The following is a 144,179-nucleotide window of genomic DNA, read 5'->3' on the forward strand; positions in this document are numbered from 1 at the left end:
TTCACATGAATGAAGTGGCCGGAAGAATAGAGTTGTGGGGAATGTTGGAAATGAACATTAATGCAAACTTTACCAGAACTTTTTTCCCCTATTTTTTTTAATTTTACCTCTTTCTATCTTCTGGGATAATCAGTATTCTAGCAGGGCAAAAATGTATATGGTATTACACGTGTGCATGTGTATATCTATATGTGCAGGGAGAATTTCTTTCCTCTAGAGATAGGTGGAGAAATCTATTTAGATGGCAGATTTTAATTTCAATGGGTAATGTGAGCTTGTGCAATCAAAGTTATCAATTTCTGTCCTTTTTGTTTAGATTTCTTAGTTAAATGTGTTTGTTGTATCTACCCCGAGGAGAAGCAACTTGAAAGTGTAGCTTTTGAGTCATCTTATAAATACATCCCTGAGGCTGCGGTTCTTGCAGCTTTAAGCAGTTTTCATTAAAGCCGCCAGCTGCCTCTTTGTGTAGATTGGATTTTTTTTAAGCAATCACTTGTGAAGCCCCGGCCTCAGTTTTGTCTCTCCGCAGGCCCTTAAGGTTGAAGTTTCATTCATGCCTTGGGTCCCTCCACCGAATCAGACTCCTTGGAGCAACACTGGAAAGAGCCACACGAAAGCTCAGGCTTGAATACCTCGTAGAGAAAGGTTAAAAGGGAAGCAGAGATCAAAACAATCCCATCTCACAAAAGGTGCATTAAATGCGCCCCAGCAATAAGCACAAATCTTCCAAGCTGGCCTTTAAAGGGAGCACCGGGAGCCTCACGTTTATTGCACCCAGCAATTCTCCGAGAGCCTCGCCGTGTCTTTGCACTCCTGGCGCATTTCCTCCTAAAACAACATCTAATGGGAAGATAATAGAGACGCAGAAAGGAGGCGCGGGGATCCCCTCCCCCCCCCCCCCTTTCCTTTCAGCTGCCTGAATATATCTCAAGGCTTGGAGACCAGAGTTTCAAATAAGCTTTTCACCTCTAACAGAGCAGGCAGACGCAATGTATGCTGTCCACCCTAGGAACGCAGCACCCAGAGCGCTGTCCCAGTCCCCGGACCCGGGATGCTGCTGAGCGGTGCCCGGGAGCCGAGGCTCGCTGGGAAAGAGCCGTGCTCCTGCTTTGCTACTGGAAATGCAGCTTTCTCTCCGGCACGCGGGGGGTGGAAGCACCAGGGAGCCCCGCACCTCGCACGCCGGAGCCCGCTGCAGGAGCCCGAGGCGGCTGGCTGGCTAGGGACACCGGGAGATGAGGCGGGTGGCCCGGCGTGGGGTGCCGGGGGGTCCCGGGGAAGGCCAGCCCCCCTCTGCATGCACCTGATGTGTATGCAGCACCTCGCCTCATAGCCAGGAGAGAGCTCCAGTGAAGTGGCGCTCTATGTATTTTATAGCGAATATTCTCGAGTAGCTGCACTGCAATGAAGGAGATATCAAGGAGGCCTGTCAGTTCAAAGCTTTTGGGGTTGTTTGAAAATCTTCTTCACGTCAAAGTAAGCAGCCCTAGTATTTGAACAGCTGCTTTGAACAGTGAAAAGGGCTGAGCTGAATCAAAACACTGCAGTGTCTGCCCAAGACACCGCATCACCTTCAACCTGCTTTTATGCGAGCAGAGAAAAGGAAAGAAAGGCTGGTGAGACCTCTAATCCCGCGGGGTCAGCTCCGCCAGAAAGGGGCCGCATGACTGTTTCTTTCACATCCCCAGCGCCCCGAACCCGACCGGCCGCCAGAGCCCGCGGCGGGCATCAGCGGTCGGGCGCTCGCTCCCTGGCTCTCCCCTCCCCGGGGGGAGACGGGCGCGAAGGATGCTTAAGGAGCGGTATTAATGACAGGGCTAACAATGATAGGGAGGACGAGGAGGTGGAGTCTGCGGCGGCTCTGAATGCACCGGCCGCGCTCCTCGCTGCTCCCAGCTGCGACTCCATGGGCGTGCGTTCCGCCGAGGAGGGAGCAGGAGGGATGGCGAGGGGCTTTGCTGCCGGGCTCAGGTTTTGTCCGCCTCCTAATGCCGTGCTGCTACTTCGGTAATTATCTGGTTACCGTTAGCCTCTGAGCTCCGCCGCTGGGCAAAAAGGGGCACGCAGGACGGTGACCGCAGGCATCACCTGCCAGGCGGCCGGCCCCGAAGGAGGGCCGGGGGGGTTGCACGACAGGAGCAGGGCTGGCGGGGGGGGGGGGGGTCTCCCCAAAAGTAAAGCGATGGCTGGAGCTAGCTGAGCCACGCGTCCCATTTCCTCGCCGGGGAGGGCGGCGCTGCAGGCACCCCTCCGGCACCGGTTGTCCGTGGGGCGCACACATGCCATGGGGCCGGGGCACAAGGCGGTTTTCTTGGGCAGTCACTGTAGCTGGTGGCCGCAGCCTGGAGGCGCCCTCGTGAAAACCTAGCCCTGGAAATGACCTGTGGCGTGGCCTCTCATGTCTCATCCACGCATGAACTTTTGGAAGCGGCCGTGGAAGCGGGCTGGAGAGAAAGCCGCCCAGGGAGAGCCTCGGCGGCTCCCGGGAGCAGGGCGGGAGGGCTGGCCCTGGAGCAGGGCGGCTCTCCCAAGACGGTCCCCGAGATGCTTTAGCGGAAGCCTGCTGCGGACTTGCGCGGTTGTTTTGTTTCAGCTCACTGGTCTACACCTAATTGGGAGGAAGGAGACGGGAAAATGAGCATCAAATTATAAAATTCCTGGGTGCCCAGTTGTTTCCACACGGGAAACAAAAGACAGAGCTTCACTTCAGAGACACTGACTTCCCTCTTCTCCACACTGGCAGAACAGGCAGTATTGTTCTTCCCTTCGCTTGCACCTCACGAAAGGGGGGGGGGGGGAAACCCTTAAGAGGAATCTCCACTCTTTCATGGACAAAGTTTGTGTCAGTATCCCCCCTCCTCCTCCTCTTCTTCCTCCTCCGTCCCCACCCCCCGGCAGAAGGAGCTCTTGATACGTCGCTAAACTAACGAAACGAGGTAACTCCTGCTGCGCCCCTTGTCTCAGGGCACTGGATATCCTGTTTATGCCGCTGCTGCTGTGTATATGTTTATGTGCGGAAGCCCATCCCCCCGCTCCTCCATACCCCCATGCAGAGGAATATTTCCAGGCAAGGAGCCTTTCCAGCGCTCACGCTAAATACGATGATTTATAAACAACTCGCAGAAGAAAGCTGTTTCTTGTTAGCAGTAATAAATTCCCCAGTCCGCCCTATTGTATTATCTCGATGAGGATAGCGGGAGCCTGCGGCGCGCACCTACCCCCGTGAGCGGTTTATTTCGAGACAAAGCTATGGCTTCCAGCTCAGAAATGGGCACCCAACTCTTTCCAGGGCGGCCAGCCGGGTGCTGCTCACTCCTAGGAAATCCGGATCCAGTTCCAGGGTCTCCTTCCTTCCTGTCCGGGCCGCAACTTCTCTTTTTAATATTTTTTTTTTTCCCCTATCCCTCTTTTTTCCCTATTTTCTTTTCTTTCTCTCTCCATTCCCCCCTTTTCTCCTCTCCCACCTCCCTCCCCCAAAATCTTCCATACCGATGCAGATCCGCCTGCCCGGACCCCCGGCAGGCACCCGATACCGCCGGGACGGGACAAGCGGAACAATGCCACTCCGGTGGTGCAGAGGTGCGAAGCCCCGACATCCCGGGCAAAGCGGTACGCTCCGGGGAGCACCGGGCGCCCCGGACCGGGCGGGCAGGGAGGGGGCCTCGCGCTCCTCGCCCCGGCGGCGCGGCGGCGCTCCGCGGCCCCGCCGGCGGTCCTAGCTGCCTGCGCTAGGGAAGAGAAAGTTGGGGGCTGTCGGGCTGAGGTCCGCGCAAGGACCCGGGCCGGGAGCGCGCAACAGGAGCCAGCGGGCGGACCGGCGACAGCAGCCTCCCGCCAGCGGAGAGCAGAGGCGCTGGGCCGGCGGGGCGGGCCGAGGCGGGGCCGGCGGCGGAGCAGCCCCCCCCCCCCCTCCCTCCCCAACCCCTTCTGAGATTCCCTCCCGGTACCCGCCCCGCGCCCGGTTCCCCCTCGGAGTTGGGTTCCAGAGGGCGGGCAAGGGGCGGGGCTGTGGGCGGGGCTTCGCGGCCAGTTGTCGCCAATGGCGGCTGGCGGCGGCGGCGGTCGCCAGGAGCCCCCGCGTCCGTCAGGGCGCGCTGAGCCAATGGCGTGCGGCGGCGGGGCGGGGCGGCCGCGCGTGCCTTCGCAGTGGGCCCCGCCGCGCGGGCCGGGGGGGCGCGGGCGCCGCGCGGCGCCCGAGGCGAAAAAGTAGCTGTCAAATGCGCGGCGCCTTTAACCGGCGCGATCAGTGCGGCTCGGCGAGTCATGGCGACCGCAGCCTCCAACCACTACAGCCTGCTCGCCTCCGGCTCCCCCATGGTGCACGCCGAGCCGCCCGGCGGCATGCAGCCCGGCGGCGGCTACCGCGACGCCGGCGCCCTGGTGCAGGCGGACTACGCGCTGCAGAGCAACGGGCACCCGCTGAGCCACGCTCACCAGTGGATCGCGGCGCTGTCCCACGGCGGCCCCGGCGGCGGCGGCGGCGGCGGTGGCGGCGGCGGCGGGGGAGGCGGCGGCGGCGGCGAGGCGCCCTGGTCGGCGGGCGCGCTGGGCCAGCCCGACATCAAGCCGGCGGTGGTGCAGGCGGGCGGGCGCGGCGACGAGCTGCCGCCGCCGCAGCACCCGCCGCCGGGGCGGGCGCCGCACCTGGTGCACCACGGCGGCGGCGGCGGGCACCACGCGGCGGCGGCGGCGGCGGCAGCGGCGGCGTGGCGGGCGGGCGGCGCGGCGCACCTGCCGCCCGGCATGGCCGCGGCCAACGGCGCGCAGGCGGGGCTGCTGTACTCGCAGCCGCCCGGCTTCACCGTGAACGGCATGCTGGGCGCCGCGCAGCCGGCGCTGCACCACCACGGCCTGCGCGATGCCCACGAGGAGCCGCCGCCGGGGCCGCCCGGGCCGCCGCACCACGGCCCCGAGCACCCGCCGCCGCCCCACGGCCCCCACCCCGGGGCTGCCGGCCCCGCGTCCGCCTCCGCCGCCGCCTCCGCCGCGCCGCCCGGGCCGCCGCCGCACCACGACCCGCACTCGGACGAGGACACGCCGACCTCGGACGACCTGGAGCAGTTCGCCAAGCAGTTCAAGCAGCGGCGCATCAAACTGGGATTTACCCAAGCGGACGTGGGGCTGGCGCTGGGCACCCTCTACGGCAACGTCTTCTCGCAGACCACCATCTGCCGCTTCGAGGCCCTGCAGCTCAGCTTCAAGAACATGTGCAAGCTGAAGCCTTTGTTGAACAAGTGGTTGGAGGAGGCGGACTCCTCCTCGGGCAGCCCCACCAGCATAGACAAGATCGCGGCTCAGGGCCGCAAGCGGAAAAAGCGCACCTCCATCGAGGTGAGCGTCAAGGGCGCGCTGGAGAGCCACTTCCTCAAGTGCCCCAAGCCCTCCGCCCAGGAGATCACCTCGCTCGCGGACAGCCTACAGCTGGAGAAGGAGGTGGTGAGAGTGTGGTTTTGTAACAGGAGACAGAAAGAGAAGCGCATGACTCCCCCGGGAGGGACGCTGCCGGGAGCCGAGGACGTGTACGGGGCCAGCAGGGACACGCCGCCGCACCACGGGGTGCAGACCCCCGTGCAGTGAACTCGCGGCGGGGGCGCCCGGCCCCTCCTCCTCCTTCTCCTCCTTTTCCTCCTCCTCCTCTCCTCCTCCTTCCCCCAACTTTTGATTGTCCTCCTTTTTTCTTTTTTGTTTTTCTTTTTTTTTGTTGTTGTTGTTTTAATTTTCTCCTATCTTTGACAAAAAAGACAAAAAACAAACAAAAAACAAACAAAACAAAAAAAACCGAACAAAAACGCGGGGAAAAAAAAAAAGAAAAAAAAAAGAAAAACAAAACAAAAAGCGAGCGAGAGGGCGAGCGCGAATCACAGCAGACAGACAGACAGACAAAGCACCTGCACCGGACTATCCCTTAGACGGTAGCGGGTGCGATGCTGGATTTTGACCTTTCCAGGCGAGTGCCCGTGCACCGGAGTGGAGTGAGTACCGCGCACAGGCAGGCAGGCAGGTACCGGTAGAGCAGCGGCAGACATCGGCTGGGCACCGGCGGGGCGAAGCTGTTCGCACTAAACTCCTTTGCCCTCTGGAGACAAAATCCGGCGCTGCCCGGCAGGGGAGAGGGCGGGAGGGGAGATGGGAAAGGTTGGAGGGGTGGAGGGGGCAGCAACCTCGGGTCCCCTCCGCAGCCCCCTCCAGCCACACAAAGGCAGATTGCATTGTGGAATGTCGCTCGGTGTTGGCACATGCTGCTGTGTTTATTTTCTGTGGATCCCCTGTAGGAATATATGAAAAAAAAAGGAAAAAAAAAAAAAAAAGAAAAAAAAAGAGAACGGAAAAGCTCTCCCTTTTGATGTAGACAGTATTTAACCGTACAATTTGCACTGCAAGAAAATCGAAGTTTACATAAACAAATTCTTTTATTTTTTTTTCTTTATATTTCCCCCCCTTCCTTTCCGACCTTGATTTTGCAAATGACTTGCATTTTCCATGGTGAGCGTTAGTCAACCAGTGACCGGTCTACAATATGTTACTGTGTTCTAGCCTTTGCTTTATGTGTATATGTGAACTTTTGTTATAAACAAGTCTTCTTAAATATGTGTAACGCTTATTTTCTCCTTTTACCGTAGCAGAAAGAATGCGTATATCTGTATGTATGTACACATATGCATGCGTGCATAGACGTACATATATACACATATATTTAATCTCGCTATATACACATATATATATGCAGCACAAGCTTCCATTCTCCAGAGACGTGACTCTCGTAATTGCTTAATATACGCCTTCAACGGCAAGAGTCGAGCTTGGAGAAGGGAGAATAATGCGAATGGACAAAGTAAACTTCATTTTCAGGCAGTGTGGCCGGGGGCCGAGGTGCAGCCGGAGGGGTAGGAAACCAAAATCGCATGCAGCCTTCCCAAACTGTGGCAGTGCGGGCGAGCAAGGCCCGGAGTGGGAAAGGCAGAGGCGAAACAGCACGTTTCCAGAGTTTTCCCGGAGAAAGTGGCACTTCCTTGAGAGGGAAAGGGGATTGTTTAGCTTCACCTCCCTCCACCTCTTCCAGCTCCTTTCCCCTCCTCCCTCCTGCTCCCCGAGCGTGCCTTGGGCATCCCGGTGCCCCGCACGGGCCGATGTCCGCCTCCAAACTTTCTTTCCTTGAGGACTTTCGCATCAAGGCAGAGCCAGAAAGAGCACGAGGGAAGGTGTGTGTGTATGTGTGTGATTACACCTGTGTGTAAACACACGCTGCCTCCTCCTCCCCGCAGAGACCGTGTGCGCTCCTTTTCCGCTTTTACTTCCCCTATTTCTTTTATTTTTCTGTTTGTATCTAGTCCCTTTCCTACCCATCCCCACCCCCACCCCCACCCGTCCTGCGTTCAGATTGCGGTATCATTTCTTGAAGGAAAGGACCAGTTTTAACTCGGGCAGCCTTGTGTCTTTCACTGGAGAATGAAATGAAGGGGGGGGGGGGGGGGAACAATATACCAGTTTTCAAGCCGTCTTTTCCCTTTCCCCCCCTTCGCTAATAGTTTTAAAGTGCATTTCTTGACATTATCTTGATGGGAAACAGTCAACTTTCAAAAAAAAAAAAAGAAGAAAAAAAAAACCAAACCCAAAACAGCTAGACAAAAGAAGGGAAGAAAGAAAAAAATGGGAAATAAATAGCAACCCCCAAAGCTCTAAAGGAAAGCGGAGGAGCGGGACCTCGGAGCAGCACATGGATGTGCGTGTGCCTGAGTGCGCGTCTGTGCACTTCTGCACACACACAGCTATGCACCCACAGGAGAGGAACTTTCTGATAGTTCTGAATTCATAAAGGGATCATTTAGGCAGCACAAACCGGTGCAACACAGACAGAGCATTTTTATAATCGAAAAGTTTACTTAGTTGAGTGTTGGACAATTGTGGAGAAAAAGAAACAGTGAAGCGTTCTCTCGCAGAACTCTCCTATAAATATTGCATTCAGTAGCTAAGGCTTTAGAGTATGTTTCTCATTGTCTTTCAAAGCGCCTGTGACATTGGGTTTTCTTTCCTTCTTTCTTTCCCTCACCCTTTCTTTCTTTCTCTCTCTCTTTCTTTCTTCTTGGTAAGACAGATGATGATTTCTAAGAGGCACATGATTAGCCTTTTTCCTAGGTTTCCAACAATTGTTACAAAGATACGGGCACCAAGCTTTTCTCTTTTCTCCCCCCCCCCCTTTTTTTTTTTTTTACTTTTTTTGGATGTATTGAGCTGCTTGTTATTTAAAGCGTTGAGGACTAGCGCGTAGTGAAGTGAAGCAGATCAGGGCAGATCCAGTGGTAGAGGGAGGAAATGAACTTTCAGACACTTATTAATACGTGCGTAAGGTCAGAAAACGGAGTCGAGAGGATGTTTGAGAGAAGCCTCAAACTCCAAATAGGTTTACTTAAAAAACAAAACACAAGTTACCACGCAAACCTTACCACTATGTATATATGTTTAATATTTGTCCTTTGAAATGCAGAAATAGTTTCAATGTTTTCTTTGTCTATTTTTCTTTCTTTTTATTTTATTTTTTTTTAAATGCTACCCAGGGAAATATTTTCATATCATTTTTAAGTGGCCTGCCTCAATGTATATTTATTTCTTTTAAAGCAAACAGGTTCTGGAAACTGTTTTTCTGTAGCTTTAAATGAGTAGGTGAACAAAATCTATATGGGATGTAATTTTTTTTCTTTTTTTTTTTTTTTGGTTCAGTCTCTTGAAAAAAAATACTTTGTTTTGGTACATTTGGATGTGCTTGTGGGGAAAAATAAAAACGCAGAGATCCTTATATATTTATGTTAAAGTAATATTTTATTATCTACATAAAACAGAAATGCACAATACCTTCATAGTTTGTTCTAATTATTGAAATATCTTTATTTTATTTTTAAAGATAGCACAGATTTGCATAGTTCTTAAGATTTGGAGGGAAAACACCCCAGTGCTTATACTGAGTTGCGTTCTGTGTAAAAGCACCGCCATTCCTTTATATTTCATGGAATTTTTGGAATAAATTTGATGCCTATAACGAGAGGTTCCACGCTCATAACTTCCAGGGTGTTTTGAAGGAAAGGCTCAGGAGGAGCTGTACTCGTCTTGTCTCTCCGCAGATGACCCGCAGCTGTGTGTTTTGGAGCCTTGGTTTCTGTGCGGGCAGTGGGGTCCTGCCTTCGGTGCTGGCGGGGAGCTCTGCTCCTCAGGGTAGTTGCATGCTCTGGCGGAGGGTGTGTGGGGGACACTCGACTCTTGTCTGTCCCTTTGGATAATTTAAGGTCTGAGTCCTTATAAGAAAAGGACAAAACCAGAAAGGCGGGGCTTCATTGTGGGGAGCGCTGTGAGTGTGCAGAGGAGGGAGGAAAGATGCGGTTGCCCAGCGGGGCTGCGAGCCCCTGGAGCGGGCGGGCGCTCCCCGGGCCGGGCCGCCGGGCCAACGGCACCGGCAGGGCCGAGGCTTTCTCCTTAGAGGTCTGCGGCTCCATGTGTGTAACGACCCGGATCGGTTTTGCCCAGGAGGGGTCCCGGATGGGGACCAGTGGGGCTGGCGCGCTGGGAGTGGCATCCAGCTGAGAAGTGTTCGTTCGCACATGAGGCGGTGTGTTCAGATCCTTTTTGGCTGGCTCGGTTTTCGAGGTGCAATGTTCTTTCCCCTCCCCTCCTTCGGGATAGTTTCTGGGCTTATTAGATTGAATCATCTTTTCTAACTCCTAGTCAATATTACACTCATCCCGAACAGATTCAGCTAAATGATCTTATCAATAGTTTCGAAAAGAAGTGACAGAAAGAAGAAGTGTTTTGTGACCGCAGACGTGCTGACGGGTAAAATGTTGAAGCTGGGTATGGATTTCAAAGTCCTTGGTCAATAGCCCGCGGAACGGGCTGCGGAAAGCGAGCAGCCTCTGCCCTCTGCAGGACACTCGGGTGGGCGCCGGGGGAATAGCTCGCCGTTGAAGACAGGGCCCTGCTGTCGGGGACCGCTCCCCGCGTCGGGGGGACAGGAGGTGGTAGCTTGGCTGGATGGCGCCTTGCTCGGCGGGGCAGGCCCGGCACTGCGGGGATGGCCGCCGGGAGCCGGCGCTGGGGCCGGGCCTCCCACTGTGGAGGCCCCCGGGCTGCTCCTCCCGGGGTCTCTGTCCAGCGAGGAGCTGGCCAGATGGGAACCAGTTCTCTCGTCCTTCCAGGCGGGTTGCGGGCAGTCCGGCAGGTTCGGGGGTCCTTTTCCTTTTTTTCCTTTTCACTATCTTTTGAGAGAAAGAACAGGGGAAACTGCGCGGCCGTAAGATGCACCTTCTGCAGGTGGATGTCAGGGTGCGCGGCGGCTCCCCTACCCTCATTCCCAGAAGGGGCTCTCTGTCGCAGTTCAGATGTCAGCAACAAAAGACCCGCTTCCTTGGCTCGCTCCCTCTGATGAAGGCCGAAACTGGAAGGCGTGAGGAGACTGTATAACCCGTAACTCTTGAGTGATTGCCTCCTTCCGTGTCCCCTGCTCCAGAGGGTGACAGGCCGCTGCTGATGCTGCTCTCTCCGGGCAGGATCTCCCGTAGCCGCCAAGCCCCTACAGTAATCCCGGCAGCGGGCAAGGGAGGGACCAGGACGGGAACCGGGGATTTGAAAGGGAAAAGCGGTAGAAGAGGAAATAGTCGGGCAAATTCCGCAGGTGGGGAGCAGGCCAGGTGATGCTCTTGGGGTGGGCGACTTGGCAGAGCCCCTAAGGGGCCGAGGCCCCTGTTGCCCCAAGCTCTGTCCCGTTGTCTCTCTCTCCCCTTTGGGGTTTTGTTGTCGGTAGTTCCCGGTTCTCCCCCTCCAGTGCCCGGTCTCCCTGGCGCGCTTCTGGCCCTCGCCGGGACGCGTGGGTGCGGCAGGAAGGGTCCGGCTGCCTGAGCTTTCCCGCCCTCCTGACCCAAGCCTGGGACCCCTCTTCCTCCCTCCTGCTGCCTGCCTCTGCCCGCCGGAGCGGCCCCAGGCCCCGGGGTTGTCCCAAGCCGCGCTGCTGGAGGTTTGCTGGCTCTTTGTTCCGGTGCCGTTGGTGCGGAAATTCTCCGGTGCGGGAGGAGGAGAACTGGTGACCCTTCCTCGAGGGGAGCCGATGGCCCCCGGTGGGCCATGGGGCCCGGCGGCGTTGGGAGAGCGGCCACAGGCGGGCCTGCGCGCTGGTCTTAATCAGGCTTAAACCTCTGGGTTTAGATCGAGCCACGGCGGTGGGGGGGGGGGGGGTGGGGTGTCGCGTACATGGGGGTCCCCCCTCCCGAGCCAGCAGGACGCTGTCCGCTGCTTTCCAGCGGGTGAAGAGGGCAGCGACGGCCTCCTCCTGCTTCGAAAATGGAGGCTGGGCGTTGCGATCTGTCCTGGAAAGCATGGCATCCTACCGGGGTCACCTATTTATGTTGTGTTTCAGAAGGAAAGGGGCCTGGGCCGCAACCTCGAGGTGGAAAAGATTAAAAGAACCAACCAATTTTCGTGGTTGCTGGCGCCCAGTTGGTACTCCGTGCTCGGGCATGGCCCAGTTGCCGTCGGGGCGGTAGGAAGATGCTCTGGAGAAGACGGGTTTCACCCTGGCTCGGCCGGGACACCGGGCGGTTCTTTGCAGGAGCGGGTGTTTCTCCGGGGGTTAATAGAGCAACCCCAGGGTGTGCTTTAGCTGCAATGCTAACATGAAAAACACAAACTCTTTCTCAGACCCGACTTCTCATCAGATCATAAACAAACAAGTGTCTTTTCGGCCGCGAGTCCGAGCCCCAGTGAGTGGATTTCCTAGCCACAGCCGGCCTCAGCCCGTGGCCTGACCCCTGCTGCAAGTGTCTTTCCTCGACCAGCAAATCCCTCCCGCACATTCCGTGTGGAGACCTCCGACACTCTGCCAAGCGCCCCGGCTTTGCCGGGGTCTCATGCAGCCCCGGGGCCGGGGGGACCGCCTATGCAGGCGCAGGGTTCCTTCCCCTCGCATCCCCCTTCCTCCCCGGCCTCCCCGCGGGGTCGGATCCTGCCCTGCCCCCCGACGGGCAAGGGAGTGGGATGTGGAGAGGGCAGCGGCGGGGGGAGCGGCGGGAACTCTTTGCCGGTGCTGCCTAAGACTTGCCCGGAGGGGCGGGCGGCTGGGAGCGGGGCCGGCGCCTCCGTTCGCCACGGGGACGGGGCGAGTTCGTCCGGTGTCTGCCTGGCCCCTTCCGTGCACAGGGGCAGTCCCCGCGGGGCAGAGCCGCTGCTGCCCCCCCCCCCCCCCCGAGGCCTGCGGGCTGCGTGGGAGAGAGGCCGGGCCGGGGGACCCCGGAGACCCCACGAGGCCGGGGAGCCGCCGGGCGGGAGGCTGCCCCGTGACCGAGATCCAGCTCTGACCCCGCAACGTCTATCCCTGCGGGGCTGGGCTGCACCGCTCCGTGGTTCCGCGGGCATGCCCGCGCAGATGCTGGTTTTAAGGATTAAAAGAAGAGGGTAGGCCAGTGGGCAGGTGGCAGCCGGTGTTTCCTCCCCTCCTCCTTTCAGGGCGGTTAAGTCCTGTCAGGAAAACCCGAGCAGAGGCAGCTCGTAAAAGTGATGGCGAGACCGGTCTTCCCCTCCTCTTCCCCGTCCCGTCCCGTCCCGGGAGTTATAAGAGGCGCTCGTCTAAAAGTCAGGACTTGTTTTTAGCCAGCCTGAATCATTCATTAATTCTCTTTCCTTCCTTGATTCATTCATGTCTACAGTCATTCATTGCCAAGTCCATGGAGGCATCAGCTCCTTGGTCAGTAGGGGAGACGTACAAACAAGGATGGTGCTATTTATTTCCCTCTGCCTGTGGATTTCTAAGACGTTCAAGCAGGCACAATTATTAAACTAATTTGTATTTGATTGTTTGGGCGGACGGGGGTGAATTTTATTGCACTAAGCATTCAAGCACGCACGCATCGCTGATTACCAGTATACATTAAATAAAGTTGTTTGTACACATTGTCTTACCACATATAGGCAGTCTTATTATTCTAATTACTCTAATTAGTGCATTGAAATGTTTTCTACTTGATTTGAGGAGACAGTGATTAGTTCTATTACTTCTTTTAACTCTTATTTTATGGAAAACTGTTGATGCATGTTCCAATTACCTTGTTTTTCTCTTTAATATAGCGCGAGCCAAAAATATGATGAAATGATACCGTCGGCGGGTAGAAAGAGTCATTTATTTTTCCCTTTTTAAAAGAGCTTCCATTTTTTTACAGATGACCCCCTTTCAGATCGACACTTTCTCCCCCCGTCCTTTCCCAAGTGTTCGCAAATATTTATTTCTAGCCAAAGCAGCGCGTTTCTGCTTTACAATTTCTCCTGCTGGTGCTTTGGTACTTAATGCATTTACCTCTGGGGCTGGGGCTTTTTTATTCCCAATAAACAAAAAAGAGTGTCAGGGGTATATTTTATGCGAGTCTATTTCATAAGTTTTGGATGAAGTTTGCTATTAATTGACAGGATCAGTTCATCAGACATTTACTTCTATGGGAATTGTAATTAAACCCTTAATCCCGTTTGAGACTTTATTTTTTTTCCTTAAATACATTCTTAGGGGTTCCCCCCCCCCCCCCCCCCTTTTCCGTGTTTTTTGCTGTTTTCAAGACGGCGGAGGAACAAAGCGGAGTCCAGACTCCTCCAGGGCAGGGAGGTTATTTCGTTATCAAAATACCCATCTTCACTGTTGAGCCAATAGAGGGTTTGTGTTGGGTTTTGGGGATGTCTGTGTGTGTGATTTTTGCCTTTTGTGTTGCTGTGCCGGCCACTTAAACTCAGGCGGGGACAAAGCAGGCGGCGGGGCTGGCATCTCTCCTTCCTCTCACGTTACAGGCACAGGGAAACCGGCTACTTCTCGGTCATAAAAACACTGCTTTTATTGTTGGTATCTCCCCTCTCCTGGTCCCGCTAGTTTGTTAAATAAATACGAAGGGGTGTACAAAAAGGAAAGGAAAAAAGAAACGCAAAGCGTCCCTTAAATTCTTAGAAGTCCAGGTCTGGAGGGAAATCTATGGAGTTACATAGGTAAATACTGGGCCTAGGCTGCTTATGCTTTTAATATTTAAACTGGGATTACAGGGGATCTAAAGACGCTTTCCTAACCTTTGCCAATTGCCTGCGCAAGGAGAAACTCCGCAACACGCACAAAGGGGCGAGACGGCTTCGCATCGCCTCTGACCAGCGCTGCTGCGGCTGGGGACCGAGTTTCCGTCTGGGGCCGGGTCTACGGGAGCAAGGAGGGAAAGGGGGATCCCGGTAGGGTTTTGGGGGGGGTGCTTTAGGGTGGTGAGGGCCTGTTTCTTCCTCCCGCAGAGCTTCGTCTTGCCCTATGGACCGGTTTCGGAGCTGGCAGCGCTTTGGACCAGGGAGGGTGTCACCGGCCTCAGCTCCGGTTGCGGCTCCGGTCCCTGCCCCGGCACAAGGCCGGGCCGGAGCCGTGACTGGAGCCGGGCATGGAGCGTGGGCGCCCCCAAGCGGCCGCCGCTGCCACTGCGGCGGGGTCTCCTCCGGGAATGGCAGGGGAGCATCCTCCCCTCTCTTTCTCCTTGCTTGGACGCAAGGACTATAGGGATGGGCTCCGGGACAACCGGCGGAGAGGTCGGTGGAGCCCTCGGAGCCTTCACCTCGGCGAAGAAGTGAGTATGCGTGTTGGTTCCCCTCGGGTTTTCTTTTGGTTTTATTTTCCCAAATACACACAGAGCAGCATCAAAATCCCATGTTAGATGTGGTGCTTCTCCTGCTTGGATTTAAGAAAAAGCAACAAAAAAGGAAAACAACAAAAACACCCCAAACCAAACAACAAGTCCCTGGTTTGTAAAATCAACGAGGCTGCAAAAGACCTTTAAGATCATCAAGCCCAACCTTTGGTTCATCTGTGAGAAGGCAGTCCCCACCCCACCAGCTGCATCATCTCTCTGGGTTCCTTGAGGGGTGCACACCTCTGCCAGCACCTTCCCCACCCAGGTCCCTTCTTCTGGGGCTGGTTTCAAATCCCACAGTGTCACCAAACGGCTTCTGTTCTTGCTGAAGTCACATCACACCAGATGCCAGCCCACCATCAAAGGCCTCCCCAAAATACTCCCTTCAAACCCTTCTTCTTTGAGTGAAACCCCTGTTTTCCAGGAACAGAGACCCAGAGACAGCCCTGGTCTCCCATGGGGCCGCTTATTGCTGGTTGGGTGCTCTCTTTCCACTCAGCACCCTCACCAAGCTGCTGGACAGCCAGTGAAGGTCTTCACAGGCCACAGATAAGACTGTTCAGGTTTACATCTTGTGTTTACTTCAGCACTACCGGTTCCGTAGCTGCCGCTTGCCACGCTGCATATGTAGGTGCTGAAAACGTTAAAATATTGTGAATATCAAGAACCTGAGCCATTCAGACATTCTGCTACAGCAGACTTCAGTGCACTGAAAACAGACAAGTGACATATCACGATCTCAGAGTCTCTTGCTAACTCAACAAGCAAATTGAGATGAAACAAAACAAAACAAAACAAAACACCAAGAAAGATTCAGTTCTGGAAAGAAGTGAGTGCTCTGCAGAGAGCTAATCACATTACAGACAGCCAGTGCTATATCATTGAGCAGACATGGGAGAAAATAACCTGTTTTCCAGCTGAACATCAATTTTGGGCCTGTTCAGATAACAGAAATAAGATGCTATGCACATCGCTGGGACTGGAAAGGTAAGCAGTGGCTACACCTTCACTACAGACCAAGCCTGTGTCTGTCCTAGCTGTGGAGACAGCTCTGTTTGTAGCAGGCAGAAAGCCATGACAAAGGTTCAGCCTCTAAAGGGAAAAGCTGGCTTTGTTTCAGGGACCGTTCCTGAACCAGCAGAGAAGTGAGGATTGATTTATTTGCTAATAGGTCTGGGGAGCTGGAGAACACTGACCTTTTGCATACTAATTTTGCTTGAACACCCTCTGCGTATAAATCATACCCCAAATCAGACAGCTGTAATTGTGGGTGGAATCTAGGACTTTACCTTGAGCAGTTGTCTATTACAATTTTGCATGCTTGACCCTTTCAGTTGGGCAAGGAGGAGGATAGATGCATGGATCCAGGTCCCCACATGCCTTGTGTAGCCAACCAAGAGAGGGGTAGCCAGTCCATTCAGGTTCAGTGGTGTCACCTTTCCACCTGACCATTGAGGAATACAGGCCCACCCACAGCATGGGACAGGCCACTGAGAATGAAATAGAGCCCCACAATGGAAGGGACCTCAGGGATCATCGGGTATAACCTTCCTAGACAAAGCATGACCTAGACTAGGTGTCCCAGCTGAATGTTAAGTGTCCAACACTGGGGAATCCTCCACTTCCCTCGGGAGAATATTCCAGTGACTGATGGTCTTATTGTGAAAAGTTTTCCCCTTGTGCCCAGCGGGAATCTCCCAAGGAGTAACTTGTGCCCATGACACTGAAGTCCCGTATCTCTAGGGGTAGGTCAGATTTCACTTCACTTTCCACAGGCTCTACTCGCAAGGCTGAAAGGCTGAAGTTCCTGTCCCTCTGCCCTCTGCCCTGCACCGTGACTCTTCCCCTCCTGCCACCACACCTCCAGTGGAAGGGCAGCAGGGGGCTCACCCCAGCAGCTAAGCCTCACCTTCACTTGCTGTTCTCCTTGGCCTGAGCCCAAGGTTTCCCACATCCTAGTGCTGCTCTTCCACCAGACCCAGACCTGACACTTACCAGGTCAAAAAGGTTAGCTCAGGTGTTCAACACCTACTCATCCAAAACACACAGCCTAAACACACGGCTGTTACAGGCACTGGGGAGCCCTGTTGCTTTGATGTCCCTAAGGTGCTCTGTCCAGAGACTCTAGGGCAAGAAGGACATGCTGCAGGGTTTGCAGAAGTACTTAGAGGCAGCAGCTGTAAAACATGAGTAACAGCCTCATCGACATGCCTCAATCCCAACCTGTTACCCAACACGGAGGGGCATTCCAAGTGAATATGACCCATTTTCTCCTTGCTGTTAGTTTTGAGACAAAATATAGCATTGTTATCTCTCAAACGCAGGAACAGGCTTTCTGTCTTCCCTGGACAGGTCCTGCTGTTCTGTGCAAGTGTGGCCATGACAGGTACCAGCCATCCAGCAGACAGAAAGGAGTAAGAAAGAGCTGGAGTTCCCCCACTCCTCCAAGTTTAAACTCATTATCTGTAGGAGATTTCTGGGGAAAAAGTGTTGGGATTTTTTCAAGGAGACAGTGTTGTTCTGAGGAAAAAGATATGCTAGGGAGCAAGGCAGCACACTTTCTTTCTTGCAAAGAAGAGAGTGTACATTTTCACTTCATCTCTTACAGCATTTAAGGAAAAAAAGTCTATTAATTAAAAATGCATTCAACACCTTTACATGACACACGGTTGTAACATTGAAAGTACAGTATGATACACGCCACAGAGCAATTGCATGCAGTGCACAAAGGTAATCCATCTACTGCTGCGTGGCACTAAACTCCTCCAGTCCAGAGCCGCAGCTGAACACAGCAGCTCAAGCTGCCAGAACTCAGGTTCAGCTCCTGCCAACTGGAAGACACAAAAGCTGCCTAAGGACTGTATGTGTAGGAAAACACAAAAGGGTGGGCTGTCACCCCACCCCTGGCGACTGCTTGCTGTCAGGTGGCAGATAGCACCCGATCATTAGCTGGAGATCATTAATCTCAATGCCTGCCTCCTTTCTGAAGATGTGCCACTTTGAGCCGGGGAGGTGCAGATGTGAAAGCCTCTGCTCCTTTTGGAGAGCAGCAGAACACCCCTGGATCAATATTTAACTTTGAAAGCTGCTGTAATTCTCTAAATGACTTAATTATTTAGAAGTGTATATATATAAAAAAATCAGACTGGAGTTGCAGATCTCTAGGTTTGATGAGTACCCCATATATTTTACTCTTGCAAATCCTTTACCTTAGACAATTCAAAGATAAATATTACGCAAATCATTATGTTCTCCATGAATCACATTGGTATGAGATACAGTAAATATCACCTGATCACACGTAAATGGAAAGTGAATTACAAGTTCAGTAGCTCAACCCCAGGTCACTCAGAAGGCACAGCACTGATAGCGACACAGTCCAGGCTGCCCATCTACAGGCTCTGTACCTACCCACCAATTCTTTCCCCTTCCCCAGTCACTTAAAATAGATGAGATTCTTATGTTCAACTGTAGGTAGTGGTTGCAGACCTTAAAGAAAAGATGTCTGCTGGAGGAATGGGACTTATTGCAAAGCATTCTATCAGTGTGTTGTATGGGAAAAATAAATACAGAAATGCTGAAGACAGCACATCATCGCCTTCAGTGAACTCTCCGTAGGATGGTCAGATAATTTTGCACACAAACCCTTTGCATTTACTAAACAGAAGCAACTGCTAGAAGGCAGCGAAGATTTCTCCAAGCAGCGATACGGTGCAGGAAGTCCTCTAAAGTTCATCCCAAACACACTCATTTTACGCAGCTGCAAAATGCCCAATTAAGCAGTTTAGCACTCTGACATTTTGCCATAGTCACTGCGAGGGAACAGCTGCTCCCAGCAGCAGCATCCCGGGAACAGGTGTTGGGAAGTGATAGCAGACACCAGACCCAACCATCTCCAGCAGCACCTTGAAGAAGGACAATCACACTTTCTTAGAGGTAATGCAACTTTGTATTTCCCATTCCACTTTCCATTACTTGATAATTTAAATGACTGATTTAGACAAGGTGCTCTTGATCCTTCTATGAGAGGGAGGCCTCTTGTGCTACACTAACAGCTGCCCAAATTGTTACATTTACTACTGGATGAAAATACTATGAGAAAAGTTACCTATGTAGTTTGCCAGTTGTATCCTTGCCACATTCAGTGAATTATCCTTTTATTTTTCACTTTGAGCCTTGAGCTTGTAGCCCATTAACAAGGCTACTTCCGATTTATCTGTCTTACAAAAGAACAATGCAGAGTGTACCACTGGCCTCAAGTTTGAACAAAAATTGATTGTGCATTCGTTGTCCAGAGAAGCTGTGGTTGCCCCATCCCTGGCAGAGGTCAAGGCTGGGTTGGACAGGGCTTGGAGCAACCTGGTCTAGTGAAGTGTCCGTGCCTCAACCCTAGGGGGGTGGAACTGGATGAGCTATAAGGTCCCTTTCAACCCAAATCATCCCGTGATTCTGATTTGTACCCAGAGAGATGGACATGACTTCTCAGGTGCTAAGCCTGGAAATCCTGAAATATTTTGTCATCTGGCTGTATCTGTGTGGTTTTTATAGCATCCGCATGATCAGAAGTGCCATCCAGAGGAAGAGAGACACCTGGTAATCATCAGGTGTATATGATCTTTCAATACTGAGAAAACAGCACTAAGAAACAGGTATCTGTCAGAACCAGGGCAGTTCTGAAATGTCAGCTGCGCTTTGTCCAAGACGCACAGAAGCTGGGTCCACTCTTGTCCTTACACTTCTCAACAATCACAAGCACCAGCAGCTGTAAGTTGGTGCTAGAAGGCAGTTTTAGCATGTTTGAAATGATACTGGCCTGAGGCAAAGCTGTGGTACAAAAGCTGAACACTTGAGTACGTGCTGGAGATAAAAGAAAGCAACTCAAAAGCTTTGCATTTGTTTTAGTAGGAGTAGTTAGTCTTGAGTAATTAGCAGTATCAAGCAAATATAGCACTAAACTTTGCCTACAACAAAATGGGCACTGATGAGACCAACACCAGTTTCTGAACCAATAAACCTTTTAGACAATTCACAAGAAGAGGAGGACAAAGACTAACAAAGCAGTTACTCATTTCACAGAACTGTAGAATGGCTTGGGTTGGAAGAGACCTTTAAAGGTCAGTATTTGGGTTCTTCTGGGCAAATTAAGTCCAACCACTTCCTTCCCCCTTCTGGTACCCATTTTCAAAGCTCCAGAACACTGTAGCATCTTTGGTAAGTTTAGAGTTTATCATATTACTTAAGTTCTACAACATTTAAACACAACTACATCATTACCTATATAATTAAAGGGATTAAGAAATATGTTAACAGAATTTGAGCTAGAGTAGAAAATTGTTCGTGTAAGAATTTCAACTTTTTTTTTTTCCCCTTGGAGGTGTCTCCTGGTACATCTGCTTTATGTCCTGTCTGTCTATATACATCTGTTGTCTCTTGCTGTGTACCTAGATCACAAACTGTTTCAAGCAGCTAGCATCTACTGTAGGAAAGGCATGTAAGTTCCATGTGCTTTCACAGAGCTACAGTAAGCTAAATATTAAATAATACTCTTCTATAAAAAAAAAAAGAAGCTAGTTCACAAATTTGTGCCTAAAAACATCTGGGGCAGGTTACTTCAAACTGAACAGTGATAAAAATATGACCAAACTATTCCTCTGAATGCATCATATTTTGTGTTTTATTTCACTGTTTTTTAAAATGAATTTGCACAAAAGGTCAACGAACGTAGACAAATACTATTTTTTTTGCTTTATTTATTCATTATTTTATGTACACTTGGTATTTTTCAACACAGTAGAAGGGAAACAAATTAAGTGCAAAGCAAAATAAATATTATAGGTTGAATATATTTTAACACATTTCTGTCATCTCTGAATTAGCAGACACTGACATCTCAGCGAGGACATTAATTCTTTGTACTGGCAGTAATGGAATAAAACTATACAACACAGTATTATGACATTTTAAATGATCCAACATGTCAGAATAAAACAGGCTTAATTTACTAAACAGAAATAATTGGGTGCAAATACATAATTAGCTTTTTTAGATAAAAAGAAATTATCTTTAAGTTAGCAACATAAGGCATTTGATGATTTCTCTCCATAATAAATTCAATTGATCATAAATACAGGGCTAACATCTCTGTTTTGTGTGTGTTCAAGTAAACCCCTGCCTTATACCACCAAAAACATATTATGTGGTACAAGTCAGAGGTGTTCAAATGAGGAGCCAAGCACCTACGCCTGAGCTGTGTCTGCACACACACAGACACCTTTGGGTTTACACAGAGAAAATGCAGCAGTCAAGTCTCAACAGAAGTAATACACCAGTTAACGTCCCTTCTGTTTACTATTGGTCGAGCAGAATACTGAGAGGGGAAAAAAATAATGTAATTTTGAAATGTAATCAAGTTCTTGCATAAGTATAAAAGAAACACACAAGCCTCAGAGGGGAATATTAAAAACAAATACACACATGATGCTCAGGTAAACACTGCTAGCATACTAAGAGGAGCACAAAATGAAAAATGGGGTTAATGCTGAATGTGTACGACATTGAATGACAGCACAGAGAACAGATCTGGTATTGCAGATTGCACATACAGACACAGCTCTTGGAATATTTGCTATATTCAAGACTGCAATGGTGCAAAGCAGTGGATGTTAGCTTCATGGGCCCATGTAGCTTAACGTCAGGAAACAGTCCTGAAAAACACATCAACAAACTGCTGCCCCCACCTCCCACTTTTGGTCTTGCTAACCGCTGCCTTCACCATGCTTTAAATACGCTCTTACTAGCCTAATTCTAGTTTTTCAATGTGTATTTCTCAAAGGACCTTGTGAAATTTATTAGAGCCAGTTTGGACTTGCATGTTCTCAAATGTTCACAGTAGCATTTCATACTTGAGGGCTTGAAGCACCATTATGAGGTGAAAATAAACCACCTCAGTTTGCACATCCTTGTGACATAGTACCAAGATGAACTATTTAAAAGTTAAGGAGCCTTGGAACACAATCAAGAGTGGCTATCCTTGTTTATGCTAATTTGAATTAAAACATATGCACAACCACCATGCTCTCACTTGTTGCTGCTTACTCTTTTCACTTAAATTAAATGCCCTTTTCCTTCTGCTGGCATTAATACCTGACTTAGAATAATAGAACAGTAAGGGTTGGAAAGGACCTTAAGATCATCTAGTTCCAACCCCCCTGCCATGGGCAGGGACACCACACTAAACCATGCCACTCTGTCCAACCTGGCCTTGAACACCAACAGGCATGGAGCATTCACAGCTTCCTTGGGCTACCCACTCGAGTGCCTCACCACCCTAACAGTGAAGAACTTCTTCCTTATATCTAACTTCAACTTCCCCTGTTTAAGTTTTAACCCGTTACCCCTTGTCCTGTCACTACAGTCCCTAATGAAGAGTCCCTCCCCAGCATCCCTGTAGGCCCCCTTCAGATATTGGAAGGCTGCTGTGAGGTCTCCATGCAGCCTTCTCTGACTCTTTATGACTTGGGAGGTTAAAAATAAACCCACAACTTTAAACACTCCATTACTGGGAAACAAAAGGTTTCCCAGCTTTAGCCAAGGTATTTTGCAGGGAGCAATCAGATACAGTTCAACAACAGAGCACAGAAAGCAGGGGCCTTCCTTCAGTGGATGCAAGAGAAGCTAGGGGACTAATAGGCAGCACTGAGGGGTACAAAGCCTGTTACCCAGAATCCACATGTTAGGATAGCACACATAGCTCAGGAAGTTTCCAACAGAAGTTTTATGTGGTCTACATGGACCTCAGCTTCTCCAGAGGTCAATTCAAGACCTCAGTTTAAGAGTGATCTCCCAGTCTGAATTACCCTGTGGAAGAACCATCCACCCAGAGTGAAGGCAACCTAGGAGACTAGTTTCCTAACTTTAGCACCTTCCCTAGTTATTTAAAATTAGATGATTTAAAATCAAATGTCCTCCAGCCATAGAAAATGTGCTTAGAGGCTATTATCCCTTTTGTCCTTCTCAACTGGTTATTAAAAAAAGGCATAACTTGCTTTGGGTGCTTACTGGCACAGCATGCATAACAAAGCCATTTACAGATAGTGTCCGAACTGTTAGCTCTATTGCTGCTCTTCCACTTTTAATAGAAATCAGTCCCTTTAGAAGGTAACACAGTAGGAGTTCATTGTGACATTACACGAACTCCTATTGCTGGGGCAGAAAATGGAGCATACTATTACATCATATAATCAGCTAGGTTGGAAAAGACCTTTAATTTCATTGAGTCCAACTGTTACCCCAGGACTGCCAAGACCAATGGTAAACCATATCCCCTAAATCATAAATACAGTGCAGGTATTTTGTTGCTCATTATTTGAGAGGGGGCAGGGAGAGACCTATTATTTTAAAATGAACAAAGGTGGTGGGTTCAGGTATTTGTATTTCAAGACCTGGAGATGCCCCTCATTTTCACCCACACCCAGGAATAAATGTGAGCAGGAAATTTCCCCAGACAATTCACACACCTCACTTTCAGAGATCAGGCCAATCTCCACACACCTTAACTCCACATTGTGCCTGGTAAGGAGATGAATTCAAAATGCCACAGGATGCTAAAGAGCTGTAATGGCTTTATGCTCACTAGGAAGATCTAGAGCGAGACCATTACATTGATTTCACTAAGATGCCTTAAGGGACTGCTGGCAATTAGGACTTGTCTGTCAAAAGTTAAATCAGAAAGTGCAAGGTTCCCCTGCGAACACACCAATTCCTGGTTATTTTATTTCACTTTCAGTAACTATTCCAAAATAACTCCAAGCATAGACTAGTTTCCAAATCATAACCAAACCAGCTATTTTTAATTTTCCTCTATTAGTTTCAGAAGAGTGTATATGTGCAGAAATCTATGGCAATACCCTGAAGAACATAAATCTGAAGAGACCAAGGTGTGATACAGAAAACTCATCTCCTGAGAGTGAGCAGAGGACTGTATGACCCAACAGGTCTTTACAATGGTATAACAGTAAACACACAAAAAATGGGAATTCACCACAATTATACACAGTGTCTCCCTATAATGCTCACAGTTCAGTGTTTCATAAACTTCGCCCTCTGTTTAATCTGAATTCAAATTTTCATGTTTTGATACTATGAACAGTTTCCAACAGAGTAAGCAGAAACCACTGGCACTTAAGGCATGGCAATCCCAATTTGTTACAAGATCTATGTCAACAAATACTAAGAATATGGAAACTAAACATTCAGACTGCTGTAAAGTAATCACATTGTTTTGTACACTACAGAACTGTATGTCAAAAACATTACCAAAATTTTATTTTAATAAGTTAAGCTTCCTACTAACCTAAACCAAGAAAAATGTTACCTCTCCTAAAGAAAAAAAAACAAATAAGATTCTTGTGACTGTTCTGAACATCACAAGTTTCTTTTCCCCTCTCCCTACACCAGCAGCAATCAGTACACTGAAGCAAACAGATCAAACCTTTTCTTTACCATTTTTACCCAAAACCTGTAGTTTATTTGTCTTTGAAAACTATTGCAAAAATCCTAAGCAATTAAGTCTTACATGCATCTGTGTGTACATGCATCTGTGTGTGCACGCACAAAATCATTTCAGAGTTTAACAAAAAATACAGCTGGCCAGTGGTAAGTGAAAAAAACAAAATCTTCACGTAGTTCATAAAAATGAAAGAGACATCAGGAATTGCTGCATAAGCACATATATGAATATTCAGAGCATTTAAATGCTAAAACATGACTTTGAAATATGAGCATATGAAATTATATGGGATATTAAATTTCTGGGAAAGGTAACAGCTGATCTAGAACTATGCACTTACTTTCCTCTTGTCTGTAAATAGCTCTGGCCACCCCTTCAGGAGTTTCCACTTAAATCTGGGTATGACCCTTTGTTTCTTTTCTCAACTTTATTGACATTTGCATTTCTTCAGTATCCAAGGGGAAAGAGCTTTAAAATAGCTGAGGGATTTTTTATTTGTTTTTAGAAAAAGAGTAATAAAACATTTCTCTTTATAATTTTATCATTATAAAGGATGCCCTCCAATTTATGATGTGTGTGCCCTGACTGTGCCTTATATCATTCTTAAATGAAAACAAGAGCTATGAAACTCAAACTAAAATAACAGTACTTAGTCCATCATTTAAAAAGGAAAATCTTAACATTGCGTGCTACTACTGAGGCTGAATCTTCTCAAAAAGAGCTAGTTCTTGCTGAGGCCCATCTTTGCAGATCATGAGGATCTGTAACACAGAGGACTCATGCCTTAGCCCTTCCTAATGTCAGTTACCACAACCTGATCCTAATATTTAATAAAGAGCCCTTCTTGGATTTTATTATCAAGTCAGAAATCTAAAATCACAGAAATCATAATCTCAGTAAGGACAAATGCTTCCATTTTGGAAAAAAAATTGTGTCTAACATAGCATATACAGATGTACTAAACGAGAATTTTCTAGCCTTGTAATTTCAAAAGCTACAATTTACGGAATCATTGCAAAAGAGTAATAATGAACATGTCAACCCCATAACATATATAATAAAATGCTACATTTTGTGGAGTTTTTTGTAAATTTAGTAGTCCTGCAGATGTGACATGGGAAACATATCCCATAAGATGAAATAAGTACACAGAATCAGAACCTTGACTAAATGTACAATTTTTGCAAATGCACAGTTGGTAACATTTGGGATGACAGGAGACAAGTTAAACTAGTCTTAATCTTCATAACAGCAATATGAAAGGTTATAAAAACAGCTGCAATACATTCATTTCATTTGCCTGTTAATTTCACAGAACTATACATATAGCCAGTTAGGTACATGAGATTTCACAACACGGAAAGGGGATGCAGCTCCATCAAAAGAACCCCAACCAAAAAAACAAGAAGCCCCAAGCCCCCAGAGACACACCACAGACATTGGCACGGGACTCAGGTGCAGAAGTAGATCCTGGCATTTAAAACAAGGACTTTTCAAGTTGTCAGCATCTCTTTAATTTGCTTCTTTCTGGACAGATTTTGGATAGATTTGAGGTTTGGGAATGAACATTGTTCCAATCTTGTTTTTTTTTTGCCACTGCAGGACAGGTAGTAGAGCACTGGATGGAATTAATCTCAGTTTAGTATTCTGAAGTCGCATATCTAACCTAAGGTAAATCATAGCTTCCAGAGTCTCCAGAGATGCTCTCTAGAACATGATTCATTCTACTTTCCTTAAATATCTATCTGAGGAGATTAATAGCTCTCTAGAGGTGCCCAGATTCCTTCCTTAAACTAGATGTCTAACTTTCACAGAGCTAGCATTGAGTGAGATGAATTCTACTCACTGTGTACCAAAATTACATCTTGTGTCTGGAAAAGTTGGCATGAGAGCTCCAATGAAAGAATCAGGCAGCAGAAACAAGAGTCTTCCTTTTTTTTTTGTTTTTCTCCTCTTTTGGTATGTAATTTGGACTTTTGAGGACACAGGGATTGTAGAGGTACAAACTCCTACCCAAAACTGGTTTTCCATGCAAGTCCTGCTCACTAATGTACTTAATCATGTACATAATTTAAATAACAGAAACCCCATCTATTTCCATAGAGCTATCTAGTCAGACAGCTCAGAATTCTGAATACAAGGAAGGACACTACTGAACTGAAGCCTTTAAAAACTGGGAAGTTGCTTTAAATGATAAAATTATCATATTCATTTTAAAATTACCAAAAGAGTGACATCTCTGCCTACAGGCTATCCCACACCAACTTCATACAGATAGTATGGAAAGCTCCCCTTTAGTTCTTTAGTTTAAGAACAGGAGCACTTCAGAACAAGCCTCTTTTTTTTTTTTTCTTTTTTTTTTGGACATGTTTGCAATGGATTTTTTAACATTTGCTGCCAAAGCGCATTTTTTACAATGCTTCACAAAGACAGACAAGATCAAAGGACAAGATAAAAGGAAATGTAATATCCTCAAAAGCACAATTTAGGTAACATGACTGAGGGAAGGTCTAGTGTTGGAGATGATGACCTAATTCCAAAATAATTAAATTCCTCCAACTAAGGAATCGCCATCATTCAGTTTGGATTAAATAAAACTGGAGTAAGTTTCCCTCTGTATGACTACTTCACAAGGAGACAGTCCGCAGTAGTTATTGGACTTTGCACTCACACTCTACAATACCCTGTAATACCTTTCACATGTAAACAAACCAAAAGGCACTTAGGCAAAGCATCACAGGAAATCTAGCACACCTCCTGCCCAGGCTTTTCCTGCTGCATGGGTGGAGAGGAACTCAGTCTCTAGGTACAGTAAAACAACAGTTGAAAACAGAACTGCCATGAAACACCCTTTGCTATTACATTCACATCATAAAAGTAATTCCTACATGAAAAACTTTGAGACTTATAAGTATGTACACACATACAAAAAAATCCTAGACACATACATGTGTGTATATATAATTTATGCATACACATGTATACATATACACACACAAGTATAAAATAGTACAACTAAGAAGACGGTGATCTATTTTTGCTTCTTTGTGATGTATAAGGAAGGTCTAAAAGCATGTTACTGTCTTTGCTCTGGAAATACTAGAAATGTCAAGTCTGGTCTATCTATGCTCTCTTTGCTGGAAGACCTGTAAAGCCACAGCTAAAAGAGCTTCGTACCCGCTGTTTGAAGTTTAAAGTCCACAACTACAGATGGAAGTCTTTCCCAATTATTTCTCAGCTATTTGAATTAATTGTGTTAGCAATAGCTGAGTTTTAAATAGTCCAAATAAAAAGCAGACTTCAATTTATCTTTCAAGTGACAAGAGGATTCCTGACAAAACCAATTTCAAACTGAAGGCACAATGGAAGAAAAAAAAAATCCTTTAGTATGAACAAAACATCAATTTAAACCTCCTTTATACTACCTAAAAAGCAATAGAGAATGAAATCCTTTACACATACATGATTACAAAACCTCTTATTTGATTCACTGATGCTGTAGATGTGAAACTGTATTATTTACCAAGTTTACCAGTTCGAAGGCACAATGGCTATCACTTCATCCACATCCCATTCTATTTACAGAGAAAAACAAGGATCATTAAGGAAAAAAAGGAGATAAATACAGATGCACCCTGAGAAGTGAAATTTCACAACTAAAGCATTTGTTTTGAAACACTGTTCTTTGTAAACTCCCATTATCTGAACCTGTGTTCTCTAAAACAATAATGTTTAATACTCAATTACAAGGAAAAATATTACTTGCAGGAAAGAAAAGTTAAAAGCTTAAGTTCCCAGACAAATAAATCAACCCGAACCTGACTGAAATAAATGAGGTCTCATATAGAAGCACACCAAAGCTGACAACTGTCAGTGTGGAAAAAATGTAAATCAAGCTAAAGATCTCTTGACAATGTCCAGTTTTCTGGGGAAAGAAAAAATAAAATGGAATGGCATAATCTAGTTGGAAATCCCATAGTGCCATCTGTGTGGAAGAAAAATCAAAAAGCCAACTGTGCATGCCCTTCTTTGGATCTGGAATTCCCAAAAGTTTCTGTAAAATTGAAAAAACTGATGAAAAAGGTCATTCTATGAGATTAGATAAATGTTCTGTAGCTGTTTCATGACATGGTTTATAAAGTATTGGCACCAGCACAAAGAGTTCAAAGCGTTCATTCAGGAGTCATGGAGATTGTCAAATCTTCAGTGATTCATAGCAGTCCTCTAGTAGCAGTCAGCTATTTACTGCATAAACTGAAGTATTCTTTGCCAGTGATCTTCAGTGCAATAATGTTCTTTTGTCAGACAAAATAATTTTCTTATTATTCCAGTAGGTAATAAGTGCCATCAATACAAGAATAGTGGAATTAATATCAAATGACAAGCTATATTTCATGGTCCATATTCACCAACAGTAGCTATAAAGATAAAATTCTAAACTCAAGCTGTACATAGCAACATATTGTAGCAGTTTTACTCAAGGAAGAAAAAAAAAAAAAAGGAAAAAAAAGGAGAAAATCCTCATCAAAGAAAGTGCAAAAGGAAGAAACCTTCAGAATTTGTCCATTGACAGTTTTCCGTCTTCAGAGGCTGAACAGTGCTAAAGAGAGTGCAATAGTACTTTGACTGATCACCTCTTGGAAAACCAAACTAAAAAAATCCAAAACCAAACCAAATCCAATGCTAATGTTTGGTGATTATTAATCACCAAATCACATTGCCCTTGTTTCAAACCCACTATACTATATTTTCACTGATGTTTTACTGAACAAAGATGTTTGGTTTTACACTTGACAATAGATTTGATGCCAGTGTAATGCATTACCCTATTTTTCATGGTACTCTGCATGATAACCAGATGTGCCACAAATCAAGTCTTGACCGTGACAGAAATTTGAAACAAAAATTGCTCTGGAGTTTTCTACACATTACCAGTTATGACACTAAGTACCTGGCTCCAACTTTATATCCAATACCAAGAAGCATCTGGCAATTTTCCCTTTTGATTCTGCTCTAAGTTAGGTGGAAGACTCTTTCATTTATTGGTTGTGTCACTTAGGCTGGACTGTAAAGCATCACAACATCTATTTCAGGTGAAGGAAGGGAGAAAAACGTATCAGATGCAATTCATTGCCAAAAATCCGAAGACGACAAAGTGCCTTTTCAATCCATTCTTATAATCATAAATAGGTTTTCAAACAACTAACTATAGGCCAGATCATAACATCTTATGCTGCAGACTAAGCGAGAATGCTACAGTATCTATGTATATACAAATACATTTGTAAACATTCATATATACACATACAAACACTTATACATAAAAAGGAAGCACCCATTTTTTCTTACTGCTAAATATTGAAATTCTGCTTCCATCCAGATATAAACAGAATTTATTGTGTGTAACACTCTATAAAGGGACATTTAAGACAACATTATTAATTTCCTTCTCATTAAAGCCACACAGATGGCTGGTATTTAAAAACATGCAGTGCCACCAATTAATACAGAGTTAAACAATTCTTAGGTGCAATATCAACTCTTTAAGAAACGCACAATTTACTTAATATGTATTTTACCCATTTATTTTTTTTTTTTAGATAATTAATACTTTCCACTATTTCATAGCAGATTTATAGTCTTCTTAAAAAAAGTCAGCACAAATTCACAGGAAACAGCTCTGTCAAATGCATTTCACAGCAGCTTAAGTAGTGAGTCACTGAGTGAAACTCTTTTTTATGAACACATTAGGAAAGTTGGCATTCAGTTCTAGGACAACTCTATTGTCAATCTGCGAACAGAACGACACATCGAGTAAAGAAAGATCTTTACAAGACTCCAGCAATTTTCTTAAAGATGCAGGGCTTACCATCCTTGTCCCTGTTCAAAAACAAGAAAAAAAGAAACAAAGCAAATTGTAAAGTTAGTGAGAATAATACTTTTTTTTTTTTCTCTTAAAGCTACTTGATAGTGTGTTACGAAAAAATGCTACTGTAACACAAATTTTATTAAGACATGTGAACCTGGAGAAGGAGAACCATGCCTTACTGGAACATCTGGAAGCCAGGCAGGCTACTCTGGGCAAGTGAACTAAGCCTGGATGGCTATAGTGGGATAAAGAAAGCTCTCCTGGCTCTGTAATTTATACATCCAATATGACTGCACACACCTGTCAGTGGACACTTCAACTTACATAGCTCCACCTTGAGCTGAACTGCACCCCAAAAAGCCACCTAGCTCAGGATCTTGTCTATGGTCAAGGCCAATATTATTTACAGAAAAAAAAGCCAAAAAACAAACAAAAAAAACCAAATAAATCAACAAAAAACCCCAACACAACAACAAAAAAAAATCCAAACAAAAAGAAAACCCAACCCCAAAAACAACAATCGCCCCCCACATAAACATTAAACACACTATTAATTGTAATAATTAAGGGGCAATGAATCACAAATAAGCAGTGAGAGATCACTCCCATTAAACTATTTCCACATCATTTATAATCTTGTGGACATCTTCCTGTTCCCTCAAGGCTGCCTGTTTTCCAGACTCTTCTGCATCTCAGATGACCCCTGTTGTCTTCTTTCTGCACTAATTTAGTACTTTTAAAATTGGACAACTAGAGCTATACAGTGCAGTAAACACAGAGCCAGTAACTCTAAATGAGGTCTTAACGGTGTTTTCTCCATTTTTTTTCCTAAAATATCTTAAAATTCTCTTTGCCTGTCGGAACGATGCTGAGCAATGAGCTAATGTTTTCCAAAAACTGTCCACAGGATCTCTTTCCTACTGAACAGTAACTAACATAAAGTCCCCTTCCCCTGTATTCTTAGTGAATGTTATTTTGCCTCATGCAATAACTTTGCATTTGATGGAATGTTTTCTTCCTGCTTTATCATCTGTTTACTAAGTATCAGATGATAACGCAGAATAAAATCATTCTGTATTTTTTCAGTGTTAAATTCTTCAGCTTAAGATTTTTCTACCCTGAATGGCTGCGCATTACCCTCTGGTAATGCATTATCCACCCCTTTGCCTGGATTACTTATAAGCAGGTCAGTACAGAACCTCAGTGACTACAGTAATGACATAATTTCATTGTTCTTGTCCTCTGTCTTCGAAACACTCATAACCCAGAAGAAGACAGCTAAGTCACAAAAGCAGAAAAACCTTGGCTGAAGCTTTTGAAAATCCAAACCTTTATGGACTGGATCATGATCATGAGGAACTCCAAGGAATTCTAAAAGACTGGAGAGCATAACTACGCTATCCTCACAGGGATGCAGCTCTCCCTCAAAATATCATAATGGCCTTCATGTGCACCGACTTCATGGTTGCAACTGGTTTTCACAGAGCAAAAGGTGATCTTACTGTTTTGAAGCTTCTAACCTGCACCTTTTAGAGAAGCTTTACCCATGTTCATAACCCTTCATTTCTCTAGTGCTAAGGCTGATGTGACAGACCACACACCAGAACTAAGATTTCCACAGCTCTGTATTTAAGCTCATTTAGAACTACTGCATAAATACTATTCAGCCCTAACTATTTATTATTGTTCAGTGTATTGATTTGTTCAAAAGCTTTCTGTATTGGCATTCCAATTTAAAGCAGCTTTCCAGGCTAATCTCCTGGAAAGAATGACTCTGATGTAGCAACCTACTTGATCCTCCTTGCCATGAACCCTAATGACAGACAACAGTTCTGCTGCAATGGCCTTCTTGATCTAAGTAATCCTTCACATCTGGAGTATCTACCAACCTCAGTAACTCTCCTGTAAACCTCTTTTAACATATCTGAAAATACAGTTTTAGCATTTACCTTTACCAATAGTTCCTTAATATCTCATACTGCCTTACTGTGATTTTGTTTCACTTTTTAAAGTTCATCTTCCCACTTTCCTTCTCTGAACAGGATTTATTTTGAGAAAGATGCCTCTGTTTTTAGTAGTCTCCTGTACTCTTCTGTGTAAGCAAGGGGGTATCTAACTGTAGTCTTCACTTCTTTTACTTCTTAAATTAGTTGCTTTGAGACATCATTTAACATCACCCAAAAAACAGTCTTTCCTATCATGCCCCCAGATTTTACTTCACCTACAGGGAGGTAATCAGAGCTTGTCATTATTATTGTGACTTTTAACTCCCTTATCATTACATGATCACCGTCACCACAACTGTCTGGTGGTTGATGTAACAGTCCCTATGGCCATATACAGAAATTCTGTAATACACTTTCAATTATTCACTTTGCTTGACCATAAATTTTACCACTGTCCTACCATCAGGATCTGCTCTACCATCCAACTGAAACTCTAAGAACAACATATTATGCTACTCCTGGGTTCTTTTTACCAAGCCTTAAAATTGCTACTGAATCAGCACCTTCATTTAAAACCAGTCTTACTTACACATAACAGCTTTTACGCTTCAAGATTCAAATGTGTGTTTCTACAAAAAATGCCAGATCTAGATGCCTAGCCACAGATTTTTTTTGTGTAGGATGTTCTTCATCCCTTCCTACCTGAACTTCGACAGTTCTCCTACCGTTTCGTCTAAGTTGCAAATCCATTAAAGATCTCAGTCTACGTAGGCCATCCTAAATTGCATGTTTTACTGCACCTGTTTCTTTTTTCCTCTTCAGACTTACAATTTTATGTTAGGGAATATCTTTTTTCAAAAAGCTAAAAAGCCCAGCAACCTGGCTGGGGTTTAGTTAGTCACACCACAAGATAAGCAAGCATCATCTGCAGTCTTACTTTTATTTATACAATGTACAATTAGTGATGTGGTTTCTTAAAGCACATTCAAAAGCACTTCTGAAGAGTAATACATGTTTCCTTTGCTTTTGAAAGACTGACAACATATGCTGCTCGTTACCCATATAGTGCATTCTTCTAGAGTTCAGAGGCTTTTGGACCTTTGTTACTTACAACTTGCCCACATGGACTAATAGGCCATTTCTGAGAATAAATACATAACCAGTATATTAAAATATGTTATTTAATTTTGTTGTTTGGCATAAAGGCACTTCTGAGTAATGATTTGTTTACTAGAATGATTATGTTTATTGCCTGTAAATTATTTCATTTATACCATATATCAAAGTCTTCAAATTGTAGAGCTGTTCAGAAGAGCTGTGCACGACTGCTATAAAACATGTTACAGCCCTGATCTCTAGGGCAAGGGATATCACTACACATTAAATGATATTTAAGAGTAGAGACCCTGAAAAATATCAAGCACTATCCCCTCAAATGTTCTTACTTTTCCTTTCCTTAGAGCATCCAGACCAGCCTTTTATTCCTTACATTTTATTCAATCTATTGCCCACAACTCAAATTCAAAATTTTAGGGTTCTACACATTTTCATGTTTGAATTGACTAACTACGTGTTGATGCTCTCAAGATAAAGCTGAAAATTTTGACAGCTGGCAAGGGGGCAGTTGGGTTTTCTGTTGCTCAGGAAGGTGTGGGAGGTGTTGGTATGTAGATAGGAATACATGAATTTTGTGTTAACAAGGGCATCTACTTTTCATTACTCTTTTTGTGCAGGACATAGGCAGTCACGAATTTTGGGGAGTGAGGTTAAGATGACTTATTCTTCACCCTTGACAGCAGCTGGTAGCCCCACAGCAACAGAACAAAGTAGCTGATGTAATGTACAAGAAAAGCTTTTGGCACTGCCAATTCAGGTTGTCATCTGACTTGTCACATTGCTCAATGCTGATCACAGTTTGAAGACTAGTTTTTAACTACAGGTCTAGAGGTGTCCACAACTTTTGATAGCCCTGGATGATGCACTACATCACCACAAAACTGTCAAATGATCACAGTTGGATCATTCTACGGCAGGGTAGAAACCTGCCATGTCAGTCAGTGGAAAAGTTGTGGGCAGAGAAGGAAATGATACTTGTAAGCAGGCAGCTCTGTATGTAATGAGTAAAAGAAACCCCAGAACTAAAAACTTCAAGAAGCACACCCTCATATACTCAGTGACATGCATCAACGCTTCCTCTTCCAAACTGTATTATAATATAGCAGATACAGATCCAACCCATGATTTCTTTTTTTTAAACAGAAGTTTACTTTCTGAAGTATATATTACACACCACAAACACAGCTACCATCAAATAATGCTTTATATGAGCCAATAAGTTCGGCAATTTTAATCTTGTATGGAGTGCTCTGATTATGTAACAAGGGAATTGCCAAATGATAATGGTAAAGGACAGATGGGTAGCAAGCCACAGTACCTGAAAACAGCATCCAGGGTATATATATAACATACATTTTGTAATACTTAAATGAAAGACACAGAGTTCAAGATTTCTATCAGAGGCTTGGACTCTTCCAGTCCTGAAGCTATTGTGATGATAAATAATCTATAATCAAAACAAGAAGTTTTCCCTGACAAGTTTTTAAGTTCTAACAACTGCAGAGAAACCAGGCTAGCATTGTCAGCTCTGGTGACTACGGTGCAAGGTATGACATTCTGATCCCTACTTAGTTAAGCATAAAAAACCTTAAGCTTTTAAACAGCTTGCTGAAGCAAAAGAAATTCCCTTATGATGGGCACTGCTAACCTATCAGCAACTCTCCTACACCCTTTACAAGGCATGTACAAGCCAGATATTTCTGTACTTCGGAGATGACAAAGGATATAATGAGAGCACCTCTCATTCTTCCACATCACAGAGAAGACCCACTGTTCAAGGTTACTCTTGCAAAGCTAAGCACTGACCTCAGGCCTCTAACAGCTTCAGACCTGTTGTCACACTCATTCAAAAGTACAAAAACATATTAAGCATTTCTGTAGCTTATAGTAACAGGATGGCCCTACATCAGCTGTGAAAAGTTGGAGCACATACAGAGATTTATGACTTTCTTGGTACTCCTACACTATGAGAGACTAGCTCTTTAGATTAGACAACAAAGATTTCTGCACTTACATGGGAACACCTGGCAACTCTGCCTCCAGGTGACCTGCTGTGGTTCTACTTGACAACTCTTCCTTTTAACCACAGGCTGTAATGATTCCCATATTCAGACAAAGAAATGAACACAGTTTCTTTGCTGTTGACAAAAAAGCTAAGTAACTCACTCACACATATTGTATCATGTTGTACTGACTCATTTACAGCAGAAGACAATATTCTTTCCACTCTACCGAGTATTCCCCTGAAGGAAAAAGTGAGGTCTGGAAGACAGATATTAAGGTTTTTTGGTAAGATAGAATCACAGAATAGTTAGGGCTGGAAAGGGCCTCAAGATCATCTAGTTCCAAACCCCCTGCCATGGGCAGGGACACCCCACACTAAACCATGTCACTCAAGGCTCTGTCCAACCTGGCCTTGAACACCAGCAGAGATGGAGCATTCACAACTTCCTCCCTGGGCAACCCATTCCAGTGCCTCACCACCTCACAGTAAAGAACTTCTTCCTTATACCCAATCTAAACTTCCCCTGTTTTAAGTTTTAACCCACTACCCCTTCTTTTGGACAGTTTAATTGGATATCCCCTGGAAAGCATTTATCTGAACACAACATGCTGCCTCACTGGTCCACTTGACTCAGGAATATAGGCAAGCACACAGAGAATAGAACAAATTCCTTTTCCACATTCATGTGTTATTTTTCCACAAAAACGTCAGCAAGACGTCAAACTAAATTCAAACGTGAATTCAAATGCTGAAGAAGCTTGGCAACAAACCTTCACTGCCAGCAGAGAGGCAACAGAAGTAGCAAGACTATCCACAGGATTTAACACAGCCAAACTATTCATTGGGCAGCCTCTGGTGCAATGAAAAGGTCAGACCACTTTGTGGGCAGACACAATGCCGTTGTAACAGAAATGCATGGAAGTGGGTGGTCAGGGGAACATACGTGTTTATGAAAGACTTCATTCACCATGGCGTTTGGAAATTTTTCATGTCTGAAGAGGGAAATGTGATGTTGATAATCTAGCTACAAAGTAAGATTCCTTAAGGATACACAAAACACATTACCTCCTGTGGACACACACATCAAGTCTCTACAATTTGTATTAAGTGGAGTTAAGTTTCTAGCTGTTCATCTTTTCTTCCCATGCTGGTCAGAAGGCAACTTCCTCAGAGATGAGTACAAACATATTTCATGATAGAAGAGTGTACTAGCTATACTGGAATGACAATCTGAAGGCATATGGTAAATTTTTTGTTATGAGAAATGCCAATAGCCGTAAACTTGCTTGAAACGTTATTCAATCTGAGGTCTCTCAGTTCTTTACAGCATCGCTCTCAAATGTAATATTTTCATTTAAAGTATTAAAAATTGAAAATACATGGTGCAGTTACTTTACTTCCTTTTATTTAAATCTCCCCTTTTCAATTAGCCCTATGAAAATAAATCAGTAAAAGCACGAAGACATTTCTCCCACACTGATGTCACAAATATCCCTGCTGTCCTACATTATTTTAAAAAGAAAACCTCACATTCCACCATAAAAAGAATAAATTTAGTATCATGCAAAACTGTATTCTAAGTCCTTCCTCAAGAGCCCAAAGTGTATTTATATTTCTAAAAATATTTTTAACTATAGAAGCTGTAGAGGATTAGAAATTCAAGGTTTGCTATACCTTTTGCCCCTCATCACTTCCTTCCCACCTTACTAGAAAGTGCATTTTAAGTTTTGCGGTTAATTACCTTTTCCTCTTTAATGAGTCAAACTCACTTCTTGGTAAAAGTGACAAAGAAATTCAATATTGACTGATATATCTGTATTGCGTAAAAGCAGAAATCTGTTTATTGATCACAGACTCATTCTATAAATACACTTTGTCATGCTTCAAAGGAATAAAACAACAAAAGCAGAAACAAGGTTAAGAAATTGAATCTTTTGATAGAAAAAAAAGACTTCAGTGTAAAAAATAATGGTCATGAAACTAAAAGCTACTGAAAAAATCTTGCGCTTAAATCTCAGTTTAAGCAATTCATACTAAGTAGTCAAATTACACGGTTGGTACAAATACACTGGATTCTGAGTCAGAAATACACTGCAGTGAGTAACTTTTTTTTAAATGTTAAACCATAATTTTAAGAAATATTTATTTAGAAATATGTCTAGAAGATGGTTTTGTCTTAAGGACTCTTTAACTGCACAAATTCTGAGACACAGTAAGATAAAAAACAGTATTCCCACATTTTCTTACCTAATATATCCAGCTGCCGTAAATGCGTACAGTTAGCAGCAAGTTCCTCAATGTCTGTGTCACACACAGACCTGTTGGCTGTAAGAAAGAGCTTTTGCAGGTTTGGGAGTTTACGTGCAAGGTTTGTGAAACAGCCTGTACTGCTCTGTAATGTAGGGCACCAGCCAAGATCAAGTTCCTCCAAAAGCTGGCAACCTGACGCCAATTCTGCTATTCCACTTTCAGTTATGTTTTTACATCTCCACAAATCCAGACTACGAAGCTTTTTGCATTTTGCTCCCATCATGCTTGCTATAAGATCATAGTCTTCAATCTGCAAGGAAAGCAAACAATTTGTCATATATACCATCTTTCCAGACATACATAGGTGTTTCAAGATTTGCTTGCTAACACACCTACAGATCTGTTTTAAGCATTTGTCATTTCTAAAGAGCTCTGAAAACTATTGTATAGTAGAGGTTTCATTTTTAAAACAACAAAAATAAAATAAATTTCCTATCAAACCCCAGATATAGGTGCCTTTAATTCACTTAATAATAAGGATCAGTGAAAAAGCAGTGAAATTTTTTTTTTTTTCCTCAGAATCCTTCTCCTCACCTTTTTTCCATAGTTGTTTTTCTTTTAAAAGATAATTAAAACTGATTTTTATGACCATAGGCACTGCAACCATAAGCACATGCAGATTAAAGAATATGTCTGTTTCTATTCTGGGCTGACCAGTTGCTCCATCTTCTCATGGAAGTCTTACTAGTTACTTTGGGCAAGCCAAAAGGACTGAAACAAAGGCCAAACATACAGGCAGAAAAAATGAAATCCACTAGTAAAAAACAGGAAAATAAGAACTTGTTGAAAAAACAGTCAACACTGCCTTCCTCTTCCGTCCAAGAGTCAAAGCACAGAAGGCTGAGCCAATTCTCCTTTATCACTTGCTTCTCTGGACAACCCCAAGCTAATACAGGCTGGACAAACAATGGATTGAGAGGAGCCTTGAGGAGAAAGACTTAGGGGTGTTGGCTGGTGTGAAGCTCAACACAAGCTGGCAGTGTGCGCTTGCAGCATGGAAAGCCAACCATATCCTGGGCTGCATCAAATGAGCATGTCCAACAGGTTAAGGAAGGTGATTCTGCTCCTCTACTCTGCTTCTGTGAGACCCCCTCCCTTCAGCACCACATTCAGCTCTGGAGCCCTCAACATAAGAAGGACATGGATCTGTTGGAGTGAGTCCAGAGGAGGCCATGAAGATGGTCAGAGGGCTGGTGCACCTCTCCTATGAAGACAGAGAGGCTGAGAGAGTTGGGCTTGTTCAGCTTGGAGAAGGCTCAGAGGTGACCTTATAAGGGTACTGCCCTCCAGTACCTAAAGGGGGCCTATAGGAAATCTGGAGAGGGACTTTTTACAAGGGCATGTAGGGATAGAACAATGGGGGGATGGCTTTAAACTGAAAGAGGGGAGATTTAGATTGGACATTAGGAATTCTTTCCTGTGAGGGTGGTGAGACACTGACAAAGGTTGCCCAGAGAAGCTGTGACAGCCCCATCTCTGACAAGTGTTCAAGGACAGGTTGGATGGGGGCTTTGAGCAACCTGGTCTAGTGGAAGGTGTCCCTGCTGCTGTGGTTTAATCCCTAAGAAGGAGAAAAGTGACTGCTACAGCTGAACCCTGGACACCTGCCCATGGCAAGGGGCTGCAACTAGATGAGCTTTAATATCCCTTCCAACCCAAACCATTCTATGATTCTTGAACTACGAGGAAGATCAGCTAAGTCTCCTTTGCCTCTGGCATGTACATGTAATACAGCTCAGTTGAGTGCCCTGCGGAATCGCTGCTGTTCCTGTATTCTCTTTTTTTAAATCATCAGTGTTCCCAGCAAGTCTATGATAAATGGCTTTTACTGAAAATATTTATCTTGTGGTACTGTAAGGGTCAGACACAAGCGTTAATCTGCTAGAAATGATGATTTGGTCTGAATAAAGTAAGTTTTGATTACTAGTTTTGGAAAGAAAAAAGTGATTACGCATATAAAGAATGCCCAAAAGCTTAGGAAGAAGTTGAACAAGTGTGAGAAAGCCTACAAGCTGGTTTAGACCTTCTAAACTAGTATATAAGACTTAAGTATATGGCTAAACTGCATTCATCTTGGACCCTTTAAGAGAGTATAATATCAGTCTAGCATTTAACATGTCTTTGTGAAACATAACCCCAGCCTGGGTTCCAAAGCAAGGGTTTGCACACACACACATACAAACCTACGCACCCTGAGTGGTGTAAGTACTCACCATGACGCAGCTGCCCAGGCTGAGGTGCTGCAATTCTGAGCAGAAGTTCAGAATACTGAGCAGGGCTGTTTGCTGCCACAGGGGAACACATCAGAAGCAAATATGGAAAGTGAAACAAAGAGAAGAGGTCAATTAGACATTAAAGGCTGTCACTGCATTTCCTGAAATACAGCTCAAAACTCTGTTAACGACACCACAAATGTCACTTAATGAGTCCCTGGGTACTTTACCCATTGACTGGCTTAAAGCAACGGTAATCGTTACAAACCTTTATGCAAGTCACTTTGGATGTGGTTTTGCATTGCCCTGAAGATACCTATATACTCATGACCTATCTGCTCATTTCCCACAGGAAAGCTGCTGAAGAAGCGTGGCAAGTTCAAACAGGCAAGGCCTGCCCAAAAACACAGAGGGCTGAGGACATACCAGAAGAACAGCAGAGGCTCTGACATTCACTGATCAGCTATGGCCTGATGGAACTGCCAATAGAGGTGCACAGCAACAGGACCGAGCTGGTGACTTTCATGTCAAAGGAGTCTCTATGCTGACAAGGATGCTGACAACCATTGAGCACCTGTCACTACTAGCATGCAAACTGAAACAGATATAATGTGCATTTTACAGTCATGTTCCTGCCATTTAACATGGCCACTCTTTTCAGAAAGTACTGCACACTGCTCAGCCTGAAATTGGACTGGAGCATCAGCTGCATCTTGCAAAAGTACAATGTTGTTCTGTTCCACAGCAAAGGAAACTTCATGAGTTTTTTGTGTTTCTAAGATACAGAAAAGACTCTTCAGCATTGTCTGTAGCCATATTTTGCTTTGCAGTTTGAAATACAGCACAAAAAAGAACACGGTCTGGGATTCAAATCGCAAATAGATATGCATCATACCTAATACATTCATCACTTTGTTAGGACTTTGTAATCTGTATGAGCTTGAAATCAGGAGTAAGTTTCACAAAATACTAACAACACAAGTGTGAATTTCTACAGGATGCACAACAGTTTCTAATAGAAAAAAAACAAACCCCAAGCGATATGCAAGGGACAAAATAACCCTTAGCTAATAAGAGGAATTCCTACAAGAATATTATCTAACAGTATTTGTATGCACGGGTAGCATAATTTATGCAGGTTGTTTGTTTTTTTGTTTTTTTAAATACAAATTTACCTGTTTTCAGAAAGTTTACAGTTTCATAGACTAGAATCATAGAATCATAGAATCATTACGGTTGGAAAGGACCTTAAGATCACCTAGTTCCAACCCCCCTGCCATGGGCAGGGACACCCAAGGCCTCGTCCAACCTGGCCTTGAACACTGCCAGGGATGGAGCATTCACAACCTCCCTGGGCAACCTATTCCAGTGCCTCACCACCCTAACAGGAAAGAATTTCCTTCTTATATCAAATCAAAACTTCCCCTGTTTAAGTTTTACCCCGTTACCCCACGTCCTGTCACTACAGTCCCTAATGAAGAGTCCCTCCCCAGCATCCCTATAGGCCCCCTTCAGATACTGGAAGACTGCTAGGAGGTCTCCACGCAGCTTTCTCTTCCCCAGGCTGAACAGCCCCAACTTCCTCAGCCTGTCTTCATACGGGAGGTGCTCCAGTCCCCTGATCATCCTCGTGGCCCTTCTCTGGACTTGTTCCAACAGTTCCATGTCCTTTTTATGTTGAGGACACCAGAACTGCACGCAATATCCAGGTGAGGTCTCACAAGAGCAGAGCAAAGGGGCAGGATCACTTCCTTCGACCTGCTGGTCACACTCCTTTTGATGCAGCCCAGGATACGGTTGGCTTTCTGGGCTGCAAGCACACACTGAAGCTGGCTCATGTTCATTTTCTCATCAACCAACACCCCCAAGTCCTTCTCCGCAGGGCTGCTCTGAATCTCTTCTCTGCCCAGCCTGTAGCTGTGCCTGGGATTGCTCCGACAAAGTTTAACGCTTTATTTAGTTTCTTCAGTTATATTTCTAATGAAACTTGGCAAGAACACGATCCTTTGTCATAGCACTGCAAAGACATATTTGATTCCTTGAACTGAAAGGCTGACAGACACAAAACAGGGACATAGTACAGGGTATTCATGGAGACCATTTCAGACATCTAATTTACATGTCTCCAGTGAGCAACTGGAAACACCCAACACTTAACATCTATGGAACTTCAGCTTCCAACTTGTCCTTCCAAGATATGATTTTTCAAAGGCAGCCTAAATGTAGACACTACACATGTATCTCTGCAGAGGTCTCGTAAAACCACTGTCTGCTTGTCTGCTTTAGTTTCATTCATGTTTTTACAGAAAAAGGTAGCTAGGAAATTAAGCACAAGCATTAAAAACTCATTATTAAAGAGGCAACACTTAAGAACACTTTAAAGCTAGTAAATGTTGTGAATATCCAGTAATGTACTTATTGAGCAAATGCTTCACTGTGATCATTAAAACCTGAATAAACAAGTAACTCCAACAGAGTAAGACACAGTCTTTACTATTTAACTTGGTGCAAGCTATGAGCTTTAGAACTTACTCAGGTGTAAAAATTAAAAGCAAAATCCCCAACCCCCTCTCTACAAACCTTAAATACCGAGCTAAATAAATTAGTCTCTGACTGCACACATTTCTAAAGAGGGTTTCTGCAGGTATTCAGGTGATTCTGGAGGAAAGCTGAATACCTTCCTGCATTCCACCATAGTTTTTAGTAATGGTTTCCAGACCGGAATTTAAACACTGGCCTGAAAGGATTGGAAACAGCAATATCTTTCTTTAATTAACACACACAATGTGAAAGCGGACTGTCACTGTGAACAGCTTGCAGGGATGCAAGATCAATTCCATACATTGTGTCTTCAGAGAGGAGTGAAATAGGTAAGACGACTAATATTCATAGTTATCTTGATTAGATAACTGAGCTATTTTTGTTAACTTGAACAGTAACTTGATTCATCTCAGAATACCTTTTTAATTCCTCTCTAATGTGAGGCAGTCCCTTCTATATTGATGTGCACCGAGTCCACATTTTCAAAGGTGTTTTCCCAACTGTCGTGGTTCAAACCCAGTCAGGCAATTCGTTCGCTCACTTCCCCCCCTTTCTTGCCCTCCCCCTGCTCCCGGAGGGACAGAGAGGAGAATCGAAAAGAATGCAACTCCCACGGGTTGAGATAAGAACAGTTTAGTAACTAAGGTATAACACAAATCACTACTGCTACCACCAATGATAATAATGATAAAGGAAATAACAAGGGAAGAGAATACATCATCTCACCACCAGCCGACCGATAACTCGCCCCCCCCAGCCCGACCAAGCTCCGACCGATACCTCCTCCAACCCCGCAGTCCCCCAGCCCTTCCGGCTAACTCCCAGTTACATCCTGGGCATGACGTGCTGTGGTATGGAATACCTCTTTGGTCAGTTTGGGTCAGGTGTCCTGTCTCTGCTTCCTCCTGGCTCCCCTTCCTCCCTGGCAGAGCATGAGGCTCACAAAGTCCTTGGCCAAACCAAAACATCGCTTGTTATCAGCTCTGTTCCCGAGCTGAAAGTCAAAACACTGCACTACACCAGCTACCAAGAAGGAGAAAAATGACTGCTACTGCTGAACCCAGGACACCAACCCATAAACTTTGAAGTATTATTATAAACAATTATTGAAAAAAACCCAAACAATTTAAGAAAAAGCACTAGGAATGTGGGTAATAGAAGGAAGACTGGTAGGACACCATGTTGTACCATCATAAATCATGCCAAGTCAAACCCAAGTGTAAACAACTATTTACTAAACATAAATTATACTGGCTATATTAATTCCTCTTCTGGGGCACACACATGCCTGCATGCAACAAATCAGATTTCTTTCAGAAGCAGTGTCTGTTCTCTGACTGAGGTGGGGTTTGCATATGTCAAGAAAGAAGAAAAAAACCCTTTGTTCGTGCCTACTTGTGTCTCAGTCAATTCAGAATCCAGGTGGCTAAAGGCATGAAAATAGCAGAAGAGAATGGCAGCTCACAGAATCCATATGTACTACATATAGAAGGACTATCATTGTAATAACCTGTCTGTTTCAAGCCATCTGTCTCTACAATTCATCTCTCTGACTTGCAATACAAGATGAGTGATAACACTCCTATTTAAGCAAAGGAGAAGAGCAAGGCAATCACCCAACCCTGAAGCTGTAACATAGGCCAAACTTTGATGTTAGAGTGCTTTACAAGAGCAGCTAAGAGGCCACCTAAATTCTGGATCAGTGAGCTTTAACCTGGAGTCTAATTTCACTTTCTCAGCCAAACAGAGACAGTCAAACCAAAGACTACCCATGCAATACCATTCTTGAGCCTAGTAGCCAAGACGTGCATAGTTTGGAGATATTCTGACTTTTCCCTGAACCAAAGGTAAGGTTTGGTTCAACAAACAAAAACCCACAAAAAAAAAACCACTCTGAAAAGAAACAAAAGCTACCATTTTTTGTGGAGTAATGTATGCATGGCTTTAGTGTGGTCTAAATTTCTTCTCCCATCCAAGCCAAAACAAAAGCTACTAAAGTAATCAACTTTTATGAGATAGCATAGACTACAGGAAGAGTCCAAAGGGACCAAATAAAATGCTTCATTCCAGGAAAGGTGTTTTCAGATGAGGAAAACATACAGCATAGGAGTTGCTTTAAGAGAGAAGACTCTTGATATCAAACTGATCAGAAGGATATGATACTGCTGCTAAACACAAGCTTACAGAGCAGATTCCAGATATGTTTTAGGCCATGGCAGTAAGCCCTACACCTCAGGAAATGAGAGCAGACTGCTTGAAGAGTCTCTAAAGTCTTTGAACAGGTCAGACAAACATCTGCCAGAAAGCACATCAACAGTACTTATCCTGCCTTGGACAAGAGATTAGATTATTGCTTGAGATCCTAACTCACTCCAGATGAGAGGTCTGCCCAAACATGAAAATCTGTAATATAGGGCAGTCTGGAAGACATTTCTGTGTTGTGTATGCTTCAATAGCTGATACTGGCATAACTTGTATTCTACCTGTCGTTTTAAAGACCTTAGACATCACATGGAAGTTTTGACTTAGACGTTTCAAGAGTGTTGCTGGTTTGCACAGACAACCCATCAGTGAAGAAACCAAATACTGGTGTCCGAGTAATACACTTGCTTGACCTTTTTTTCATTCATGATGCAGCAGGAAGTACAAATCACTTCTGATGTTAGTATGATAAGGAAAGCATCCAACAGATAGCCTGAGCTCAATATCCGTTCAAACAGAAAAACCTTCTGTCTGTGGCAGATATGGCACACCTGTGAAAGATGCACTTCGAATATTATTTAGTCATTGCAGTTTCACTGTCAAATACTCAAAGACTAAAAAACAACATGCAAAAGGTGTAAAAGAAATACAACTGCACTATAATATTGCTATCACATAATGGCTGCACTATAATAAAATAAGATTAAAGGAAGAGCTAAAAAACCCCAACGTTTAACCTTTAGGGTTGGGGCAGGGAAGAAACAGTCTGCATCTTTTAATAAACCTTTTTATAGAGAGATCTTAAAACCAGCTTTCAAAATTGGGGTTTCTTTTGTTTTTTTTTGGGTTTGGGCATTTCGGTTTTTTTTGTTTGTTTTTTATGCTGGGAACAAAGGGCTGTCTTCTCCCCTTCTCTGAAGAACTGTGTCTGACATAAGTTGGGAACTCTTCCAGCTGCTCAATGAAACAACTTGAGAGTCTAAATCTTTTACAAAACTTTTATTCTCCTTCAATTTCTTGAGATTTTCAGTGAGGTGAATGCTGAGAGTAATCTTAAAGTCTCATTAAAGACTGCTTCCTCTCTTCTTTAAATATGGTTTCCCTTCCTTGCTATGTTTTTAATCATAGAGTTACTATTCTCTAGTTAATCTCTTTGTTCAAGAAAACTCACGAATTATGCAGGACTCAAATCTGGGTTTTTCTTTAACATTAAAAATTAAAGTTAGGCATATATAAAAAAAAAAAATAAATATCCTTTAATACCCATTCCCCCCAATTACATTATATGAGAGGACAAAGTTGTATTGTTTTTTCTTATAATTTCCAAGTGATGACCTAATTTTAAGCCCTTCCTGACTCATCCCCCCAGAAACTCTGTCGTCTCCACTTTACGTTCAAATAACTGTGTAACATTAGTTGCAGGCAGATATCAGATAACATGCCTGCATTTGCAAGATCACCACAATAAGAATACTGCATTTTTTCTACAATACCAAAGAATTAATAATGTTCCTAAAGACTACAATTTCATTTTCGTACGTCTGTTATTTCTCTCCCCATCAAAAAAAATGCATCTTGAAGAGTCTTTGCAGTGAGTTGCCTTTGCATATAAATTTATGAAGTTGTTATATTTAATAACAGGTTCTATCACAGTATTTAGTGAGGTTTCTCAGTAGCATTTTCATCTTACTTTACAGATCTATGTTAAAATATTATAAAAAATACTTGCTTTGAGGTTAGAATCAGGGTCTTCAGAACTTTATTAACCAATTGTACTGGATAACATATCTAGACAAGCTTATTCCACAATAACCTTTTCCTAAGACAAATAAGGAAAGCATCAAAAGATTTGATCAGCTGGCTAGCAAAGAATTGTGTAATCCTGAATATCCTGTACCCAATCACCAGCTGTCACATGCTGTTTGAGTACAAATAATTTGGACACAATTTGTACATTTCTCAACACATTCACCTAAAACTTGATACAGTAATTAGGCAATTAATATACAACAAACAGTCAGTATACATTTGATACTATGCAGTTATATTTTGGGAGCCTATTTATGCAACAGGACACCTGAAAATATTATTGCATTTAGTAATAACTAATTATCTGAATGAAAACCCGAGACAGAAAATTCAACCTTGCCTGAATGAGGAGGGTTAAATCCAGTAATAAGGAGATGAAAGCATGGGAAGACATGAGAAAGCAGAGAGGAAGGAAGCCACCACTCGCTTAAGGGAAACTACAAACGAGCTCTTGGCAAATCAAGAACAGAAACACATGTGTGGTATTTACTACTTGACACTGAAGTAATTGTCTCACGTGGGTTATTTATTGGGATCAAGTAATCTGAATCAAAAGGGTATATGGAAATTTTTAGAATGGCCTGACTACCGGAATTGAGACCAAACTTCTTGGAAGGGCAGACTAATGACTACAAGTTTATTCCCTTCCCAATTTCACACCAACAGTTCAAATCTCCTTTGATAAGACCTGTCCTACTTAACAGCTTGTTTTTCACCACAGATGTGTTTCTGAAGAGTGCAACAGTTAGTGATTCCATGGGCAGCAAAGTAGTTTTCCCCATAAGAATTTACCTAATAGATGGGACACATGCAGGCAGCTAAAGAAACACATGCAGGCTTAATACAGACAGGTCACATGCGATGTGATCATTACCTTCAGACAGAAAAAGGCTCCCGTTGTCTCCTGCTGACCCTTTGGAGAGAGACCCCCCTCCTCAAAATACCAGCCAAAGGAAACATCCCAAACTGTCTTCTTCCATAGGGCAAGCTTCTCCTCTTTTGACTACAAATTGATGTATACAGCTTTTGCCAAAAAGTTTCAGAAAATGAGCCAGATTACTTCCAATTTCATGGAAAATAATTGAGACACAACTAAATGTTAATTCTGCTTTAGAACTTCCAGAAATACCTTAGTGAATAGCATCTGCTATGTGCTCCTGTGTAAAGCAGAGACAAGGAATCCTGATGTCAGTACATCACTAGATTACTTTTAAGACTACAGCTATTATATCTTTGGAATGGCAATTTATTTCTGCATGTAAAACTGGATAAAAGGCAGTAAGACTCCTTGGAAAATAAAACCTGTAACAATCAATCCTTTCCCTCCCTTCCCCCAGTAACACAGCTCAGAAAGTTCTTCCCTCCGACTTTGGCTTTTAGTAGCAAAAATGCTACAGAAACATTTTTACTGGTGTTTACATCAACTATTTGAAATTTTACAGTTATAATTTATCACAGTCTTTTCTTAAACCAGAGAAGTTCTATTTCATACAGTACCGCACAAAAAAAAAAGTTTTGCCAGACTAGGACTATCCGTGGTAAAAAAACCTAACCAATCAAACAAGAAAAGCCTCAGAAGAAAGCAGACAATTTTATTTCAATGAGTGCCACTACTGCTATAAATATTTATAATTACAAGCACCTAATGAAAATATAAAAGGCAATTTTGTTAAGACTGTCAGAAGTAATTAAAAATCTCTATAAGCACAGAACGCTTCCCCACACACACACCTTTGGCATTGTAAAGCACAAGAAGGAAACAAAAAATCAACTGTTTGGATCTGTTCTTTTTTTTTTTGGCACAGTCTCTGAAAGAACTACGTCAGAAATTACTTGGCATCTGCTATTCTAATACAGAAATTAAAACCCACTTCCAATGCAAAGTGAGAATTTTGTAAACTTCTATTGAAACATTAATTTTGACAGGTACAACAGGGCAAATCAATATTGCCTATTAAAAAGTAAAAAAAGAAACAAACAAAAAAAATCTACTTTGTGGATTTCAAGGTACTGTACTTTGGCATCTAAAAACCTACCTACAATAATCCCCAAAGCAATTCTTCCCACAGAAATAAGAATGTAGTACATCATTAATGCAGAAATAAATGTATAATAAAGGTGAAATACAATCAATCCTTACCTAAATTCACTCAATCAAAGAAACTGTAGAATATGCTTCTGGTCTTTCCCACCCTCCCAGCATTTTAAGGCATCAAGATAACTTCAGTTATGTACCTGTTGGTACTATGATACTTTGAAACAACTATGCTAAAGATATGAGGGAACTTGAGAAGGTTAGAGAGATGAGTCAATATGTACGTTTATAAGCACGAGAGTCACTGGGTTTAACCAGTTAAAGAACACAAAATGAATTTTAGATACTTATGCAGTGCTACCTTTAGTTTCAGGAAAAGTTTTCATACGTGTTATCTTCCCAGAAAGAACTCATTTTCAGATTATTTCTAACACTTTGAGTTCTAAAGATAAATACTTATCCTTAGTATCTTATTTCTGACAGAAAGAACACGTCTTGGGGTAGTACATGAACAGTCAGTAACACACAAAATACGTAATATACCATTTCTGGAAACTAAGATTGGATCTAGACATCTATAAAGCTATTCAAGTTGTTCATCTACTTTCTATCTCATCTATTTTCACTTCTCTTTAACTTAGTTTTCAGTTAAATAAAATGTTACTGAAAATGGCAGTTACTGAAAATGGCAGGGAATCACATACCAAATTACAAGTAAATGATGGCCAAAACTGTTTTATGCTTAAGTCCTCCAGCTCCCTGTACTATGTGGTGTCCTTTCATGAGGAAGCAAATAGAAGAGGTCACCTCACTCTTTACGAGGTAGTTTTTGTGGCAGTTTTTAGGAACAACAGATACCCATGTAGTCCCAGACAGAGATAACACCTGAAACCCTCCAATCATTTACTTTGCAGAAATGCTTATACCTCTTAAGCAAGCTTTCTTTAGCAATCCTTTTCTAGTTTTTTCCAGAGGAAAAAGGCTAAGCTTTGCAACTTCCTGCAACTTAGGAAAGTATGTTACCAAGTACGGTAACCTTATACAGACACCTCTGCAGAGTACCATACATATCAAGAGAATCTCAGTCTTCTGTAATTATCCTCATACCACAGCTACAAGCTAAGAAAGTTGCTATTATGCAAATTTCACTGACAAGAAAAGTGTGGCACACAAAAACAGTGAATCTCACAACTGGCCTCTGTCCTGGCCACAGATCAGGACAAAGCTCATGGGTTAAGTCCTCCATTAGTGCCATCAGCACCAAGGCACAGAACCACAGAAGAGCTGAACATTGGGAAGGACTTCCGGAGACTGCTTAGGCCAGCCCACTTGGCTCCAGCTCAGCCAGCCTCTCCAATCAGGTTGAAAAAAAGCTGCCAGCAGATGTAGGAACCAGTCCTTTTCACATTTTTCAACTGATGTTTGCAGAAGGCAATAACCCTCCACCCTACCCTTTACTACCACAATCACAAATGTATTTAAGTAATGCTTTCTGGACAGAGACATTAATGCAGCAATTTTCATTTACAGATTCAAAATAAATATAGCATCAAAACCCCTACCCTCTAAACTGGCAAAAGAACAGGAATTCTATTCTCCCTCAAGCATCCATCAGCTATCATGCTGGAAGACAGAACACGGAAAGAAACACTGGAATTGAATATATTTGTTAAAAATCAGCTCCCCCCTCAATGTACTCAGATTATTGGACCACTTTTGAGATTAAAAATTGGACAGCGATACAACTTTTGCCTCCAAAACTTTATAACATGTGCCTAAAATCAGATGTAATATAAAATTAAAAAAAAAAAAAAAAAAAGCATCAGTTAAGAGAGAAACGTGAGTACATGGAAATAGGGTGAAATGAATCTTATTAATAATGAGTGCAGATGTAGCTTCTAAAAAGTCAAAACACTTGCCTCCTCACAAATAGGTGCAGTGTCATTTGCAAGCTGGGAGTCAGGATATACAGGGGCACCTTTTTGTTCTCTACAGCTACTTGACAGTGCTAGGGACATAGCAGAGACTGAGATACAGCAACATGGCAATTACTGAACTAATTCAATGAAAGTGGTAGTCTCTGTAGTTAATTCAATTACTGTATTTTGGTTTTGCTTCATTTGGTCAAATTATGCCCCTGCTTATGCCTGCAAATCTGTTTCACATCCTTGCTCTTTCCCCTCTTCGCACTACAGGCTCAAATGACCAAATTCAGCCCTATGAGCCTGACACAGGATCAGAAGGCACCATCAGGGCCCTGTACTGCAAAATTATTCCCCATGGGCTCAACCTCCTTCCAAGGAGGTTTCACTTTATAGCTACAGGCTTTCACCTTTTTTTTTTCCTCCACTAGTTGCTTGCAACTCTTAATCCTAAAGATTTGTACCCAAGCCAATGAAATTCTGTCCAAGCTGAAAAACCTCAGACAATAGCTCTCAGAAGTATAACATGACCCATAACAGGTTATTTCTGAAAATGGCAGAAAAATTTTATGGCAACATTAACTCTTTCATTGTTAATGGCATAAGAAAATAAGAACTGTTGTTATAATTACTGTTAAGATTCTTATGCCTCTTCTTGGTATCTTAAGATTTCCAGTGTCCTCTGTTAAAGTTACCCAAGTTCCAAATTTGCTCTTGGTTAAAGTTATCAGAGATAATTTATAACACAACACTTGCTTTAAAATGTGTGCGCAAAGTCCTTTGACCACTGTAATTTGATTTAAATTTAGTTCATTCTGTATTTCAATTACAATCGTAATACAAACTTTAAAAACCTTTTCTTCACACATTATCAAGAATCTAGAATATCATGCAAGATGAAATACGTAATTTCACATTAAAACTTAAATCCAGAAATAAGGAGACTGTCAAGTTCTCCTACTGTAATTGTGGCTTTGGTTTCTTTAAAATGCAATTTTAGCTGCATTATTTATATGAATGGAATACTTCATGATAAGCATTGAATCAAGATAATATTCATACACAAACCATAAAGATGTGCATAGCCAATTACTGTACACAATAATACTTCCATTGTTCATTGTTTACTTCAAATGTATCAATGCCAATAAATGCTTAAATTATGCCGTGAATACATTCTCAATGAATAAATATTAAGGAGTCATGTATCAGTAAATACCAAAACCACCAGCACAAAAATCCAACGTCTATAATAGTGGTGTTGAACTAGCAAAAGTTACATTTATAAAATGCCGAGATTAGTTTCTCAAAGCAAGTTATAAATTATTTCAAGCATACACATAATCAAACAACCCTTAAGAATGACGCTTTTAACAATGAAATAAAGCATTGGAAAAATGAGCTGCACTTTGTGGGGAGGAAGATAGCAATGCAGACAATTTATTATTTTTTTTTCCTTGTTCATCCTGGAACAAGTTACTGAAAGTCACTGGACTTCTCTTCTTGTAACACAGAGGCTGGAATAATTCAAGGGCATTGGAAGCTTCAATTAAGAGGTTTGAAACCGATTTTGTACACAGAAACTTGCACTCAGTAAGTCAAGGAAATAACATTATATACGGCCTTAAGAACCAGCAAGGTTAGGACCAAAGAGACCAGAAACTCCTCCAGATGGTACAGCTATCTTTCAAAATAGTAATGCAGTGCAGTAAGTAGCAGAATATCATAATTGCTCATTTCACTAAAAATAGAAATTTAAAAATTGAAGCTTTGATTACAAAGGCAATGGGAATATTTTTAAATACAAAACTTATTAACACCCCCACCCCCCCCCCCCAGCTAATATAACAAGCAACTCTCATATAACAGAGACAGAACTTTAACAGAGGTCCATAACACACATCAGCTCTGGTTTTCCCACCTTCTGACTTTTGCTTAATAGTCACATACTTGTTAGCAGTTAGTTTTCCTTAGCAGATTCATGGCCTCATATTCTTTTCTCTGAGCAGGTCCAGTTGGCAACAGTACAATGCCAAGCTCTAGATTAAGCATTAGCATTGCTCCACTGTTTGCTTCTCAGCAGCATCAGTAATGAAGACGCAGCAGTAGCAGAAATTTCACAAAAATCAAGAACACAGCTGTGTTACAGTTCTTTGACAAGTTTTAAAGAACTGTAAATCACTTCAGAGCATGCTTGATCAATCTATACTGTCTTTTTTGCATCTAGCCACCACTTACTACCTAGCACCTCTGCACCAGCTGAAGAGTACAGAACGAATGATAGCCTATTTTGTATAGAAAACTAAAGGCTTGCATCAAGAGAAGCTAATGTTGGGAAAAGCAATGTTATTTCTACAAATCTGTGACTTCTGTAACTCTAATCCTCTAATTCAAATCCTATACTACATCTTTCCTGTTTACTCTTCCCCCTGGGATTCACAATGTACATTGTTAAGTTTTACCTGTTTAAACTTCTAGAAATTTCTCTTCCATGGCTTGTCAGAAACAGTGCCTTTTGTTTACACTTGTATATAAAATGGAAGGGCAATCCTAAGTAAGCTTGATTATGAATGAATGTTCCTGTCAGCTACAAGCAGATGCATGTCCATACACACAAAAGACAGAAATGAATCTTCACAATTTAAGGGCTTAAAGTCAGACCTACATTCAGTCTAATTTCAAGCTCTGTTCAGCAAAGTGATATCTGAGACATAACAGTTACCAATCATTACCAATCAGTTGGGGCTGTTCAGCCTGGAGAAGAGAAGGCTGCGTGAAGACCTCATAGCAGCCTTCCAGTATCTGAAGGGGGGCCTATAAGGATGCTGGGGAGGAACTCTTTATTAGGGACTGTAGTGACAGGACATGGGGTAATGGGTTAAAACTTAAACAGGGGAAGTTTAGATTGGATATAAGGAAGAAGTTCTTTACTGTTAGGGTGGTGAGGCACTGGAATGGGTTGCCCAGGGAGGTTGCGAATGCTCCACCCCTGGCAGTGCTCAAGGCCAGGTTGAACGAAGCCTTGGGTGAGATGGTTTAGTGTGAGGTGTCCCTGCCCATGGCAGGGGGTTTGGAACTAGATGATCTTAAGGTCCTTTCCAACCCTAACTATTCTGTGATTCTATGATTTCTGGAGTACACCTCAGCTGCTGCACTATTACAAGCATGAAGTCTCAAACTTTAGAAGTTACCTGAGCAGAATCAAGAAGATTATGATCAATCTACAGTAGGGGAAAATAATTTGAAATTATACAATCATTACCTCTGATACAATGATCTTCCTTGGATCTCAAAAAGCTTTTTGAATTAGAGCTCACAGTCAAAATGAGGTAAGTGGATTTGTCAAAGATTTACAGAGAGACTAATGATATAGAAACAGAACAGATACACTCAAAGTACTGATTCAGCTCTGTCAAAAAGGCACTTGAAAGCAGGGCTCACCAATTTATTTTTGAGTTTAAAGAAAATGATAATTGCTTCAATATACGGAGCAACTACCACAAAGTACAAGTTATTGAGGGGTACTGGCTTCATGGTGACTGCCTACATACCCCACAGCAAATGCCAATCATTCCAGATAGTCTGTCCTTTAACTACCTTGCATTACCAAATTACCATCACAGATGGTAAATGAAAATAAGGTATCCTAACTCGGATGCCTTGGACATCTAGTAGACAGAACCTACTGTTCCAGCTTCAGTTCTTCTATTATTCTGCAGGATAACACCTCACACAATCCAGTGTCATAACTTTACTACTGTCTACCAAAATCATAAGCAGAAATAACACACACAAGTGAACTCCTCTTAAAAAGTTTAACCTAGAACTAAAAGCTAGCCTGCAGAAACATGGGCTTTTTCCCCTCCATTCTGGCGTTCTACTAAGCAATAGCTTTTGCAACAAGAGAAGCACAAACATGAGAGCTTCCATGTAAACCAGAGCAGGAAGGTTATAATACATGAGTAATGTAGCTAGCGAGAAGGAATGGAATTGCTTCTGATTCAATCTACTGAATTTACTAGAATACAACATTTGTAAAATGAAGTAAAGTAAAACAGTCTTCTCAACTGTAGTATGTAAAACCATTCCATCTCAGCTAGGAAATGTGTTGCAGCAAACAATAATAATGTTGATTCAAGCAGTGGAATAATTGTACAAAGAAGTCATTTTTACTCTGTAAATGAAAAGTATTTAAAAAAACCTGTGTTTCATGTCTCAAACGCTCCTAATATATGAAGACACTAGGCATCCAGTGTCAAGTAACAAGTCGTTCTAAAGGACAGAATGTTGAGAATTGAAGTTACTAAACATGATCATTTCCCAATTATATTGCCAAATACATCCTGTCTGAAGTATACTTAAAAAAAAAACACAAACAAACCAAACATAAAAGAGAAAAGCTTTCAGATCTGTGATTTTACTATATTCCTTAAAACAGCTGGTGAAAAGTCACTGCTCTCTCACGCAACTTAAACAAGTTAAAACATGCAGACCTTTTTTTGTGGGTTTTTGTTTTGTTTGTTTTTTTTTTTTTAAACCCGGAAACTATTTTGAAAATAAAAAAAGTCCTGTTTCTTGAAACTACCTTTGAGTTTTCTGAATTTACCTTGGAATGCAAAATTCTAAATCACTTCTTAATTAACAAAGAAAAAAAAATAAATACAACTTAACCCGACTGAAAGTATTTATTGCAAAGGTTAAAATACTTGTTCCTACCTCCACCTTTGTTCGATAGAGAATGAGACGCTTTAGGCTGCCCACTTTGGCTATGTGGTTGAAAGCCTGAGGTGGTATTTTATCACATGATGAGAGATTTAATTCCTGAAGATTGGGACACATTTCAGTAATGACCTCCAAGCATGTTTCATTGAGGAAATGGCCACAGGACAGCTCAAGACGTATTAGTTCAGAGCCACAAACTTTCAAGAACCTGTAAAAAAACCCCATATTTTAAGTGAAAAACAAACACTTTCAGGTGAAGTTTTAACAGTATTCAGACTCTAAGCATCTAAACCAGGAAACAGTTCCTTTCAATAATGAAAGGATTACTGACCACAGCTCTTGTATCACCTCAGTTAATTAACAGAAAACATGATTAGGTCAAAGTAAATTAATCACAAGCTCTCTGAAGAAGTTACTTTTGAATCAAATCTCTACAAATCCAGAAGAGACCAAAACAATTAGGTGTGTTGAGTTAGAGAGCAATGTTAAAAACTCAAAGTCAGTCAAGACTGTATCACCAACATTAACTTGATACTGTACATAACCTAGATATTATACAGTATTTTGTACAAAAGAATATTTTACTGCAGAAGGGTATATAATGCTGTACATGGCATAAGGAGGCTAACGTCACTAAAGCAGTCTTAAGGAAACAATTCTACTTTGAAAATAAACTGCAAAAGAATCATCAGGGGTGAAAACAGTACAGAAAGGGATTTTTATGACACTAATGTTAGTCTTGAAAACCCTGTTTCAGTTTAGAAAGTCAGAAAATGCTTCATTCCTGGTGTTTATTCTGAGACAATGGAGCAAAGTACAACACAGATAATGTCTGAAATGGTTTTAAAACAGTTCCTCAAAGCCAATGGCCTGCAGGTTTCCAACAATAATCTCATACTTACCTCAGAAAAATCTGCAAAAGTAAAAATGAGGTTAAACAAACACTTTTAAATTAAAACATTCAAGAGAAGTGTTTTAAGACTGTTAAGACAAATATCCTGTTCCCTTCATTAACAAATAAGTCAAAATCAACACTTTGTAGCTGTTCTAAGACACAGAGATTCCTAAGGGTTATTCCACATGACTTTCACTGGAATTATAAAAAAACTAAGATACTGAAAGACAAAATATCCAAAATTTTGGAAACTGATGGTCTGTGCATGAATTATACTGTCAGAGATCGTGTCACGAATACAAACTCTACTGTATCTAATCCAAGCTTTAATTACACACACATAAGCTTGTTCCTTTTTATTGCAAAGATAACCTTCAAACTGTAAATCAATCACAAACTGTAAATCAATCAAACTGCAAATCAATCCTGAGTACAGTGAGTTTACCTAGACTGGTAAGCCTTCTTACGGGAGTGTCAAAGCTGAAATGACGACAATTCACAACATTAACATCAGGTATTTAAACATTATTGCTAGTCTAAAATAGCAGTGTAGAGTTCAGCACCGCCACGGAGAAACACAAGATCAAAATCCCATGGAAATCAAGACAGAGACATAGAGACATACAGACTCATTGCTGATTACCAATTAGCCAATTCTTCTATTTAACGGGTATTTTAACAATATATTAACACAGCTTCTTTCATCAATAAATTATCAGGTTTGTTTGTATGGTGATATTTTCCATAAAACCTTGTCAGTCATCACTTATTATACCTCTAGCTTTTAATTTGCTAACAGATAAATATTTTATGAATTACTCCATTACAATAATGGATGTTAGGTTAACTGCCATGCAATTTAACAGGGCTTTGCTGTTACAAATGTTCGTACAGATCAACATTTTTCTCCTTCTAGGACTATTAAAAGTTAACATTACCAGGTCAGTACACCCAGTTACCTCCCTAGACTCAGAGAAGAACTCTAGGCTCACCAGCCTGAAAAATTACTATTCTTATAACATTTTATTTTAATTCATTACACTTGAAACACACAGGCAGAGCATACACAGCAACAGCAATGAGTGCTGCACTTCATGACTTTGCTGCCTTTTTGGGAAAGGTTATTTAGGAGACATTTAACACAGAGGCAAGGGTGTAAGGGACATGGAAAAGGGTACAAGAATGAGCTGACAGACATGAATAAAGATGCACGGAAACAAAAGGAGGAATTTGAGCAAGTCACCAGTAAGCACAGAGCAGAGAATATCGGGCAGAATTGCAGAGTTTTCTGAATGATCCAGAGATCCCAGTCTTCGTTTGCACTAAACAGGCTGCTCAGGACAGAGATTTTTGCTGATGTCTTTCTACATGGATATCCAAAACCACATGGCAAAGTAGAACATTGGTTCTCATGCTTTCAGAACAAATGTGGCATGGTTTTCACACTACTGAGACTTACCAGACGCTGCGTGCCTCTCTGACTTAGCTCATTGGTAAACAACCAACCTCCCAAAAAGTACCTTCTACCCAAATCAACATTTCTTCACATACTTCTTTAATCACTGAAGATTGACTGGTTCCTGTTTTTAGTCTCTATTCCTTTCTGCACAATCATCCATCCCTTTAGTTTTTTTTTAATCAATATTTTATACACACAATTTCTGAAGTTATTTCCCTTCATGTTTGTTATGAAATACAACTAAACAACCTAAACTAATGGGAACATGCACATCTATTTTGCTAGACACTAGCAAAGATTGGGCCTTTCCCTCAAAGTCTGTCCTCATTCCAGACTGCAGTATTTCAAGAGTCTTGGGTGTTTGATGGGTTTGGGTTTGGTTTTTTTTGAGGAACTGTGGTGGTTGTTTTTATTTGTTTGGGGGGGTTTGTTTTTAATGAAAAAATAAAAAATAAAAAATTAATCTCACTTTCCATCACCTTCTACCTGCTTTTAAGAACTGCTGCTCATTCTTCCTCCCCACTACCCCCAACTTCAGGGAAGTAAGTTAGTCCTACTGAAATCTTTCTAAAACATCAAATATATCTATTAGGAGTTAAGACACTGTTTGGTCATGGTCATGATAAACCCCCTTGACCGTAGGGTTAGTCTATTAACAAATTCCAATCTTGTAATTCATGTCTAAGCATACTGCATGAGCCAAACATGATCCAAAATTAAAATACCAAGGTAAGAGATAGCACCCTTCATGTCAGAACTGGCTGCATAAGACCTCCTAAACAGAATTCCCAAAATACCTTTAGACACATGCTTGTGAGGGTGCTAAACACACCACATTTGCTCCAACGATTTCTAATGGAACTGCATGGATCCAAAACCTAGACTTCACTGTTAGCTTAATGATCTTCACTTAGTCAATATCCCATGGCTCAAGGTTACTGAAAATGCTTCAACAAGCAGGGATCAGTCCAGTTCTCCCTCATCTACTAATCTTCCTAAACAGAAATAGCTACTTTGTATAATTGTACTCCTTTAATATAATTATCCCACCAGTTTTCAATCATTCTGATTTTATCAAATCTATTTTCAATTAAAATGTTATATACTCATTTTGTAGTCACTGACATATAAACCACTGCATTTGGCGTGGCAGAGACAGGAAGCAATTTCCATTTATTACAGGGATGGATAGATTTTTTCTCTTTAGCACTTTCCTTTGTAGTGTTTGTTACCTTACAGAATCGTAGAATGGTTTGGTTGGAAAGGACCTTAAAGATCACCTAGTTCCAACCCCCCCTGCCACCATCCAACATAGTTTCAACATCTCCAGGGATGGGGCAGCCACAGCTTTTCTGGGCAACCTGTTTCAGTGTCTCACTACCCCGACAGGGAAGAACTTCTTCCTAATGTCTAACCTAGACCTCCCTTCAGTCAGCTAAAAGCCATTCTCCTCTGTCAGCTTAAAGTCATTCCCCCTTTTCCTGTCACTACATGCCCTTGCAAGAAGTCCCCCTCAATGTAAGCTATTCTAATCGTTACAATGTTATTTTCCACTCTAGCATGTATTACACTGTCAACCAACCTTAAAACATTACATGCAAGCGGGGTGAATATTAACTACATGATCTTGTGCTTTTCTCAACACAGATGAAACATTTTAATAAATCATGCAAAACAAACATGATCACTTAATCTCAGTTACAGCAACTCTAGGTTTTACTAAAAAGCTGTGGAAATTAAAGCAAGACACAGACATGGTTCTTAAATTAAGAATCAGACATTATTCCTATTTTTCTGTGACTATTTGATGCATGTTTCAGTAATTTCTCTGACCTTCCTGCTAGCCTGATTCACAGCAAGCCTCACCAAGTTAAACATTGTCAAAATACACCTCTATTAAACAGCACCTAAAGCCTTCAAATGTTAACAACAAAATTGCTGAATAAGTATTCCTGGATGTGCTTGACATGCAAACACTGTATGACTAACTTGAAAATAAAACACTATCAATGCCTTTTCACAGTATAAAATGTTAGAAATGATAAAAATCTTAATACTTCAGATATTTAAGCAAAAGAGTTTAAACAAGCTAATGACATAATCAGCGACAGAAAGAAATCTGCATGCAGAATCTGTCATGGTCCTTGAGCTGTTTAAACCTCAGAACATGTATTCATCATCTTGATACTCAGTACACCTTCAGTCAACTTGCCACACTTTTCTTATATAGGTCTTACCCTCCCACACTGATACTCTTCTGGCAGGAAGAAAATCACTGTACCTCTAACGCCAAGAGAAATGCAGCGCTGCTTATGTAACACTTGCTGTGAAATCTTTGCTATTCCCTGTCACATTGCATTCCAGACACTTGAGACTGCTCAGATACTCAACTTCATTTGTCTTTGACTTTTCCATGCACTTTTAGTTCAATCCAAATGCTAAAATTTAGTTAATTTATATTATACGCTGAAATGAAAAATTTACAGTAGTCATTTTTAGCCCTGAGGAGTAGATGTTATCAATAACTTAAAATACCTTCAGCTTTGCCTCGGGATGTTCATATGCCTGAAGCATTCTATCTTCTCATGATTATACAGTATTAGCTTCAGTCTTAAAATTACTTTTTTTGAAAAAAAAAATCTATTTTAATATCTTTCTGCAAGAAAATATATACTTTCAACTATTTTTTACAATCATGTCTATATATACCTTTAAAAGGAACACACAAATTTACACAAGCTACTTCTTTTGAAACCACAGATAAAAACAGCTTGGAAAGGTATTTGCCAAAATAAAATTCAAGTAATACTAGCATTTAAACATGAGCTGACTTGCAGAAATATTAACCTAAATTGTACAGTTGTAAGAATGAAACTAACTTTACCAGTTTTGAATTCAACAGTGCCAACTGTAACACCAAATGCTGAAAAAAAGTGCAAAAATAAACAAAAAAACCCAGGTCCTGTAAAGTGAAATGCTGTTATCTATGAGGATAAGGTATTTTGGTTTTAGCATCTTGCAATTTCTATACTGCCATAATGTGTAGTGTTTGTGAAGTTATTTACAAATGTCACTTAGCAAACAATGTTTTTTCTCCCTGAACGGACCAATACAGGTGGGGCTTTTAAAAACAGCATAATAGAGCCCTTCAAACTGTTAGAACTTCTAGGCAGAATTCTCTTGGCAGCCGCTCCTGGCTGCTTATGCAGCAATTTAACACAAATTGGATAAACCTGAAGTACTGGAACAAGCAATTTAGGCTTGTTTCAACTCAACCTCAAGTTATGAGAGGGCTTTTTCACCAATTAAATCCAGAATAAAAGATGCAGCTTGGTATGCTATCAGCTTTATTTAGAAATTTCCTTTGCAGAAAGAAACAGAAAATACCAAGACCAGAGAGGAAGCCAAGAAGAGCAGGATAAAGAGAAACCAACAAGCTGATTCAGAAACAGTCATGCAGTAGGCAGCAAGAGAATATTTTACACTAATAAACGTAGGGGTACTTGTCTTCTACTGTTATGTAGAGAGACAGAAATATATAAGTATTTAATTTCTGCAAAGGACAATTACAGATTAAGTTTTTAGTACCAGTTAACATCAGCAGGTAACTGATAAAAGCAGCAATGTACCCTCCCTAGCCAGCTGAGAGCATCATCTGCAATACTCATATGCTGAAGAATAAACTGAAAAAAAATTTTAATTATGAAACAGAACTCCTAAGAAAGTCAAAGTACCTCCGTTCTTTGGAAACTCTGTTTTGTGTAATACCTCCCAAAAGTGAGGCTGGGTGAGGAACATCTAGAAGTTCAAAAAAAAATTATGGGATTTCATGACTACATGTTCTGGATGCTGCAATATCCACATGGTGATGGCATCTTGATGAAAGTCAGGGCAAGAGAACTAAACATTACTTGCCAGATTTCTCCTTTGAGGAACACCATCTCTTGCCAGGAAGCTACTTCTTTGAAGAAAGTCACATGAATGCTTTTGAAAAGCAAGTGTTGTTCTAAGAGGTCTCCTGTATTAACACATATTTGAAAGCAATGACCAGCAAATTTTCCTTTCTTGGAAGCTAGCAAATTCAACAAACATATACCCAAAGGAAAATTTGTGTTTGGAAATTTTACTAGAAAAGACACTTCTACAGAACAAAGAGTTGCAAAACTATTTCTGTATAAGGAAAAAGAAAACTTTCAAAACCAAGCCTAGTTACAGTGGAGAATTTTTGATTCAGAAGTTAAAATTCTGAGAAGTCACACCTGAAAACTATTTTGCTTACAACTTTGTTTCAAAAATCTATGATTGAACTGCAATTCCCATTCCCAGACTGCACAGCTCTTCCAAGAAATACTTTTTCCTAGAAATACAGATAACTTCACAATTGTATCAACGGCCAAGAACACTTTGTTACAAATAAATATCACCATTATAATGAATATAAATTGACCATGTTTATTCACTGGTTATTAATAGTAAAAGAATGACTACCTATCATTTTAAAAATGTTGACTACACGTAAGTGCTGCTATGAGTTCAGCACTATTTTTCAGTCCTTTAGCAATAAAGTTTTTTTCAACTAACTGGAAGTCAGAAATGCCAGAACTGCAAAGCTTATAATTCTCTGAGTTTGGAAATTCATTTATTTGAAAACCTGCATGGTCAAAACCAAAATAACCCAAAAATTTAAAAACATGCCATGAAGATGCACATATTTTAAATGTTCAAAACACAAATTTAATAGCTAAGCATCAGAAAGCAAGTACTTTGTGATTTCAGAGATGAATTCTCAATTAAAGCTTGCATATTTATGATCTGCATAATGTATCTAATATGAAATCCAAATTTAGGAGAAATGCTTGTACCCCATTTAACAGCTAGCTGGTGCCTATCTATTTTATCCCATTTAACGACTAGCTGGTGGCTGCCTCCTTTTCCTACCAACAATCACAAAAGATCTTAGGGCTCCTGGATTATGAGCTGGAAGGTCAGGAAAGCAACATTCTCATCCCAACAAAGTATTTCTTCAAATTATTTTGCTTCCCCAGGGAAGGCACCCCGGCAAAGAAAATCAAAAGTCTGAAAACTTGATTTAACCTTTTATTCAGAAAACAAATGAGAGCTAAGACAATTTTTTTTTAAATATATATTAAACATTTCTGTTTCTTATCAGTCAAGTTCTGCTTTCACCTGCCACTGCTGATTACCTCTTAGTTGAAGCAGCAATTTTTGCTTAAATGAAATGCTTTGATAGATGTTGTTTAACTAATGCAAATGAGCAAAGAAGCAAGAAACGATATCTTAAGAAAGCAGAGAACACGGCTGTTATACAGAGAAGATTCCCTGTGAATTTGCTATTTTAATGACCTAAAGCACAGTCAGCTCAATGGAAGATGCACAAGCAAACCCCCCATTTCCCAACAGGACTAATGTTTTAAATCATTTTTATGAAAATATTTGCACTTACATTGCACTCCAGTGATTACTTAGGGCCCACACCTTGTAAACATGCAGTTTATTACTGCACCATTCTAATACAGTCCTACTGATGACTCATCTGTACAAAAAACAACCATATTTTCTTTCTGAGATAGACTTTTGGACAGCTTGGTTCTAGTGGAGTTTTTTAGAAGCCCAGAAGAAAGCAAAACACTGCTCCCCCTTGGAAAAAGCCTTTCAGTCACAGGTGGTTTGGCACATGCAGACTCTACATATGGAAATGCACTTCAGCTGCTGTATCCAGAATCTCTTACTGGTTTAGCTCTTGTCTTTTCCTATATCATAACAATCACACCTTTTATAGCAAATCAAACATTTTTTGTCTTTTAATACTGTTTCAGATACTTAGCAGAACTACTGTGCAGCAGCTCTGCAAACAAAGCTTATCAAAATACTTCTGTACATTTAGCACTGACCTGCTAAATCCAGAAACAGAGATGGCTCCCCTGTTCCCAGTCCAAGATAAATTCAGCCATTGGATGAGAGTGCAACGAGACTGCAGGTATTCCAGAGATGTGTCATTAATCCTTGCCCAGTAAGGTTGTAAACTGAGATGAATGTACTGTAGAGGATCACAGCAATGTTGATATAGTAGCTTACAAGTTTGCGCTAGTCTACACAGGTCTGGTACTGTAAGATGACTCAAAATCAACTGGATGAGCTATATTAAAAACAAAAAAAAGTCACAGATGGTCATACAGCACTTGAAATGTTAAGAGAAAACCAAAAAGAATTAAGAAAAGATGTTCTGGCTTCAAAGAAAAGTAAACCCTTTTACTTAAAAGTAACATGAATAAATCATTGATTAACTATTAAATAGGACTGCACTGCCTTCTCAATTTGATGACATTAAACAAGAAAGGAAAAAGCAGATCAACGTATGAAAGTGACAGGAAGCTTTCAAATTAAAAGTTTCTTTACCCATGCTAATTTAAACAGTGATATATATGTAAACACTATGTTTACATATTTCCCTTCACAATGTCTGCACTACTGTTGATCAGAACACTGAATTTTCTTTCTTCTGTGGATTCGTTTTTTAAAATGGCAGCACATTTGCAGAGTACATGGAAAAACAATACCATGTCCCAGTTTCCCCACACCTTGAAATGATTTCAGATTTATTCCTCTGCTCCTAGCTTAAAAAAACAAAACAAAACAAAACAAACCCAGTATTTTGTTTTCTACCTTATATCCTCTCCCATCCATGCTGGACTATGCAACTAGGTGAAAAAATTCAACATTTTCAGATCTTTTACAAAGTAATCTCTTCCTTGCTGTAATACTTGGAGAGCACTTTTGTTCTACGCCAAAGTCAAATCTGAAAGGCAAAGCGCTTTTTTACCTGTATCAGATTGAATCAGTTTCAGAATAACCACCAGCCCTTCCGACTAGCACCGCTATACATGTTTTTGTAATGACTTATCTCCAACTCAGAAATCAAGAAATATCCCGTCTCTTATCACGTCCTGTTTTCCTTTCCAAGGGAAGATCAACAAACACAGACACATATATACTCACATCAGGAAATAACAAAAACACTCAGCAAAAAAATCTCCTTTAGATTAGGAGTTGAGAGGAAAGTGTGCTTGAAAAATGAGATCTAAAAATTAATGTTTACTTTACCAGAGCTGTCTTCAACAGCTATAAGTACCTGCACCAAAGTTATGTAACTAAAATTGGTGAAGTGTTCTCAAGCAGAGTGGGAAATGATAACTCATTGACATGAATCAGTGTAAATAAAAAAAAAAAACAAACCCCCCCAAACAAAAAACAAAAAAACCCACCACCACACACCAACCCCCATCAACACAAACAAACCCTCAAATCAGCTTAAACTGGAATCCTGTGGCCCTTTCAAAATACCATGTTTTAGTTTGATGTCTTTACAAGCATTCATAAGACAAACCACTCAAAGCCAGAATAAAATGCCTGATATAAAATGAAAATGAATCTTCTTGTGAGATGCAAACAGACTGTACTTCCAATGAACCAGTTTATTATGCAGTTAGCTTCCGCCTCCCCTCCTCCCCCTTTCATTTTTGGAATAGAAGAAATAAGAAAACAATCCAACTTCCTGCAAAATGAAAAATGCTACTTCCTACTCAGCTCCAGATTTAGTATTTAGATTTCAAACACTATCTACAACTCCTCAAAAAATTTAACTTCAACTCCAACGCCAAAATGCATATACTCCAGTTTCTCTCCAGCCTAATTTCAAGTCTTCCCTTCTCCTTACTCCAACTTTCACCTAAAACCAGACTTTTTTGTCTCTGCAGGTGCCTGAAACTCTCACCTTAGCTTGATGCAAAAGATCTGCATAGACATTTCAATGTGACAGCAATATATACATACATATATATATAAAATATATATCCACATATAATAAATGAAGTTGACATATTAATCAAAAAAGTTTGCTGCCAATTGACATTTAGGTTGTCGGCATTTTGATATCTGAGAAAGTGCAAAATAACATGGAGCTAACAGATACAATCCCAAATTAGTATCTTGATTTTTGGTTGTCTAAAGCCCATACTTAAGCTTAAAGGTTGCTATGTACAGTTTTGTCTGTCATCCTAACAGTAGATACCCAAACACATACCTATTTTTCTAAGGCCATCAATTAACTTCAAATTATCTGCAATATTCTGAAAGACAGCTTTAAATTCTTGCAATCTTTCAGCTATTCCATACTCTATAAAACACCCAAATATTTATGAATGGTCTTTTCCCTCAGACTTTTCCTGTGCTTATGTAATAAGTTTTCTAGAGCAGAGAGCTCAGCAAAGGCTGCCAAATTAGCTAAATTTATGTCTATGACTAATGCAGTAAAATAATGCCTGATAGAAACAAAGTAATACAAATTTTGTTCAGTGGCAAAAAAAGTTACTTTGTAACTTTTGAGCAGTAAAGATAATGGTGAATGAAATTATAAACGCATCACCAATGTCCCTTTACACTTCAGTGAGTATTTCATAACATACAGAATGTTGCAATCTTTCTACACCCTGAGACGAAATCCCTTCCACATGAATGTCTTGATCAGAAAAAAAATAATCCTTTTTTACTAAAATTATACTACTTCACAGTATCTATAATGAAAAAATACAATTAAATTACAGTACTGTGACATTACTATGTAAAGTACTTTTTTTCTGGCTTTTGATTAAACAAAGTACCAAACCTACAGGCTAGTAGCCATTAATCACCCTTAGTCTGGTGTCTGTCAAATTCATTTTTTATGTATGTATATCCTACCACAAAGTACAATTTGACACCTTAATGAGTATGTGACATGACGTGCTGTACTGTGCTACACCGTGTTCATGGTGATACAAAGAATGCTACAGAATTGAGTATCTGCTTCAAAAACTACTTTTGTAACACAGTTTCTCACGAACAACTGTTTTCACTTGCATTTATGAAAAATTATGGCAAGCATTATTTACACTTTCTTATAAATCAGTAAAAACAAAGATTAATGGAAAAAATACAACAGAGTGTGCAGAAGAAAACAAAACAGAATTTATACATCACTTTTTGAGGCTGTGATGGACCAAAACAACTTTCTTTCCTGTTTCCAGGGCAAACACGGAGCATGCCAGCTTTAGAGATGTGGTGAGACCAAGATCCACTACCTCGAAAACCTCCAAAACCTGAAAGGTTTCCAAATCACAATTCTCTACAATTCAACCAACAGCAGTATGCAAATTCATTGCTGTTTGAGCACAGAAAAGATTCTGATTCATATCTGATCTGTGCCTTATTATCACCATAGTCCCTGATTGCAGCGTCTTACATATATGCATACATTTTGAACTACCAATTAAAAAATATAAGTTCTTAAGAAAACCGCAGACATCTCACCCAGTGTAAAGTTTGCTCATAAGCTCAGAAAGGATCTCCATCACACTCTTCAATACACTCGGTAAAATTTTACTAATGGTGTAACTCCTAATGGTACTTACCTACCAAAAAGTTTCTCTGGCTTTTTTAAGCTTTTTTTCTGAATAACAGCAAGCACTTTTTGTGCCCAGAGCACGGTAACGCAGAACTTGATTTGGTCAGAAAATGATGCCTGGATGTTGGTCAAACCTAGAATACTGGCACTTTCCACAAACAGCCACTTTTTAGTTCTCCAGCGTGAGTCCTTCCAATATGAAAATACATTGGCCTTTGCAAGCCATTCATTTGGAAACACGCGAATCAATGACTTGCAATTTCTTACTTCTGCAGCTACAGCTGCCACAGCTTAGACTCCAATTAATCAGACTTGATACTAAGGCATACTCATAAAGAAGAAAGGTTATATGCACAAAAAGGCAGAGTGAAGACAGGAAGAAGATGATGGCATTCTAGGGCTTCTGACGTTCCTCAACGTAGTTTAAGAAAACCCAGCCCCTAGTTACATGATCCTATAGTGTGCACTAGTAAATGCATACACATCCAATAGTACACATGGATACATGAAGAGTGTATCTTGCAACTGCTTCACAAAACAACCATTTAAGTCTCTCTTTTCTTTATTCTATTCAATTGCATGCTTTTGTGGAGTGGGGTTTACATCACAAGGCTGTAGGCTCTGACCCTCTCAGCAATGGAAGGCTGTAAAGGTTTTAAGCCCCTTCCTGATACAAAGAACAAAAAAAGATCTTACTGACAGACTGTACAGTCAATTAATCAAGACTCCATGAGGACTAACGCTGGAGAGATCTTTTCCCATGTGCCATCATTGCTCAGAGCCTACTCTGCTATAGCAACTGGCAGTAGTATATGGGCCATGAACTGAAGGGAATCTTGTGCATATGGTTATTAGCTTTTAAGGACCCTCATGAGTTTCCCTTTCCAAACGGACGCATAAAATCTTGCTGGCTATCCGAAAGCCTACAAATATAGAAAGATGTAAGAAGTTTACGGTTGAGGTTAAAAAGGTGTATGACACTTAAAAATGCTCCTGCTTATTGCTCTGAGCCTTTTATCAAAGTATCATAAGAGATGCAGATCTTACATTCGAGACCCATTTTCCTGCAACATAGGTGCCAAATCCACATTTAGCTGTGAAATTCACTTCCTTTGACATGAGCAGGTCAAAAATCTTGAGGCAGCTTTCGGAAAAAAACTGGCTTTGGGGAACAATAAATATGTTATTTGTATTTTTTTATATTAAAAAAATTATATATATATAAAAAAGTCTTTTGGACTGCAGCAGACAGGATTTCTTCTGACCCTTCTCTCTGGAGAACAGAAGTTAAATTCTTCATACATGCCACATCTTGGTGAGTCTCAAACTGCACAACAGTTATGCTTTGGCAGGTATTCCTCACCTTTCTTAAAGGTTTTTAACTTGTTCTGACCTTCAGGTCTCAAGGGCTTCTGTAAAGCCAACTAAGACTAAGCCCTACTCCTTCCACTTTAAGAGCAGCACAAGTTAGTCAAAGATATCTGGGAAGAAACACAACAAAATGAAGCGTGTCCTGGAAAATCCCTCCTCAATTTTAAGGCAATTATGGAGAACAGATGATAGCACATTAAAGCTACTAAGGGCTAATTAACACTGTTCATGAGCAGGGAAGGAAAGTTCTCTCCCCTAGCTCACCCAAGATTTTATACTTTCTTCTAAGGAAGTCTGTGCCTCAGGAGCCGAGCATTTCTCTTTTGGAGCAGGAGCAATGTAGAGCTCACACTGCAGCAAGCCATTCCTAATGCCATTTTGAGAAAAAACACAGTCTATGAAAGAATAGTCTATGGATGTTTCAGAAAGACAATGAATACAAAACAAAGGCTGGAGGAACTGCTATCTACTTTAAAATTAGCATGGAAGACCATTCAGCCTGTGTATTTGGTGAATTATGGACAGCAGTACGAAAAAGCCTGAAACAGCTCAAATCAGAAACAGGCATATGTAGGAAGACTTAGGACAGTTACATGTTCACAATCAACATGAACATCTAAAAAGATACAATTTTTCATGTAATGTATCAATCAAAACTGGAAGGAGTCAGCAGTTGTTGCCTTACTTCTTCACTACAAGGTTTGAACACTTCCCAGCAAAATCTGACACTTGTCAGTCTTGAAGCCAGCATGCAAAGCAGTGTTTCCATATCTGATATAATAAAAAAAAATTGTCATACTACAAAGTATAACACTTTTGTTGTTCTGATACCCAAACCTTCCAGCTGGACCAAGAAAATAGGAGACTGGGATTTCTGCTCTCACAAAACCAGTCCAGAAATAGTATTTTGTAGTTTTCTGACAAATTTTCTATCTGTATTTTCAGTTTCTTTAAATCAAAGCTGAAAAAAAAACCACCAAAAAACAACGTGCTTGGCATTGACAGACTATATAAATGCATTCATGAAACCAAACATGTTAAAAAATGGATAAAAAAGGAAGCTAGTACACAAACAGAAAATCAGAAAAGCACAATAAAATACATGGAGACAGAAGTTTATAGGAGTAACAGGACCACAAAATACTTCCTAAATTATAATCTTAATACGTGGAATCATGTGGGCAGACAAGAGATTAATCAATCTCTCTAATAGTCTAGCACGTTATAAACCAATTTATCCGGCCTTTTCAAACAAGATTTCCTAGATTTAAATCAAGTTTTTCTCTAAAATTAACTTCTTTGAATGACTAAAACAAATATATTTTCAAACTTTCAAACAGTTGTATGTTTTAAGATGTTCTGGAATCAGCTGCGCCTTTGCATAGGCAAAGTACTTTCTTTACTTCAGTACTGATATACAAGCACCAACAGTAAAAATGTTGCACACTGTATGGACTCTGAGGAAAAAGAAACCACCACTAGAGCTAACTCAGGATGAAGGCAGTATCCTCATTTATTATTCCACTGCAGCAACAAAAAAAAAAACAACACAACAAACTCAAGAACTGAAGACTTGAATGAGAAGACGCACATAGGAGAAAGACAGAGTTGTTATATTCTCTCTTTACAAGCACAGCAAACTTCTGCAAGTTACTTGGGCACACAGTCACCTAACCATGGCCTTCATGTACAAAACTGGGGTACTTAGAGACGAAAGATGTGACAAAACCAAAATTCTATTTGATTATGCATTTCTGAAAGTGTCCTACAATCAGTGACAGCATCTCTCACTATCCTCCCTTCACTTTCAAAGTGAGTCCGATTCGAGCCGCAAGCACTCTGAGCAGCTGATGAGTTACTGCAGTAAACAAACACTTCTCCTGGCAGACTGCAGTATCCTGAAGAGCAGGATTAATCACACCTATGCCCAAGCCAAGAAGTCTGATCAGCAGGTGAAGGTTTCTTTCCATTATGCGCAAACCCAGCTTATTTCAGGATGGAAGTAAATCAACTTACATAATTCAGGCATAACTATACAATAACTGCAGGGGACTCATAAAAGAATGCAGGGAACTGGAAAAAAAAATCTTGACTGGTACCCTGTAACATATCTTTAAGGAACTAGACAAATATATTCAGTGTAAACATGGCCTTCTTACCTCATAAGGCAGTTTATCAAAATATCCGTTAGTTGGCCATTCCCTGAGGGTAACAATGCTGAACTGTTTATTCAGGGTGTCCATTCCACAGCCATACTTTTCTTCATCCTCCTCATCATCTATATCATTCATATCAATCATTGAAGTCTTAAGTGAAAGCACAGGTCTCTCTTTCACACCATGTAGTACTACTGCATCCAATTCAGTGTAATAGTCCAGAAGAGAGCTGTTCACTTCCAGTCGGATTAAGTTTGTGGGAAAGTTTATCTGTTTGATACAAGGTGTGAACTGCCGTGCCTGAGGACCATTCACCTTTGTAGGTGCCTCGGACCAAAGGATCTCCCATCTGTAAAGGAAAAATCACACATACAGACAGCATAGAATTAAAGTTACTAAAGCAATTCCTGAATACAGTAAGAGGGCTTCTCTGTTACAAGGCTTTAACTAGTAAGAAACATGGTTGAAAAGACAACGAAATTTATTATTTCCCTAGATTTTGTAAGTATCCTAAAGAGGAATTTAACAGGGCAAACTGATTCATCATCTTAGCATATTTTCTCTGCAATGATAATTAACAAACCAAGCTGCATACTCACAGTCATGAGTACATAGTCATAGAGTACTGTTATTCATGCACAAGCTGTTCTGACATCTCACAGGTAATCATAACAAACGGATTACAGATGACTTTGCAATGATAGTGTGTTAGTGTAAGTATGCAGGCAGCAGTCTTGCCATGTAGCACAAATATCCAGTCAGTTGACATCTCTTACTTCCCACAAAAGGTTTTAATAATAATAAACCCCCACTGTTCACAGAACATCAAACCTGTTCAAATTGCAGCTATGCATATTTTTAATACATATATAATATCTAAAAAATAATATAAACTTTATCTGTCTAGGCAAGCAAACTATTGCTTTTAAAAGTAATTCACTGCCAAATTACAAAAAAGACACTCTTCAAGTAATTTTTGAAAGGGTCCTTTGCAAATAAAGGTAGAGCTTCCAAACTGCTAAACTGAAAAGCTTTTCTCCTCTTTGGTCCAGTGAAAGAAGGAGGTTCAGGGCATGCACAGAACAACCACACTTATGTCCTTAATTGCACACACAGACCTCAAATCTTCTCCAGTAAACAGCAGTGAAACCTGCTGCCAACTGAGTAATCTGGAGAATCAAGTCTTATATTCATTAGGTCTTCAGTGTTCCCAAACTTGTCCACAGTCCTGACAACAGACACATGTTTTTTTATATCTGTGTGGGTCCTCATCCAGTGAGTGGATTTTAGAGGTCCTTCAGTCACTGATGCCCATCTTTTCCTCCCTCAAGTCCAGTTAATTCCTAAAGGAAGCCTCCCGCAACCAATGCCACTTTTTTCTGCCTTTATTCTGCATGCCATATGCATAAGCCAGACAAGTTCCACATTTACTCCCTCTCTTTCTGATCTAGTTTCAGCTTCAAGGATTTCCCTCAGGCTACTTGTCCTGTCACACAGGGTCTCAGAAATGCTGTATCTGCTCCTTAGCACCTCAGCATCTTGGCTTTCCCTAACATACTATTCCTCTGAATTTGCAAGTATTGCTCAACACTGACATACACTGCAGAGCACACATAGGGAGGAAAAAAAAATAATTGGAAATAAAACCCAAACAACCAAACCACAAACACATGCTTTATTTTCCAGCACCAAATACTTTGTCCATCATGACAGAAAGTGAAAAATAGGAAGTGCATGTAAGGACTTTCATTAAAACACAGCACACATAAGGCTTAGAAGCTTGACAGTCGCTATTTCAAGGATAGGAAAATTATATCAGCTGAAACTTCCATTTCACAATGGACATTTTCAGATATGTACAGACAGATTTTCCTATCTTACATCATGCCACTCTCCACAAATACCTTACAGAAGAACAGGAGGCCTGCACAAGTCTTATGTCAAAGGAAAAAAAGAAAAAGTAATGGAGTGAAACTAAACATGCAGGACTGGTGAATATATGGCACATGAGAAAGTACCAATGTAGGAGAGTGGACAACTCCACCCTAAGGTTAACAAGTCTTATAAGCCAGACTTATTACTAAGAGATTTCACCTATTTAGGAAATGAAAGTCAACTCATGAAACAATGTAGCAGACAGTCACGCTGTCATGCCCACTCACACAGGTCGATTCCCTATGCAAATACTTTATGTTGGCAATGCACATGACCTTTCTTGAACGCATCCAGATCACCATTTGACATTTTGCTTAGATGCTTTCATATACCCACTCAAACTATCCTTAGGGAAACTCAAGGCTATATTTTCACTAATTTAGCACACACTGCACCATCAACATTCAACAGAATATATCTCTGTTACTGACTTCTCCTTTGGTGCCCTGGAGAGAGTATTATCTAGCAGTAGCAGAGCTCTGGGAAAAAATAAGGCACCTGAAGATCTAGGTCCATCAAGCTGCAAAGCAATAATTTCCTTCAGCAAGCAGCATCTCAAGTTTCCAGTCTTTGTAATAAATTGGAGAAAAGGAAAGACACATAGCATGAACTTATAGTCTTGTGAAACTCCACATTACATACCCAGTACTGATGAATAAAGACCAGTGACAATTTCCCACTGGCCTTGTCATACTGTTTTCATCAACAGCTCACTAATCTAACTTTAAAGGAATTAGCTGTTGCTTAAAATGGAAAACTTCAAGTCTATCAGGCTGATTTGATGGTTCTCTGCCTTGGTGGCACCACATACAAGGACAGGCCACAGCAATTGCTCTGAGTCAGGGTTGGCGAATTCTTCCTGAGTGTAGATATACTCTTAACACACTCATTACTGCAACTGGAAGTGGTCCCCTCATCTAGGATCAGCACTTCTAACACTTGAATGGGCTACATGTGATCTGGATAAAAAAAGTATAAATTTCCAAGAGGCTTCAGTAAGAACTGCACTGCTTCTGTTCTGGAGCTTTTTCCTGCTCTGGTCATCCACTCCAAAACCTTTCAGAACAGACATTTTGACAGTCCTGGTTTTAAGGTGTACCAAAATCAGCTTCCCTAGTAAGTTTGCCTGCATTTGTTTCAAGCTTAAGGTGCTCATAAACTATTTAACCCAACAGAAAGAGAATCTGAGTCCCAACACATACCTGTAAAAAAGTCAAAAAAATTTTCCTCTCTCCCTTGAGTTAACTAGGCAGCTGTCAAAAAATCAAGCTGAATCAAATGACTGAAGGTAGGACATTGCTTGTCCTCAAGTGTTGAAGATACACAGCAACAGCTGATTGAAGATGTTGCAGTAAGAGTGCTTTGATAAGAAAGTTTCATCAGCAATGTGCTAGAAAGCCTCAGTCTTTACAGTGCCATTCAAAGTCTGAATGAGAGGCAGAATTATTTTCTCTAGCAACTGAAGAAAATGAGGACTTTACGTGAATATTTTCTATTCAGCTTTAACAGACTCAGTTTTCCCACTAGATTTCTCTCCACCTCAAGAAAATAATCAGAAACTCACTCTGTTCAGATTTCTCGTACTAAAGACTCCATACACGCACCTATGTTCTTTAAAAAAAAGTAAAACCCTGCATCTTTTAAACCTGTCATTTAAAAACCCCTTTATTTTCCGCTGTGAAGTAAAATACAGTCTAGTGATTTTTAGGCTGAGAAACATACTTGCAAGGTTTGTGTCAAATGAGTGCACATACTTAATGCTTGTTTAATTTTTTCCTTGACCTAATGCTGTTGGAAAGCTTTTTAATGCCTGATGCCTGAGCAGACCTGGTTACTTCTGAAGAAAATATATAATAAGAAAGATTCTTTGGAGAAGTGGCTCCTAGGAAACGTAATCAGATTTCTCTTCAGTAAGACAAGATTAAACTCTGCCTGCAATCTGCTAAGATTTCTTGCATTATAAAATTGAGATTGGTGTAGAAAGTGAATAAAGCACTATGTGCGATTCAAGCACAAAAAATAAACACCATGTCCCAAGAAACGTAAAGCTAAAAACCAAAAGAAAAGAAAGTTTCAGATAGACCAAGTAGAACCAAAAGAAACTTGGAGAATAAAAGGAAACTCAGAGAATAATATGATCACACGTTTGCTGAAATTGCAACTTCTACAATTATGATCATGAAGTGATTATCGATTCATAGAAAAACTCCAAAAACTCACCAACAAAGTTTAAGTTGACAAGCAGGCATTCTTTATTGCAGCACTGGGAGACAAGCTCCTCCTAGTGTGTCCCCTCCAAGCATCAAACAAACCGTGTTTATATTGTTGATTAACATACATAATCATTACATGTTATATATATTCATTAGGTCTGTAATCAATGACACCACATTTCTAGAAAATTCTTTCCACATGTGTACAATAACATGGTAGTGGTCTTTGGGACCCCTGGTGGTCATTTCTTCCTCATCTTCTTCCTCACTTCGTCCTTTGGCTGAACTTTAGGTTTGGAAAGTCCCATTGTCTCGCCAGCAAACACTAGTTCGGTTCTAGCTGGTTATTGTAAAACATTTACCTAAGATACTTCTTCACTGTCATTTACTACAAAGCTCTTACCCATTGCTGTTGTTGCAAAGCTACCAAGCTCAACGTTACTTAACCACAAAGCAGAACTTATTTTACTTATTTACAAAAGACGATACTTCATTTTGTATTTCTCTGTTTCATTATAATACATCCCACCTGCTCTTACCCAAGCAAGTGCTCTGTAAATAATCTGTAGGCTACTAACAAGAAAACGTCACCTGCCTGCTCACATGGCAAGGATGCTTCAGCACACTAGGTTCCCCATAACCTGGGAAGTCCACCCCTGCCCACATCTGTGCATTCATAAGTACAAAATGCAGGCAAAACATATGAACATAAGACATAAGAACAATGTTAGAACATTCAGATCAAGCTGTCTAATTACTTTGAGGGAATATGCAGCAGTTTTTCCTTTCTACTTAAAGAATTCAATTCTGAAATAACAGAGAGAGCAGACAGGACTCCAAGAATGCTCAGGGCATTTAAAATAGCAAGAGGTATTTCAAATAACTGCCCTCTCCACATAAGCTTTTTATGGCTTTCTCAAAAACGACTATGTCCCATGAACCCAGATTTCATTCTTCTACGACAGGCATCCGGACAAGAAAAAGCTGTTTCCCTGAAGATGTCAAAACAAGTTATAAGTAAGGATTCAAATGGCTAGAACTTAAGCTGTATGTTATACATAGGTGAGATACAGCCCTGAAGGTGCCTTATCACACTCTAATGTGTTGATGGTATCAGCAATATCTTAGGTGCCTTCAGGACCTTTACAAAGCAAAAGGAATCCCACAAGCAGCAAATACAGCTAAACTAGGAAATACTGAGCCAAGCTGTTCATCTACAAATCAAACTGTGAGTTTTGCTCAAAAGAGTATCTAGAAAAAGTCTAAGATGAAATAAATTAAATAGAAATAAATGGCAGGAACACACAAGTCATAATGGAACTGCTCACAGCCAGTCAAATGATCATAGTATCTCACCTATGAGAAACCACCTAATCAGTGTTACACTTTATCTGTGGAAGAACTACAAACAAAATAAAATAAATCACAAAATCATCTTCAGCCTATTAAGGAAGCTATCACTGCATAGCATAAGGACATACAGAATCACAGAATTCTTTTAGGTTAGTCTAAATGTTTAGAAACCTTTAAGATCGCGTCCAACTGTTAACCTAGCACTGACAAGTCCACCACTAAACCATGTCCCTGTGTGCCACATCTACAAGTCTTTTAGATAACCTCCAGGGGTGGTGACTCCACCACTTCCCTGAGCAGCCTGTTCAGTGCTTGACAACCCTTTTGGTGATGAAATTTTTCCTATTTTTCCAACCTAAACCTCCGCTGGTGCAACTCAAAGCCTGTTGCTCATTATTTGGGAGAAGAGCCCGACCAGCACCTGGCTACAACCTCCTTTCAGGTAGTTGCAAAGAGCAATAAGGTGTCCCCCCTGAGCCTTCTCTTCTCCAGGATAAACAAACCCAGATCCCTCAAATGCTCCTCATAAAACGTGTGCTCTAAACCTTTACCAGCTTTGTTCCATTTCTTTGGACACTCTCCAGCACCTATATGCTATGAAACATTACCCCAAGCACAGCTATACATCTCAGACTAGTTAGGAATCTCTGGTTTTAAGCTTTTTATAAAAGCACGTGAATATATGGTATCACTATAACCTACATGAGATAAAGAGTCCCTGCAGTTCTAAGACAGCTCTTCCACTGCCCAAAGAGGGCCACATTGCTGTTACCAAACCCTAACTACAGAGAATGTGCACCACAATACAAAAATCTCAAGGCTACACTAGTATAACCATAGTAGAACACAACATAAGAAAGGGGTGGATTCCTTCACCATATAACTACTGAGACCCTATGCTACAATACTCCCTTAATTTCTGATTATTAATTTTTGCTTGGATTTTCTGCACTCAGATAATTCATGTAACAAATCTATAGGTGGATACTAACATAATGTTAGCACTGTTTAAGAAATAACCAAACACTTCTCAACAGTGTAAGTGGCACTGATGAAAAGCACAGGTCTTCATGTGTAAAGACAGCAGTTTCTATGACATTTATGACTTTTAAAAATTGTTTTATGCAGAGGAGAGTGATGCAATGTCTTCTGTGTTTAAAGCTGCAAAAGCTATGAGAAGACAGAAATCTCAAACTGCTGGAAGTTAGTGGAAAATTATTTCACATTAACTGCTTGTCCTGGGTTTAGCAGTAGCAGTCAATTTTTTCTCCTTCTTAGTAGCTGGTGCAGCGTTGTGTTTTGACTTTCAGCCTGGGAACAGAGCTGATAACACCAATGTTTTTAGTTGTTGCTAAGTCATGTTTACTCTGACCAAGGACTTTCTGAGTCTCATGCTCTGCCAGGGAGGAGGGGAGGCCAGGAGGAAGCAGAAACAGGACACCTGACCCAAGCTAGCCAAAGAGGTATTCCATACCACAGCACGTCATGACCAGGGAGGTAACTGGGAGTTACCTGGAAGGGCATGGGGGCTCTCTTGGGTTGGACTCATTTTGGCGGGTGGTATCGTATTGTAGTAGTAGTGATTTGTGTTGTACCTTAGCTGCTGGACTGTTCTTGTCTCAACCCATGGGAGTTGCATTCTTTCGGTTCTCTTCCCCATCCCTTCGGAAGTGGAGGGGGAGGCAGGGGGGGAGGAAGGAAAGAAAGAGGAAGGAAGGGGGGGAGTGAGTGAACGAGCTGTGTGGCTGGATTTAAACCATGACACTGCTGAAGAGCTGATCCCACCTCTAAAAAATGGCTCTGAATAAAGCTGATCTGAGACAGCAAAATACAAAGCTGTAACTGATAGGAGTATTTAGTGCACCAGCAACCGAGGAACATGACTAAAGACCTTTTTCTGAACACCTGTGTAAGTCCTTTCAGACAACTGAAGCATAAAGTGAGCAACAGCAACACAGTGGCCAATGTGAGCTATAGCCATTTTTCTGCAAGAATATATAAAGTCCCCTTGAGTGAGGGCTGTGGTGGCCCAAGTCCTTATGGAGCCTCTTGTAGGTCAGAAGTTTTTGCACACAGCAGTCTTGGATGAGCTGATGTTTTAGATATTAAATAAAGAAAGAAAAAAAAAAGAAAAAGGTTACTCAGCTCAGCTAGTATAATCCACTAAACGTAACATTTAAACAAGTCTCAAGAGACTTTTTCCTCTCAACAGTTTTGAATTCACCATTAATATAGTCTTTTCTTCGTATCGAAGAAAGAACTGATGAAAAGGAACCTTTCTAATGACCTGCCTTTTCTACATTGGTGTTCAGAAAGAAACAGATCCAGAGTCAGCAGATAAAACAAAACAGTACTTTAAGGTTTTTAGGGAATAAGGGGATTTAAAATTTTGCATCAAAATAGAAAGAGGAGGAAGACAAATTCTAAGTGTCCTTCCAGTAATTCAGACAGGGCCTTTTTAACAGAAGGAAATAGTACAACAGTTCTTCAAGTCCAAAACATCAATTCAACACAGAATAACTGAGATTATCAGCAGCATTTCACCTTCAAAAAGAATAATTTTTAGTTGACAGTTCAAAAATTTCTGGAAATGAAAACAAGGGGCCAAGAACTGAAGCAGAAAAGAGACCACATTCTTGCAACTCTTCATATTCCCCTTATAAGGGGAAGCGAATGAACAGAGGAAAATATTGCATACCTCACGTGGAGAAAGAGTTCCTTTATCTTCCCTTCAAGACGTTAAGACATGTTTGCCTCTTTCAGAAGAAAGAAAGAGCCAAACCAAATGAGCAGCTCTCAACAGACAAGTCCTGCTAAGGAAAGGTAAGCCAAAAGGGAACAAACAAAAAAAGTCCCTCTAACACTTCCCTAGCATCAAAACTGACAAGTCCTGAAGATGCAGCACAGCCAACTTCTTCTGAGTTCTTCTAACCAAGATATTGTTAACATAGGTAGGCAGAACAGAAGATACTCTTGCCTACAAATTCAAAAGCAGGTCCTACAGAAGGTCCATCCTTATTTACAAGGAACGGAAAGTCTGAGCTCTGACTGTCCACACCACAAGCGCAGTCATAAAGCACATCCAAGAAGTTTCATGTTAGTATTTTTAAGTCTTTTTACTTTCACCTTCTTTTAGCACTCTGAAATATTTTTTATTCTTAGTGCTCTTTCAGTTAACACTTCTTAAGCTTTCCTACAACGCTTATTGGTCTTTACACAAAACTACAAGAAGTATTATTTTAAGAGCCAAAACCTAAACAGGCATTTTTATAAAATAGCATTATCCTATTACTCAGAATTATACCTTCATACCACCCTGCAGAACACGATCTTACTATTACTCTAAAGCAGTATTATCAAGTTACAGAAATATCTTCATAAATCTGTGCTACATTATAAAATAAAATAGTAAAATGAAAGTTCATAGAGTAATTGACAAAAAAACATTTCACATTAGGTTCCAAGTTCAAAAGTCTTAAAAGCTGCCTTCACCACATACCATTTCATAAATAAGTTCTGTATTACAGTGCCAAAGACACTTCACCTACTTCTGAAGCTGGGTGGCCTATTATTATTAGTTTGATTTATCACTGTCCCTTGATTTCGGACGTTTAGAGCTATACAGTATATACTTATCAGAGTGCTGTAAAACAACTGCACGAAAAAAACAGTAAGTGACAGAACCACACAAAATATACTAATTGGGAATTTTGAATATATGACATGACACCTGATTTTCTAGGGATTTCGAATAAACATCAATGGCCTAGTATTAGGAAGCATGGGTTACTAAATTAGACCTCCAAGTATGCTTTTTAGCTGTATCTGTAACAGGCAAGTCAGGAAAAAAAACCACCCAGTATCCAAGCTAACACTGCCTATACCGCCACAGTGTGCACTTTAAAGGAATACAGTATTTGTTTGGCATGTTATTTTCTATAGGATAGTCTTTCTTCTATCAGTTTTCTTTTATGGGTTATTTACTATCTTTTTGATGTATACAGAATACTTTGACTGCATATACTGATGGCTTTTCCCCGTGTTCTTCCCCACTACGCTTTTACCTGTTCTCTTTCTCCTTCCATTTCTATTTCCTAATCTCCTAAGAGCCTCCACCAACAGGATCAATTTGGCTTCTTTTAGTCTATGAAGCAAGTGTAAAAATGATGTGTGGCTAACACCCTTTGATCATACCAAAAATAAATATCAGACAAATGGCATCACCTTTTGTCCAACTGTTCTGTGCTTCTGGGTTTGGCCTCATTTCCATATTAACAGTTATAGTGCCTGATTGTACTATACATACAACCTAACATATGCAGCCAGAAGAAAGTTTATGGCTACTTGAAGAAGGATGATACAGCAACCATGAATCCTCAGCCTCTCCTACACTGTTTGCTTTCCTTATTGGAGAAAGAGAAGAACTCGGAAATGTCACTTCAAAAGTGATTTTTTTGTACATACATAATAATTATTACTCATTAAAATTCCAACACAAAAACTATCATTACACAAATGTAATTAGGATCTGCACTAATTCCTACAAAAAAATCCACATCTCAAGTTGCTATCAAAACATGTCACCAGAGTTTTAAAAACATGCAGAAATAGAGGAAACATCAGTGGATCAGATATAAAACAGAAGTACTCGGAAGTAAAGTTTGCTACACAGCATTATTTGTGGCATTTAACATCTTACAGGAAAGCATTAAGGAGAAAAAAAAAAAAATTACCTTACTTCAGCTGGCAGATTTTGTGAGTAAGGGTTTGCAGAGCATGCCAAAATCCTGACTACAGCTCCAGGATGATATGTTTCCAGAATGTGCACTGCAGTGGGATAAACTGGTTCCTCAAAAGCAAGTTCCACATAATCCTGGCTACAGAAGGTTGGTGGTGTCCTCTTGAATGGCAGCCGAGCACTAGGGCAATGATCCCACCAGGTTCCGTAAGTTCGAAAGACAGCAGTCTGAGTAAAGTCACCAGAACTAGGGTACACATTAGGAATACCTGCTAAATTCCACATGGTATACGACATGCTGTTTTCACTACCATAGTGAGAGCTGAAATCCAACACTTCTTTGGCGTACTGAACTAGTTCAACATTGATAGGTAAGGCTCGGGTGTTTGATTCAATAGCCCTTCGGCTGTTCATTTCTCCTCTAGTCGCTGTCCGAGCTCGGCGCCGAAGGCACATATAGTAAAACATGCTCAGAACTGTTAACATGGGAAACACTGGTGACATCTAGATCTGACTTGGGAAGATGCGAAAGGTCAGGAGTCCTTTATAAGGTGCATTAACTGCTTGTGGTGTTTTGGAAAAGAGCTGATAAAACAGAAAGAATAAACATAGTAGGCAGATAAAGCATTCTTAGAAAGCAAAGGTACTCCTTTAAATACTGTCTTAAACAAAATACTGCTACTAAACCAGTAATAAACTACTACATTTTAAGACAATTATTTAGTTAGAGGTTATTAAGTGCGCACATCCCCCCCACCCCCCCACCCCCCCCATTTACTGTGTTTAAAAAAAGACTATGAAGAAACATTAGCCAAAACTAGCCCTCAAGCAACAAAAAGACTAATGATTAAACAAAGCATTATTTTCAGAGATTTATTAAGAGGAAAAAAAAATCTTGTATTGACTTATGGAAATTAAACCAAGTATGAAATGAAATCAAGTATGAAATGAAATCTGGCCTTTGCAGTAAACAACTGTAGAAGAGTATCTGAAGGTACACCTAAAATTATCCATAGTATAGCTTTGAAATACTTAAAATAAAACTGACTTCTAAACAAAGTACTCAAGTAAGACTGTAGCAGTACACAGCTGAACAAAATCTAAGTTACTTCACTGCTTATATTTTGCAGTAACACTTGCCAGACCCAAATTAGTTCATTGAAAGCTATCTCAAGTGTATCTATATTATGCTAGAATCTGGGGAAAAAATACACTCTTCAAAGATAGCTCATGTAGAAAGCTGGACAGCCGCTCCAGCAAACTGTTATCTCTAATTTGTTCCCATGATTTGTGAACAGTTTTAAGAGTGAAAAAAGTGAGTTTTGGGCAGTTAATACAAACCAAAAATTTAACCCACTGCTTCCTATATTAGAGCACTAGCCTGAAACACTCACAAAACCACTGCCTTTACCCTTTGAAAGTTGTCCATGACAGCATTCACCAACAATAGAAGGATCACCAGCGTCCTGAAGGATGCTCAGAATTCATTAACAACATCATCTTCCTTTAAGCCAAGCAACAAAGTAAGTCTTCAAAAGAGTCTTGGCATCAGAAGCTGAAGTCCCCATAGAAAGCATTTTACTTCTGATAAGAGAAAATATTTTAATTTATGTAACAACTCAGTTAAACACAAAATGTACTAGACCTGCATGCTGCTAGGCCTCCTGAAAAATCAACACAAAACATACTAATAATTAAGGTACAGATGTAGTTTACACAGCCTACACCAAATCATAAGACAAACATACAAGCAAGTTTAGCCATCAGAGAAAGCCAAATTGAAAGCAAGTCTCTTTAGTAAAGTTTTCTGTTTACAACAAGTATGAAGAAATATTTATAGCTGAATGTTGTCCTCGGGCTGTATCATATTCCCGACTAATAGAGATCCTATTACATATGCTTGTCCCATATTTAGCAGCCACTCCATACCTGCATGATGTAAACTTTTAGATTTACTAACACACAATAAATGCAGAATGTTTTCTCTGATCACTGCTAGCAGTACACAACACACTTGGCAATAATACAGCACTCCAGAATTCACATCCTCCAGCACCACAAACTTTCTCAGAAACTGGCCTTCTGATTAACTTATTCATCAGCTTTACTAGGAAAGAAAAACAAGTAATGCCTGTAACCTGTTAAGAGGCCAAAACAGGGATGACTAAGCATGTCCCAAAATAGAACAAACGTTTCTTCAACAGCCTGTACTGGAGTGGCTGGTTAGTTTACCACAGGATACATAGTGTGGTAATCACTGAACCAACAGAGCTGACTCTTCTACTGCAGAAGACGCATCAAACAACAGCTACCATGGTGCCTCATATTGCCTGGCAGACAAACTGATATGGGCAATGGTTACCATTCTTCATAGAGCTTTTGAAAGCAGAAGTAAAGCAAATAACTGAACAAATTGAGATGAATCAAAATTAGTTTTGTACACCTCTATACAGAATCGTAGAATTGTAGAATTAACCAGGTTGGAAAAGACCTTTAAGATCATCAAGTCCAACCATTACCACAGGACTGCCAAAACCACCACTAAGCCATGTCATTAAAGGCCTCATCTCAATGTTTTTTGAACACTTCCAGGGACACTGATTCCACCACTTCCCTGGGCTGCCTGTTCCAATGCCTGATCAACTTTTGGTGAAGAAATTTTTCCTAATACCCAGACTAAACCTCCCCATGCCCAGCTTGAGACATGTCATTATGAGATTAAAATGTGTTTATTTAAATCTCTCTCCTACAATTCAACCATTTTCATTGCTTTATCTAATTAAATTCACTAAGAGTTACCAGACAATGGGAGCTGTAGCCCCATTTTCTGATCTGACAGATTTAAAATAAATAAATTATACATGTACACACTGCCATAAAGGATCCTTTGCAGTGTTCTTTTCTTTGGTAAATTGCTTGTTTCCCATATTGACAAAATGTACGTAACAGCTCTCTTTGGTTCGAACGTTGCCAACAAGAAGGAGCTTGTGGTAACAGATAAGGACAGGCTGCACTATTTGACCCTCTTACTTGTGACAGCGAGAAAGTTTACTAACAAAGTGTTCACTTTTCACTTTCATGCCTCTTCTATTATTAGCTTTTTGTTTAGTTCCTGTCCTTCACTCAGTTTCACATATTGACATAACTGTCAACAACATGAATTATTCCTGACATTCAGTGCAGAAGGGAATGCGTAAGACAGTATGCTGGATCCACTTCAAGCTCTCCTGGAATGCCAAAACCCAATAACGTCACATTTCCTCCAAACATCCTGTTGAACCACCTTTTAGAAAAGGCACCGGGAATAAAAGCACCACAACCCCCAATCTCTCCTCCTCACACACACCACAAAAAAAAAAAAAAAATCCCAACCAAAAAAACCCAAAGTAACAACCAACCAAAAACCAAAACACAAAAAGAAATCCACCCCAAGAAACAAAAGAACTCCAAACTGAAAACTGTTATTTTACCTTTTCAGCATGGAGCTGCTATAAGATGTAAATGAAGATTACAAATACATCCTCTTCCTGCATTTTTCCCTCTAAAAAGAAAAAATTATCTACAGAATATGCCAACAGACATTAAACTTCAACAAACTTACTGCTGTCAAACCCTGGAATCACGTATAAACCAGAACATACACCAGCTTCTAACTCAAAATTTCACTAATTAACATGTTTTGAAGGCTGCTCCATGGAAATTATAGCTTTACAGAGCTCAGTTTTAAGAATATGAGGTATTTCAAGATCAGGTACGAATCGCTTATCTCACATACACATCCTACACTTCTCACATACACACTACACTTCACGTTTGCATTGCAAACTCCAGGCTTCCTCTGGCCACAGCCCGGAGCTCTTACAGCACTGCTGTAAAACCCAGCTGTGCTCCCTGTCAGCTTGTCAAAGAGCAGCTCAACCATCAATTCGTTCAGAGCTAGGCATCAACTAGCTGGCCAGTTTAAGCCAGGTCTAACAGAGCAGGTAACTTGAAATCATGCTGCAAATTTTCCATTAGCATAAATGGAAATTATTTTCATAAAACCTGGAAAAAATCGGTATCTTTGACGCTTACACCACTTTGTCAATTTTGGCTGACACTGGTCAACAGGCTTGAAAGTAAGTAAGTAGGAAGAAACAGGGAGGAGCATACAGCTTTCATAAAAATGCATTAGTTTAAACAATACAAGTGGAGGTAAATTAATTCCAAAGAGTTAAAAGTAATATAGAATTTAGTAGATTAGTTTCCACTAAGAGGAAATAGAAAATTATTAAAAAAAGAAGGAAAATGAGCATTAGGACTACAATACAAATAAAAACTCTTCTTTTGGCATTTTGAAAGAAGTGTCAAGAATTGTGTACAGTTAAAAGACCAATGAAAAATTGCTCAGAAGGTTAAAGGATAATAAGCCAGTGCAAGAATTACATTAAATACACATCAGTCGAGCCAGATGATATAGAGATTTCTTCAGGAACTACCACAGGTCAAGCTGGTTTCCAATTAAAGGGACTTAACTTTGCAAAAAGGATTAAAATGCAGACTCAGGCCTATACAAAGCGTTAAGATAGTGCTGGAGTGGAGCAGTTCATGTACATGCAAAGTTTATGTGGAAAAATTTCCCCTCCCCAGACTGCTTGGTTATTTTTAAGATATCCATTCAGGCCTATGCAATTATACCTTCCAACCGCTGACAGCATCTTTGGCCCGTTGCATATTATTGATTTCCACTTGTACAGGCATAATTATGCCAAACTGAAGCTTACTAAAGGTTTAACTGTGTCTTATTATCCTCCTCCCAAGAAACAGCCTTCTACTTCTTTCCTTTGATTTGGCTTCTTTCATATAATCATTTTTTTTCTGTCAATATATCACTAAACAGACTGAAATGGCACTATTAAATATCAGGAACTCCAGTGGCCACCACAGACTAACACTGAGGGTGTTAACTGTTCAGTCAGAAACAGAAAGCAATGCACTGTGAATGCATAGCAACACTGTGAGTTGCTGTCCCAGGCCTCCCTGTTCATTTTGCACTTCCAGACTGTGTCTCGCCCCTGGGCTCTTGGGGCTGCCTGAGCTCTGCCCTCCCACCTGATGCCCCACGCAGACTCATCCCTCTCCGCTCCTCAGCCACCTCTCCAGCCGGCACTTCTGAGGAACATTGGGGCTCACCCAGCCACACACCAACCACTCCAGCAAGCAAGCGTAGTGTTCAGTCTGTTCATCTCCCTGAAACAACTCACTGCCAGTTAACAAAAACGATTGCTGGCTCTAAGAGGCAGTAAGACTACAAGATCCTCAAGGCAGACCAGCTCAAAGGGCCATGGAAATGTTACCTTTGAGTTTACAAAATAGACAGGACTTCAGAGAACCAGACCGGACTAGGCATGGAATAAAACTTTCCTAGGAGAGATGCCACCTTCTTCCAAAATACATTACAGCCCATCACTTTACTTACAGCCTCTCCTATTCAGATCGTTATTTAACTGACAGCTATTTCAATTACATGAGGAAATACCCTTTTTCTATTATGATTGCCCCTTCTTCCCTTCATGCTAAAGTCTTCTAAGACTGGAATTCACTTCTTTCAAACACAACAAACCTAAATAAAAATGTCTTATGGATTCTGTACAGATGTCATGGGAACAGGCACTAATTAAGCTAAAGCATTCAAAAGTCCTAGATATTTTCAGTCTTCTGTTTTGCCCCTTTTTACAGGTATTTTATGTACACAAATCTATTCTGTGTACAATCCTGAAATGATGTCCTTACCTATCCCCGGCAAAGCATGTGTTAGACAAGAATTTGTTCTATTTGAAAAGCACATGTACCTACAAGTCATGTATACACACCAGGTTTGATTCTTAAAGCCACAGAGGTAATAATTCCTCTTTACACCAGCTTTGCTAATCTCGCACTTGGGACTACTGTGCAGAGTTTTCTTTCATTTGACTATAAAAGAAACAACAACACTGACAAATTACAAAGAACATATAAATGACAAAAGCAATAGATTGTATTATCTCTGAAGAAAGATTAATGCAATTTAATATACGTGTCCTAAATAGACAATGGTAAATCAGAAATCTCTTAATTATCTTTGTACATTAATGGAGGGAATACTGCATCTGTATATTACAGGCTAAACCAGAGCATTTTTACCACACGTTAGTTTCTCTCACTGTTAATTACCTAGATTATACTAACACCTACACTCAACTTGTTGAAACCAGAAGCTAATATTAATTAAAAATTAATAAGCTCTTTGAGGCCCCACTCACTGTGTTTCTTCTTGTGTTATGGCACTATGAGCAGCCATTTGGGACTCATAAATTTACATTTTGAAAAATAATGGAAGATCATGACAACTGTATCTATTTCAAATCTTGATTTGGCGCAATCATGAACATTAAAACATACAAAATCCACTAATTTCAGATTATTTCAATGACTGCCCATTCCTTCCTGCTAGGAGCAGAGCTCACTGCACAGTGTTAGCATCACAGCACAAAACAGACAAAAGTTCCTCAGGCACCTGCAACACAGCAAGGGTGACTGTTGTTGACACACACAGTTCACATATAAGGAATTGTTTCTCACTATGGGTAAATCATCAGGTAGCCCCTTTTTAAAAACGGGTCATTCTACACAGAGCCTAAAGTTACCAGCATCAGACCAGCTGCCCTTCCACCTATGGTGAAACTCTCCTCCTCATGCAGAAAAGAAAGTAAAAATATCCCCATACAATGCTACTCTCAATAATCAACTGAAGTGCATCTGTCTTCTCATTTTCTCTTCACCACGTTGTAGCACTTTTCAATGAAGGCATATTCTGTATGCCAACTGCCGTGACCAGAGCGGATTAGGTCACGGAGCTGTCTCCCACAGTCCAATCACCAGCCTGCGCTACGCTAAAGAACAAGTCACACTAAGTGAAGCGCCCCAAAGCACGTACCTAAAATAACAAATACGTAAGGACTGCCAGCGGAGCTCCCGCCCTGCGCTTCTGTCGTGTTGTGACGGGTCAGCTGGGGCAGGGAGGTGTAACTCGTGTAACACAACAGGTACCGCGCAGCACCGAACCCTTGTGGGGAGCGCGGCTCTACGGGGACCCGCACAGGAGACGACACCCGGGCGCTGCCGGCTCCTACAATGGCTCCTCCGGCGTGCTCCATCTCCTCCCCTAATGTCGCACTCCCAGGGCACCCGCGCTCCCAGCCGACACGGACCTTGGCCGGGTCAGGTCTCGCCGAGACCCACGGGCACCGGTGGGGCTCCCCCACCGCGAAGCAGGTGGGGCTGCCTGGCACCGCCGCCACCGCCGCCGGGTCCCCTCCCCGCCGCTCAGACAGCACCCGCCCCGGCACCGACAACCACCGAACCACAGCCGGGGAACCGTCCCTGCGGCCCGGCCGTTGGGCGGGCACACACCTGCGGCCGGCCACACCCGCCGCGCAGCACCAGGACCGGCACCGCACGGGGCTGCCCCGGGCCCGCCATCGCGCTCACCGGGCCGCGTCCCTACGGGAGGGACCCCGGTGGGCAGCGCGCCCCCTTCCCCTCCCCTCCCCTCCCACCCCGAGCGCCCGGGAGGGGAGCCACCACCCTACCCCGTCCGGAGGGCGGAGCACCTCGGGCCGCGTGCCACCGCCGCGACACGCGCCGCCGGAAGCCTCGCAACGGCGGCGGGGGCGGGGCGCTGGGGGAAGGGGCGGGGTTGCGGGCGCGAGCGGCGGCGGGCACGCGCCTCAGCGCGGGCGGGAGGAGCGGCCGTTAACGGCCGGGGTGGGCGGCGTGCGGTTCGCTGAGGGAAGCGGCGGGAGGGCTGGGCACAGCCCGGCGTCCCTTTGTTTTGGTTGCAAAATGAGGCGAGCGGCGGTGCAGGCCTATCGTATTGTTATCGTTTGTGATCCAGCCCTCTGTGCCCTGTGTCGGGTGCTGCCTACCTGCCCATGGCAAGCCCCAGCCTGGTGTCTCCCAGAGCTTTTCATCAAGCGGTTCATAAGTCCTGCCCTAGACGCAGCCCAACCAGCTCATGCTTTTAGCGTGGTGTTTTGAGTCCCCGGCGTGTCAGAAGGCCAGCCCTGATTTTAATTGATCTTAATGAGTGCTTGCTCCAGCTAGTGAACTTCAGTGCCTCTTGGGTCTGTAACAGGCGTATTGCAAGTGTATTTTGCTTCCATGTCCTTTTAATTCAGCTATGCATACCCAAGCATTTGTGCTTTCTCCTTCAACCCCCATTTCTGAGCCCAGCTCTTGTGACAATTGCTGATACTGCTATCCGTCTGTCTAGCCTCCTCATGTGTCCAGAAACGCTCCATGTTAGATGGTGCCTGCGACCCTCTGGTTATGGTAGAAAAGAGTGATCATGCTGACTAACTGGTAAAAATTTAATTCTAAAAAATCCAGAAAAGATTAAAAATACTTGACATCTAAGATACTTTTTGTATAATGCTTTAATACAAATTCTAAATATTTTTACTGCATTCAAAATAGAGAAATCCATGTATTTCGGATAGAGTGCCCTCTGTTGCTAAGTGTAGTGGCAGACAGGCCACTGCTCTCCACAAGCAGACATGCCAGGGTGAGCAGTTTATATAGGTGGTTCGTATAGCTGCCTGCACATGTGTGCACATACAGATATACATGTACATACAGACAATTTTTATGTGCATAGGGTGCCACTGTACCATTTTTAGACAGCAGTTTAAGGCACTATTTCTGTGGAAGAAGAAGGTAGGCTCTTCAGTTTTAAGTGCCTGTGGTGGTTATGCCTTTCTGCCTCTTTTAACCTCACTTCTATCCTGCAGTAGGGTGCTAGCTACAGGGTGCTTATAAAGGTGATTTTAATAATCACCTTCCCAGACAGTGGCCACCTCAAAATTTATATTCTTACTACTACAAAAAAAAAAAAAAAAAAAAGTCAAAATAAGACTATGAATAAGTTTGAGTCAGAAAATAGGTTAGGCATGAAGGTGGTTTTTTGAGGTTTATTTTGTTTACATTATTGTTTTCATTTTAAATTTTGTGCGTATCGTCCTATCCTCCCTTTCCGAATGTAATGAAGGGAAAGGGAGCGCTCAGAAGGCGCAATTTGTCTAACCTATTGAAGACTTCTACTTTAGCATTAAATATGTCACCTAAGAACAGAGATGAAGAAGTTTTGATTTCTGCCTATTGACTATAAAGATAAAGCAGGCAACTAGTGGATATATCTGTACAGAGGTCTAGATTTGGCTGAATCATTCTTACACTGTGTTTAAGACTCTATTGAGACTGAGTTCTGCTTCGGTGTAGAATATAGATATGAAAAGTTTTTCTCTTAGTCTGCTCATTGCCATCTCACAGAGACTGGAGTTATCACAGATTCATCTTAAGTTTAAGATTTGTAAAGGTTAAGTTTTGTAAAGGTTATGTGTTTGATCTAGTCTGCTATGATCATTCTATAATTAATGGGGATACATGGATACCTCCAGGTGATCCAGCATATCGCATTCACTCCTATGACAGGTGCCCAAGATACATGGAAGATACCACTGTTTGGAGGTACATCTCTCTGCTTGGCATAGACCACACCCAGACTTTCAGACGGCAAATAGGATGTGCTGTGTATGAACACATCCCTACTAATTGAGACAAATTACGGAACCAACTCTGCTGTTATTCACAGAGGTTGTCCAGCATTAGAGAGCATTTTAAAACTGCAGAGGGACTAGTATTTGTTGAAGGGGACAGAGGACATTCAGTAACAGTGTCCTTTTTGTCTAGGCTGCTGTCTCAAGTTCAAGCTATGTACATTCAATATGTGTTCCAAATTACTCTCAAATTGTCATTCCACAGCCTTTGTAAAAATCAATTGATGATCTGCTTTTGTTCAACAATTACCTGTATCTGGAGCTCACAGTTAATTTCCAGTGAGCTATAACATATAAACACTTTATACATACTTCTATGTACACATCAGCAGTAAAACTAGGCATAGAATATGTTCCAGAAATGGTCCTCTGTGTTGAGAAGAAATACACTGCCAGAACAGTACAGGAAACCTTGTGAATTAACAGTGGGACTTCCCTTTTGTGTGTATTAAACCTTGTAATCACCAAATTCATGTCTTAGCACCATGCTGCTTCTCCTTCAGCTTCCCTTCCTTATGGTAGGCGGTACTATGACTTGCTTTTTAGGGGAAATCTTACTGAAGTCAGTAGAATATTGTTATCTCAAAATTAGGCATAAAGAATGGAATGGCCATATCACTGGCATACTTAAATTGATTTAAGTTATGTCTGTTTGTATACCAAAGGAATGTACAGGTATTATATGGCTAGTGACATTTCAATTACTTTTGATTCCCAGTACATACGGATGGGTCTTGGATCCGCAGTCAGGTATTTTAACTTGCTTGTCACCACAAGGCACCATTGTGATGACTGATAAAAATGTCCAGAAGGGAATTTTTTGTAGGAGGAAGTAAAGATCCCACTGTGTCAGCTATTGTGTCTGATGGTTGTTGCTTTTACATTTTGCACTTCCAGAAGACATCCAGATCAACTTTTCCAGGTGGTCCTAAAAAAGCACTTGTAGCAAAGGGATTTTTAGTGAGAATGAAGAACCATCTTACCTGAGCCTTGGGACAGGCTCCTCGTGAAACCAGGGTAACACTTTAGTTATGTTTGCAGAAAACCAGAAAGGCCTGTGTCACTATTTCTCATGTATGGGGTGAGAAAACCCTTTGTAAATAAACAAATCATGCAAAAAACCTACCTGGCTTGTAAGTCTCCAGTTCTTGCTCTCAGTAATCTGAACTTTGTTGTCACTTTGCAAAGCTTTATGTTTAAAGTGTTAAATTGAACCCTAAAAATAACAAAATCATTTTAATCAGTGAGTTATCCTTAATACAACAAACGTATCCAAGTGTTAACTGCAGAGCAGCACTGAGTGGGTATGCATAACGCTGTTGCTATTGGTGTGAGTTGTTCTCTCTGGCTTCCTCTGCATCCAGTATATTAACCCAGCATAGGAAACATCTCACTGCCTCTTGGACTGGCATTATTGCTTTTTGATATGTGAAATTGCATATATTCTTTGAAGTGGAAAAGAAAGTATACTAAGTCAATGAGACTCCTCACCAAGTAAATTTAAACACGTTTGTAGGTGTTTCCATGAGCCAGGCCTAAGAAGTCATTGGTTTCTGTGTCAGCCTGATCTCTGTTTTTTTCTAAATGAAATTTTTATATTCCCTATGATTTTTTTTTTCCATATTTTTGCTGTGGCATCCTCTCTCTGACATGCTCTATGAAAACGCCATATTGCATAGTTAATCATATTTGCTGCATTTTATCTTTATTTTGCTGTACTTTTATTAAAAGATAAAGAGAAAAACGGGCCAGAGTACAAGCATGTGCTTAAATTTCATGCACAATTAAACTACTGCAGTACTTCATTTGTGTCTCTCCTGCTTGGCATCGGTTCTTAGTAGGTGACACAGAATTTAGACTGTAGACTCACTGGGAAAAGGGCAACATCTTGATATGTCTCCTGTGAAGTACCTAGTGTGCTAGGTATCAAATCATGTTAACAGTAACAATTCCAGGATTTCAATGGCTTAGAACTGCCTTTAACTGTGGAAGCACTCCACATAATATGTAATTAAACTTTAAGAAAAAAAAAAAAGCATAAAGAATGAGAAAATCCTAATTTATCAAAATACAGCATTACCTGTACATATCCTGGTTAAAAATCTTTCCTCTTTCTTTTTTGTCTTTCTGCAGAAATATGAGCAATAATTCTAAAGCCTGGAAAGGATGTGCTGACTGAAGTCTTTGTGAGGTTTTTAATGAGGGTTAGGGAATCTGAGGTAGTAAAATCGACCATATACAAGAAGGTTGTTGTGCAAGAATCCTCAGACAAGTTTTAAATCCAAATCCTTTGTCAGCAGCACTAGGATCCAGTCAGGATAATATGCTAATTTTAACCAGCAGTAGGCTTCATATAGGGATCTAAAGAGACAGAGATAGATGCAATCTTATTAAGCTTTTGTGTTGACACTGCACAGCTTGTTCCTGAATTCAATTGAAATGCAAGGATGGGAATGTAAAACCTGTGCAACATTTTAGCAAGATATACAGTAATATTGGAACCTGAATAGCAGTCAGAAGAGTAAGTAGGAAATTCCCTTAGCCCTTGGGCTACCACCATTTTTCTATTCCGGCAGACAAGTAAATGCTCTAGGTGTCTATGCTGTAAAAACTTTCCCAGAGGCAATTTAGGAAAACTACCCACTTTCTTCAAACTGGACCCATTGCTTTAACTTTCTGAATGTCAGATTTCTAAAGCTAAGTGCTTCTGGTGCACTGTTGGCTGCTTCTAGTCTCTAGGTTTTCCTTGCAGCCTGCTAGGAGTGCAGGAGACTGTCACAGGCATGTATGTTCAAGGAACAGGGACCATTGATTCCTTCTTCATAACAACTAGAGAGCTGCAAGGTGCATTTGAGCAAGGTCTTACTGTAATTTCATGTTGAAAGGGAAATTCTAAGAGTTAGCAAGACTGTGTTTTATCAGGCTTATGATATTGATTGGTAGCAATTGTTAATCAGCTCTAGTCTTCTCTATCATGCCAGTGTTTTTTCTTTAGAAATATATCAGCCATTTCACGTTTTTTTTTTTGTGTAAATGGCTATATGAACTGACTGGCAGCAAGGAGCAGATGACTGGTAGCTTTGAGCCAGGTATGTGCAACGTCCACACTGTGCGCTTTTTTATCACAAAACTTGAGGGAATCGATACAGCTGCAGTGCAGTACTTTAGTGTTTGCAGATCTGAGCCATATCGATTTCAATAGTTGTATGTCATTTAACCTCACAGAAAGACATTGTTAACCTCTCATCAAGCATCACATAACTATTTTAAACCCTTTAGAATATGTTCATATGACCAGAGATATCTTTTATAGGTCACTTGTATTCTATGAGTACAAAACTGTCTATGGCTCATCCACTGCTGCCCCATTGCACAACAGCATGATCCATCAGATCAGAGCTCAGCAGGGACAAAGTTACAGATGCTAAACAGTAACATGATTCCACCCAAGGGTTAGAAACTTGGAAAACTATGAAAAGTATTATGAAGTTCATATTGCTGTTGCAATCAGATCAATGTGAGCATCGTTATCAGTGGCAATGAATGGAGAAGGCAGTGGTGGTGCTTTGCAACTGATGTCTTAGGCTTCCAACACGATGGATCAAATGTGCAGAAGTTTTCTTGTAGAAATAGCATATGCATCCACTGCATGAAGAAAAGGTGCTTTCAGCTGTGTAAATACGCTATCAGTAAAACCATATGTTGATTTATTACCATTTTCCACTGCTAAAGATATCATACAAGTATGAAAAGTAAAAGTGATGTATTAAAAGACAATGTAAGAAAATGTACCCATGAAAAATTAGGACACTTTAGTGCTTGCTGTGTTTTATTAACTTTTTGTTTCCAGCAGACAATGTGTAAGAAAGCAGACTGCCACTTCCTTAAATATGTAAGCTTTTAGCAGCCAGATTCAGGACAGACTTAATGAGCTTCAGCTTCTAACTAGAAGCTTGTAGCCACTTTCCTTTTCCTGCTATACCAGCAGCTCAAAATTACACTGCGTACGCATGCTTATAATATGCATATTTGTACACACACACACATACATCCTCTCTACCCCACTGCAGGAAGCATTTTTGATCTCTTTAATTTGTGAAAGTCCCTTAAATATGGATACAGTGCAAATAGAAAATCACACAGCCAGATATCTGACCCAAGCATTCTCTGTTTAGGAATGAATTTGTTACAGTAATAGAAACAACTAAGTCAGTTTAGAAGTATGCATGGATGTCATGTTGGCATTCAAACAATTGGAATATAAAAGCCAAGAATCTGGGTTGTTTGGTTTGGGTTTTTTTTTAATTTTTATTTTTATTCTTGTCTACTAACTGTACTGGGATTTTCTACCTTTTGAGCTGAATGCTCTATTTCTGTCTTACGGCTAGTCATAAACAGGTGAGCTGTTACTTACAAGTAGTTCTCCAGCCCTTAGGTCTTAGTTTATTTAGCTAGCTGACTTCTATTTTGCATGGTTTAGCTTTTGAAATTACCATATTTTCTTGCAGGAATTTGGCTGGTTTCCACAGCTGATGAAGTAGGTTTGTGATCTAGGTAATATTTACAAAGGGAGGGTAAATAGGCAGCAACGTCAAGCAATGTCATGTCACACAGAGGAAACATAATGGGCAGGACATCTACATATAAGTTTGCCATACAACATTGCCAGGGAGAAATGCAGGGATGTGGGATTAAATGCTATCTGATCTCAAACAAGAAAAGATAGGCATCATTTTAAAATCATTCTTTTTCCGTATTTACACATCATTATCACTTTGGAAAGAGGACTCATAGCATAATAAGAGGCTATGGTGCCTAGCTATAAAATTACCAGCACTGTTAAACTTTAAAGACACTGATGTGTTCAGACTGAGTTAAGTATGATAGAGTAGCACACTGTTAAACGTGCATAGTCTGTGATTTTATCAGCTGTGGATTGATTCCTGGTATGTTAATGCAGACCTATGTATAGTTTCCTTGATTAACGTAAGGCTTGTAACTTGTTACTTTAGCACTAAGCAAGATTTAGTTTCTTGAGCTGTTGCATCTGATACCTCAATTATTCATCCTGGGAATTAATGTACAATTAGCATGAATTCCCACTTACATGGAAATAGATAGTTATGTTAATTTGGCTGCTGTTCCTAAAAGAATTCTGAATAATGAAAAGATTAGTATTAATATCTTTGTATTGGATACAGATCTGACTGTGTAAGGGACAATTTTTTAAATGTAGAAATGTCTTCACGGTTTGTTTTATTTGATCCATTCTCCCTCCAGTTTCAGGCTGTTTGGCACATCTGCCAATGATTTCACATAATTATGACTGCTAAGTAGTTTTTGACTACAAATATATTTGAAATATTTGGCCTACTTCTGTACTGATTTGTACATTTCTGAATGAAGGTAACTCCTTTGAAGTGACTGGAATTGCCCCATTTTAAAGTCACTTAAGGAAAAGCGTAGGTAGGTCACTCTTTCTTGGAGCTTTTTCCTCAAACATATCATGCTGGTGATTTGCCAGTGAGTTACTGGTACTGTAATTAATTAGTTCATCTAAAAGCAAGGTAGCAGTGTGCAGTTGTTAGGAACACTGCAATATGTTTTTCATGGCAGAGCAATTTCATTCTTAGCTTTTAAATGCAGCATTTTCACCAGAAGAGCACTGTTTGATTTGAATTGTTTTTTGGTTTGTTTTTTTGTTTTTTTTTTCTTTTAATCTATTGATTTCTCTGCTTCCTGACACTGAAAGCTTTCCTTACTGTTTGGAGGACATAGCTAGAGATCATCTGTCCAAGCCTGAAGCTGCAGCAATATCTGCAGCTCTTGCATGGGTTAAGAGGCTTAGAATGCACAGAACACTGCTTATGGACATGCAGCCCACTCACCTCCACTCAGGGGACACCAACTTACTTGGAATAACCAGTAAAATGAAACAGGGTTGTTTCTTTTTTGCTGCCCGCTGTTAACTTCCAGTATGCACTAATGAAAGATACTCCACATTGTTAGAGAGATTTTTCCATCTTGTATTATTCTAACCCCCGCATTGTTAGTGAGATTTTTCTCTCTTGTATTATTATAACCCTTTACACTGAGTGTTGTCCTGTCCCCAGCTTCCGGATGATTGTGTATTCTGAGCACATAGTTAGTTCTGAAGGTGGCATTGTTATTGACTGAATATACTAACTGCTTGAGAAAATGTTGATTACTTCACATTCCTGAAAATTAATCCTGAAACCTTCCTGAACTATATTAATCAACTCCTTTAACTTTTTCTTCAGTGAAGAAGGTGGAGGCCAGCAATGTCATCAAAGAGCAGGTGCCCCTCCCTGCCTCATTAGCACCTTGCCTTCTTCAGTTGCAAAATCCTTGAAACCAGGAATGCTGTTTATAGCTTTTACAAAACTCCATTGCCTGTCCTGTGTCTGCAGCTGTTTGTCTGCCTCTTCCATTGTGTTAAATCACAATGTGTGACAGCACCCTCCAGACCTGCAGAAGCAATGGCTCTGCAGTGATGTGGTGCATCTGAAGGAGATTGATGACAGCTAGAATGGTGGACTGATGGGAGCATTTAAACACACCAGCATCTAAAAGACTGAGGAAGAAATCAGGAGCATGAGGATGATAAAAGGGGAATATGAGGGCATAGAAGGAACCCCCATAAACAGGGACCCCCATAAATAAGACCAGGCCAGGTCCTAGTACAGAAGGTAATCTCAAAATGCCTATAAAGAGGATGCTGGTAACAAATGACTTTTTGTTTTTTAATATGTGTATTCTGATTACAGTAGGAACAGAATGGAAGCAGGCACATAGATCTAATAGTAGAAGCTATGTCGGGAAAAAACAGGAATGTTTTCTTCCCTGTATTTGCAATAACTATCTTCTGATAGTCATCTTTACGTGATGTGACAAAATCAAATACTACTGTTGGATTATTTTGTGATCAGCAAGAATGTAGTGTTGTGTCTTGAAGGTAGATCTCACCAGACATCCTTGTGGAGAATTTTTCCTTTCACATGCAAGGCAGCACAGCCTGACGGGCCAAGGATTTTCCTCTGAAGCAGTAGAAGTGCCTTCACACACTGGATACTGGAATTTTAGGTTGGAATGGAAAATCCTGCTTTTCTAATGCAGTAGTGATAGCCACGGTGACAAGTGCTTTTTCATGATTTTAGAAGGGAGGAGCCTTTAAATGTTGATAGCAGAGGTATGCAGTACAAGTTAATGCTGTTGTGATCCATTCTGAGCACATAGGAAATGTCTCTGTACATACTCCTAGCATGCAATAATAGCTACGCACACAAGTGTAAATCAGATGCTCTAGGTAATAACACCTATGTCTGCTCCAGCCAGCTAAGTGACCTTACATATCTATCACTTACCTATTTATGCAGATGCTCTCCCATCATGAAGGAGGATTAATGATGCTACTTCACAGAGCTAATGAGAAAATGAATCAGTTAATGTCTGATTCACAAGAGCCATAAAGCATTATACAGACATTGTTTGTTTTTAATTCCTCCCTCTATCATGCTAGCTAATAAGCAGTATTATTCATATTCATACAATTATTAAAATCACATTATATATCCCAGATAACCCACAACATTTTTCTGATATGCTTTTTCTTGCTTCTTTCATACTTAGTACTTCTTTGCCATGCTACCTGAATTGTAGAATCTCTTTTCAACACTATGCGTAGGTTAGAAGATAGCCAGATAGGGTCATGGACTGATGGGAGCATCGAAACACACCAGCATTTAAATACCCACCCTGTAAAAGTCATCATCAAAGAGCTTTATTCTTCTCTTGCAATACCTAATGATCTCTGATTTTTTTGTCAGCTTCATGATCTCATTGTTGAGACCTAGTTTACTGTTCTGGATGGGAAAGGTTTAAAGGATGTGACTCAGAGTTTGTCCTCCCGCTTTTATAAAGCTGAAGGAGATAATTCTCAAACAACCAAAATGTACATTCACATTTGGATAGAGCAGACATGCTTTTTCCATCTGATCCTTGCATGAACTAATGGAAGCGAAAAGACTTTGTCAGCTAATGATGTGAAGCATCATGTAATCACATGTAACTTCTATCTTGTTTAATACCAGAGGGTGCATCATTTTTTAAATATTTATGCAGAGTCTTAGAGCCATTTATATCATAATTGGTTCATATTCAGTAATGACAGACCACCAACACAAAAGCATGTGCTTGCTAAAATGGAAAGTATCAATAAATACATACTCCTAATACAAATAAGAATTCTGATTTGTGTTCTTGTTTGCTTCTTTTTGTTTGGGTTTTTTGGTTGTTCATTTTTGGTTTGTTTGTTGTTTTGTGGGTTTTTTTCCCAGTACTATTTCTAGTTATTAAACTCATACATTCCCCTGACAAACTGGGCTATATCCATTCCTAATACAAATATAAGGCAGGTCCTGTTTAATCTTCCAAACTTCCATTGCATTTCCTTTAGGAAAAAAACTAATAAATCATAATAAATCAGTCTTTTATTTCCTTCTGTTACATGCTACTAGCCATCCCAATGTGAGATGCTCTCTTGAAGCAACAAAGACAGCAGTTCTTGAAGCAGTCAAAGACATCTTTCTACAGAACCGTGAGTCTTTTCCAGTCCAGCCAGTTAGTTTCTTTTTACTTGTAACTTCCCATCTGAATTCAGAGCATTCTGAAAAATGAGTTCTCACTCTTCCAAGGGTTAAATTTTTGCTAACAAATATGGACTATTTGATATGAAAACCATTATTGTTTGATATGTCAAATAAAACATTTGTCAATCAAAAGTCTTTAAGCACTGGACTATGTGACATTTACTCTTTTATAAACCGACAAAGTCCCTGGTGGCATGCCTTTCTTCCTCTCATTTAAATAGTGGTAGAAGAACAAATCACACTTCAGGGCAAGTTGATAACTGCCAGTCACGATTTCTGCCTTGTTTACTATAATGAGGAGGGTAATAAATGCATCTGACCATTTCAGCTGGCATTTGCATAGATGAATGATTTGTCCAGTCAGTTGCTCTCCAGTGATTTGGGCCTTTTTGTCAGCACAAAGAGCATTCAGTCTCCCTGGAATTTACAGCAGCCAAGCTCTCATTAGCAAACATCCTTTACCATGAATGATTCAAATAATTACCACTGAAATAATAAACTGTTTCACAAAAACATTTTATTTGATAGCTCCAAACATCAACTTTTCTGAATTGTTGACATTCAAATAAGCCAGAGAGCTTTATTGTTGAGCAACAATGATCCCCTTGTAAAAGGGTGGGCATTGTTTTACCTCCAGCAGACCTTTAAACTTGGCTAGATATCAAATGTGTCTCTCAAACAGCTAGTCAACGTGCTGGGTAATTAGAGGGCATGTACCAGATGGAGCTATAGTAAAACTGTATGTTCAGGCTTCCAACTAATTTTTACTAGATTTACTTAGGATATTGTGAGCGTGAAATTCCAGACTAATTAGCTGCAAGTTATCTGTTTGCATCTACAGGAGCTGTATAATTATTAAATGCTTCTGCTTACACTGAGCTCTCAGTTCTGAGTTCTCTTCTGTAATGGTATTTTATGTATATAATTAAGTGTTATTTGATACAGTTTTGGAGTTCAATCAAATGAGCAAGCAACAATTATACCCCATTATGACCTCCTCTAGTGTTTGGCAGTAGGAATGATTTTTACATTACATTTCCAAACCCGTAGCATGAGGCAAAAGGAATTTCCTGCTATCACTCTCCTTTACCCTTTGTACCATGTGTAATTGGAAAGGTTTTATGAGTTAATTTAGAGTAGGCCTATTTACTACAGGTTTTCATAGGCTGCAGGAATGTATTCAGTTTTCATTGCAGCATTGTTTGTATGAGTATGTGCATGAAATTATTATCTTGATATCAACCAAACAGGATTCAATTGCACATTTTATGCTTCTCTCAACTGCAAGGAAACAAACCACAACAACAGAAAGCGGCAATATTTCACTCATCCTAGCACATTCTTCACTGCATGATTTCACTTTCACATTAAGGTTGCATAGGTAACAATAATCTCAAACAGCCTAATACCTGAGACCTTGATGTTTAGAAATAGAATAACAGAGCCCTGATTTTCATTTACACACCATTTATATCCCTCTGGCAAGATAAATTTCTTATGCTGCCAAGGAGAGGTAGAAAGCTCTTAAAATATATGAAAGTCAGGCCAGTAAAATTAAATACATTAAAACACATGGCTGTTATTTGCAAGCTATTAATGTCTGATAATTGTTCTGAGCCAGGAAGGCAAATATTTAGAACCCAACTCTTCATACTTAGGTATATGCAGTAGGAGGCACAAATTCTGCCTTATTTTTATCCAACCAGGGATAAACCATTATGTAACGATTACAACGCCCAAATTTGGGACTGTATATCCTGTTTCAGCACCTAGCTTTGCAAGCTGAATCCAGGTAAGTAAAGTTACTTAGATAAATTGCACACTATTTTTGAGCTTTCCAGCTTTGTCCATGGGCATTTCTTCTTCACCCAGCTGAGACCATTCAAATCCTACAGCCACACATTGCTGTTGGCAGGAAAATAGTGCACAGCATACCTCTGCTTCTTGGGCACCTAACAGCTTCCTCACATCTCCCCTCTGATCCTCCTCTGCTGCTGCCGTTTTTACCTATTAGTAGACTATGAGGTCTGGTCCCAGGGCAAGAACTATTTACAGAAAAAAGTTCTATTTTATTTTTCCAGCTCACCTTGGTGTGCTTAGAGAAGCTATATGATTTATCTCATCAAGCCATTACAATTTCTTGTAATTGTAAAATGCAGCTGTAGGCCACTGGTAAAATATTTTTTTTATTATTACTATTTTCTACTGTATGTTTTTCTTTATAACTAGGAGACTTCCTACATTATTTGTGTCTTTTCTTCACTTCTGCTACAGATAAACTTAGAAATACTATGTAAACCTAGTGAAATGTGTAAATCAGGCTAGCAGTAGTAGTGAAGGTGCCATTTGCAAGTGGTTACAACAAGTTTCTTTAGATCACCTTCTGTATTACCCTTCATTATGACAAGCAAACCCCAATAACACTCAAGAACAGAAGAATTCAACTTTTTTTTTTTTTTTAAATCCGATGCTCTGGTGAGTTTTTTACTGGGAAACTTAAAATTCTAAACACAAATGCTTTCTGTAAATGTGTTTTGTTTGCAGTTATGTTATCTATAGCAAAATCAGTTAATTAGAATGGATTTACAAAGTATCCAAAAATTGTCAATCTGGAACTGTTGTTTTTAAAGTTTAATTCCAAATATGTCAAATCGTATTTTAGTGAAGCAGCAGTTATATGCAGCCTGCAATTTTATCACAGCAGATATCAAATCATTCTCTGTCCAGTGTAAAAGAGGTAGTTCTGAAAATACAAAATGTTACAGAACAAACTACCCAACAAATCGGTTATATGACTTCTTAAAGGGAACAAATATCAATACATGTTAAGCAGTTTCCTATCCTTTTAATTCACTGGGGAGGTTCTTCCTGAATACTGTATAATATAATCACTTCTAGTTATTATGGCAAAAGGAGACATTTCATTGGAATTCCCACATATTATAATATGCCAAATTTCAGGCAAACACACCAGTTAATTTTCAGTGGTGTCCAGAGAAAGTTGTGAGTTTATTCTGACATACATAGTTTGTGCTGCAGTAAATGTTTGAAGGACTTAAGGTATAAAGTATTGTAGAGAATGTGAAGAATTTCAAGGCAATGTGACTTTTGGAGTTATGCTCCAAGTAGCCCATTTTATTACATCTTACTCTGTATCTGGCTATTTGTACTGCATGTTCACATTTTTATCACCATGGTCTTTTCCTGAACACTCTGGTCCTTCTCTAGCAGTATATTTAGAAACCGTCAAGAGTTATGAATACACCAAGTACATTAGGTGACTCTCAGTTTTGTGAGACTGCTGTCTACTTGCCCTCATTGGCAAAGCTTCAACTGAAGAACCAAGGGAAAAAGGAGACAGTTCTCATAAGAAGAAAACTCTTCTTTCAGGATTGATGCTTTCACAAATGATGTGTTTATAACCAGAGGCAAGTGCTCAGCTTGCCATTTTCACATAAACAAGCGTCAGGGTCTTATGATCTGAGCAACAATAAGATTCTAAAAAACTGCTTTCTCTTCCTCTGTGGTGAAACCACAACAAGTGACCATTTATGCAGTCTGTCCTTAAACCTCATGAATCTGAAGTCTATGTTCTTTGTGTATGCAGATTTACTGTGTAATAGCTAAAAAAAGCTCAACAAGCCCTGAAAAATAAATAAATCCCAGCTAATGAATTCTCTTGTAAGTCATGTCCTCTGAAAAGCTTTGTCTGACTCCTCCTGAGGTGAGTCATTTGGCCTGAAATATTTTTGTCAGTGAGCCAGATACTGGTTCACGCCTTTTATACTTCTTCTGCAGAGTAAAAAGTCTGTCATGATCTCTGGTGATTCCCCAGGTGCAAAAAGAGTAAATCATCCCCATGGCTGTGCCTTTACCCCAGAGCAGGTGCCCTCGGGGGTCCTGCTGGAGGATATCATAGCTCCCTTGCTTCTGTGCAGTCCAGAATTTGATTGGGTGCTAGGCAAGTTTAGGAGCTGGGAAGCGCTCTCTGGTGCTGCAGTCTCAACGTTTCCTGCATTGTACTGCTCTTATGCCTGTGCCATATAGGATCAGATGAACAATGTAGCTAAGAGAGGGAGATGGTGGCTCACTGGTGGCAGAAACTGTATTTCATGTGCAAAGTGTGCATGGTGGTGCAGACCATAGCCATTGCACAAGGCTGTCAAAGCAGAACAGCTACAGAGGGCAGGGAGTGGAGGAGACCCAGCAACCAGGATTAAGAAGGTGACAAAATCAGAATATTGTTTCTTTCCAGTCCAGTCCAGCATCCAATACTGCACTAGCTATTTTGCAATGGTGAGATTGACGCTCTGCCTTATTGGGACACAGTGCTCTGAGCACAGGTAGAGCTCCTCTCCCTGCCCTCTCATCTGCCCTTCTCAATGCGAGCAGCAGCTGCTCAACTTTCCCTTGAAACCTTCCTCTCCCCCTGGGTACCTGCACTGCAAGCTCTATAAGTTTGACCTCATTTTGCAGGAGACAGTAAGGAGTTGAACTCCCACTGTACTAAGTGAAACTGTACAAAAAGGATGTGATTCCCAGATGTCTCAGACTTTCAGATGCCGAGCATATTTTCTTGAATGAAAGCCCTTTTGGTATTTTTCACTGGAGGGAAAAATGCATTTCAGAATAATCAATATCAACAAAGAGATTACAGATAGCAAATATAACACTGCACATATTATAAGGGACAAGTACAGAAAACATAGATGGCTAATTAAGGTAATTCTTGAGAGTGTCTTGAAACAGGATTGCTATATACATTTCTGATGAGCCATCCTTTAAAGGCATCACACTGAGGAAGGGTAATGGAAAATCTTGTTCTTTCCTACCAGAACTGCTTTAACAAAAAGCTAGATTCGCTTTTATTATGTAGTAAGCTTAAAGTGATGCTTAGAGTTTCCAGCTGTTAATCTGGCTGCTTAAAGAATATTGTTAAAGAAAGACAGCTGCTGACTGTGATTTCACAGGAAGGAAAGCAGAAGGGAAAGAGATGCTCCTTTCAGATCTCTCAGGATCATCCACATGACACCTGACTCTTCTGAGGCAAGTGGTGCCTCTGCAGATTTGAGATGTAATCATGACTCCCTCCATGTATTTCTTCAATTTGAACTGCTGGAATACCATGAAACCTGCACTGCAACCCACTGGTGCAGTGTAACATGTCCTGGAGGGTGATGTGATGGTGCAAAGTGGTTGAGAGAGTTCTGGAAAACTGTGCCAGGCAGGAGGAGCCAGACTTAATGTAACTCCTCCATGCTACCTTTCAGGAAAAGACCTGGGAGTGAATTCAGCAGGGAAGGTACCATCACCTTGCCTGTGAATGAGTTGTCTGCAGTGTTCCAAACCAAAGTCAGAAGTGGGAAATCAATCAGCAGGATGCATAACTGGGGCCCTGGGTGAAAACTTCTTTGGTCCTCACTCATTTAGTAGTATGGATAGACTACTATAGTTGTGCAAGAAGTTGTTGGGATAGGACAGAAACTGAAGCTGCATGTCCTGAATCAGCCCTGTTACTCAGCTACTGCATAATCTCTTCCTTACTTCACCTATTGGGAAAAAAGACCATTAAAAAAAAGTGAAGAAAAAAAATCAGTTATAGAGTTCTAGTTTCTTAGTTAGTGTTTAATGTTCTCAAAGGAGTAAAACTCTGCTGCTGTCCTCACCTCTTTCAGCTCCTCATTTCTGTCTTCAGAGTTACAGCAGAAAATCCACTCACAGAATGATGGAACCCATTTCTTATATGCCAGGCATGATTCTGTGGCAAAAAACAAAACGCTAGTCCTTCCTAGATATAAGGGGTATTGTGAGGACATTCTGAGTAGGATATTTTGAACAGGGTTTGTCTGATTACTCACTGTAAATTCTGAGAAAGAAACAAGCATATACTTCTGAGGAAAAGATTCAGGGCTGTCTAGAAAAGAGCAAAAAGTACCTATCAGAATCTAACGCACTCTGAGAATCAGCAAACATTTCTACTTATAGGACAACAGGTGTGGGTCTATGCCTGCTCCTGGCCTCTTTGACTCTAATAAGGTCCATCTAGCCCAAGGCTGTGTTTTCAGCAGTGTCGAGGGCAGATGGCCACAGAGAAGTATGAGAACAGAGAAAACACATAGCGATATTTCCCCAAAATACTCTCCTAGCAACCACAGATTTGCATCTCAGGGGCTTTCTGAGCCAGAGAGAGTGTTTTGTTTTTAGCAGTCCCTGGTGGATTTCTTTTCTATGGATGGCTCCAAAACAGAAACAAAATTCACCAGTCTGAAAGGCAGGATGGAGTCAATAGAATGAAGATGTCAAGAAACAAATTAAGCTTGTTTTAGCTTGTGTAGAACAGACTTTTTTCATGCTGACAGTATCATAGTATATAATCAGCTGAAGTTTTAAGTATGTTTTGTTAATCTCCATAATGTTGATACACCAAAGAAGTCAGACTCTAGTAGTATAATTTGCCAGAGCCTTTGTGAGGTTGGTGAGCTTCCCCACTTACATCACCAGAAAATTTGTCTCACCATAGCTTCCTGTGAGATTCTCTTGATAAACAGGGCTGTAAAGAAATATTGCATGTATTTTTGGGTTGCAGATATAAATGATGGAGGTTTTTGAAAATAACTTGCTCAAAAAATGTCAAAGAAAAAGAACCGCATGCTCTATGTTATGTGCAAAGAAGTGAAAGAATATCTTGGATAGCCTTGTATGATGTTAGATAGTACAATTTCATTCTGTTTAAGAAAGTTGCTATCCAACTTTATCAGGCTCCATAAAATTTCATTATGGTATTTCAAAATCTATCTAAAACAGCAAGAACACAGATATATGCAACACCATGAATATAAATGCAAGCCATTTAAAATATATCTAAGCAAGCAATCCAGGAACAGTCTGATCATGTGGGAGAAAAACAGATAATCTGAATTTGTCTATATCCATGTCTGTCTCTGTAAATATCTATCTATGCATACTCATAAATATTTCATCTGAATCTAGTTTGAATTTGGATTCAGCTCCTAACCTAGATAGGCAGAGTTCACAAATTGCCTGTTCAGTGATCCTGTTTTGTTTTGTAAGTGTGTAAAGATGCAACTCTCACAGCCAATATAGAAGCAAAAAAAATCAAAGAAAAAATACACCTGAAGGACAATACTTTTGGTTCTGAATAGTCAAACACCCTAGATTCCTGCTGCAAGGTGCATTATGAAGGGTAGTCAATTCATGGCTCAATTTCATTTTAGAGGGCTTGAAGTGAGGGTCGGATTTCTAAATAGCTATTTCTATTGACCTTTGCAGAAGACTATCCAGGGCACTCAGTTATAAAACCATTGAGCACCTCCCACTGCATGTTTGTTCTGTGCTTGGGAAGACTTTTCTTAAATCACGAGCAGTATCCATAAGGTATTTTTATCCCCAGAGAGGGTTTTGTAATACCTAAAAATTAAGAACACCAGTGACATTTTTGTATTTGCTTATATAAAATTAATTTTCATTGGTATGAAATAAGAGAGCAAGAACTCTGGTCACATATCCTTAGCTCATCTTTTTGACAAGCTTTTTCTTTAAAAAATTACCTTGTGCAACATATATGTTCAAGCATCAGGAAATACAATGGGTTTGCCTAAAAAAAGAATTTTATGGTGAAAACCACTGGTTTTATGTAGTCTGTTAATTCTGAACTGGTCTAGCCTAAGAAGAGATATTTGCATTTCTTTCTGACAGGAAACTCTTCAGGTTGGTATAAGATCTTGAAAGCAAGAACTTAGTGTTAATTGCTCATACATAGTTACAGCATGCTACTGCAATGTTAAAACAAAGCCTCTCCCCCCTAAATGACCAGCCAGACTTGGACAGGCAGTGCCTGCAATGCTGCCTTCCAACACATTGCCATGACTGAGGTGGTGCCTGTGAGCTGTCTCACTGTTACCTAGGTGGTTTGCCTCAACAGGAAAAAGAGGGACCAAGTGGACGTGAGAACGTGGCTATCCTTTGCTTCAGAGGAAACAGGGGCTTCAAGGCTCAAAATGGGACCATAATGTTGCTTTAAGCAACTGCTTCACTTTGCCTCACTGTTCCTTGACTGTGAAGTTGGAATAAGAATATCTAAACAGTAGCATAAGATAAATAATGATCTTGCTTACATATATTTGCTGTTTCTCAATAATATGACCAACCTAAGCCACTTGGAGCCACCTGGGCTGTGGACTTTTTTGGTTTCTAGGGAAAGGAAATGCGATGTACAAAGGCTCCCTGGAAAAATAAATATAAATTGTGGGCTTCTGTTAATCTTGATAGTCATTAAACAAATTTTTCTGAAAGCTTCCAGCAGATCTGTTATTTATGCATCACATAGATGTGTAACTGCATGCAAAAGTATCAATATCTGGAAAAAAAACTTAATTTTGTCCTCATAGAGTTTTAAAGAGAAAAACACTTCAAAAAATTGCCCAGTTGTCTTTTCATTGACCAATTTTTAATGAACTCTTTTCTCTTTTTACACTTTAACACAATCGAAAACAGTCTGTGTGAAATGTACCTCCTGCTACATAGTACTACCAAGCTCTTGAGTAGCTGAAATGACAGCATGCATGGGTAGCTGGAGCACAGAGAAACCCAGTGCACACAACACAAATTTCACAAATTTATATCCCGATTCAGCAAAGTCACTAAAACATAAGCATAATATTAAGGATACAAATAGTCCCAGTGAAGCTGATGGAATTATGCTCTTTCTAGTTAAGGGCTGTATTCTGAGGCACATGTGCACAAACAAAGCCATATAACCTCCCATCTATCTTTCAAATAGCTCCTGTTGACAGCTGCTGAATGCGGACAAGTATGCCCAATGCCATTCTGGCTTCTGCTGGTATTATTGCTTGTGTCACCCCGGCATCAGGCCAAGGGAGCACTGGCAGCTGCTCTCGAGGGCCAAAGGAGACTGTAATGAACAGGAGGGTAGCAGGCAGAAGGGCCACATGGAGCTGTAAGGAGCAAGGGAGAGAGATGTGTTGGCTGCAATAAATCCCCTCACTGGAACCATAAAACTTGGATTTTCCCCTTAATAGGGCTCTCAGTTCATCTGTAATGTGACCTGAAAAAAATTACAGCATTAGAGATGAAGGAAAGGAAGCTTCTTGAAGATCTAGTCTGATTCAAACTGATTTGACCAGACTGTCTCTTCATTAATACAACATTCTCTCAAATCCACAAGATAATATTGATTTCTGTATTCTGTTCCTTTTAAAAGCATATAGTCTCTTCCTGAGCTCGTCTACGTGCACTAAGAGAGGAGGTGTCCTGGTTTCAGCTGGAACAAAGATCTATCATAGTAATCTGTGAAGAGATACTTGTTGTGGGGTTGTAATTCACCACAACATGGAACAGTTACACAGGCACCTCTATCACCCCTGTTCCCTTAGGGAAGAATTACAAAAGGCTGCCAGGGCCTCTACACTCAGACTTAATCTAATCTTAAGACTATAGATATATGTCTTAAATGTAAAGTGTAAAGACACTCTACCCTTGCTGCATTAGCCTCATTTTCAAAGGAAATTAAGTCTATGTATTTGTATATTAGGTCTCTGAATTTGCATGCGCATCCATACACTCCACGTCCCAGCACCATCTGAACTTAAACCTTTGGTCAGTTTTGACCAAATTTGACAGAGTGGTGATAGGCCCCAAGGCATATCATGTTCCGTAAAAGCACCTAGCTGCCCAGAGAAGAGAGGTCCACCTGAAAGAAAGGCAGGTGTGTGGGTTCACCTATTCTTCAATAATGGAGAATCTATGTGGCAGAGGGAGGCTCAGGGTGCCCAGGCATGGCAAAGGCTCACTCGGAGCAAGCCCTTTTGTAAACACTTGAGAATGAAGCCAGGAACACCCACTGGTCCATAGGAAACCAGGCTCCCTTAATCCCACTTGCCAGGGAGCCACCCTGCTTCCAAAACGGAGAGCATAGCACTGGTTGGAAGATAATGATACTTGTTAATTGGTTTAGTTTATTTTTACTGGTAAAATTTTAGCACTTGTTCCGGTTGTACCTTTTGAGGTAGGTCCTGGGATCCACCTGAAGGTGCTGTTCAGCCTGCCCACCGTACAGCCGGGGGAAGATAAAAGCAAGCATATTCTGCACATCAAGCTGATTCAGTTCCAGCACTGAGCATGGACCTGCCTGAGTGCAAGTGGAGCTGTCAGCTTGTACAGACTTCACTGTCAAGGGCTGTGTCATCTGTCAGTGTCGGTTCCAGCTCACTGTACCACATACAGGCGATGCACTGGTGCCTCCCAATTGATAACACGCTGCCAGAAGCATGTTACTTTCTCATCTGTCTTCTTGTAACTGTCAAAACTGGAATCCATTAATTAGTTTGTTCTTGTGAATTTTAGTTGTTCTGAAGACATGTAGATTTCAAAGTAAGACACATACACACACAAAAAAATTAAAAGCAACAACAACAAAAAAAACATCCAGCAAACCGCCAGGAAGGTGCCAATAAGGGCTTCACAAATCCTAAGTGGCAGTTATTATGAGCGGTAAGTGCTGGCTACGAGACTCTGTCTAAGTGAGTATAATGATGTGGCTAGTTTCACCACATTGCTTTTAATGAGACTGAGCTGCGTACAGGGGCAAGATGCAATGACAGCTAAGGAAAAGGTAGAAAACAAGGCACCAGCTAGTGAAGTCAGCTGAGTCAAGAAGGCTTTTCTTGTTGGCTGTGTAGGGATTCTTTTTTTCTATTTTACGTGCTACTTACCAAGAGTGGAGAAGTTTAACGGGGCTTTATTTGCCTATGTTTTGTACCTCCTGAAAGAGATACTGTGATTTCAGAAAGAGGTTTTGCCAGGTCTGTGGGTTTAAGATGAAATGCTTCTCATCCTAGCCCTTGAATGGATGGTGCTATCTCTAAACAGAACATATTTTCAAATATTAAATACACGCATTTTTATTTTACATGGGTCCTTGCATCCACTGCATCCCTTTCTTATGGTATCAGCAAAGACTTAAGCTAAAAGTTTCAGAAGCTTCCTAAATGATTCTACAAAAGTGAGTAAGGGATTGAGAACTATGCATTGAACTGAGAATCAATGGGGCCTTAGTGCAGTCAAGTACAGTGTAGCAATCCCTGAAATGGCACCACATGAGCACAGCCTTGAAACCAACCTGGCCAGCAGGTATCAGAAGAGCTCACTAGCTCCAACACAGCCGTACAGACACCACCAGGCAGAGGCAGACCCAGATGGATGCCACTGCAGCCTGAGCTGGAGCAGCTATCAGGATTCTACAACCATGGCCAGCATGTGCTGCCACATGCTCTCGTGTTTCTAAGCTCAGTCACTTTCAAAAATGGGAATTAATCTCATACACTGCTTAGTATTTCTGAAGTTCCCATTCTAAGGAATGTCATGTACACACTAACTTGTACTTGGCTGTCTTGCTTCCTATGAAACCCTATAAGGTAGTCTACCTCTAAGAAACCATGTACTAAAGTTTCAGTACTGTGTAATTCCTTCTACTAGAAGGGAAATATACTAGTGCTCTGACTAGACATGATTAGCTGCTACATTCTCTTTAGAGAGATGTCAGGATACTTCCCTAGAATTCATTCTCAAAATAGCTGCTTCTCTCTTAAAAATCAAGATATCTTCTCCTTTTTGTCCCAAATTATGCGAACCAAGGACACACAAATATATTAATCTAGTGTAAAAGGTGGGATTATATATTAACAGATAAGACAAACCTGCTTCCAGGAAATCACATCCTTTCTTTGCTTTTGCACTGGTTAGAGAAAAGGAAATGAAGCCAAAATTTGCAATTCAACAAGGTTACTTCAGTGTCAATAAAATACCTTTCATCAACGTTTTCTGGCCATTTTACTTGGATGTCTTCATTTGCATGCATTTACCTCGTGTGGCAATGCACACTTTCCTAGGTATGTGTACATCTTTTTTAATATCCATTGAAAATTTGGCTCAGAATCAGCTGTTTAGTGGTTTAAGTTCATTCACTCACATGGCTAATCCATGGAAAAACAAGCATTTTAAATGCTCCTCAGAGAAATAAATAGCAGCTTTATGTGTGCTTTGAGTATTTTAGGTACTCACATAAAGAAAAATAAATACTGTTTATGATCACTGGTTATATACTCATAATAACCCATTTCTGAAGTCCCAAAATCTCACAGCCTGGCACTAGTGTCTCAACGCTATGTGCAGGAATGGAGCTTATGGTTTTTAACAGTTCTTGAGCTCTCTTGGGGCTGTTTCCTGTGTCTTCAAAGCCACTCAAATCCTGCCAGGTTTGCATACACAGTTGGACCTGGTGCTGAAAGTAGGAGGCTAAAACCCAAATATTTGCACTGTGCCAGGAAGAAAGGGGCAGGTAGCAGCAGCCTCCATGGTCCTGCTCTTTGCTTCTGCACTCAAGCTCTCACTGCGCCTCTTATCCTCACCAGCAGCTCTGGAAGACAAGGAAAGCACCATCCGCAGCACCTCAGACACGGGCAGAGTGGGTGGCAGGCAGGCTCCTTCTGAAGCTATTAATCTGCTTGAAAGAGGGACCAAGGAGGCAGCAAGGGGCATCCCTCCTTGTTGCAGGGCTGGGCATTATCCTCTCTAGGTGGGAAGGAAGTAGCAAGGACAGCTGAGAGGCTGTGAGCACCAAAAGGCCTCTCTATGGGTCTGGCAACACTTGACTGTTACAAACATCTACATTTTTATGCACTGCAGTGATGATGTGGGACCTCCATGTTGCAGGTGCTTATAAAAATAAGCAACAGCTACTGTGGATATTTATTGCCTTATTCTGGGAATCTTATCTCTCAAGCAGCAGCAAACAGAGCCATTTAAATACAGTTGCTGGCTGTGATGCACATGAAATCAGAAGTGTTTGGTGGACAGGCTCTCTCTAATGTTAATAGCACAACAGGACTTTCTGGAGAGGGATGGGGCAGAGCTGCTCATGAGGAGTGGCTGGCTGCCCTGCAGTGAGCCACAGCCACCTCGCTGGTGCTTTGATGGGAGTCCCCAGTGCTCCTAGGTGAAAGCCAGAGCTGAGAAGCTGCCTCCACATCCCTCATGCATGGGGTAGGCATGAGGGCAGGACATCTTACCTTGCTCCTGTGGGGAGATTCAAGTTTGGAGAGAGACACACTATGTCTGCATAGGCTCTCCTGCATTTGGGAAATCAGTCGTTAACAGAGTAAAACATCCTTTCATTCCATAGTGGCCACTCACATCTCCGCTTACATCAGTCTGTGGGGAGAGAGCAGGACTGAGCAAGGAGACCATCAAGAGTCAGGCTTGGAGGAACAGGTATCACGTCCCAGCACTGAGTGCAAACCTTTGGGTTCAATTCTCTCTCCTGAGGTGCCTGGCTGCAGTTTGGGATACTCGGGCAATGTAAGCTTAGGGACCCTGCTCTGTCACAGGCTGCCATAGCAAAACCAGGGACACCAAAGCTTCATCATTATGGGCATCCTAGAGCTTCCTATAGGTCTTGTGGGAATCCTAAAGTTTGTAACCATCTTCTTTGTCCAAAGTTGGTGTTAAACTTTACCTGTTTGTGCAATGGAAGACTATAGTCAAAATCATGCTGGAAAAAACTCTTCAGTGGGATTTGTCCCCAGAATAGTCTGCAACATGGAAATGATAACATTTACAGCTACATTAGAGATGATCTCTTTCATGCTCAGGATTAGATTAGAGATGATCTCTTTATGTTCATGTATCACAATATAACCAGTTGTTTTACTGCAGAAGGTGGAAACTAGATTGCCCTAAAACAGCCCCACCTCACTTCCCTCAAGAATACAGAGGTATATGCAGCCAGCTGTTAGTTTATAATAAAGTCCTTCAGGATTACATTTGCTTATGAATACTTAAAGAAAGCTTCTTCTTTCTACAGTGGATAGAAATTCATACTTTTATTCACACATTTTTCTTAATGACCTTCTGCCATAGGAGCAATTTACTTAGTCCACTCCAGGTGATTTTGCATGATTTGCAAATCTAATTTTTATCTCAATGTCTCACATTTGAAAATCTTTTGCCACCATATTAATTTAACATTTTTATCTTTTACCCACCAAGACAGCTCACCGTGACCTTTAAATTCACTTACAAAGGATAACCCATTGGTTAATCTGGACCAATTGGCCTCAGTTACACACTTGGTGACAAACCATTATTTCTACCCCAGTTCTTTAATTGGCCAGAATGCTCTTTTTTATCAGATATATTAGCTGTCAGAAGTGCCTGCTAGCCTTTACGTACTTTCTGGATAGTGTCCAGGTCATTAAAGCAACATCTTCTGTTCAAGTCTGGAATATTTATCCTGTGCCAAAATCCTAACTTTCTCCTTGCTTTTAATTAATTAAAGCCTGAAGAATGTTGGATGGGTCATTCGACAGGCAGGCCTTTTGAAATGGGAAAGCTGATATGAAATCTTTCATGCTTCTTTTTCTTTTACTCATTCAGCAGTTTTGCTTCACAAATCATAATTTTATACTATTTAAATTTCATCTGATACAAGTATTTTACTTTAATTTCTGCTGAATTATTTTGCATTACAATAAGATGGGCACAGCTTCACAGGCAGGGAGGAATTAGCAGGAGCTGAAGGTGCTGTAACACCCAGTATATGATGGTGGGGGGATGACTATGGAGAGGTATAGCTGTTCTCTTGTCCAGAGCAGCTCATCAGGACTGTATCCTCTGAGGAGCAGAACTGGCTTTTGAGAAATAATAATACCCCACAAATATGGCCAGAGTTCCCCAAACCTCTACAGACCTGCCTGCACGAAACAGCCAGGCAGCTGTATCCCACCTCAGCTGCTGTGGTGGAACACCTCATGCACCACTTCAACATGCTTAGGCGCTATTTGTGCAAACAACACGCATGACCCACATCCTTTTCTGTATTTAATGTCTGAGATACTGGTAGCATTAACAGTTCTTTATTCCTTGTCCTTATAGACCAGCAACATCAAGATTTTGACTGCCTTGGTGCCATAAATATTCTTTTCACCAGACAAGAAGACCTGGTTAAAATAAACTTTTACTATGAAAAAATATTTGTTATTTTATACCACTGTGTTTATTGCCATTCATGCTCTGTGTTCACTGTCAGTGACTCACAACAGAATCAAAGGATTTCTTGCAAGGAGATGTGGTAAAGTGTGGTGATTTCTTTATATCTATGTAGTAAAACTGTTCATTAAAGATGTATCTTGTAATATCTCTTGATACCTCCTTTATGCCAGTCTTCAACATAAATTCAAAAGTCATCCTATGATAAAAATGAATTGACAGTCTTCAAAAAATTGTGAGTTTACTCCAGTTTTGTCAGTCTAATGTGAATTTGAAAAAAGGCCTATTGCTGTGAAAATCTGTTTTGTTGCAGATACTTCTTGCAGTTTCATGTTCTTCCAGCTTTAATATTAGCACTCTACGAAGTGTAAGACTAATGTCTAAAGGTATGCCAAATGGAGATGTTATTTGAATAGCAAATGATGAAAAATTAATGTAATACTTCTATTCTTGCTTAGTGGTTTTGGCTTATGAAGCAAAATCAACATATCTTTAGAGTAACTTTTCTTGCTGGAGCTGTGCTTCCTATGCATGTTCTTTTTCATATTTATTTTCTGCTTAGATTTGGATGATCTTTGAATAGCTGAAGAACATTTCTGGGAGAGCAGCGTTCCTGCTTTGTTGTTTGATCAGGGATCAAACTTCACTATTGTCTGGATTTTACTCACAATAAAGCCCTGTTTTTCAGGCAAAACAAGCACCCTGAAGTAAAGTCATGGGAGGCATATGACCTGAATGAGGCATAAGGCCTCTACTAGATGTGCTCCCTATTGAAACCTGCAGTGTCACCTATCAGCAAGGCCTTCAATCTCCAGTATACAGTATGTTTAAATGCTGTATAAATATAGCTTTCACGCTTCCATTTATCTTTGTGTCACTTCTGCCGTGGTGCTGCCAAACAACGCTGGAAGCCACGGGGGGGCTGAGCACGCAGGCTTGTACGGGAGCACATCTGCCAGCAGGCTGATTGAAACGTTCAGGAGGTGAACAACGGCCTCGCTGATGAAAAGCAAGTCCTGCGGTTCACAGAGTCTGTCTCAGCCGGGCTGTGATAGGCTGTTCCAATTTTTAAGCCTATTGTACTTTCCTCAAGCTGAGGTGTCATGTTTGCACAGGGTCAGAAGATGCGGTTGCAGACATCCCATTCAGGAGGAGGCCCTTTACATACATTTATTCTCAAGGAACAATTTTGCAGTAGCTCGGAAGAAACCATAGCCTGGTCATGTTGTTTTATTTTCTCCCGTATGCAATCGTAAATGTAAGTAAGTCTGTCATTTTGGCATCCATAGTTGGTGGAAACATTTGTTCTGAGGATATGTATTTTAGGTCTGTTATGTTTTCTTCTTTTGTTAGTGGATAAACAGTCCACTTGTTGCACAGCCGTTGAATGAGACTATTTCAAAGGTGGGAAAATCAAAATCTAACAAATAGGTTGTGCAACAGCTGAGGATTCTTGCAAACTCCTGAACTTGAACTCCTCCTGGTTATCTGCAGCAAATGCAGTAAATGGCTGTGTTGGGGCTTTTTGCCATAACACCAATAGATTCTGAAATAAGCTTGTATTTTAAAAAGAAGCAAGTCTCTGGCTGACTTCTGCTGTGGAAGTGGTGGGCAGTGATGAAGCAGTGGATCTGAAGATCAAGAGATGGTTTCCAGGCTGTGGTAGTCTTTTCATTCCTTTTTGCTGTCAATCAAGTTGCAAAAATCAAGTTTGTGTTTGGAATATGAGAAGCATATATATGGGGAGCATCTTGCAAGCCATGAGAAGATCAGAAAAACTGCCTTTGGACCAGAATGTGAACAACATTTAGGAAATACAACAACATGTAGGAAATAAAGCATGCCAAACAAGGGAGGTGAAGTTAAACTGCACATAGTTGCTGAGATAGTTGGTTGTCTTCCCCCAGTTTGTTATGTATTTGTGTGGGCATGGGAAAGTTAAGCTTGAGGTGCTGCCGAAGTTTTGAATTCATAACTTAACACTGCTTGATATATTCTCTTTGGAAGTAAAATACCACATACCACATGAGTACTCTAGTTCAGTGATACTCAAAATCCTAATACAGAATGAATCAAAAAGAAAATTAAGTCACAAGAAAATCCCCATGTCAACATGCTTAAGAATTCAGTTTAAAAGAATCCAACAGATTCTTATATTAGAGGGCATGGATTAATTATAGCTTTTAAAGACCTATGCATGAGAATATTTAGAACAACTGCAAAAAAAAAAAATCTTGTATAGAAAAGTCATTCATCCTGCCAAATTTGAAGGCACTAATCCAGAGCATTTTCATGAGACAGTTCCTCAAATAAATTTTTGTGGGTTTTTTGTGTTTTGGTTTTTTTTTGTCATAGAATCATAGACTGGTTCGGATTGGAAAGGACCTTACAGATCACCTAGTTCCAAACCCTCTGCCATGGACAGGGACACCTTCCACTAGACCAGGTTGCCCAAAGCCCCTTGCAACCTGGCCTTGAGCACTACCAGGGATGGGGCAGCTACAACTACACTGGGCAACCTGTGCCAGTGCCCCACCACCCTCACAGTGAAGAACTTCCTTACACATAACCAAAATCTACCCTCTTTCAGTTTCAAGTCATTCCCCCTTGTCCTATTGCTACTATCCTGCTGCTACCACAGGACATAGGACTATGTTTTTTAACACAGGAAAACAGTAATTCTACTAACCTGCCCTCAGAATCAGCTGAGTTATTTTTAATTGAATTCTTTCAGCTCAGTGATCCTGAAATAAACCATTGAATGAAAAATTTTCACTCATATGGTTACAGTTTTTCAGCTGAAACAGAATCTCTCCATAGAGAGGATCAATGTACCCTAAGCACAGCAGAGACTTACACTGTTATGTTTCTGCAGGCGATGAGTACTCAGATCGGATCCACCCAGCTGTTGGGATACAACCCCATTCAGCTGTCATCTCCAAAAGGGCTTTCTTCCAGCAGCTGAGGAACACTGCTTTCAATGGCTCCTTCTACGGAGATGAATGCAGTGCTGCATCTCTGAAACAAGAGAGGTGGAGGACTACAACTCAAAATGTACATTTTTAGCAGCAAATATAGAGCTCAGGTTTTGGCTCAGACCTAATTATTCATTATTTCCACTACACAAGCTGATCAGAAATTGAATTGAGGAGACTCTCATAGGCAATTATAAACTATCTTCTAAATTATCTTCCTGCAAAGAAGGGGAATAAATCTCCTTCAGTGAAAGCAAGATAAAACCAGGGTTAATTTTATGCCAGCTGAGTCCACTATAGTTTACTCTTCTGCCTGTTGGCTGAACTGCTATGTTATTTGTAATGTATTAGTACCACAGCCTCTCAGGATATGTATGTGCAATGTGCTGGTATTCCAGCACCACATTTGATATAAAACCATCTCTGGATAAAACAAGCACTAAAGGTAGGAATGACAGCAGTGTTTGTCAGTGCCAAGCTCAGTGTCTGCAGCCTCCTCAGCATAGTGAGCTGTTGAGCTCTCAGCTTGTTTGGCTGCTTTTTATTCATGTTCAACCTATGAACTTTTCTGGATATCAAATTGCAGCCGATGATCTGTCACTTGGAGATGGAAACATTGGGTGGGATTTTATGGAGGCCCAATGTAAGTACCATGGAAATCAGGTGCAAACCACTAACTTCGCCGAGAAAAGAGCTTTAAAACCTATTGTAAGGCTGTGGGGGTGTGTGTGATCTGGGCACAATCTCTGTCCACTCCTCTGTCATTTCTGATCTGTATTAATATTCATCGTAACCTGGTCCTGGTGGGGAATTACTATGCATTTGCTCTAAATCGGTCAAAACTCCTGAACCAGCCATATGGTGTGAATCCCTGTTTGTCTGGTAGCACAGAGTCTATCTTTCACAGCCCTGATGCACATACAAAACTGTCTGCTTTCACTGCTTCCTAGCAGTGTTGTAAATATAACTGAACTTGTGAAAGAAACAAGGTGTTAATTGATGGTGTACATATTCGCCCTCATAAACGCCTGCTCCTAAACTACTTTTCCCAGTTTCTAAGGAAACCCTTATTCCTTAAAACGGCCAAGGTTCTCGCTCACAATGCAGTTTAAATTCTTAATCACCAAAAGCACTTTTTTTTTCTGTGAGGGGAAAGGTGTAGATACAACCCATCTGTATATTCAACAGTTACTTTGAACTTGGAGTGAAGGGAAGATTTTTGTCAGCGCTGACTGTAGGAAACCATCAATTCGCACATTATGGGAAATGTGATACTGTATTGTCAACTCCAGCTCCTGACTTTCTTAATTAAGACTGTGCTAGACATGCCAGAAGAAGGGGCCTGCATGTCTGATCATGTGCAGGCAGTTAAAAACGTTTGCCTGTGGTTGCTTCACACATCGTACCAGTTCATTTTATAAGGCTATACCGAGATGGGTTCACATCATGTAAAAGAAAGGCCATTGCCAGTAACCACAGTGCCATCCCTTCAGCTCAGGCTTGTGTCACTTTGGTTCCCCGTTGCATCCTGCAAGCCAGGTCAAAACAGTTATCAAACCCAAGGGACAAAAACCAGGTGCCAGCTGCCTGTTGATGCATCTGTGGACTGTGGATCCTCCTATTTTTTTCCCCACCCTAAATCTCACTAATTTAAATTAACTCCCTAGGGTAATGTTCTTTTTCTACAAAACCAATTGCTGTTTGTGCATCAAAACAAGATTAAGATTTATATATATAAGCATGTGTCTGTTATGTTATTTTCAAAAGTATATGTGAACTTCTGTAACTCAGAGAATTCAACTGCTGTAGCAAAAGCCACGTCAAGAAGAAGCAGCCCAGATCTGAGCAGAGCTGGAAGAATATCTGAGCTGATGAGTATGTGAGTCATGTGCCTGCAGACTTACACTCTACAGTGCAGCTATCTGCCCATTTCGAAGCACTGCATGTCCTTCCAGCTACTAGAGCATATGCTGATCCCTTCACTTAACAGGAGCAGAGGGAGGGATACTCAGGAAAGCCACGTAGGTCTTTTGCTGCCCAAAAGTGACTGTTGCTGTCATACTTATCCTTCTTCTCTGCATGACAAAGCTGCATGACAGTCAAAGAATCATCTCTTTATTATGGCAAGCCAAGCTTCAGAAAAATAATATGAAGAACTGTGAATTTGTATTTCCAAATGGCTACTAAGAAAGCAGAGACAATAATTGGCTCTGCTAATGCCCTTAAACTTCCCAAGGCCATGCAAGGGTGAGCAATACCCGCTGGCCCTCAGTCCTCACAGTTTCAAGGTGTAAAATGAGGTGCCTTGTATTTCTGAGGCACACAATCTAACTGGCATTGCTTCATTATTCCCATGCCCTGCTACTCCTCTCCAATCCGTTTTTACAGTTAAAGGGAAATAGGTAGGGTGTTAATTTTGCTGGGATTATGTTTTCTCCCAGAAAGAAAAGGGAACTGTGTGGACTGTACTATAATGTCTGAGTCACTGCCAAGGAGGTTATAAAGCCATGTGGATAAACCTGCCCGATTGCAGGTGGACAACTTGTTGTTATCAAACAACTCTCCATCAATCCTGTCTTTCAGCCTCCCCACTCAACAACTGCCTTGGTAGAAATTACTGAACACATTTTCACTGCCATAAAAATTGGCCAGAGCTATATTTCTGGATTCCAAGAAAGCTTTTGACAGCCAACCATGATACTTTATGTAATAAGTTGTCAGCATACTGTGTATCACCTAACGCTGTCACTTGGCTTAGGTCAAAGCTGTCAAATTGCCAACAAAATATTGTTAGTAAAAGCACTAAATCTTTTTTTTCAGCCTAGTCCTGTTGGGGTCCATCTAGCCCTTGGTCTGTTATTGTTTATGCTGTGTATAAATGACCTACTGCATGAATATGCATGCAAAACAAAGCTTACATATATGTAGACAACGATGCCAGCAGATGCTGCAGTCAGATTCTAAAAAGATCTGTGAAGTGGTAGGGAAGGACTGCTTATGGTCTTCTTATGGCTCTAAAAGCACACATATAAAATGTTTCAGATCAGGGTCCAGACTTGGAGCTTCTCTATTATACTTGCAGGTTACATTTACATTGCACATTAAATTAACATCTGGGTTATAGATTTGATCTTTGACTATAAAAGCCCCAGATGAATTGTAAAAAATCATGCAGCCCTGAGGGGAGAGTCACCTGAGAGGGGGATTTGAGAGCTGCCCTGCCTGGGAAGCAGCTACAAACTGCCCTGATACAGCTGGCTTCTGAGGACTTCTCCTCTTTTCCTTTCTCCTGGGCTGTGATATGACTTTTGCTCAGCTGACCCTAGAGGTCAGAAAAGGAGGGGAGGTGGCAGGAGAGCCTGTAGTCAGGACAAGTCTCAGCTGAGGGGATAAGACCACAAAGCCTGAACTGTGGGAGTGATGCTCATAGTGCAAGGCTGGCTTTGGTAAACAGAAACAATTTTGGTAAATAGAATTTTTTTTTTCTGTTATATAAATAGAAGACTTAAAGGGACCAAAGTAAAGGATCATCTTCTCTTGTCTCAAATACCTCTAATCAGCCTTTTAAAAGCACAGCCTTCCTAAAACACTCCACAGAAACAGGTAGTCTCAGAAGCATAGCAATGTTCTGAGGATGTGCTCACGTCCATCATAGCTGATACATGCCCCCCCCCCCCCCACCAAGAGTGCAAAACAATATTGCACTGTCTTACTGTCAGTTTGACAGTTTGACAGCAAGTACAAGGAAGTGAGTGCCAGTGCTGGTGTGATTTTCTTCTCAAGCCCTAAAACTCTGGTCTTCTGCTTCTCATTTCATGTACACTTAAAATTTACATTGATTAAACCCCTATACCATTAGTGGGAGTAATTTGCCTTTAAACTGAGCAAGAACTCAGGGTCATGGAGAAAGTACAGCAGTGAGAAATTCTTACGTGTCATAATGATGTATCATATAGGAAGGGAAGAGAGCAAGTGAGCCAGAAATTCAAGCCAGGCATTTCAAAAGTAACTTATGAGTTGAGGCTCCTCAGTTTCTAGATGCCTGGTGTAAGACTCTATAAAAGGTCTTAGTTTCCATAATGCTGATCATTAACAGTGTTTGAAAATTAAGTTCATTTCAGATCTCTGAAAGGTTAATCTAGGTTAAAAAAAAAATCAAAGCTCATAAACCTTTTCAAATGCGATAAGAAAGCTCCGTGCATCACCTTGGACCAGTTCATGTGCCCTTGGAGAAATATTCTCCATCTGAGACGTTTACACCCCTAGCCAGAGCAGCTGTACCTGTATTGCTAAATCAAACAGGTCCAGGAGCTGTTCTCTGGCTCTGGCTCAGAAAGGCACAAGCTAATCAGCTGTGTGACACTGAGCTCTGACCCTTTCTTGGGATGCTCCTACAGACCTAAGACATAAACATGGCATTCCAACTTTGTCATTGCTGTGTTTGGCGCTGAATCGTGAGGGTCTGCAGCCCACAGTGGTGATGATTTCCTAGCAGGAATGCAGGCTTTGTGCTGCTGCTGCATGGGCAGAGGTGTTGGAGAGAGCATCGTGGGTTCCCTCAGGGCAGAGGGAGCCAAACCTAGTGTGCCATCTCTCATACTGCCAGCTGAGCACAAGGGCCAGCCGCATCCCGCAGCTCCCTGAGGGAGAGAAGCCAGCATGTATCAAGGCCACGCCAAGGTGTGAGCTAACAGCTAATATCTAAGTAGCCTGAACAGCCAGCTTGCTCCCCAGCCCTACTTTATTTAGCAGCACAGACACAGCCTTTGTGTGTCAAGACAAAAATCAAGACAACTTGATTTCTGCTGCAAGAGCCAGCACAAAGCTCATGGAAATGTCAGCGGTGTGTAACACATGGAATCCAGGTGTGACATGACCTGCAGTCCTCTCCACTGCTGCCCACAGCTTCCCAGGAGCCCAGCCTGACACCTGCAGTAATCTGTGCCTAATCCTGGGGTTGTTTGAGAGAGGAACAAAAGGATTAAATCGTCTTATTTGGCAGCTTTTTATATAACTGAGAGGAAAAGAAACCCCAAACTTGAGTCCCCTTCTTCCCTTTAATAAAAAGCAACTGTTAGGACAGTTAAATCTATATATTCATGGTTTTATTGCTTTGGTTAATGATTTGATTTAAATAGCAGCAAAGGTTCTACCAACTTTGCACTATTGATTACATGGTCAATAGCTGGATACAATTATTGTGCCAAAATGCATTCTTATATTAATGCTGATGTGAAGGCATTTCAAAATATAAAGCGTCAGTGAATGCGTTGTGACTCACAGCAGAGTATCAAAGTCACAGCATGGGATGGCAGTAAAGAAAAGAACACAGTAATGAGGAGAAAAGTCTAAGAGAGAAAAAAAGGCAGCACTTGACAGTGCTTTGCAAGTTAGAAAACAAGCAGTTCTGAGAGCCGCATCATTAACGAAGCCTAGTTTACTATGAAACTGTGTCCTATATTCCTATTCCCCTCCTCCTTCCCACCAACCATCCCAAAGCCCCACTGTGTTCCCTATGGCCTCGATACCCTCCCACAGCATCTTCACCTTGTCTTCTCATCCTCCACCTCTCCCAGCACTGTCATTTCTCTGCCATTCCCTGTGCCACCCAAATGGCAGTGTGTGCCCTGGTCAGTCCCAAGGGATGAGGGTGTGACCAGCTGGCCAGTGAGCATCTCCTGCTTGGCCAGCTGGCAACCAAATCTCTCCGCAGACAACTGCTGGGTCAGGCTCCTGCCACTGAGCTCCTCCCTGAGGAAATCTTCAGCACAGCATTTCCTTGCATCCTTATTTGCTTTGCAGATGCTGCTTTTCACAGTTTCTAATAAACTCACATATCCAAGAGCTGCAGTCGGTAAAACATGTTTACCTCAGTCATCAGTGGATTAAAGAAATGATGAGGGATGGGATAGGTGGAATCTCAGGCAGTACAGGTTTAAGTCTTTTCTTTTTGCCTTACAATGCTGAGCAACTGGATCAGAATTCCTGTATCTACTTTTCCAAAGAAGGGTTGCAAAAAGAGCTCTGACCAAAGGTCTCAGCTACAGACTCTTGGAAACGCTCATCTTCCCTTTAAAATAATACTTATGTTAGCTATGTTCTGGCATAATGTAAAGACCACATAAGCAAAGACCGACAAATGAAACTCAGCCTCAGTTTCCCTCACACATTGATAAAAGTAACACTGACCTCTATGAAAACTGCAGCTGTGTGTACAGCTGAAGCCGAGCCTTGGCTTGTAGCTGTATTCCTCATTTTAACTGTGACTTACGGAGTCATGAGGATCCCACTCTTTCATCCCACAGCGTCCAGCAGATACAGTGTAAGAAATAAGCAGCAGGTTTCAGCATTCACAGTGACCTGGGATTCTGCACAGGACTGCTTCGTGGCATAATTCAGAGACCAGGATTAAAGTTCAGCTGCCACTTTTACCCTTTTCCTCTGCCTTTGAACCTTTAATTTTATGTTAATAATCTTCTAAGGGAATGCCTATGGAATTTTTTTTATTTCTTAAAATTGACAAGAATAGACCTATTCTGACACGTACCTAGATCTGTTAACACCACGGCACCTGGGACTCTTCAGGAGGTACAACCTGAGATCAAAATTTTTGCATTTAGTGTAAATTTTCCTGTGGTTATATGGATAAATATCCATAGTTGTATGGACAAAACTTGGATACAGGCACTGACAAGCATCTCTCTGGCAGCTCAGTGGAAAGATTTCCATACAACTCCAATAACCACTGCAAAAAGCAGGGTGTGATTTATATACTCCTACACTAGGCATTCCCACAGAACTGCTAGGCTGTGATCACAGCACATTATTAAATGCAGAGAGCATGCAAAAAAAAAAAAGGATATTTAAAGAAATAAAGTATAATCTTTTTCAAATCACAGCTAATTTCCACCAGCTGTTAGGAAGCACATTTTGCTCCCCTACACATCCTCTTTCTCAAAAATGTCCAGTTTCTGTTTGCCTGGAGAAGTTTGGCCTCATTTTATAAAGTGTGGTGTTTTTTTAAATTAAAAAAAAAATCTAAACCAACTAATTTTCCAAATAAATGGATAAATAAATAATTACAGAATTGAGAACCCACCGACAGTTACAAAAGAGAAGGTGAAGAGTAAAGAAATTAGAAGCAGGTGAAAAGGTGGAAATGGCTATTAGTTCTAACTGCAGGCATTACATATCATTCTGTTTACAAATGTGCTCACCCTATACGCATATAGCACGTTTTGGGTAATGGTGGCCATATGGTTGAGCGTGGAACTGCAAGGAATGACAACATGACTAAATCGTGCGTGTGTATTTGACCACCTCATTGACTCCCTGACCATCCATCCATCCCTGCTGAAGCTCTTGAGATGTTCCAAACCTCTAAACAGATAAAGGCTTTCATTCTGAACTAATCTACTAGAGCATTTCTTTTGTGTTTCCTGCTCAAGGATCAGGACAGATGCTTTATATCATTGGGAAGGAAACTTCTCCTTCCCAAAGATGTAGAGGTTACCAGAGTCACAGAGGAGGTTGAGGCTCCCTCTGAGCCTGGGAAGAATGTGAGAGAATGAACTTTCAGCACAGGACAATTTTATGTGCTGAAAATCTATTGTAGGTCGTTTAAAGCAGCTTTTATGGCTCCTTCTTAGTTGTGCATCCATATTATTTCCTTCCTGGCTAAAATATGGTTCAAAGTTATGGATCCACATTGAAGTTTAATGGTTACTTCAACATCAGAGATATTTGTTTGACTTGTATCTCCCAATGTCATAGAAGTTCAAATACTGCTGCAGCAATATTTTAAGGCAGAAACTGAGTTTAAAATTGGAGGCCAACAGGTCAAACATTCTATCATTTAAAAAAGAAAAAAAAAGGAAGTTGAGTATGTCCTTCTTAAAAGATATTCAGAAGACCACCAGATCTCATGCAGAAACTTGCTCTTCAGAAGATATGTGTTTTAAAAATGCAAAAGAAGACTCTTAATCAAAGAAAGCGCAATTCATTCCCTCTTCCTCCCCCCCCCTTTTTAGAGAAAATAAAATATGAAAATTCGAATTGAAGAGGGTGTCTGTGAGACTCTGGAAGATGCTACCCAAGGGTGTTCACTGTAGAGAGGAGGATAGCTGTATTAAAATGAATAATTTTGTGGGGAAAGGATAGAGAGTTGTTGCTGTAAGAAAAAAAATCTTTTTGATTGACATGAGAAATTGCTGCCGCATGAAACAGTTCATCTTCTTTGAAGGGCTCTTTTGTCAGTGAGGTCAGGTCAAAGAGGTTTGAAAGGTCCTCATCAAAGGAAGTTGCCTTTCTAGGCCCAGTGCGTTCCCTTGCTGGAGTAGTCTTGGCTTCAGAAACTGTATGGAGATGGGGGAAGCCAGAGGATAGCAGCTGCATAGCTAAGCAACCAGGGCTGGCTGATCCATGAATCAACACTGTCACCTGCTGTGGGTGAGATAATCGCCTCGTCACCCAGGCTGGTGGAAAACTGCTGCACACGGGTGACTGCTCAGTAGTAGATGTCTGACCATAGTATCTAGTATGTGCATCTAAGAGGGAAGCAGGAAGGAGTCCTTGTGCTCATTGCCCCACGACCCAGAGTCAGGATTTGGGTTTGAAACTGAAATAGTAACGTAAGCCTGCAGCATGTCTGAAAAAAACAGAAATCCCTCTTCCCCCTTTTCCTGTCTCAGTGCTTTTTTTCATCCCTTGTTTCCCTCTATTTGTCCTCCCTTTCTTCTTTACCAAGCACTGTCCCCATGGAGGACATGGCACTTCTTTGCAATGTGAAGGAGCAGCACATTAAATATTAGTGCTAACCCTCTGGTTAAGATGTCTGTGCCACCCTTCTGCACTGCTGTAACTAGCCACTAGTCATGAGTTTTGCAGGTGTCCCCCACCACCACTCAGTGATGGAGATGCTGGACCAAGGACCTGGACATAGCATCTCAGTGTCACACCCCACTGGTTAGCCTGGTACCATGCTATGATGTGCTCAGCTGAGCCATGTCAGTGCTGCTACAGTCTCCACCAATGCAGCCGAGGCTACCGCAGGGGAGCTCCAGCTCCAGACCTCCCAACGTCCTTCAGACCTCCCAGCGTCCTTCAGCCCTCCCAACGCGCTCCAGCCCAGCACAGATTAGGTTCAACACAGGCTGAACAGTACAGGTGGCTGTACTTGTCTTTGTGCCAGCACCACTTTCTGTATTCTCCATTTCCTTCTGAAATCTTGTTCCAAACATCTACTCTTGCTTAGTTTTCAAGACACTACAGACCAGGATGGCAACCACAACCTGAGCTCTTTCCCTTCTGTGCTGCAACTCATCAAAATTCAGAGGAAAATTTGCCCCCTCCTTTTTCCTGGTCTCTCAGGAATGCCCCACATGCCAAGGAGGGTCCCGTTTCCCACTTGCACCCTGCTCCCACAGCCCCCCGGTCCGGTAGGTCCTGGTGTCTCCCTGTAGAAAGAGACGAAGGAAATTAGCATCTCATTGAGATGAGAGAAGCAGCTCGCACCTTTCCCAGCGATGTGCAAGCCCCAGCCCTGGTAAAGGTCAGTTCATTTCTTTTTTTACAGGTTAATTTTCAAGGACGGCAAAAAATTCTGGGGCTTCTGTTTGTTCTCTAAGAGAGAACTGACCTTCTGATACAGCTGTGAGACTCCAGACCCTGCTTCCTTGGGCAGGAATTTCGAGTGCTCAGTGCCTTAAAGCATTGCTCTGCTGATTGCAGGCAGGTTTTACCACCACTTGCTCAGCCACATCTCAAGTTATGTGAAAAATCACCTTTGCTGATTAGGGCAGGGCTTTCCTTCCTGATTGCATTGTCCTGTTTACTGTCATTGAATTTTTGAATCAGGAGGACGTTCTGTTTGTTTCTCAAATATTAATTGCTGTATGACTTTCCTCTTCTTCACTAACCTGCTTTTATGTCTTAGCAAATAGTTCCAGAGGTAATTGCTGAATTTATATATTCATGGGAACCCAGCAGATATGTACGATAATAGCACAATTTGATATTTATGAAGTGCCACTTTTCTATAAAGGTAAAATTTCAGTTAATTATCACCAGGCTGTTTATTAACACTTGAAAATGGAAAAATAATGAATGGGCACATCGTTTTTATTCATTAAAATGCCGATGATGAGTGGCCCCATTCATAAATTAGCTTTGCATTTCACTTCAGTGAAGCACTGCCTGTGTTAGTGGGTTTTGAAGGTCAATTGGGCTCTAACCCAAGGCTTCCTGCAAACAGCAAACGTGTTGCCTTGGACTGTGATCACAGTGGCTCTTGTCAACCAACCAGAGTCATTCTGTGAGGAGTTTGGCTGGCAGGCTGTGTAGGCAAAGAAAGAGAGCTGCAGCGAGTGCTGTTGTTCAGGAAATAATTCCCTTTCGCTAAGAAGCAGTGCATCTGTCTCTATTAGACAGTAAGGATAGATGCACCGGGCTGGGAAGGTGCTCCTGTGGATGCCCCTATATGTCTTCTGAAATCAATGTCCTTCCTTCTCACAGCCAAACCCCAAGTGCTGCCTTGCTGCTGACCATCCAACAAGAAATCACACCCCTCTGGCTCCAGTGCTATCCGGGCAGAGCATTTTAATACGGATGGAGGCAACAGAGTGAAATTCAAAGCAGGCATCTGAATATTTGGGACACCCTTTTTCCACCGACAACCCCTTTCCCATCCCAGGGAGGACTGTGCCAGGGCACACAGAACCTTGTCATAGTAAAAGGGCAGCAGGGGCAGAGCTGGAACAGAGGGGCTGGGCAGATGACACCTCCTCACAGCCGTTTGCTATTCTATACAGTATTGAGAAGATGCTACACTGGAATGAGATCTAATAGAGAGGCTTTTTCCTGAATTGTTACCATCATTACAATTATCAAGGACTTCCTCTCAGGATAATGTTAGCCTTGGGGTCAGCCTAAAATTGCATATTTCATTCTGCCCATCCCCAGCCTTCCTGCAGTGCAGGCTAGATGCTGCCTCATGCTTTTGAGGAACCACTGATAACTGCTGCCCTGGGGCAGCTGGACACTGAAAAGTTTGCTGGATACTTTGGTGCAGAGGTGCCATTGAAATGCCAGCTGCTGAAAGGTCAACGACTGTGCCAGATGTGCTAAACATGACAAAAATGAGAAAGTGGGTGCCCAAATGTCTTTGAAGCCATCTTGAGGCGATGCCCATTTCCAGTGGGTTCGGACTAATGCTCAACTCAGCTGGAGCTTGAGAGACACCTGAGGTGTGAAATGACAAAATAAGCAATAGTGGCCATTTCCAGAACAAAACCCACAACAATATCAGGAGCTAAGCAAGCACTCCTAGCTGTGGTCTCTGCTACTGGCCACAGGCAACTGTAGGCTTACCTGAGAAAACGCCCTGTGTCACTGAGAAGGAAAGCTAATGTGGTTTAGCACTATAGCTCCAGGTCTGGAGATGAGCCACCCTCTCACACGTCTGGGTCAAACTCTGCTAGCAGCCCCAGGTGTACAGCCGGTTCCCTGAGCATAGTCAGCAGCAGCATTAACTAGGTGCTCCTGTATTTTGGCCACTAAACCATTTTCAGAGGATGCTATTCCTTTCTAATAGCATAATCACTACTTGCTCAGGTAAGGAGGAGTATGAAACTTGTTTTAGGAATGACTGCAAAGCAAAAGAATGATTGCAAGGGGCCACAGAAGGGCAGATGTGGTTATTTAAACATGAAGCCACCCATAACCAAAGTGGGTTATCTGAAAGATGGATCTACAGTGACCTTAGACAGGATCAGTGTTGCTCAAGTGCTCATCCTGCACAGAGTAGCTCCGAGGTAAGTCCAAGCTGCTAATGTTAGTTACTAAGACTACATTGGCTTATTTTTCCAGTGGCATGTCTGAAAACAAGAATCCAAGAATCAAATTCAGGGCTTTTTTTAGCTATCTTTAAAAATGCATAAAGTTTTGCTTCGTGTGTCACTGTTGGAGTTTTACTATTATGCTAACAATCCAGGCTACCCGCTGAATGCAATGGGCTGCAGGCTCCATTTGGGGATTTTGCCTACTGTGAGCATTTTTTCATTTCTTTTAAAATAAAATACCATTCTCAAGTGCCCACCTTACCGAGACCCTTTCATATTTTTTTAAATAAAAAGAATGTTTAGAGAAATTATCTCTGCTTTCATGCACGTTGCTGTAAAGTCAAAAACAAGTATTTCTGCTTTTTTTTCTTCTTTATCAGCTACAGCTAAAATGCAAAACCCACCACACTTTTACACATTTTAAGGTCCACTACATTCTTCTAAGCACTGTGATCCTTCATGAGGTAACCAACTGAATTTTAAGATGCATGTCAAATAAAATGACTAGCAAGGACAAATTAAGGTTAGCATTCGAATTTTTCTTTTGAAGTACAACTTATTTTCTTGCAAAAGTACAGCATCAGTTCCTGCAAAGCACTTCTGTTATTGATTGGAGAGATATAATATATAAAGCTCCTGCCTGTACCACTCTACAATAATTAAAAGTACTTAATCATGGAGCTCTGAGATTTATTTTAAATGCACAAAATATGTTCCTTATTGTGATTCACAGGAATTTACTGGTCTAATTTCTTTAGAGACTAGCAGGAATATATATTGACTCTGGTTTATTTATAAACCAGCTATTTAAATTACCAAGTTATTTACATTGTTATTGTCTCCATCATTTAGTCACCATTTGCAAAGATTTCACATTGCTCTTAATTTGGCATTCCCTAGTGCTAATAGTACTTACGGGAGAAGGTTATTTAGAAGACAGTCAAGCAAGACATCTCGGTACGGGTGATCTCCTTCTTGCTGTAGACAAGCTTGTCTCTTGGTGACCTCCTTTGCAAGGGAGCAACGTGCAGGACTGAGCTGTGGGGAATGTTGAAGCTACTTATCGTATGATACAAGAAAGAAATAAGGCATATTGTGAGGAACTGTAGACCCAGGATTCAGTTGCCCCCAAGATCTGGATGAAAGAACCTCTGAGGCAGGTGTTTATAATGCTGCACAGCTGTATATCAGTATGTTGGGGAGAACAGGTAGCACGAAGGGAGGGACATAATGGCCCAGAAAGCCTCCAAGATTCTGATGTGGTTTTGCGGTTATGTGAAGGAAGGAACAGGCTTTGTGTGGACTCGACTGGTCCCATTTTCATCTAAGTCCACTGGCAATATATGAAAACCAGCAAGACCACCAGAGTCTGAAATTGCTGTAAGAGTAGCTGAGGGAAGCAGTTATTAAAGGAATATTCCATTCCTAAGGGTGAGGACATAGCCTACTCCTATTTTCATTTCTAGCAGCATTTTTTTTAAGTCTTAAGTATGCAGTACAGCACTCACTCTCCCTTTCTTCTTTTCTTTTTAATGCCTTAAACTCTGTGTATAAAGGATTGAGAATAACAGCTATTATTTACCGTGTGGCTTTCATCCCATGGCCGGGTCTTGCACTGAAGGGCCTCCCTGAGTATCTCCATTAGAGAGACAACTGTCAAGCAGATCGTGATGAAGAGCAACCCCAATGGCCCCTGTGGGGAGGTGGGCGGTGGGTGCCCCAGCTGCAGGGACACTGTGCTTTCGGAAGCTGGGGGGGGAGAAGAGTGAAGAGCCCCTGCAAGGCAGACATCCTTGGCAGGTGGCAGACCCGCCTGGCACTGGTGGGACCAGCAGACACTGGCTGACACTGTGCCAAAAGCCTTTCAGCACAGATGAAAGCGATTGCAGCTCAAGTGTTCTCATGGTGCTCTGCTTTCGGTTGGTTTTGGAGTGATTGTTGGCTGCGTGAGCCTAGAGAAGTGACTTGTGTTTTAGCTCAGGTTGACACCAGCACCACGGCAACTGAGAGCTGTATACAATTGTACAACTCTCTTTTCATTTCCAACAGCAAGAAACTAACAGGTTCAAACTACCCAAGGGAGAAAAAAAAGCAAATCGAAACAAAACGAAACAGGAGTTTACAGGAACTGAGGTTTGTTTCTTTTTAGGTGCTTCAAGAGGTTTATTCCTTTTTGGGTCTTCAAGAGGGAGTCTCAGACAGAAGTACAAGCGCTGTGTACTCCACATGAGCCACATGCAAAGGCAGCATGTGTGCCACCGATGGCATTAGGACATGGTTGTCCAAACCTCACCTTAGAAACAGGGCTCAGTGTGATGCCAAACCAAAGGTGCCCATCGATCATGGTGTCTGTCACCCTGTCTTTCATTAGGACTGCTGCTGTGATGAAAAGCTCAACAACAACAACAAATAAACCCTCCAAAAGTGTGTGGTCCCTTCTGCAAGGTGATCACTTCTTTGTGAAAGAAGAAATTTCTGAAATGCGTGCTGCTTTGTTGCCTTATATTTCTAAATAGCCCGTTCCACATGAGGAATGAATCCCTTCCCTCACACAATGCAGGCAGACTCAGAGCACATTTTGAAATAAGGAAAATTTACATTTTTCTTGGTGGGCTTTGGATCATAGCATTTTATATTTTACATTCAGAACAGTTTTAAGGGAACTGAAAAAAGTTTCATAGGTATGCATCCATTCCCAAGCCAAGAGATGCTGATCCAGACATTGTACAACACTGTACTTTCTCTCAAGATATCCAAAATGCCATGAATTATGTATCCAATCTTGAATGTTGTTAAAAATATAATAGAAAGTCACATATTGTGCATATTTTTTCAATACTCATACTCCATAGCTTTGAGCCAGATTTCTTCTCCTCCATGACATTTGTCCACACTGAGAACTGAGTCCAAAATATGCTTAAAGGCAATTGAAAGTTGTTTAGAATTTTTCTGATTTAAAGCATTCACTTACTGTGCAAGTTGCCAAAAATCTGAATAGTTTTAAAACATTGGGCACCTCATTTTCAGTTTTTCTCAGCAGTCATTCCATTTATTTTTTTGGAACTTTAGTATTCTCTCAGGTTTTATTTAATTTTCACATCATGCATTTCAAGATCGTTTTCATGGAGTCCCTTTAATAGGTATTGTTTTAATTCCCAGCATACAGATCTTCATAGTTATTTATTGTTAATGTTTCCTCTTGGACTAAACCCAAGAAACTGAAGAACTTGGCTCCAGAACATGGCAGTCACATAGAGGGAACGCTCTGACAAGTGAATTTGGGATTTAATTGGCTTGTACTGCTAGATGCTGGGTTTGAAATGTATTGACAGCAAAGGACTGGAAGAGAAGCCTTGAACAGTACAAGCATTATTATGCTGATAAAATGGAGAGCAAAATGAGTAATGACATTTCTTTTTCTGGTTGTTATCAGCCATCCAGCCTCCCCCAGACCAGCAAAGAATCTGTTCTTCAGTAAATCTTCAGCTGGTGTAAAGCAACTTCTTTTCAAGTCAGGATGGGTATGCAATTTTATATCACCTGAGTAGTTGTAGTGACAGGACAAGGGTTAATGGGTTAAAACTTAAACAGGGGAAGTTTAGATTGGATATAAGGAAGAAGTTCTTTACTGTAAGGGTGGTGAGGCACTGGAATGGGTTGCCCAGGGAAGTTGTGAATGCTCCATCCCTGGCCGTGCTCAAGACCAGGTTGGACGAAGCCTTGGGTGAGATGGTTTAGCATGAGGTGTCCCTGCCCATGGCAGGGGGGTTGGAACTAGATGATCTAAAGATCCTTTCCAACCCTAACTATTCTATGATTCTATAATTCTATGACCTAAGCATGTTCACTGCCACCTTTGCAGACAAAAAACAGCTAGTAAGATAGATATTAGAAGTGCATCTGGCAGCAAAGAGTGTCTAAAATGTAATGACTGATCAGAAAAACAAGTATGGAGCAGTTTCATTTCAAACCACTTGGCCAGCAAACACAGTCACTTGCAGGTAGGACAGAGGATAATGTCTCCCCATCCCCTGTACTCTGTTGTTTGTGGCTATATTAAAACAAAAGAAAACAAAACACCTCTGAGATTTTAGGGGAAACTCCACAAAATCTGTGCTTAGAGCACCAGTAGCAGTCAAGTAACCTTGTATTCTTCCATCTTCCCTTTAAAAACCTTTTGTTATCAATAATGAAGATAATTCAAACATGGATAGATCACATTTTACACTGAGAAGAAGTAACTATGTAAAGGAGACTTGAAAAAATCTATTCTGATTTTTCAAATCATGAAAAAAGGAGACCTTGTATCACACTAAAAAAGTCTTCATTCACACAGGTATTGAAATTCTAACCTTTCCTGCTCTGAGCCATATTACTCAGATAGGAGCATGGAGGGAGCAGGAGAGGGGCAGAAGATGAAGGGAACAGATTGCTTTTTGTCATCAATTTATGTACTGTAAATGAAATAAAAATGCATACTTTTATGACACTAAGTGCTAATTCTTCAGATCTTAATTGATGCAGGAGGTGGATTTGCTTTATTAAAGACAGTAAAACCCAAACCAGTGGAGACTTCTGCTTAAAAGAAGTACACATGTTCTGGTCTAGAAAAGAACCTGAGAACTGGGAAATTAAATATACTACTATATTTCTTAGAGGAGATAAGCTTATTCCTACTTGGAATGTATTTAATTATTATCAAATCCATTTTCTCTGAAACTCTAAGTTTTAGTATCCTTTCACAGTAAAACAATACATACTTGAAAGAGCCCTAATGCAATGCGTGCTCTGGTGCAATGGAAAGAAATGCTACAAACCTCTCTGAGATATAACAAATGACTTATTTGTTTTCCTCTTCTAAGAAAGGTATTTTGTGTCACCTGAATTAGTATAGGTCTACAGAGCAGATTGCCTTTGTCAAATCTGAGGTAGCTTAAAAAGCAAGGTTTTCTTTTCTGCTACAGGGAGTGTTTACCAGCCTGCTTTAAAGAGCATGTTAATTCACATATGCATGTTGCTAGAAGCATCGGGTCTGGCTGCTATCGCTGTTTATTACTGTTTTATTATTTTCTTAGCCTTTCTTTTGGATGTCCACATAGGTCATACAGTATGTATGTATATACCTATATATGCAATTCAGTTGAGATTACACAACAAAACAGGTTAGAGCTTTGGAGACATGGAGGGGTTTGGCCATTAGTCATGGCTATCAAGGTGAGTGAGATGGTACTGGCTTGCAGTGCTTCTTTGTCATGCTGGCTTTGGCCAGTGCAGCAGAGGGATTAGACTTTAAGCAGAGACACTTTTGATAAAGCCTAGTGCTGGTCTGGGTGTCAGTGGGGAACACAGAACTTCTGTTATGCTTAGACTTTAGGATTGTATTAGAGAGGAACATAATACATTTTTCCCTCTGAAATTTCCATAACTCTGTATGTCAGTGAAATAAATAAAAATCTGTTCCTGCAAACCCTTTCCCGTTGGCTTTAATACTTGTGCAACTTTTTCCCGAAAAGTGTCCATAAAAATGACTTTCTGTTTCACTAATTACCTGCCCAGTGTATCACAAATAAGATCCCAACACTCCCATGGGACAAAGTAAAAGTGCAAGTGCACAGGGATGGCACAAGGTCCCCTCCACTTCCCACCCCAATAAACCCCTTTCACAGCCCAGGGAAGGGGCTCCATTTGCTGTTCTCTCTATGGAGGCAACAAGCAGCAGTGCCTGCCCCGGCTTCAGCCTTTGTAATGAAGATACTTTCAGCTGAAACAGGAGTAAATTTATTTAGAATCTTAAATAGTCTTTAGATTATAAAGTCGTGTCATGCCAGGGACAGATTTGAATAGGTAACCTACCTAGAAAGAGGCTTTATATCATGTCATATTTGCCTTGGTAAATAAGTCACCTACAGCCCAAACATTGGTCCTTGTATTTAAAAATACTTCGCTGCATATTCATAATCTGCTTTTTGTTTTGCTATTTATGCCTCTAATATTTGTAAATTCTTATTATGCATCCCTTTCCCGCTCTTAATCATCACCTACCGAAGATAACTAGTTATCTTTCCCCTTGTAAATGAATTCACTCCATGCCCCTAATTATTTTTGTAGGACTCGTTTTCCCTGTAAGACAAAATCTGATGATTAAAAAGGTGCCTTAAATGAATTCCTTCTTTCCTGAATTATATCTGTAACAAAATCCTACTGAAAGGGTCTGAGACTCTTTTTACTTCAGGTGCTACTCTACTGTATATTCAGCTTCAGATTCTATAGACATTTTTATTCTCAATTTCATAGCTAATTTGTCTTTCGCCATTCCTGGTAGTTCTGCTTAGTTACCACTTCTTCCTACTTTTTTTTCCAAATATCTGTATTAGGGATAATTTTTCATTAGCAACATCTTTTTTTCCCCCAAGTTGAATAAGTGTCACCATTAGGGAAACAGGTCTTTGTGCAGTTCATGGATTTTTGGATTGGAATTCTTTGTGTATCTGTGTCAGACAGAGAAAATCCTCCATCTAGAAGGAGGAATTTGTTTGTCTTCTCCACTGTCTTTTGCATCTCAATGAGTTAAAACTTACACAAGTGAAAAGAATCGCACTTGTACCTGGTTCAACTTTGAGTTCCTCTAAAGGCTGAAGTCTTGGAAAGGGTTTGCTCATGCTTCTGGGGAGTCAGGACAAGACCCATGTCTTCTGTAAGAGAACACAGTCCATGGAAATATGGCAGTAAACTCACTGGATACATGACATATACAACAAATATGACTCACTAGAAATATGATATTCCCATGGCAAAACAAATTTTGAACCTAGGACTTTTCTGAAAGCTGGTTGTTGCTTTCTTCTCTTTCTGGTAGTCTCTACGTGATTGCATCTCCTGGAATATAGTAAACAAGTGGTTGAGAATCCTATCACTAACCAAAGCAATTAAGTACTTAATCTATCTCCAAAGTGGTTTTGATTTCAATGGGCATACTACGGATCACTACAGTATTCTGATTATTTGAAAGGCTTAAGTAGAAAAGAAAAGCCCCATGTTTCTTTGTGGAAATGAGAAAGTAGTTTGTTGTGGTTAGTTCAGCTGACCTACAAAGCAAATGCATGAAGGCATGGGATACTTCCAGGAGGAAGTAATTTTAAAAAGGAAAGGGTCTACCAGGAAACTGACACAACCGGTGGCATATGTTTACTGTCCTCTGAAGGTTCTCACCATGATCATTCTCAGGCTAGTACAGTCACAGCCCTTCACATGCATGTGTTCCCATGCACAGCCCACACAACCACCTTAAGATTTTGCTGTCCCAGGCAAACAAAATATTATCTTCCCCAAAACAAGGGCCTCACTCATTATTCATCCCAGTCTTCTTCCAGGAAGCAACGTGATGTGTTTCCCAATTAGTTTATAGATCCAGTAGCTACAGTTCCATTTCCATGCATTGCACTCCATTTGATTCTGAAATGAAAGGCCTATGGAGACCACAGACCTGAGGAACAGCTTCCTTTCAAAAACAAATGTGTTTAGATAAAGATTGAAGGAAAGGTGGTGAAGAAAACATGGACAGTAGTAGGAAAAAATAAAGGATAAAGATTGGATAACTGAGAAACATAGAGAAGGTGCCTAATTTCATGATTTAAATTATTGTAAAGCTATTTGTTTGTGGTTTACATGGATAATTACTGGCAACTGCACAAGAAATATTTACAGGAATTTTGATGCTTGACTGTTACAGTAATATGAAAGAGCATTGATCCAAACCTGCTATCCTGCTTCAATAGATTCGATCCAAACCTTCTACATCCCATTAGCCAGGAAATTTAAATTGTGATAGGGTCAATTATATTCATCAGCTCTTGCTTGGCCTTCTGAGAGGGACTAGGTCATTATGAGGTACTGGGAGTCTACCCGAAAGGCAATGGCAGTCCTACAGTACCTCTTCATTTATATATTTGTTTGAAATCATCTTTATTCTACTGTATATTATACTCTCACTTTCAAGCCTGTAATACTTTTTTCTTATAAGTGGTTATGACTCTGTCAAAATATTTACCTTTCCAAACAGTTATAAGGTTGATTTCCTCTTTGGCAAAGCATTTTCCAGAAAAGGCAAGCAGAATCCCATTGACATTTTTAAATCAGTAAAACTCAAAATACTTCAAGCTTTTGGAAGGCTTACGGTAACACTGCCTATTGCCACAGTAACAGCAAAAAATACCGACGCCTGAACTGCAAATGGTGTGCTGCCTAATGCTTACCAAGCAGCATGTTCTTTTATACGTGAAAAATAAACTATTAAATGAATTTAAGCCATTTGAATGCATGTCGTATTTGCTCCTCCCAAAGCAAAGTTTTACTCTTGCTTATGTATGTCTGAAACTAGTTAAAAAATTAACTGAAAGCCATACTTTTTATTTAAATTTGTTCATTGTTATTGACCAGAAAGGAAAGGAACTGGAGAACTGCTAACATTGTGTAATCTTCACATAAAAGAATGCATTAATTAATTGCAAATTAAAGTTTTGAAAATTGTTTTCCTCCTGCGAGTGGGGTGCATACATATGGGGTGCATGCACAGCTATAAGGTGCATACACTGTAAGCAGGTAAAGGAACCATTACCAAGAAGTCCATAGCAAGGGATATTATATAGAGAAGAGGTTTTAATTGGCCAGAGTTTTCATGGGATGGAGAAGAAAATCAAAAATGGGCAATGAAGGAGGTATTAAACTGTATTAATGACAAATCCTTGATCACCAGGGTGAGAAAACACAAGAAGAAGAGATTAGGCTGAATGGTGAGCAGAAACAATAAGGAAAACAAGGCAATTATGGTTTTGAATTTACACAAAATACTTGCAAACATACAATTGAGACCAATCCTGCATTCACTGTGGTTAGATGATCTGAGATACATATATTTCATCTTGGATAGCTACCGGCTACACACCAGAACTAAAACAAGCATTTTCCAGAGAGCCTGATATTCCCCACACTCAGTTTATGTGGATTAGATGAAATTTCCTCTTTCTTTTCAGCAATTTTGGCAGACTGCTGTACATTACCAAGGGTTGCCATTATCTTCCTCTGAAAGCTGCCAAAATGGTTTGTAATTTTATCCCAGTATTACCAAAGAAACCTGTAATCTCCAGCTACATTATTTTAAATAATACAGCTCAGCAATCACATCAACAAGCAGAATCCTTACAAATGAGGAAGTTCTTATCTGGAAGAAAACAACAATATTTATTTGCTATTGCTTGCCTTCAAAATAAAATCACATCTTAAGAGTGCAATCACAATGACTGTAATCACAATTCTCTTTTTGTCTACAGAGGAAATGCACTGGACAGATGCAACCCCCCATATTAGCTGTAATGCTTTTTGGTAGAACTGGTGTAACTGGGAGTGTGTTCAGCACAGGCAATGTGCAGTAATCTGTCATTATGCACTGGAATGCTGTCAAAATGCCTTCCGATAGCTGGGCATCTAGATAGATATTTACTAGATTAAATCTCCTTCACTATTACAGGTCGGGAATACAACCAATTTGATCAGTATTTCAAAACAAGCCTAGCGACTGCTGTGAGTTTCAGCAGAAAACTACACCATCTAGTTATTTTTCATTCTTCCATAAATGTGTACTTTTTTTATGGAGAAGATTTGTGGTTTCCATTGCAAAAAGTATGGTAATTTGCATTAAACAGCTCTTTAGCAGGGTCTGATCACCTCCTGAGAGATTTTTCCAGGGGTCCTGAATAGGCAAAACATAAGATAAAAAGTCAAGTAGGGTGGGATTTTATGGGCAGATCAATGTTTTAGAAAACAGCTTATTGGTATTAGATACTCAAGTCATTATAGAAGGGCTTTATCATATGAGAACAGTTTAGCATCAACTGAAAAAAACAACGCTTTAACAGATTATCTCGGTAGAACAATAAGTAGGGCTGAATTTATCTCATGATACAACATGATGAGCTCTGTGAACTAATGAATCCTAAATTAATTCAGGGCCAGAGAATTTCTACCTTTGACTGCGTGTGTGTGTATACATGTGCCCATCTCATTATAAATTGTGCTCGTTATTTCTACTCACCAGCTTAGTGATGGAACCACTTCAGCATTTCAATACAGTCAGTAAGAACACTCATTCAGGAAACTGGGCATTCATATTCCCCTTGCTAGGACTGTACCTGTACAAATGCATATTCCACTGGCCTTTCCCTTACTTAACGTTAGTGTGATGTTTCAGTTTCCACAGGTGACCTGCAGGGGCTGAGGATACTTTTTCCTTTCCTCAACATACAGTTTGGCTTCTGGCAGGCTTTTTTCTACTTTACTTTGAATTGTCTTGGACTGGCTATAGCTATGGATGAAATGCTGTGCTGAATGCATCCACGATCCTAGTGCTTTGGGGCATCACATAAGATTGGCAGGGACTCTAGGAAAACAGGGAGACAACTTGTCTGTGGCATGTAATTGTGACTGACATCTTAGAGTTGCTGAGATGCTTCCATGTAATCCCCTCACTGTTGCAGTATGTCAGGAACAGGCTGTGCCTTTCACCACCATGTTTCACATGCTCTCTTCTTGCAGCACTTTGCAGCTTTCTTGAATCTGGTATTAAATTGTCTGAAATGGTTTTGTGACTGGCAGCTCTTGGGACACATGAATTAGATGTTCTGTTCACCCATCCTCTTGGACGTGACTCTGTTGCATGACTGCTTATCACTAGGCACAAGACTTATTAACCCATGCAGCCTTCTTCAGCCTGTGTTTGTAAACACTAAGTGGGAGGACAAAGGAATTGTTTGCAAAATCAATATAATATTATTGAAATATCTCAAGTTTAGGTGTTTGCAAAATATCAAGCATTTTCTTTCATGAGGTGCTTTGAGATCCACAGGGATGGGAAGCCCTTTAAAACTATGAGGTGTTGTTAGCAAACTTTCCTCACAATTCTTCTCTGCATATGAGCAAAGATAACACAGGTTGACTAACAATTTCCAGGGAACACAGTTGTACTAATAGCAAGATATATACACTGGGGCTGGGATCTTTGTCTGTGGCTGTGACTGCTTCCCTCTACCCAAGGCATTCTATAAAATATGGTAATTAACGCAGAGCCTTCAGACAGTCTAAATTTATTGCAATTTATATGTTCAGGAGTGTTAGTAAAAGGCATTTCTTTAACTAATAATTATTGTGTTTTATTGTTGTTGTTCTCTAACACATTAACAAGCAAGGACCCAGCTTTATTAGAATTCACTTAGCCCCACTGTTCCGTGCATATTTATTATGCAAGAGAATAGGATTCTCTTCCTCTAGCCTTCACTAATTTAAAAGAAGATATCCTCAATGAAATGTATTCAAATATTTTGACATTTTGCTTCACCTCACTTACAGAGCAGAAATTGTTTCTGACAGTTATTATACAGTACGGGAATCCTGCTGTTTCACTCTGCTGAAGCGCAGGTTGAAAAGACACAGCGATTGCATTTTGTTCAAAGAGCGATTCTCTGGCCTAGAAATAGCAACACTGTCAGCTGTGATTCACTGGAAGTTTAGATAATATCCACTCTGTACCTCTCCACCAAGAGCATGGAATATTTTTTTTCTTCTTAAAACAGATGAAAATGAATCAGAGTATGGAAAAATCGGTGCTGCCAACTTTGGGATCTGAAGTAGAGGGAGGTGTTGACTTTAAAATGTAAGTGGAAATTGGGAGAAATGGAAATGAGGGAAGTTTCCTTTTTTCGGACACTTTCAGTCCTGTCTTTGCGTTTTAAACAGACCTGTTTACAAGGCAAAATAACAGAGTTAAAAATATAAATACATGGGTATTTCCAAAGATTTTAAATAACTGAAGTAATTATAGGTGGCACCTGCTTGACTTTCTTTTTGTATAATGCTTTCAGGCACGCTACATGTGTGGCAACATCTTTTTTAATACAATAACATGTATATGTAAAGTATATTCGCATATACAGCCAATGCCTCCAAAGATTTCTTTTAACATGAAAACCTCAACCTTTTTATCCCATTTGAGTATGCAGTTTGGTACTGTCTTAAAAATATATAGGTTGAAAAACAGTTTTTTCGTCCTTAGATATATACAATCAACTCTGAGTCTAGTTAAGGACTGTTGTAGCATATTAAATACTTTTATGTAGCCCGAAGTCCCTTTTTTGAAAGGGCTTGGTTGAGAGTTTTAGATTTTAAATATCACAAGGTTTGTTTATTTGATGGCAAGTGGAAAAGCACCTGGAGAATCTGAAGCAGGAGGAGGAGGAAAATGGAAGAATACAGGGAAAAACCTGTGAAAGGCTCTCACGGATGCTTTGCTGTTCCTTTTGCTGTTCATGTTAGGGAGATCCTATATCAGAATTGAGGCTTCTTTCTTCAGAATAAGAAAGAGGAAACTGAATGCACAGTGAAAAGAAATCACAACAGTGGTATTTAATATAGTTCCTTAAGATTTCAGAAATGGAGCTTCTGTCAGAACCACAGACTGTCGCAGAAGGGGGTAGGAGACAGTGATAAAAGGCCTGTTCTCGTAAAAAGAGATTGTTCAGCTGTAATCTCTGTTAATGCTCCTGTCGTATCACGGGAGAATCTGCCTATTATATTGACGAGAAAGTAATGAATATAATATCTGGGAAAATCATGTTGCTCAAAGTGTTTCCTAACTTTTCCATGCAAAAAAAAAAGGCCTGTCGTACAGAGACCGACATTATAAACTGGATCAAAATAATGAGAGTGGCTGCAGGATGTGGCTCTTCATGTCCTGGAGGTGCAAGTCTGGACTGTCAAATGTGATGAGCAGTGTGGCATGCAACCTCAGATCAAACCCTGGTCTATTAAGGCAAGCTTTAAATCAGATTTTGGTCTCTGCCACTTCATCAGGAGGCTGGAGGAAATAGGACATGTGTCAAGGGTTCCCCAGGAGGAGAGTGATGCCTGCAACTATTCTCCGCTAGTGGCTCAGGCACAAGGCACACTAACCCTTATAGGATTGTGTGGCAGTGGGATCCTCATAGCAGGAGCTCTGACAGAGCAATCGTCCATTAACAAACCACTGTGGTTTTGAACAGTGGGGTCACTGACTGTCCAGAGCATCTGTTCTCCCCTCGTATCCCCTGCATCCAGCACTCCTTTGGGCACAGAAGGTTCCACAGCCCCCACCCCCCCAGCCCATGTTAAACCTCTCCCTCACAAAACATTGTCCACATTCCTGACAGAATGCAACTCCTGGGCTGCACCATCGCTAGAGGAGTGATCTCCTACGAACACCTCCTGTGGCTGAAACAGTCATCACATGCACAGAAATAACAGGGTGTCAAAGCCTGAGATAAATGGGTTGATCTTAATTGCACACCCTGCTCTTGGGACCTCTGCTTCCACATCATTTTCCTAAACAATCACACTTCATACATAGCAAAATCTCTCAGGGAATGGTTGCTGCAGAACAGGGTGTATTCTGGAACATGATTTGTCTAATTTCAGAATCCAAGAAAACTTGTCATGCCTGTGATGGCCCTATTTATGTAAAATGTCAGCTGGTATTTGTGTAACTATTTGTGTCAGCTTGTGCACTGGGTGACACCACTGAAATGGGTGAATAAAATCCTCACACCTGTTCTGCTTTTAAATACAATTGATTCATGGGAAGTTCCTGTTTGTTAGTGGAAGAAAACGTGCACCCTGCTTGAGGGAAAAGAGATTTTAGAAGTAAACAGATAAAATGCAATCAGACAGCATTTTGAACAATGAAAGAGCTGAAGTTACTAAACCTGCTTCCCACATCTAACATCATAGTATCTTTTCATATCCTCATGCAACATGCAGCCAGCTGTACCAGGACTGTAATTATCGTAAAGGCTGAGTATTCTCTGAGACAGGATTTTCCCAGCTGTGATCCTCTCAATGTTTTTCACTTCCTCAAAACATAAACCCATACTTTTATATATATATATTTTTAAATAGAAAATGATTTTTTACTTCAAGGACAGGATGACTTCTCAAAGAGTGTCCATGAAGGCATTGTAGAAAACTGTCTCACAGGATTGCTGAGAGATACGGAATTTTGCAGTGCTGTAGGCACCACTGGAGTAGGTTTTCAGAGGCCACTTTGAATACTGATATTCAGGATAAACTCCAGCACCCCAAAGTCAGTGAGGTGGACTTCATTCTTTGACTACACAACTAGTATTAAGACTGTCTAAATTGCCATTGGATCATAAGGTTAACAAAAAGGTATTTCGAAGAATAGTGTGATGATTAAAAAGTATATTTGTAATTCCAATTTCAGACAGTAATATACATACCAGTCTGTGAGCTGGTAGTACTGAGTCATAAACTTAGGGCTCACTTGATCCTTACTGACAAGAGTTTATTGCAATATGAAGAAAACCACTCCTCGTTGGAAACTGAGGACACTGGCATGCATAGCCTTGTGTTGAGCCTCAGCTTGCAGGCCTCTCCAGGCTCTCTGCAGATGCCTGCCACATGTAGCTATGTTCACCTCTTTCCACCTTATGTTTTGTTCACTTTATTAGTAGGCTTTCTGGAAGGAACTCATATAACAACTAGAAAAGCCTAATCTTTCAGGTGAACTTCCACTGTAACCTTTATTTTTATTACTAAGCCACAAATGAAGAACGCAATGAGGAGAAGAAACTATCGATGAAGTATGAGGGGGCTTTTTCTCTGATATTTTTGACAGAACAAATGAACAGAAGTGCAAAATAAAAGTATAGAGATAATGTTTAATGCACAGGAAGGCATAAATAAGAAAAACCTTAAATACCCAGCAGAGAAGGTTACATTTGATGTGACAGAGATGAAACCACTGAAGGTAAGCAAGAAAGAGTAATATGTTCAAGTGACAGGCCAGTAAAGTAATTATTAGCAGGGAAATGGGTGCTAAATAGCATTTATCAAGAGATGTTCAGTTTTGGTGAAAAGAGCTGTACTTCTGTAGAGGAGTTAGAAGTACGTGTAGCTGAAATACTGTGAAAGTCTTGGAATAACATAAGAAACATTGGCTGTGTAACAAGAAAGGTACAGCACATCTGCGCGGTGTCGAGTATCATACAGATGTGTAATTAGTCAACCCTACATACTGTCTGGACTCTGGAATATGGAACTTTTGTGGCTTCCACAGTGCCTGAAAATGGTCATCTCTACTCCTTTGTGTTCTTTGGACTCTGTGCTTCTACCCTTTCACTAAATTTAAGACTAACAAACACAAGTAGCAACCTAAACCACTTGCAGGTAGGGTTTAATGAGCACTACACGCACACCATAATTCTCCATAGGTCACTAAAATAAACAGTGATGGAATTAAGATTTGTTTGATACCAGGAAAATAGTGGTATTATAGCAAAGATAGATTGCTACCGAGAGAAAATGTATGCAGTGACTGAGCCGAGGTCCCAGGCTCTGGAGCTGCCTTGCTTGCTATCCCATGGTGGTAAAAGAGGTGCCTCAAGATTTCAGGGTGTCTCAGCATAGCAGGTGCACCTGGTCATGACTCAAA

At 41.1% G+C, this 144,179-nt stretch overlaps 2 protein-coding genes across 6 annotated transcripts; one reads left to right on the forward strand and one right to left on the reverse strand.

Moving 5' to 3' along the window:
* The first annotated feature begins 4,134 nt into the window (after positions 1-4,134).
* Positions 4,135-6,586, forward strand: POU3F2 (POU class 3 homeobox 2). Its single transcript, XM_062608449.1, has one exon. It carries the CDS (start codon positions 4,264-4,266, stop codon positions 5,575-5,577), a length of 1,314 nt encoding a protein of 437 aa, XP_062464433.1. The 5' UTR covers positions 4,135-4,263; the 3' UTR covers positions 5,578-6,586.
* Positions 6,587-25,402: 18,816 nt separating this feature from the next.
* Positions 25,403-88,162, reverse strand: FBXL4 (F-box and leucine rich repeat protein 4). Of its 5 annotated transcripts, none has more exons than XM_062608450.1 (9): positions 88,058-88,162; positions 81,859-82,031; positions 80,443-81,032; positions 70,212-70,557; positions 63,134-63,378; positions 54,862-55,075; positions 39,637-39,708; positions 37,361-37,673; positions 25,403-30,057 (listed from the first exon to the last, which is right to left on the reverse strand). In XM_062608450.1, exons 3-9 carry the CDS (start codon positions 80,949-80,951, stop codon positions 29,894-29,896), a joined length of 1,863 nt encoding a protein of 620 aa, XP_062464434.1. In that variant the 5' UTR covers positions 80,952-81,032; positions 81,859-82,031; positions 88,058-88,162; the 3' UTR covers positions 25,403-29,893. The 5 variants fall into 5 exon arrangements, with proteins under 5 accessions (XP_062464434.1, XP_062464437.1, XP_062464435.1 ...); XM_062608453.1 differs by lacking the exon at positions 88,058-88,162 and adding an exon at positions 87,895-87,972; XM_062608451.1 differs by lacking the exon at positions 88,058-88,162 and adding an exon at positions 82,760-82,891.
* Between the last annotated feature and the right edge of the window lie 56,017 nt (positions 88,163-144,179).

The sequence above is a fragment of the Pezoporus occidentalis genome, unplaced genomic scaffold (assembly GCF_034315485.1).
Source record: "Pezoporus occidentalis ecotype Australia unplaced genomic scaffold, CSIRO_AGI_Poc_V1 ctg13, whole genome shotgun sequence".
Lineage (NCBI taxonomy): Eukaryota > Metazoa > Chordata > Aves > Psittaciformes > Psittacidae > Pezoporus > Pezoporus occidentalis.

Bases quoted from the DNA above. Each gene is read 5' to 3' on its own strand.
- POU3F2 (XM_062608449.1), top strand. From the start codon at position 4,264: ATGGCGACCGCAGCCTCCAACCACTACAGCCTGCTCGCCTCCGGCTCC.
- FBXL4 (XM_062608450.1), bottom strand. From the start codon at position 80,951: ATGTCACCAGTGTTTCCCATGTTAACAGTTCTGAGCATGTTTTACTAT. The intron at 63,379-70,211 runs GTAAGAAGGCCA...TTTTTAATATAG, and splicing joins TTGATAAACTGCCTTATGAG to CTCATCCAGTTGATTTTGAG. The intron at 30,058-37,360 runs GTAAGAAAATGT...GTTTTTGAACAG, and splicing joins ACGGCAGCTGGATATATTAG to GGACAAGGATGGTAAGCCCT.